The 113,927-nt window shown below is 38.9% G+C and overlaps 3 protein-coding genes and 1 pseudogene across 5 annotated transcripts; 2 read left to right on the forward strand and 2 right to left on the reverse strand.

The window, feature by feature from the left end:
- Positions 1–2,369: 2,369 nt before the first annotated feature.
- On the reverse strand, positions 2,370–76,299 carry XPNPEP3 (X-prolyl aminopeptidase 3). Of its 3 annotated transcripts, none has more exons than XM_059401935.1 (10): positions 76,140–76,299; positions 59,363–59,479; positions 47,719–48,126; positions 45,144–45,346; positions 25,736–25,798; positions 24,795–24,908; positions 16,469–16,554; positions 5,435–5,615; positions 4,254–4,374; positions 2,370–2,879 (listed from the first exon to the last, which is right to left on the reverse strand). In XM_059401935.1, the coding sequence occupies exons 1-10, from the start codon at positions 76,201–76,203 to the stop codon at positions 2,713–2,715; spliced, it is 1,524 nt and encodes a 507-aa protein (XP_059257918.1). In that variant the 5' UTR covers positions 76,204–76,299; the 3' UTR covers positions 2,370–2,712. The 3 variants fall into 3 exon arrangements, with proteins under 3 accessions (XP_059257918.1, XP_059257919.1, XP_059257920.1); XM_059401936.1 differs by lacking the exon at positions 76,140–76,299 and adding an exon at positions 58,258–58,349 and having other exon boundaries at positions 59,363–59,452; XM_059401937.1 differs by lacking the exon at positions 76,140–76,299 and adding an exon at positions 58,258–58,405 and having other exon boundaries at positions 59,363–59,424.
- Positions 58,600–58,674, reverse strand: LOC132020960 (U4 spliceosomal RNA; annotated as a pseudogene).
- Positions 67,735–70,306, forward strand: DNAJB7 (DnaJ heat shock protein family (Hsp40) member B7). The gene has a single exon (XM_059404582.1). It carries the CDS (start codon positions 68,979–68,981, stop codon positions 69,897–69,899), a length of 921 nt encoding a protein of 306 aa, XP_059260565.1. The 5' UTR covers positions 67,735–68,978; the 3' UTR covers positions 69,900–70,306.
- A 328-nt stretch (positions 76,300–76,627) lies between the features above and the next one.
- Positions 76,628–109,676, forward strand: ST13 (ST13 Hsp70 interacting protein). The gene is made up of 12 exons (XM_059401938.1): positions 76,628–76,945; positions 82,737–82,794; positions 84,888–84,963; positions 86,720–86,790; positions 90,715–90,781; positions 97,474–97,558; positions 97,696–97,806; positions 100,717–100,819; positions 102,260–102,376; positions 104,126–104,174; positions 106,404–106,537; positions 107,374–109,676. Exons 1-12 carry the CDS (start codon positions 76,836–76,838, stop codon positions 107,500–107,502), a joined length of 1,110 nt encoding a protein of 369 aa, XP_059257921.1. The 5' UTR covers positions 76,628–76,835; the 3' UTR covers positions 107,503–109,676.
- Positions 109,677–113,927: the final 4,251 nt, after the last annotated feature.

Below are 113,927 nucleotides of genomic sequence, written 5' to 3' on the forward strand. Positions count from 1 at the left end.
ATCTCTTGCAAGCAGGGTCCTTTATGCTGTCCCCATCCTGGGCCCTCACTTAGTTTCTAAGACACACTCATACACAAACGAGTTCTACTATCATTGCTCAGATGCCAGCTGAGGGACAGCAGACAAGGTCTAACTCAAATCCCACTTTTGTTTTCTTCTAGCAGTTACTGGAAAACACAGTGTTACAAAGGACTCTGAGGTCACAGCTGGCGTGGCGGGGCAGTCCTTGTGCTGTACTTGTGATCTCTGGCACAGACACAGGAGAAAAGGCAACACTCCTGCATCAGATCTACAGTCTTTCTGTTATTAAGAAAGCTAAAGACGATGTTATGTCAGCTTTGAAAAAGATAACACAGCCCAACTTTTCTATTTTAATGAGTTACAGTGTCTTCATCTGGGATTTTATTTCATGGATCCTAATCTCAAATTAAGAGATAATGTCTATGGTAGGAGTTTTCTGACCTTACAAAGATTAGTGAAAAAATAAGGGTGTTTTCAAAGAAGACCCAGAGAGAACCGCCAGTCACTATGAGAAGTACCTTCCCAGCTTAGATACTATGGCCATGGGAAGAGGAGGGTTTCTACTCCAGCAATTGCTACTTCTGTGTTTCAAATAAAAAAGTCTTGTTTCCCAATTATGAGGAAAAAACACAAATTTCTGAGATAAACACACAAAAGTAAATGGCAGAGGCTATGAAGATACACTTCCTTCATTTAGATGGCACCATTCATGACCCAACCATCTCTCTTCAACTGAGGGAGAAAAATCCCAGTGTACCATTAGAAGGACTTCTGAAGATTAAGATTTCCATTAGGAGAGCCTGGTGCGTATGTGAAGTATTATACTTAGACATGGAGGAAATGCAGGGCTTGTCTGTGGCATGGCTAAGAATGAATGAGATTTCTGCATTGTGCATCGCATCTGCTTAAAAAACCCTCATGTCAGGAAGCCCTGAAACACCGTGTCATCAATTTCTTGATGGTTCTAGTAGTCTCATTTAATATTTAGCTACTGGGACTCAAAGGACAATGTACTTGGCTCGGGGATTAAAAGTCCCCACAAGAATTCTGCCATAGCCATTCTAAGCAGGACTGACAGTATTTGCAGAACTTGGCTAGAAGCGGAAGCAGTCTGTTTGTTTCATGTCCAGGGGTGCTGCTATACATAAAAGCCACATAGACTTTGGGCTAGAAAGCTGAAGACCACAGAAAATGATTTATAGGAAGGAAAGGAAATTCCTTATTCCAGGATTGGAAATGAACTGAGGAAACTCAATACAAAGGAAAGGGTTGTTGGGGTCACAGAGAGCCCAGAGGGTGAGAAGATAGACTTGCGGATCTATTTTCAGTCCCTTCTTTTAGAAAGTAGCACACGAGTTGGAGGGAGGTGGGGAGGACCCTGGGGAGGCCCAGGGACAAGACTCCAGGTGTGTGGCCATCCACTCCCACAGCTGCTGAGCAAAGTCAGAACACGGCCGTTTGAGTGTTAATCCCCTAACCTGTTTCTTCCTTAAAATCCCTTGGATTCAAGCTCTAACCATCAGCATGTTTTGTACATCTTGGGCCCATATCCAGGTTTAAAGGAGGTGAACACACTAGTTCTATAACAGAAGCTTCTCCATAAACCGTCTGGAATAATCTAGACTCGTTCGCTCTGCGAAGTGAATTCCTGTATGAACGCAGCCGGTGCTGTGTTGAGGGAAATAGGACTCCCGACTCCCGCCCTTCCAGTGCTAGTGTCGGAGAGACAAAAGGATCATAGCATGTTTGCAGGTACCGGGTGAGTTCCATATATCGCGCTAGACACACTCTAGAATGATAATGGGCATCTCTCTGAAACCTGGGTGCTATTCCTCTGACTTCAACAGGTAAGAGAGGATCTGCCCTTGGCCAGGGCAGCAGCTTCAAGGGTGTGCTATGAGGGTCAGTGCACTAAGAATCTATAAAGCAAGCATGGAAAGGAATCTCCTTCGGATTGAGAACAGACAGACAAGAGGTGTAGCTCTGAAGCAGATACATACACGCTTTTCCTTCTCTTCCATTCCTTCCATCATCAAGATCTAAACACTTTCCAGGTCATAGGCAACCAAACATCAAGAAAAACTCAAAACTGGTTTGTTAGTTAGTGTTGCTAGAATCTAGATTGGAGCTGAACGGTGGGATTGCAGGACCCCGGTGCCCCCAAGGGCTCATATGACTCTGGAAGAGACGGAGAGCAGTTATGGAAGATATGTACCGGCCACCCACAATCCCTGACAGGTGGCTTTTAGTACAGGCAGAGACACTGGTGGTTAGCTCAAAATAAAAGCATCATCAACAGCTTACAATATTAGGTAGATCTCAGATGTAGAAAGGGAAAGAGCTGGAGAGAAGGAGAAAATTTTATGTTTAATTGTGTTAACTGGAATGCACGGACACATGTAACCACGATCTTGTACATTTAAAAATTAAGCCTGCCTTGGTCATTAATTGTACAGAGTTAATGTCACTAAAGTTGTCGTAACATACCGTTCAGAAATTCAGTTTTCCAGATTTCTAGCTACTTAAAACAAGTAAGGATCACATACACAGTTTCATATATTCATACAATTGCCACACTCGTAAATGGAACACTGGAGAAACACACACGCAGAGATGCTTGGCCGGCACGCGTGCACAGGTGCGGACGTACACCCCCTCTAAGCCTGAGATGCACGTGGGCTGCAACGCGGGTCAGGAGCCCCTTCTGCATATCTGTTCGATGTCATTCATCTGTTTGGGGCAATCTGCAGAAAGGATGAGAGGTGAATCCTGAGTCACCACTACATCATCTTCAATTCGCACACCAAGACCACGGAACTTCTCTGGGGCGTCTCTGTCATCCTCTGGAATATAAATGCCTGAAAAGCAGAAGAAAGAATGTGGCGGAAACTGGTTGATTTGGGACAGGCAAGTTAACCTCTCTGTGCTACAACTGATCTGTCAAACTGGGGATCTACCTAGAACTGTGGATATTAAATGAGATAGTACATCCGTGTAAGAGTGTGGCACATGATGGTCAGTTAATGTTGGCTGTCATTGCTAGAACTAGAACTGTAGGTGTTCTGTATACCAGACTACAGGCTCTACCATGATTCTGTCATTGTCTAGTGGCTTAAACAGGCCACTAACAGTTACTTATGAGTGTGTCAACACATGCTGGGAACCAGTAGATTATGTAAATGCATTCTTTCTCTGCCTGATCATCCCCTGGGAAAAGGGAACTACTAAAATAGGGATATAAAGTATTTTAAAATCTATTGAAAAAAAAAAAAAACCCACTTCACTTGAACAACAAGCTGTAGAAATATTCAAGGAAGACATAAATATGACTGATGCACACGATGTAGAGTAAGAGCGAAACAGGAAGACTTCAAGGAACACTTGGAAAATTCTAAGAGCCCAAGGTACCCTTTCTTATCACGAAGTCAGACAAGAACATGTCTTTTCATATTTAAGAAACTGGAAACTTCTTCCATTATACTCACAGATGCTGCCTTGTGATAAAAAGAAAAAGATCAGCGAAGGAATATGTAGCCAAAGCCTAAGGAAGCGCCAATGCACCAACCAGATTGGAACGCATAGTACGTAAGGCCACAGACAGCAGTGTAGGACTGGGTAGTGTAAAGTGGTGTCCCAGCTATAATTTCTATAATTTAAAGAGGAAAACACTTGAAATCTACAGCCGAAATCCATTTTCTTGACCAAAACAGAGTATTTAAAAATTCCTCTTGTATCAACAATCCTTACACTTCACTGTGACCACCACTTCTCCGCAGAATTCTGCCCACTCCCTGGATCATCAAGCTGGGGAGTCACTAGATCACCAGCTTTCCCTGAAGCTCAGGAAAAAGGACTCAGATCCTCAGGAGAGCAATGTGGGCAGTTCTGCAGAGGGGAACACGGTTAAGTCTGAGTAGCTTTCTGCACAGAAGCACCTGGAACCTCAGAGGCGTGAGCAGCCCACCGCTGCAGAGGAGACTAGTATAAATTAGCCCTGGCAAAGGCAGGGTTTAAAAAAAGATTTATTTCTTAATATCTACTTACAGAAAGTATTCCCCATCTGATGTTTATTGGAGAAGTCAAATTAAACAAATTGTGTGATGTTAAATAAGAAAGCTCAAGAAAAAAGTTTAAAATCCAGTTCCCATCTCCATTGAAGGGATCCATTTACCCTTCTATCTCATACTATTCGGTGTCCCAAGGGCTCAGAGGCTGCTAGCACCCGGCCTTACCTGGCTCCACTGTGATCACCATACCGGGCTGGAGAGGGAGGGAACGGGGCATGTCTGGAGTGTCATGGACATCCATCCCGAGGTAATGGCCGACATGATGAGGGCAGTATTTTCGAGCAGCCTGGAAAAGGTAATCAGCACAGTGATATTAGAGCAATGACCCCTTGAGGGGAAAGCTGGGCATGTTTAAGTCAGTGAGTTATGTGTTAATACTTCCCCCGTGGTTCTGCCATTTTGGTTTCACCCACCCTCGGGTAATGCTCAAGAGACCTGACAAACTTCTACCTCTTGAATACAGTTCTGCTGATGGCCTTCAAACTAATTCACGTTTCCTTTCCCCTTATTTCATATATGACATACATGCGGACGTGGGTAACCCCAGTAATGCTACAGCAAATGAAAACCTCTTTTGTTGGGGGAGGGAGGATGATTCTATTAGAATGGTTCTCTTTTCAGTGTTTACAAGTCCCTCTCAGAAAACCGGCTCTGGAGACCCTGAGTATCTCACGGAAACTTGTGGAGTAGGCACAGAACAGCAAATTAACACAGTAATTATAACGCATTTACTGGGCTGGATATTCCTATCTGTTAATTAGGTTTGTTGGCTTCAACAGGAGGAATTTATAGTCTTTCCTACTGATAAAAGAAACCCTGGCAGCCTAAACTTGGAGATGAGATGCCATAATGGTCTGTTTGGCGTGGCCACCTGGCAACTTAATTTAAAGCTAAGGTTTTCCAATTTTACTGAACATCATTACATGTTGGATGCAGATGAAATTCACTAGGGATGTGGCCCCTGGGGATACTGTTCATCTCACCGATGTCACTGAAGCAACAGACACCCTCCCCCACGACTTCTATCTTTTCAAAATCGCCACAAAGGGATTAAGAGTTAACCTCTTCTGCTTTTTGTGTCCATTCCCACCCTGTTGGCATCAGACTTCATTTTTTGTTTTCTGCACGTTGAGCTACTTACACAGATGCAATGAACTAGAATGTACTGCCATCTTCTGGGAGAAGTAAGTACTGACTCCTTTTGTTTAATTCATGTTCACTCTAAATCCCTCTTAAAGATGCAGACTCAAAAAGACCACTTCTACATCTAATTAGCTTTCCATAGGATAAAACCCCAATAGTACATCAGGTGTTTTTGAGGGCCGGGATCAAAAGAAGGGAAGTACCTTGAGGGCATTATTTCCCTTAATGTTCTTCACGATCCCCAACTCCTTAAGCTTCTGTGCGATCAGCGTCAGCATCAAGCTGTAGATGTTCTCCAAGCTTGTCCCAGGGGAGCAGAGGGTCAGACAGTCTCTCTGTATCTCTAGCACAGCTTCGTAGAGTTCTGCCTGAGGTGCTGTGAACCTGTGGACAGGAAAACCAAATAACACATTTGGGATAATCTGATATTGCTGCAAGTTTGCTTCCAAATTTGATTAGAAAAACTCCAAGGCACTGATGAAGGGGCATTGTTGATTACTTAATCGGTACCTGTGTATCAATACTGACAGGACCTTAATTGTGCCCTCGCCACTCATCAGGAAGAGCAATAACTCTTCAGGCTGGGGCAGCAACAGCCTCTTTTTTCAAATGATCAGCAGATAAACCGGCGCTGAGACTAGCAGATGCTCCCACGCAGCCACGAGTGCGGTCAGAGGACCAGACCAGGCTCACCCTTGGCCCTTTTCGTTTGTTTTTTTTCCACCATAAACAAACAGACAAACAACAAACCATAACAAAGGGATCCACTTTTTGTAGGTAAAGCAGATGTCATGAGATAAACTAGTAGATACTTTGGCTACTAGTAACTTGTAGTTTCTAGGTGTCCTTAGCATAATAATTTCTTTAGCAGTCATGGGAAAAAATGAGAAAATATCAAGCTAGCATGGTATTTGATATGGATTTTCTACAGTTGATGGCAGGGTAAATTGGTATAGCCAATTAAATGAAAGGCCTTAATAAAGATACTCATAAAATTTGAGCTTTTAATTCTGCTCTAAGATTTCATCCTAAGAAAATATTTGAAATTCAAAAAAGCTGAATATATAAAAACATTCCGTTTTTAAAATAATTATAACAGACACACTCTAAATTCCCTTAAGAATGGTTAAATAGAACAATATAATTGAATAATGAATAATCCATCTCCAGGTTCAGCCATTAGCAACCCTCTTATATTTGTGTCATCTCTGAGCGTACCCATACTCCAACCCACCACAGTATTACTAAAGAGTCTTTTGTAAATTTTATATACACTTAAGTACACAAATCTGATCTGTACAACTCTGATAAATGGATGTACTGATCCCAATAAAGCTGGGAACGCTGAGCCCTAAATTCTGTTGAGTCTTTGCCAGCAGAAGCAGCCCTTCTACCCCCGGCTAAGGAAATTCACTCTGTTTCGACTGAAAACCTACAGGAATCTCCCATGGGGTAGTTGCCTTAGCAGATGGTTCTAGACCTATAATCAGATTCTACCCTCAGCAGGCCCTAAAAGGTTATGTATAAAGTGTGACCCACTAGGAAGTGCACTATAATCCAAACAAACAAACAAACAAACACACAAAAAAACCGATGTGTGGTAAAAAAACCAAAAACAACTGATGTGATTTTTCCTATTTACATAGACAAAAATCTAGTAATATGTGTGGGAATGTATGTGGACAGTGCAGCATAATGATGGGAGGAACATAAAGTTGGATAAGGCTGAATGTACTGATAACCGGTCCATTAAGCAGAGATTCTGGATTTATTGTCACAGCTCAATGGTCAGAAAGGCTCTACCAATCTGGTTGGTTGGCTGCAATACACACCACATGGTAGCCTACACTAAATGAAATCAACTGCCAGAACTGCCCCGCTGTCCTAGAGAAGGAATCCCCACATCTGCAACATCAATTTTTGCTCCAGTTTCCAGCCTGCTGGCCTGCCGGCTTGCCTTACAAAATGCAGACATGCCAGCTCCAGCTGCATGAGCCAACTCCTTAAAAATCAATCAACCACCCTATCTATACTTACACACACATACATAATACAACCTAGGGATTCTGTTTCTCTGGAGAACTCTGATCCAGATCCAGATTCCCATCATGACACAGAAAGTTTCCTCACGGTTACTTCTAATCAGTATTCCCACACCCAGAGGCAAAGCTGTTCTAATTATTTTCACCTTAGTTTTCTATCATATAAAGGGAATCGTACAGACAGGCGGAATCATACAATATGTACTCTTTTGTGTCAAGCCTTCTTCACTGGGCATAAGGTCTGTATGACCCATTACGGTACTAGTTCAATCAGGAGTCTGTTGCTTTTTATTGTTAGGTGATATTCCACTGTCTGCATAAAACACAATTGTGTGTTCAGTCTCCAGTGGATGGACATTGAGGTTGTTTCCAGTTAGGGGCTACCGTGAATAAAGCTGTTCGGAATATACTTGTACAGACTTTTCATGGACACATGTTCATTTCTCTTTAATCAATACGCAGAAGTGGATTTGTTAGGCAGAGGAATCAGTGTTTAACTTTATAAGAGACTGGCAAATTTTTTCCCAAAGTAACTGTAGCACTTTATGTCACCACGAGCAATGTCTGAGAGTTCCAGGTGTGACGCGTCATTGCCAACACTTGATATGCTCGGTCTTTCTAAGTGTAGCCATTCTAGTGCATATGCAGAAGTTTAATTTGCATTTGCTCTGTGACTAACAATAGGACTACCCACAGTTGTTCACATTACCTGATTATCCTTTACTTATTTTATTTTTTTAAGTAGATTCCATGCCCAGTGTGGGGCCCAATGTGGGACTTGAACTCACAACCCTGAGATCAAGACCTGAGATGAGATCAAGAGTCAGACACTTGGGGCACCTCAGTGGCTCAGTGGGTTAAGCCTCTGCCTTCGGCTCAGGTCATGATCCCAGGGTCCTGGGACTGAACTCCGCATCGCATCGGGCTCTCTGCTCAGCAAGGAGCCTGCTTTCCTCCTCTCTCTCTTCCTGCCTGCCTACTTGTGATCTCTGTCAAATAAATAAATAAAATCTCAAAAAAAAAAAAAAAAAAAAGAAAAGAAAAGAAAAAAAAAGAGACACTTAACTGACTGAGCCACCCAGATGTTCCCACCTTATCCTTTTGCTATCTGTAAGACTTATAGTGATATCCCCTCCTTCATTCCTGATTATAATTTGCCTTCTCTCTTTTTATCTTGCAAGGGAGTTTATCAGTTTTATTAACCTATTTAGGGAACAACCATTTAGCTCTGTTAATTTTCTCTACTCGCTGGCTTTTTCCTATTTCATTGATATTTTGGTCTTGTTTTCTTCCTCCTGCTCACTCTGGGCTTACTTTGCTCATCATTTCAATAGCTTTCTAAGGTAGAAGTTTATATTATTGATTTCAAACCTTTCTTTTAACATAAGCATTTAGCTATATATAAATTTCTGCCATAGCTGAATCTGACACATTTTGATATATAGTATTTTCATTATCACTCAATTTGAAGTATTTTGTGGTTTCTTCCCTTTCCCCTGTGGTTTCTTCTTTGACCCATAGGTTATTTAAAATATATTCACTAATTTTCAAATATTTGGAGATTTAAAGATACAGTATTGGGGCACCTGGGTAGCTCAGTGGGTTAAAGCCTCTGCCTTTGGCTCAGGTCATGATCTCAGGGTCCTGGGATTGAGCCCCGCATTGGGCTCTCTGCTTGACAGGGAGCCTGCTTCCCCCTCTATCTCTGCCTGCCTCTGCCTACTTGTGATCTCTGTCAAATAAATACATCTCTGTCAAATAAATAAATCTTTAAAAAAAAATAAAGATACAGTATTGTTATGACTTTTTTTTTTTAAGATTTAGTTATTTGACAGACAGAGCGATCACAGGTAGGCAGAGAGACAGGCAGAGAGAGAGGGGGAAGCAGGTTCCCTACTGAGCAGAGCCTGATGCCGGACCTTGAGATCATAACCTGAGCCGAAGGCAGAGGATTAACCCAGCAAGCCACTCAGGCGCCCCTTGTTATGACATTCTAATTTAATTTCATTGTAGTCAAAGAACATATTTTGTAAGACTTCAGTCTTTTGGAACTCATTAAGACTTGTTTTATTGGTCCAGCAAATGGATTTGGTGATGTTCCAGAAGTATTTGAAAAAAGCATATATTCTGAAGTTGCTGGGTATAGTGTACTACAAATGTCAATACCATCAAAGTGGTTAGTAATGTCATTCACATCTCTAAACCGGTAACTTTCACCACACTTGGTAAGTTTTTGGCCATTCTTTCTTCAAAGGTTTTTTTTCTGCCCTGTTCTTTCTCTCTCTAATTTCTACAGCTCCAATTAGATGTATGTTAATTTGCTTGAAAATGTCTGCGAGGTCTCTGAGATTTTCTTCATTCTTCTCAAATATACTTCTGTTCTTCGGACTGGATAATTTCTCTTTCTTTTCATGTTCACTCGCCTTCTGCCTCCAATCTGCTGGAAGGTCCATCTAGTGAGTTTTCCATTTCAGTTATAATTTTTAGCTTTAGAATTTGCTTAGTTAAAAAAAACAAACCTTTCTACTGCAAACAAAACAGATACAGAAAGATACAAATAAATATATACCTTAAGAAATTAGTGGAAGGTTGACTAGTCAGATAAAAGATGGAACCTGGCCAACTAGCACAGAAGTCCCTACGTGCTTCACTGCAATTCTCCCAGTATGGACCATTATCCTAACTTTCACAGCTATCATTTCCTTGTGGTTTTTTGTATTTCCTTATTTATTTTTCAAAGGTTTTTTTTTTTTTTTTTTTTTTTTTTTTAAGTTATCTCCATGACCAATGTGGGGCTTGAACTCACGACCCTGAGAATAAGAGCTGGTCGCTCTTCTGACGGAGCCAACCAGATGCCCCCCCAACCTTGTGATTTTTTTAATTTGTAGGTACGTTTCTTATTTTATTGATTTAATTTATCATAAAATTCACCTATTTTAAAGTGTACAGTTCAGTGGTTTTTATATTTTCACAAATATGGTTGTGTAACCATCAGCATTATTTCTAATTCCAAAATATTTTCATGTAAGCCCCCTCACACCCATATCCATTAGCAGTCCCTCCCCATTCCTTGTATAAAAAAAATGCTTTATAACCCAAATATGCACCCTAGGCAATTTTCTTCCTGCTTATTTTAAACGAATTTGATATGCCTTTTCAGTCTCTTTTAGTCGACAGGTTCCTTTTTAATTTCCTTGTAATTTATGTGTTAAAGAATCCAGACTGTTTGACAAACAGTGTTTATCACAGTCTAGGTTTTGCTAACTGCATTCACAGAATGAAAGTCCGTGTCTCCCGAAAATTTTTATGCTGAAGCCCTAACCATTAGTTTGGCTGTATTTGGGGATGAGGCCTCTACAGAAAGCAACTAAGGTATATGAGATCATAAGGTGGGAGTCCTGCTCCGATAGAATTAGCATCCTTCTAAGAAAAGACACCAGAGGGGTGTCTAGGTGGCTCAGTGGGTTTAGCCTCTGCCTTTGGCTCAGGTACTCAGGATCCTGGGATTAAGCCCCACATTGGGCTCTCCTCTGCTCAGCAGGGAGCCTGCTTCCCCACTCTCTCTGCCTGCCCCTCAGCCTACATGCAATCTCTCTCTGTGTCAAATAAATAAGTAAAATCTTAAAAAAAAAAAAAAAAAAAGACACCACAGCTTGCTTTCTCTCCCTCTGTCTCTTTGTGTAGAAGAGGCATGTGAGCACACAGCAAGACAGTGGCTGCTTAAGGCCAAAAGAAGAGGACTCAGGAGGAAACCTACCTTGCTAGCACCTTGATCTTGAAATTCCCCGCCTTCAGAAGTGTTGAGAAATAAATTTTTATTGTTTAAGCTACCCAGTCTGTCGTATTTTGTTATGGCAACGTAAGCTGACGAATACACGTCCCCTTGGTGTAGTTCAACATATTCCTTTGTCTTTTTTATTTCTTACAAATTGGCAGCTGGATCTCAAGAACGAATCAGGCTCAGGTTCAATCGTTTTGGTAAGGCTGGCTATCTGTAGTACTTGGCAAAATTATACGAGACACATAATATCTGATTGTCTCTTGTGATTTTAGCAGCCATGGATTCTTGAGTGCTTACATCTATACATTAATGGATGTTGCAAAATGGTAATAATTTTTTTTTAAAGATTTTATTTATTTGACAGAGAGAGATCACAAGTAGGCAGAGAGACAGGAGGAAGCAAGCTCCCCGCTGAGCAGAGAGCCCGATGTGGGGCTCGATCCCAGAACCCTGGGATCATGACTTGAGCCGAAGGCAGAGGTTTTAACCCACTGAGCCACCCAGGCACCCCTTTATGGAATAGTTTAAAGAGGTATTTCCTCTAATCTATTTGGCTATCCAGTGACAGAGTTTATATATGAAAGGCAGGATGATTCTTTCTTTTATTTACCACTCTTTGATTCTTTTTATTTACCACTTTTCAATATAATGAATTGATTCCCATCATCCTCTGAAGGTGAACAATTTAAAAAAAATTACTATTATAAAAAAACTATCATTATAAACTTATGAATTTGAATGTATTTGGTGGGTATAAGTTATTACCATTATTGAAGCCCAAAGTTTCCTATCTTTGACCTGTGCAACCTCAAATTGGTTCCTGAATCTTTTTGACAGGATGTTACTGGTTTTTGATCATTTCCTTGCTATCTGGTATTCTAAGATGTTCCAGGCTTCATCTTATAAATTTCCTGATCCAGACCTGAAGCCAGCCAACTCTCCAAGTTTTCATTCAGGTTAGTGTAAAATTGTGTTTCAAGATCATACTCAGGGCACTAGTGATGCTTACTGCTACTAAGCTGGTCATAGTTTCCAGCCTGATTTTCAGTGGATAGAAAAGGGAAGGGGGAAGAAACATAAAGAAAATCATTGGAGTCTATATTGACATTTCAATTAACATTTGAGACTACAGAGCTTTTTGCAACCTATTATAATAATTTCATTTACTTTTTTTCTTCCATACCATGCATTGTGGTTCTCAAGGACAAAAGGAAGATAGAACTAAAATCATCCTTATTTATGTATTTATTTATTTATTTACTTGCACCGCTTGTTTATTTAAGTAATCTCTACACCCAGAATGGGCTTGACCTCATGACCCTGAGATCAAGAGTTGTATGCCCTTCTGACTGAGCCAGCCAGGCACCCCTCTTACTTTTATTTTATTTTATTTTTAAAGATTTTATTTACTTATTTGACAGAGAGAGATCACAAGTAGGCAGAGAGGCAGACAGAGAGGGAAGCAGACTCACTGCTGAGCAGGGAGCCGGATGCGGAGCTTGATCTCAGGACCCTGGGATCATGACCTGAGCCGAAGGCAGAGGCTTTAACCCACTGAGCCACCCAGGCTCCCTACTCTTTTAACTCCCTACACAGACAAGCACCATTTCAGAATTACAATACAAATACTGTAACAAATATAACTCCTGAAAATACTGAAGCTTTTTTTTTTTTTGCGTATGCTCCTCCCATTCTCCATTTAAAAAAATGTACTATTCTACATGATCAGAGCATAGGGTTGTTACTATGACGCTCTCTTCCGCTTAGCTTCATCTAGTCTTAGTTCAACAGCGAACGATTTCTCATGTTCTCACCAGGAATCCTTATGTCAATGTCTCTAGTCAACTCTGTCAACTGAAGTTCAGGCTCCAGCACAGCACTGATCAATAAACCTCCCTGTGCTGATGTGCTGCCCTGTGTATCTATTGTCCAGTATGGCACCCACTAGGCACACGTGACTACGAAGCACCTGAAATGTGGTCAGTTCAAGTAAAAAAACAGTGTAAATTTGGTTTGATACTAATTTAAATTTAAGTAGTCCCATGGCGTTGGTGACTAGGTTTCATATTGGATCGTATGTCTAGCTCTAACAGATTCCTCATCTGAGTAATCCTTAAGTTTCTACACAATAATGTGTGCTCTTTATAGCTTAAAGTTGCTTTTGCTGCATATAAAGTCTTTGGCTTACACTTCTGTTCTTTGAGTATCTCTAATGTTACTCTATTCTCTACTCTTTTTTTTTTTACGATTTTATTTATTTATTTGACAGAGAGTAACAAGTAGACAGAGAGGCAAGGCAGAGGGAGAGGTGGAAGCAGGCTCCCTGCTGAGCAGAGAGCCCGATGTGGGGCTCGATCCCAGGACCCTGAAATCATGACTTGAGCTGAAGGCAGAGGTTTAACCCACTGAGCCACCCAGGTGCCCCTATTCTCTACTTGTATATAGCATTGCTTTTGAAAAGTCTGATGATAACCTGATTTCCTTCCCTTTACATATCACATGTTCTTTTTTTCTGGATCCCAAAGGAATTTTTCTTTTTCTTGTAGGTTCAGAATTTTACTAGACTATGTCTTATTGTTGCTTTTTCTGGGCTGATATTCTCAGCTCCATGATGTGCTCTTTCAAAAGTAGTTTTAAATTTTCATTTCAGAAATATTTTATTGTAGTTTTTAGGAGGTGTTCTGTTCCCATGCTTTCATTTTCTTCAGAGCTTCCTTTATGCGTATGTTCTAACTTCTCTGCCCATTTTAGATATTTACTATTTTCCCTGTAATCTTTTTTTCTTTATTTCATTTTGATTTTTAAAATTTTCTTCCCTTTCATCCTATTTGTTGTTAAGGCTTTATTGTGTTTCATTGTTAGTGCATACCTTTCAGTCCAGTCTTTCTTTCTTTCTTTTTTTTTTTAAGATTTATTTATTTATTTATTTGACAGAGAGAGAGAGAGAGAGAGAGATCACAAGTAGGCAGAGAGGCAGGCAGAGAGAGGGAGGAAGGGAAGCAGGCTCCCTGCTGAGCAGAGAGCCCGACACGCGCCAGTCTTTTTTTCTGGTATGATTTTTTATTTCTAGTTCTTTCCTGTGTGTTGTCACTTTGTTTCTGAGATTTTTTTCAATTTTGATTTGTGTTGTTCTTTCATGTCTTGAATGATGTGCTTAAAAAAAATTCTAGCTTGCAGCGGCGCCTGGGTGGCTCAGTGGGTTAGAGCCTCTGTCTTTGGCTCAGGTCATGGTCCCAGGGTCCTGGGATTGAGCCCCACATTGGGCTCTTTGCTCAGCAGGGAGCCTGCTTCCCTCTCCCTCTGCCTGACTCTCTGCCTATCTCTGTCTGTGAAATAAATGGATAAAATCTTAAAAAAAAAAAATTCTAGTTTGCTTTAACATAGTAGGCCCGTTTTGATCTCTTTTGTAGCTATGTCTTTCCAGTATGCTTCCATTATCGGTAGGGATGTGTTCCTTATTCCTTTTTTTTTTTTTTCTTTTTTGCCTTTAATTAACTTTGTATGAGATTAAACAAGATACTTTTTTATTGCTTATTTTAGGTAAAATTAACTTTCCTGAACTTTTAGGATGAGGCAGAATTTAGGAAAGATTTTTTTAACATCACAGTGCTCACTCTTCTGTCCTTTTGGTGTAGGGGTAACACAATGTGGCAGCTTACTTTCAATTCTTCTCCCCCTCTTTGATTTGGATATTTTAATTCCTTCCTCTCTCTTGTCCCTAAGTTGCTTACTTTCAATTCTACTTCCAGCAGTTTCTTCTTAGTGTGAGAAGCACAGCACCCTCAAACTTCTTCGGGCCTTTGGAGTGACAAATCTTTCCCATTTTCAGTTTCTGTTTTCAAATCGGCTCACCACCTTTCCAAGTGAATAGCTGTTGGTTATCTGCGAGTTCCTTTGTTCTCAGGGACATCAGTCAGCTTGCTCCACTATTGTTGCTTCTTTATTTCTTCCATACAGATACTGATATCATCTTGGCCTTATGGCTGTGTAGAATGTATTCATAAATGTATTTTACAGTTTAAGTGATATCCCGTCACCTAGTGTTTGGTTTTGTTACCTGGTAGCTCTATTACTATCTGATAATTTGGAGAGAGTAAGAAGCTATGCTTTTGCTACCATCTCCCCAGAATCTCTGGTTATTTCTTAGTTTCTTTCTTTTTTAAAAGATTTTACTTATTTATGATAGAGATAATGAGAGAGGGAACACAAGCACGGGGGAGCTGGAGAGGGAGAAGCAGGCTTCCCGCTGAGCAGGGAGCCCGATATTGGGTTGGATCCCAGGATGCTGGGATCATGACCTGAGCTGAAGGCAGATGCTTAATGACTGAGCCCCCCAGGGGGTACCCCTATTTCTTAGTTTCCTATTTCTTACTGAAACTCTTCATCTGTTCACTCACTGTACTTATATATGTTCCTTTAATTCTGTACACATATCTACGATAGCTGCTTTAAAGTCCTTGTTTGCTAATTGAAATATTAGGATTACTCAGGATCTTTTATTGACTATTTTTCTTGATTATGGGTCATTTTCTTATTCTTTTCCTGATTCTTCTCATGTCTAGTGGTTCTTTTTTTTTTTTTTTTTTAAAGATTTTATTTATTTATTTATTTGACAGATAGCGATCACAAGTAGGCAGAGAGGCAGGCAATGAGAGAGAGGAGGAAGCAGGCTCCCTGCTGAGCAGAGAGCCCGATGCGGGGCTCGATCCCAGGACCCTGAGATCATGACCTGAGCCGAAAGCAGAGGCTTTAACCCACTGAGCCACCCAGGTGCCCCTCTTTTTTTTTTTTTTTTTTTTAACTGAATATTGGAATTACTTTTGTAATCAGAAAATAAAAACACCAAATTTTATTTATTTATTTTTAAAAGACTTTAAGTACTCTCTACACCCAACATGGGGCTTGAGCCCCAAGTTCAAGATCAAAAGACACATGCTCCACTGAGCCAGCCAGGCATCCTCAAATTTATTTTTTTTTAACAATGTGAGTGTGTGTGTGTTAACTAGGTGTGTCTAGATGCCCAATCCTATGATTTAGTGAATAAAACAGTCTTAGAAAGTAATCAGGAGGGCGCCTGGGTGGCTCAGTGGGTTAAGCCGCTGCCTTCGGCTCAGGTCATGATCCCAGGGTCCTGGGATCGAGTCCCGCATCGGGCTCTCTGCTCAGCGGGGAGCCTGCTTCCCTCTCTCTCTCTGCCTGCCTCTCTGCCTACTTGTGATCTCTGTCTGTCAAATAAATAAATAAAATCTTTAAAAAAAAAAAAAAAAAAAAAAAAGAAAGTAATCAGGAGCTTTGCAAAGCTCCTGAGCTTTCGGGGGCGGGGGGGTCTGTATATTAGTTTAGTCATTTATTCCTAATATACCCATATTCCAACTCACACTCCTAAGAAGCAATCGGATCTGTAGAAGTCCTACCTGCCATTGACAGGCCAGGTACGGGTTATGTCACTCACATAGCAAGAAGACTCACAACCTCCATCCAGCAGCACCATTTCCCCATCCTGCAACAGAAGTATGATATGTCAAAGTAGGTGACCTTATGATTAAACTCTTTGTGTCCTTCATTTTATATATACATATTTAAAAAGCTAATTTAAAGGAGACTAATATTCTCTGATTCCTTCTTATAAGAAACAGCATCTCAATTTTTCAAATGAATCCACACGGACTCAGGAAGTGGCCGTTGGATAGTAGTGCACAGACCCTGGAACCATACCACTTGGGTTTGAATTACTAGGTGTAAACAGCCCATCATAAACAGTACCATTATCACTATTATTTTTAAAATTCCTATGTAAGTTGGTATCCAGGGCCTTATTCAAATATGATTACCCTTAATCATTTAATTTTAGAATATCATTTCCCCCCTTTGCTCCCCTTTAGAATACATGTGGGGGAAAAAGAAAAATTTGGGTTTATTTCTCTCTTGTTACTTGTCCTGTTATATTGAAATTATCTATTGTGTCCTTGAAGACAGGATACATCTTATTTATGTATAAATAAGCACACAACTTGGGATGTAGTAGAATAGTGGTTCAATGGGTGTAGGTATTTAATAATGGCAACCTTCATAAATGGATGTTGGATCTTGTTTTTGGCAAAATGACAGAATACCTTTCTTGTTAGAAAACAACTAGATCTTGGATACAAACATATTTTACAGAAGGCTGACATTACATAATATAAGAGATGCCTTAAAGACTTTTTTTCTCTTGAAAAAAGTTACCCCAGAACTGAAACTAGAGCTGAGAGTAGTGATAAGGTAAGTGGTACAGTATATATAGAAAAGGTGATATTCCCCTGAGGTCCTGCAGCAAAGAGTGGGGACAATGAGCCAGAGATTCTCACATTAATCCAGGATTCCCACAGGAGATAAAAGAGACCCAGGTCATTAGGACCACTTATCTTTTGGCAAAAGCATATTCAAACAAATTTTTGGAGAAAATTTCTCCCAAATCTGGACTGACATGATTTCCAAAAAATAACAAATAAGTAGATGAGCTCACAACCAAAGGTCATCAAGCACACAGGGTACGTCACCATACGTGAGAGTCAGCAGGAACAACACTGACCAAATTTAGAACTTCCAGAACTTCAGGTAAGGGAATGACTAGATACAGAAGAGCTATTATGAAATGTTTAAAGGGATAAAGAACAGAACCACAAAGATGAATAAGCAATAAGAGACAACTGACAACTATGCTGATTTGAAAGGAACCAGAAGGAAAGAAAAAACTACTTCTGAAGTCAATCACTCAGTGGATGGCCAAAGAAGCAGATTAGATAACCAAAGGGAAACTGGCTTCCTGGAAGAGAGACGTACCCAAGTCCCCTAGAATATGACAGAGAGAGATAAGGCAAATGTAAACACGAAAGTTAGCTAACTGGAAACAGAAAGAGGTCTAACACATCTACCTGAAACTGCTGAAGGACTGAAGAGAGAGAATGTAGGAGAGACGGTATCAGTGTCTGAGAATTTCCTAGAACTGATGAAGAACACGAATGCAATTTCGGAAGGGGAAGGTATCATAGTGACTATATGTAAAAATAAATCTATTCTTAGACATGCAATAAAACTGAAAATTACCAAAGAAAACTTTAAAAAAAATTATTATTTATCCATTTTTTTAGAGAGCGCACGAATGTGCAAATGGTGGGGGGAGGGGCAAAGAGAGAGAGAGAATGAATCTTAACCAGACTCCACACTGAGCACTGAGCCCGTGGTGGTGGTGGTGGTGGTGGTGGTGTGGGGTGGGGTGGGGAGCTTGATCTCAGGACTCTGAGACCATGACCTGAGCCGAAATCAAGAGCTGCATACCCAAGGGACTAAGCCACCCAGGTGCACCACCAAAGAAATGAAATCTTAAAGCAGTCAAAGCAAAAAGAGAGTTCCCATAGGAATGATAATTAGTTTTTGTTTGTTTTTATTTTATTTATTTATGTGAGAGAGAGTGGCGGGAGAGGAGAGAGAGAACATACAAGCACAAGCAGCGGGGAAGGGTCAGAGGGAGAAGCAGATTCCCCACTGAGCAGGGAGCTCGATGCCAGGGTGGATCCCAGGACTCTGGGATCATCACTTGAGCCGAAGGGAGACACTTAACTGAGCCACACAGGTGCTCCTTGTTTGTTTGTTTTTAATCTGCAAGACTGAAAAGAATCTAGGATTGTTTCCTTGGTATAGCCATCATCAAGAATTGAGAATGAAATAAAGATATTTGACTAAAAAAAAAAAGAAAATTTTATCAGCCACAGACCTTCATCTAAACGATTTTCTTCAGGCTGAAGGAAGCTGATCCCAGGAGAGCCATCGAAGATGTAAGCAGGAAAGGTGAACATGCATGTAAACCTACACAAACTCTGTCAGAAGGGTTCTGCTTTGGCCTGTTGCTGAGAGCTCCACATAGCTGTGGTTGAGACGCAGAAGCACAGGGCAGCCTGTTCTGACTACATTTCTATCAGATGCCCACTACCGAGGGCACACCAGAGCTCTCCCAGATGCCCTGGCGGTACCCCACATTCTCACAGCTTGTTGAGGACCTTGCTCACAGACTTCACCAGAAAAAGCCTTGCAAACTTTCAGATAACCAAAACAAGACCAGGACCTAGAAGTTCTCAGCTTATTTTCTCTCGGGCCAATTTATCTAATAATGGCAATACTCTTCTCTCCCTGTATGGCTACACTGGTGCTTATTCTCCAGTTTTTTAAGAGTGGACAGTATACTATTTAGGAATAGACACACTGGTGGTAAAATTATGAAGAAAACCAACAAAAATGATTAAAACAGAAGTTAAGATGGTAGGAGACAGAAAGGGGGATGTGTTTGAGCTTGCCCAGAGGACTACTAATGTTCTTCTCATCCTAGATGGTAGATACATGGTTATTCATTCGATTATTATTTTTAAACAGTACATTACATTTATTGTTTTTAATATATGACACATTTAACAACTTAGGAATATAATAAAAGTGAGAAATTTACCCTTAGACACAGTAAAAAAAAGAAGAAAGGATGAAAATTAATGAGTTTAGCACCTAATTTTAGAAGCTACAAAAAGAGCAAGAGAATAAACACAAAAAGTAGAAGGGTGAAATTAATGAAGGCAAGGGCTCAGTGTAATGAAGTAATAAACAAAGATAAAATAGCATTAATGATGTGAAAAGTTGGTTTTACAAGAATAATAAAATCCAGCAAACTTCTCGTAAGACTTTTTTTAGCTGAAGTTTTTGAGATTTAATGTATGCACATTAAATGCACAGATCTTAAATATAATATAGAGTTAATAGAGTTAAGTCAGTTTTGTCAAATGCCCTCAAGTCCCTTCCTGGTCAATATTCCCATAAGAAGCAACCATTGATCTGGTTTCTATCAACATAGGTTAGTTTTGTCCATTTTAGAAATTCGCATAGATGGAATCATATAGTTTATAATTTTTTTGTCTGACTTATTCACTCAGCATAATGCTTTTGACATTATTCACTGGTAGTGCAGTGGTTTGTTCCACTTTATTTGACAAATACACCACATGGCAATTTCCTTATCTAATATCCTGGTGATGGACACTGGGTCTCTTAGTAGTGAACCTGTTATGAACATTCTTGTACAAGGCAACTTGTGGATCTGTTTTAATTTTTCTTGAAAAATACCTATAAATGGAATTGCTGGTACACAGAGTAAATATATGTTTACTTTTTAAAAAGAAAGAAAAAAAGGATTGACTTCGGGCTGTCCTTTCCCCTGCGGCCTCTGCTCTGGCAGGAGTACCACGGCCGACCTGCAGACATGTGTGCAGGCTTTGGACAGAGGCAGCCTCAGGATGACTTGAAAGTAGGGCACCCTTGGCCCTGAACAGTTTCTGTACGGCATCCTCAGATGCCTTTACCTGAGTGAGAAAGCTGCTCCACTAGGACCTCAGAAGACTGACAGCCCTGTGACACCAGGAAAGGATATTCCTGTGAAGCTACTGCAGGACATGTGGCGCTCTACAACAATGACAATGTTTACTGCATGTTGATGAGGTGCCAGAATTGGTAAACTCATTCTACATTATCTTAATCTTCTCAACAGGCCTACGAGGTACTGCTGTTATTTGCCCAAGGTCACAGTGGGTCCAGGAACTACTGTGATGTTCAATTAATCTAGCTCCAAAGCTAGTGTTTGATTTGGACTTAAATTTTAAGTATGGTGCCCCCAAGTCTTTCCAACTAATTCTAATAAATAATTGCTTGCCTTCTTCAATCAAAAAAGAGAGAGAGAGAGAGAGAGAGAGAGAGAAAAGACAAAAATATATCAAGAATGTAAAAAGGTACATAACTGGGCCCCTGAGTGGCTCAGGCGTTAAGCGTCTGCCTTCGGCTCAGGTCATGATCCCAGGGTCTTGGGATGGAGTCCTCCATCAGGCTCCCTGCTTGCTGGGAAGCCTGGCTCTCCCAACTCCCTTTGCTTGTATTACCTCTCTCACTGTCAAATAAATAAAATCTTTTTTAAAAAAATATATAACTATAATTATAAAGGATTAAAAGTAATTTTAAAAATTTAGACAAAGTGGTAGAAAAATATAACCTACCAAACTGTCTCAGGAAAAGTGAAGCATATGTTGATATAATCACTTTGGAAATGTTTGGTATTTTCTACTGTAATGCAAATATGCATACCTATGACCCATCAATTCCATTATTATGTCCCTTAGACAAACTTGGTAACTTGTACACCAGGTATAACATACAAGAATGTTCACAGTACATTATTCATAATGGTAAAAACTTAGAAACTATGTAAATGGCCACCTATGGATATTTATCACACTAATCTTACAGTATTTGGTAATTTGTTAAGAAATTAACAATAAACCTGTTTCATGTTAAGTAAATGACATTTTTAACTTAAAGTAATTGTTTTTCTTTCTTTCTTTTTTTTTTTTTGAATATTTTATTTATTTATTTGACAGAGATCACAAGCAGGCAGAGAGGCAGGCGGGGGAGGTGGGGCGCGGGAAGCAGGCTCCCTGCTAAGCAGAGATTCCCGACTCGGGGCTCCATCCCAGGACACTGAGATCATGACCTGAGCCGAAGGAAGAGGCTTAACCCACTGAGCCACCCAGGCGCCTCTTTTCTTTTTTTTAAAACAGTCTTTAATTAATTAATTAATTTGACAGACAGAGAGAAAGAGAGGGAGGGAGCAAGTACAAGCGGGGGGAATGGCAGGCAGGGGAGAAGCAGGCTCCCTGCTCAGCAAGGACCCTGATGTGAGGCTTGATTCCATGACCTGGGATCATGACCTGAGCTGAAGGCAGCCGCTTAACCGAGCTACCCAGGCGCCCCGAAAAGTAACTATTTTTCTAAATAACAGTATGTAGTTAGAAATGCTGCACTGTTGTATATATAGTTTTATAAATCTTTGTCTAGTGTAACAGAAATCAGCTAAAATCTCATATTACTTCTCCTCCTCCAGTCTGGTGTGGTACTGCAGGTCATAAAGCCACTGGGTTACTTCCTTGTACACTTGAGAGAGTAAGAATGGAAAAGACAACTGATGTCTGGGTATTCTTATAAAAATGTATTTAACCTCACAGACCACACTTTCATTGCTGTTCATGCTACAATAATTAAAATGAACAAACTGCAGTGGTATGCAACATAGGTTATATGAAAAAGACATAATATTTCAAATACATAAAGCTCAAACATGACCAAAGCCAAACTACGTTCAACTGTATGGTTTATTAGTAGGAAAATAAAATGCGAAGCAAAGAAATGATGACCATCAAAATCAGGAGAGTGGTTCTCCCCACTAGCGAGAGAAGTTATCACTGGGAAGAACCACGTGGTAGAATAAGCTTCTGAGGAGTGGAGGGAGAGGAACGTCCTGTTTCAGGCATTCATAATTTTTTTCTGTAAAGGGCTAGATAGTACATACTTTTTACTGTCTCCAGTGCAAGTACTCAACTCTGCCACTGTGGGAAGAAAGCAGGAACATCTGTATTCCAATAAAACCTCTTCACAAAACAAAATGGGAGGCTGGATTTGGTGCAGAGAGCTGTAGCTTGTCAATACCTTTTATTTGACACGGTAATGGTTACATGGGTGTCCACTTTATAATTACTCATTAAACTGCTCCTTTATGTTTTAAGTACTTTACCAGTAGTTACGTTTCATAATAAGAAATGTCAAAAAGAAAAAAAAAGAAACAGAAAGCTTTAGGATATTAAAGAAATGGAATGAGTAGTTAAAAAGGTTTACAAAGGAAAATATTAGGCCCAAATAGTTCTACAGGTATATTCCATCCAATTTTCAAAAAAACTTAAACTCAAATCATTTCACGATATTAAGAAAAGAAACTACTCATTTTATGAACTTAGTTTGGACTTGATATGAAAATCAGAAAAAGACAATGAGAAAAATAAGCCAATCTCACGCATGAAAACAAATCAGAATTTCCTAAACAGCACATTAGTAAGTTGAAACTAGTAGTGCTAAAGATAAAAAAGATGCTTAATTTCACTGATAATTAAGGTAACAGAAATTAAGACCACAATGATACTGTTTTATACCAATTAGAATGGCAGAAATTAAGAAGTCGGATACCATCAGGCTACAGAGAGGATGTGGTCAAGAGAATTACACGCCACTGGTAGGAGTACAAACAGACACAGATACTTGGGAAAACACACTGTATTATCTTCTCACACTTATGAATTAAAAAAAGTTCCAAAAAACTTATAGCAGTATATAGTTTTATGTAGTTCACAAACAGGCAGAGCTAAATAATATTATTTGGGGAATCATATATAATCATATATACGTTGACACAGCCACTTCAAAAAATTGAGGGAAGACAAAAATTTAGGATAAACAGTTAGTTACCTCTGGGAGGGAGGCAATAGGATAGCAAAGCATAAAGACACATAAGTAGATGCACAGAACTGGCAGTGTTCTCTTCTTGGGCTAAGTGATCAATTCATGGATATTCATTTAAAAAATATATTGTGTAATTTACGTATTTGCTATATTTATTTTCCTGAAATTATTGAAAATTAGAACAGATAAATAAAGGTGGATTCAGGGGCGCCTGGGTGGCTCAGTTGGTTAGCTCAGGTCATGATCCTAGGGTCCTGGGATCGAGCCCCACATTGGGCTCTCTGCTTGGCACGATGTCTGCTTCTCCCTCTTCCTCTGTCTACTGCTTTGCCTCTTGTGCTCTCTCTCTCTGCCAAATAAATAAATAAAATCTTAAAAAAAAAAACCTAAAAAAATAAAAAAATAAAAGTGGATTTGGGAGTGCCTGGGTGGCTCAGCTGGTTAAGTGTCTGACTCTTGATCTCAGCGCAGGTCTTGATCTCAGCGTTATGAGTTTAAGTGCTTCACAGGGCTCCGGGCTGACAAAACCCCTTCCCACATCTTTAAAAAAAAAAAAAAAAAGTGGACTTAATAGAGCATATACAGGGCACCTGAGTGGCTCAGTTGGTTGAGCGGCTGCCTTCAGTTTGGGTCATAATCCCAGGGTCCTGGGATTGAGTCCCACATAGGGCTCTCTGCTCAGTGGGGAGTCTGCTGTTCCCCCTACTTGTGCATGCTCTGTCAAATAAAAAAAAAGAAAAGAAATAAAGGCATATACAATTCTCTACGTGTATAGTCACTTGGGGGGGGAAGCAACTATAAAAGATCAGCTTCCTCACAGCTAATAAGGCACTATTAAAATTTGTCTACTCCAAAATATGCATGACCCACTGTTCCCTAAGTCCTTTGAGGAGGAGTGTTATTAAAAATTATGAGCAGAGGGGCGCCTGGGTGGCTCAGTGGGTTAAAGCTGCTGCCTTCGGCTCAGGTCATGATCCCAGGGTCCTGGGATCGAGCCCCACATCGGGCTCTCTGCTCAGCAGGGAGACTGCTTCTTCCTCTCTCTCTGCCTGCCTCTCTGCCTACTTGTGATCTCTGCCTGTCAAATAAATAAATAAAATCTTTAAAAAAAAAATAAAAATTATGAGCAGAAAAAAAAAAAAAGCAGAAGCTTTATAGTCGTATTCTCAGCTCTGCCCTAATGAGTTGCCTAATTTTTTTTTTGAGTTGCCTAATTTTTTAAGTTTATTTTCCTCATCCGTTGAACAGGCATGTTATTAACTGCTCCTATCTCAGAGTGCTAATACGAGAATCAAATGAGATAATGTCTGTAAAGTCATTTTATAAACAATAAAGTGCTTTAGAAGTGGCACCAGAGGAAGTGGCACTGAAGGGCATTTCGTGTACCTTGATGAGCTGATTATTCTTCACATAATGCAAAGTGTTTGACCGATTACCTCCAGCGACCACGGGCGGGTAGGCCAAGATGTCTGCACCACGGGCCCGGCATTCAAATTCAAACTGAAAAACAAGAGCCAAGCATGACAGAAGACAGGACTTCCTCAGGACTGTGCCAGCCCAGGCTCCCTCCGACAAACAGCCCATCTCTCCACAAGTCCTTCTTTTCCATCATTACTGGAGAACGAGTCATCAAATCTAACCGGACTTCTTATACTGCAATTCCACTCTATTTTTTATTCTCCCCCCAATCCTGTTATTTGACCCTATTATTAAGTCTGTTCTGTTCCTCTGAGTGCTCCAAATTTCCTGTGATTTTCAAATTAAGTCCAGAAGAGAACATAGAAAACCTATGATCATGGCTGAGTACAGAGATATAGTCGAGTAAAGCTCCCAGTTTTTCTTATTTCGGTAAACGCTAGAATACAGCTTCTGGTTTTAACAAGCTCTGCATTACTAATTTCAGCTTTTCAAACAGCTACCAACCTATATGTGCTGGAAAAGTGAAAAAGGATGCTAGGCAAATGATAAATTCTACTGCTTTTACTTTGTCCAAGGACAGAGCCGGAGACTGGCGAGAAGCGGCTGCTCCTTCCAGTCCTACTCCCGTCCTTGTCCTTCGCATTTATGTGAAGATTCTCCGTTCACATTTGACTTAAGTCTTTGCTTCTTCGTTTGTTCTCTTTTGCAATTTTCTTCATTTAATTGTAGCCCTGTGTACTTTAGACGTATCTAAATAAATTATCAGTGACCTTTAAGAACCAAATCCTCTCCACTGATACCCTGGTCACTTACATAAAAGCCAACTCGATGCCATCTGCAAATCAATGAAATTACTTTATTTACTGTTTTCGCCTCCAATAAAACCTTTCCAGTCTTTTAAAGCTCACCTTGGCATAAAGAAAGCCTTCCTCCACAGGAGCTTTACTGGCAAACATGGTTTCTATGAAAGCCTGTAAACAGAATGGAGGATGAACAATCTCGTTTTAAACAGGTTGTTTACTCAAACATTCAAAATACTGGAGCTCAAATGCAAAGCACCCTTCTCCCCAATTTTGTTGACCTGAAGTTGTGACTTTGTGCATATGATAATATAGATTTCTGAAGAGGAAACTATTGCTTTCAGGACTATTTGACTAACAACATTTAGTGGAAGGCTGACTCAATAATCACTCAGAATATACAGTGGTATGCTAGAATAAGCTATGCAGTTACACATTTGTCATTTATGTAACGAAGTAGCCCAGAAATGTATGGAATTATGGACTGAACAGTCCAGTCTACAGTAGGTTTCCCAACCTCAGCACTGTCGACATTTTGGACTAGATAACTCTTTGCCGGGTGCCAGCAGCACTTTCCCACTGTGATCATTGGATACTGCCCGATATCCCTTGAAGGACATAACTGCCCCATGTTCAGAATCAGTGACCTAGAGTATAAATCCTTAATTTCTCTGTGATAGCCATTCCACATGTGTGTTTGTTTCCTTTTTTTATGAACGTACATGTCTATAATTCACCACGGTACCCTAATCCAAAAAAGGTTTTGATTAGATCTGATAGATACACAAAATACAACTCATGGCAGGGTTAAAGAAAAGCAAGCCTTAAAAAGAATGGAGCTCAAAAACTAATAATGACCTTCACGATTACTATGGTAACTGTGGATGGACCGCCAATTTATCTGAGTTTTCTAGCAGCCCGTGTGAAAAGGGAAACTGTCAGCTGTATTTCCCACACCTGTGGGATAAAAACGAATCAGCTGCACAAGGACAGGATTATATGATTCTACCACTCAAGTTGTTGTGTTCTAAGAGTGAAGGCAACATGGGAAGGAATGTTTTTGGTAACATTTCTCCAAATACAAGGCAATGATATCACCATAAAGCCCAACAGAAGGGAAAGCAAGTGGGCTGGCCATGGAGACAGCTGCCACTTGCTCCTGCTCCCATTCTGATCCTTGCTCAAATGTTTCCTCCTCAGAGAGGCCTTCCTGACCGCCCTATCTCACTCAGCACCTCGGCCACACTTCATCCCTTTCCACTGCTTCCTTTTTCTTCACAGCATTTAATTTTAGCTGACTATACAGCGTGTTTATTTACTGTCTCTCCTCAACTAGAATGTACAATGAGGACAAGGACACATGGTAAGCCTGTTTTGCTCACCACTGTGTCTCTAGAACCTAGGAAGTATCCAGCACTATAGTAAATAATAAATATCTGCTGAATGAATTAGCAATTACAATGGAAGTTAAAGATACTTAGTTACACACACGTATGAATATTGACAATTTGTCAGTGCTACATTTTTAGCATGAAGCTAAGGAAAAAAAAAAGGACAAAGTGTGGTTATCTCCACTGAGGCTCACTCGAAAGAGGGATTTTTCTTCTCTTAGCTGCACCCTTTGTCTTTTTATTAATTTCCTTTCAAAACTTTAATAAATAGCACAGAAATTTTGTGCGTGCACACACACACCAAGCCCTTGTATATGCGTTCATCCACTGATGGATCAATGTGGGTTATTTGCAAATTTCGGCTATTGTGACCACTGCTTCTGTGAACAAATATGAGAGTACCTGTTTTTTTTTGTTTTTTTGTTTTTTTGTTTTTTTTTTGTTTTTTTTAAAGATTTTATTTATTTATTTGACAGAGAGAAATCACAAGTAGGCAGAGAGCCAGGCAGAGAGAGAGAGAGAGGAGGAAGCAGGCTCCCTGCCGAGCAGAGAGCCCGATGCGGGACTCGATCCCAGGACCCTGAGATCATGACCTGAGCCGAAGGCAGCGGCTTAACCACTGAGCCACCCAGGCGCCCCGAGAGTACCTGTTTTTAATTCTTCTGGGTATACACCTAGGAGCAGAGTTGTTAGGTCACATGATAAGTCTATGTTTAAGTTTTTCAGAACCCTCCAAGCTATTTCCACAGTGGCTAAACTATTTCACAATCGCACTGGTAATGTAAAAAGGTTCCAACTTTCCCATTTCCCTACCAACACTTGCTATATTCCGTTTGCATGTATTTTAATTTTTTAAATTTATTTTTACATTTTTAATCACCCAATGCTCATCACTACTGCACTCCTTAATCACCTATTTCACTCATCCCCCTACCCACCTGACTTCTGGTAACCACGTTGTTTTCCATAGTTCTCTGTAGTTGAGAGTCTGTTTCTTGGTTTGTCTCTTTTGCTCCCTTTGATCATTTGCTTTGTTTCTTAAATTCTGAATATGAGTGAACTCATGTTATCTTTCTCTTATTTCACTTAGCATTATACCCTCTCCATCCATATGGCAAGATTTCACTCTTTAAAGGTTAATATTCGGGGCGCCTGGGTGGTTCAGTGGGTTAAAGCCTCTGCCTTCGGCTCAGGTCATGATCCTGGGGTCCTGGGATCGAGCCCCGAATAGGGCTCTCTCTCAGTGGGGAGCCTGCTTCCTCCTCTCTCTCTGCCTGCCTCTCTGCCTACTTGTGATCTCTGTAAAATAAATAAAATCTTTAAAAAAAATAAAGGTTAATATTCCATTTTATCTATCTACCTATCCATCCATCCGAATCTTCCTTATCAATTAATTGATGGATACTTGGGCTGCTTCCACATCTTGTCTATTTGCAATAAACATATAAACACAGAGGTGCACATATCCCTTTGTATTAGTTTTTTGTATTTGTTGGGTAGATATCCAGTAGTGCAATTACTAGATCATAGGGCAGTTCTATTTTTAACTTTTTTTTTTTTAAGATATTTATTTATTTATTTATTTTTCAGAAAGAGAGAAAGAGAGAGAGAGCACGCACAAACAGGAAGAGTGGCAGGCAGAGGCAGAGAGAGAAGCAGGCTTCCCATGGAGCAAGGAGCCAGTTGCGGGACTCAATCCCAGGACCCTAGGATTACAGCCTGAGCCAAAGGCAGTGGCTTAACCAACTGAGCCACCCAGGCGTCCCTCTATTTTTAACTTTTTGAGGAAACTACTATTTTCCATAATGGCTGCACCAGTTTTTATTCCTACCAACAGTGCAAGAGGGTTCCTTTTTCTCCACATCCTCGCCAATACTTGTTTCTTGATTTTAGCCATTCTGACAGGTGTAAGATGATATCTCACCGTGCTTTGATTTGTATTTCCCTGATAATAAGTGGTGATGAGCATCTTTTCATCTGCCTTTTGGCATCTGCATGTCTTCCTTGTAGAAATGTCTTCTGCCCTTTTCAAATTCAGATTATATTGGGACATCTGGATGGCTCAGTTGGTTAAGCAGCTGCCTTTGGCTCAGATCATGATCCCAGCGTCCTGGGATCAAGTTCCACATGGGGCTCCTTGCTTGGCAGGGAGCCTGCTTCTCCCTCTGCCTGCCACTCTGCCTGCCTGTGCTTTCTCTCTCTGATCAAAAAAAAAGAAAAAAAATCAGATTATTGTTTTTTTGGGTGTTGAATTGTGTAAGTTCTTTATATATTTTGGATATATTTTTGGATAGTTATAATATGTCATCTGCAAATACCTTCTCCCATTCTGTAGGCTGCCTTTTAGTTTTGTTGATTGTTTCCTTCACTGGGCAGTAGCTTTTTATTTTGATGTAGTCCCAATAGGTTATTTTTGCTTTTGTTTCCTTTGCCTCAGGGGATATTTTTTTTCTTTTTTTAGAGAGAGTGTGTGTACATATGTATGAGTGATGCAGTGGTGGGGGAAGCAGAGGGAGAGAATCTAAGCACGCTCCACAGCCAGTGGGGAGCCTGACACGTTGCTTGATCTCATGACCCTGAGATCATGACCCTAGCCGAAGTAAGAGTCGGATGCTTAGCTGACTGAGCCACCCACATACCCCACAGGGGACCTATTTAGAAAAGAGCTGATATAGCCGATCTCAGAGAAATTACTGCTTGTGCTCTCTTAAAGGATTTTTATGGTATCAAGCCTTGTATTTAGGTCTTTAATGTATTTTGAGTTTATTTTTGTGTATGGCGTAAGGAATTGGTCCAGTTCCATTCTTTTGCATGTTGTTTAGTTTTCCCAGCAGGATTTTATTGACGAGACTATCTTTTCCCCATTCAATATTCTTTCTTGCTTTGTCAAGATTAATTAACCATATAAGCATGGGTTTATTTCTGGGCTCTCTATTCTATTCCATTGATCTAGGAGTCTATTTTTGTGCCAGTACAATACTCTTTTGATGACTACAGCTTTGAAATAACAAGCAGTCCAGAACTGTGATGCTTCTAGCTTTGCTTTTTCAAGACTGCTTTGGTTATTCGGGGTCTTTTGTGGTTCCATACAAATTTTAGGATTGTTTGTTCTAGTTCTGTGAAAAATGCTCTGGGTATTGTGATACGGGTTGTATTAAACGTGTAGATTGCTTTGGGCAGATAAAGTATTTTAACACTATTTGTTCTTCCAATCCATGATCATGGAAAGTCTTTCCATTTCTTTGTGTTGTCTTCGACTTTCTTTCATCAGTGTTTTATAGTTTTCAGAGTACAGGTCTTTCACCTCTTTGGTTAATTTCCTAATTGTAAGTGGGATTGTTTTCTTAATCTCTTTTCTGCTGTTTCATTATTGGGTGTATAGAAACCCAGCAGATTTCTGTAGACTGATTTTGGTATCCTGCAACTTCACTGAATTCGTTTATCAGCTCCTGCAGTTTTTTAGTGGTTTTTCAATATATTATCATGTCATCCAAAAACAGTGGAGTTTTACTTCTTCCTTACCAACTTGGATATCTTTTATTGCTTTTTTTGCCCAATTGCTGTGGCTATGACTTCCAGTACTATGTTGAGTAAAAGTGGTGAGTGGGGGCATCCATATCTTCTTCCTGACCTTGGGGGAAAGGCTGTTTCTTACCACTGAAAATGGTGCTGGCTGTGGGTTTTTCACATATAGCCTTTATTATGTTAAGGTATGTTCCCTCTAAACTTACTTTGTTGAGGGTTTTGTCATGGATTGGTATTGTACTTTGTCAAATGCTTTTTCTGCATCTACTGAAATGATCATATGGTTCTTAGCCTTTCTCCTGCTGATGTGATGTATCATGCTGATTGATTTGCAAATACTGACCCACCCTTGCAACCCAGGAAAACAAACCTCACTTGATCATGGTGAATGATTTTTTTTTTTTTAATGTATTGCTTCCTTCAGTTTGCTAGTACTTTGTTGAGGATATTTGCATCTATGTTCATCAAAGATATTGACCTGTAGTTCTCTTCTATTGTGGGGTCTTTATCTGGTTTTGGTATCAGGGTAATGCTGGCCTCATGGCAGGAATGTGGAAGTTTTCCTTCCTTTTCTATCTTCTGGAATAGTTAGGGGAGAGTAGGCATTAATTCTTTTTTAAATGCTTGGTAGAATTCGCCTGGGAAGCCATGAGGTCCTGAACTTTTGTTTGTTGGGAGTTTTTTGAGTACTGATTCAATTTCTTTGTTGGTAATGGGTCTGTTCAAATTTTTCTATTTCTTCCTGTTTTAGTTTTGGTAGGTTATATGTTTCTAGGAATTTACTCATTTCTTCTACCTTGTCTGATTTGTTGGCATATAGCTTTTGATAGTATTTTCTTACATCTGTATTTCTGTAACGTTTGTTATTTCTCCTCTTTCATTTGTGATTTATCCAGGTCCTTTCTTTTTCTTGAGGAATCTGGCTACAGGTTTATCAATTTTATTGTTTTTTTTTCAAAGGATCAGCTCTTGGTTTTGATTTGTTCTTTTGTTTTAGATTTTTTTTTTTTTTAAAGATTTTATTTATTTATTTGACAGACAGGGAGCACAAGTAGGCAGAGAGGCAGGCAGAGAGAGAGAGGGGGAAGCAGGCTCCCTGCCAGAGCAGAGAGTCCGATGCGGGACTCGATCCCAGGATCCTGGGATCATGACCTGAGTTGAAGGCAGTGGCTTAACCCACTGAGCCACCCAGGCACCCTGTTTTAGATTCTATATCATTTATTTTCTACTCTAATCTTCATTATTTCCTTTTTCTGCTAGGTTTAGGCTTTCTTTTTTTTTCTTCTAGTTCCCTTAGGAGTAAGGCTAGGTTGTTTGAAAATTTTTTTTCTTGCTTCTTGAGGTAGGCCTATATTGTTAAAAGCTTCCCTGTTAGGACTGCTTTGGCTGCATCTCGAAGGTTTCAAAATGTTTGCTTTCATTTTCATTTGTTTCCATGTGCTTTTTTATTTCTTCTATTTCTTGACTGACCCATTCATTGTTTAGTAGCATGTTACTTAATCTCTATGAATTCATGGTCTTTCCAGATTTTTTCCTGTGGTTGACTTCTGGCTTCACAGTGTTGTGGTCAGAAAACATGCATGGTATAAGTTCAATCTTTTAGAACTTGTTTTGTGACCTTATATGTGATCTATTCTGGAGAATATTCCATGTGCACTTGAAAATAATGTGTATTCTTCTTACATGGAATATTCTGAATATAACTGTTAAATCCATCTGGTCCAGGATGTCATTCAAAGCCAGTTTTCTTGTTGATATTCTGTTTAGATGATCTTTCCACTGATGTAAGTGGGGTGTTAAATTTCCCTACTCTTATTGTATTATTATTAATTCTTTTATGTTATTAATTGTTTTACGTATTTGGGTGCTCCCATGTTGGGTGCATAATTATTTTAAATTGTCCCCTTCATTACAGTGTATTTCTTTGTATCTTGTTATAGTCTTTGTTTTAAAGCCTATTTTGTCTGATATAAGTATTGCTACTCTGGCTTTTTTTAAAAAAAGATTTTATTTATCTATTTGAGAGACTGAAGCAGGCTGCTTGCTGAGCAGGGAGCCCCACCCAGGGCTCAATCCCAGGACAATGGGATCATGACCTGAGCTTAAGGCAGATATTTAGCAACTGAGCCACCCAGGCACCTCTACTCCAGCTTTCTTTTTACAACCATTTGCAAGATTAATGTTTCTCCATCCCTCACTTCCAATATACAGGTGTCCTTAGGTCTAAAATGAGTCTCTGTAGACTACCGATAGTCTCCTATAGACTGTAAACATAGATGGGTCTTATGTTTTTACCCATTTTGTCACCCTATGTCTTTTGATTGGAGTGTTTAGTCGATTTACATTCAAATTAATTATTGGTAGATTAATTGCCATTTTATTACTTGCTTTGTTGTTGTTTCTGAAGATTTTCTCTGATCATTTTTTATCTTTCTCTCTTTCATGGTGTGCTGGTTTTTCTTAGTGATATATGTGGATTTTTTTCTCTTTAATCCCTGCATATTTATTAGTGGTTTCTAATTTGTACTTACCATTAGCTTTGTATATAACATCTTCTGCATATAGCAGTCTATATTAAGTTGATGGTTGTTTAAGTTTGAATCCATTCTTTACTCCTCTCCTCCTGACATTTTAGGTATATGGTATCATATTTGACATCTTTTTATTTTGTGAGTTCCTTGGCTGATTTTTTAAAAAAAGATTTTATTTGTCAGAGAGAGCGAGAGAGAGAGCATGCGCACAAGTGGGGGAGGGGCAGTAGGCAGAGCAAGCAGAGGGAGAAGCAGGCTCCCCACTGAGCAAGGAGTCTGATGTAGGACTCAATCCCAGGACCCTGGCATGACCTGAGCCAAAGGAAGCTGCTTAACCAACTGAGCCACCTAGGTGTCCCGCTTGGCTGATTTTTAACGGCTATATTCATTTTTACTACTTTTGTGTTTCCTATCTTCATATCGTCATTTTTGGTCTTTCCTTTCCACTCAGAGTCCCCTTTAATATTTCTTGCAGGACTTGTTTAGTGGTCATGAACTCCTTCAGTTTTTTTTTGTATGGGAAGCTCTTTTATCTTTCCTTCTATTTTGAAGTTAGCTTTGCTGGATAAGAGTATTCTTGGCTGCAGGTTTTTTCTATTCAGCACTTTGAATGTATCATGCCACTCGTTTCTGGCTTGGAAGTTTCTGCTGAAAAATCTGACAGCTTTACGGAGTTTCCTTTATATGTAACTGTCTTCCTTTGTCTTACTGCTTTTAGCATTTTCTTTCTTTCTTTCTTTCTTTCTTTCTTTCTTTCTTTTTTTTTTTTTTTTTAAGATTTTTACTTACTGGGCACCTGGGTGGCTCAATGGGTTAAACCTCTGCCTTCGGCTCAGGTCATGATCTCAGGGTCCTGGGATCGAGTTCAGCATCAGGCTCTCTGCTCAGCAGGGAGCCTGCTTCCCTCTCTCTCTCTCTGTCTGCCTCTCTGCCAAATAAATAAATAAAATCTTAAAAAAAAAAAAAAGACTTTTATTTATTTATTTGTCAAAGAGAGAGTGTGGGGAAGGGCAGAGGGAGAAGCAGGCTCTGCACTGAGCAAGGAGCCTGATGTGGGACTTGATCTCAGGACCCTGGGACCATGACCCAAGCTGAAGGCAGACGCTTAACCAACTGAGCCACTCAGGTGTCTCTATTTTCTTACTGTATTTTGCCATTCATTCATTCATTCTTTTATTACTTAACGTTTACTTATAAGCAATCTTTATACCCAGGGTTAGGCTCTAACTCATGACCCTGAGATCAACAGCTGCAAGCTGTAGCAACTGAGCCAGCTAGGTGCCTCTGTATTTTGCCATTTTAATTATAATATGTCTTTGTATGGATCTTCTTTTGTTGGTTTTGTTGATTTTCTGTGCCTCCTGGATCTGGAGGTTTCTTTTCCTATATTAGGGAAGTTTTCAGCTATTATTTCTTCAAATAAATTCTATGTCCCTTTTTCTCTCTCTTCTTTTTCTGGGACTCCCATAATATGAATGTTGTTATGTTTGATGGAGTCACTGAGTTCCCTAAGTCTATTCTCATTTTGCATAATTCTTTTTTTCTCCCTTTTGTTTATCTTGATTACTTTCCATTACTTTATCTTCCAGGTTCAGATTTCTGTTTCTTCCAGACTGCTGTTCATTCCATCAAGCAGGTTTCTCATTTTGTTTACTGAGCCCTTTATCTCTGCTATATTATTCCTTATCTCTGGGTTAACAGTCTCACTGATGTACTCCATTCTTTTCTCAAGTGCAGTGAGTAATCTTATGTTCATTGCTTTAAATTCTCCATCAGGCATGTTAGTTATATCTGTTTTATTTATAGCTCCCTGGCCATGGCCTTGTCCTGTTCCTTCATTTGGGGCAAATTCCTCTGCCATTTCATTTTGTCTAAGTCTCTGTACCTGTTTCTGTATGTTAGGAGAGTCGGGTACAGCTCCTGTTCTTGAGGGTCATGGTTTTATGAAGACGACGACCTGTACTGCCTGTAATGCAGTGTTGCAGGGCCTGGTGCTTCTGGGAGTAACTCCAATGTGTGGTGCTTGCAGCCTCCTGTTGTGTCCTGGCTGCTTTATCCTTTCGGCCAGTTGTCTTCAGGGGCTCTCTCTGCCTGTTGTGAGTAGTGTCTGATCCCTGGCCTGAATGTGGTGGATTTCAACGAGGTATGCTCTGGTTTGCTGGTGAAATGAGACCTGTTGCTGCTACCACTGGAACCAAGGCCTTATAAAACTCCCGGGCTGGTGGACACAGTGTTGGCAGGGGTTTGGGCCAGTCTTCTGGGGGAGGGGTGCTCCATGAGCTGGGACTGAGGGAGTGTGAGTGGGAAGTGCAGTTCCATTAGAGCACTAGGAGGTAGGGCTTGGTGTAAGCAAGGTAGGTAGCAAGTGCTGATGCTGTGCTGATTCTCACAGGTGGCCCTGTGCTTATGCTGAAGGGTGGAGGAGAGAAATGGAACCTGCCAGTTCCTTTATTCCCACAGGGTTCTCTCCATGACTGCTGCCTCTCTGGGACATGCTCTGAGATGAGCAACTAAACCTCCCACTCACAGTGTGTGCCCCAGATGCTCTTCAGATTGCTCTTTCAATGGTGTATGTCCACAGCCTACTTGCCCTGCCTTCTCTCCAAGGACAGCTCCAATGTCCTCTGAGCTCTTCCAGAGCCAAGTATGCTAACCTTTCAAGCTCCAGGCTTGAAAGCTCCAGCCCTGCTGGTTCCAAGAACTTCTAAAATTTGGGCCGTCCTGCTTTCCAAGCCAACTCTTATGGGGATTTGTTTTCCCCTTGTGCTCCCTTGTGTGCTGGTTTGTGTCTTTGCCCTTCACTGGCACTGTGGCTCCCTCCCCACCACAGTGGCCACATTCCAGTTATTTCCCACGCCATGTTTCTGCACTTCTTACCTACTTCCATGTGGCTTCTTCCCTACTTTTAGTTGTAAAATTTGTCCTGACAGTCTTCAGATCAATTTCTGGGATACTTAGGATGATTTGACAGTTATCTAGTTTTATTTGTGGGATGAAGTGAACCTCGGGTTCTCCTACTCCACTAACATCTTCCCCTCCTGTGTCTTTTGCTTTTAAATTGTAGTCATCTTACTGGGTATGAAATGGTATCCCATTTTGGTTTTGATTCACATTTTCCTAACAGTAAATGATATTAAGCATCTCTTCATGTGTTTATTGGTCATCTGTATATCTTCTTTGGGGAAATGCCTATTTAAGTCCTTTGCCCATTTTTTGAAAAGATTATTTATTTATTATTTATTTGGGTGGGGGAGAGAGAGTGAGCACGACTGGTGGGGAGGGACAGAGGGAGAGGGAGAAGCAGGCTCCCCAATCACTAGGGAGCCTGACTTGGGGCTCAATCCCAGGACCCCAGGATCATGACTTGAGCTGAAGGCAGACACTTAACTGACAGCCATCAAGGCACCTCCTCTACCCATTTTAAAAAAATATTTTATTTATTTGACAGAAAGGAAGAGAGAGCACAAAGAGTGGGAGCGGCAGGGAGAGGGAGAATCAGGCTCCCTGCAGAGCAGGGGAACCCTGATATGGGACTCAAACACAGGACTCTGGGATCATGACCCGAGCTGAAGAGAGTGGCTTAACCAAATGAGCTACCCAGGCACCACCCCCCACCCATTTTAAAACTGGGTTGCCTTTTTGTTTTTGAGTTACAGGAGTTCTTTACATATTCTGGGTACTAGATAGACCTTTATTGTATATATTGCTTGCAAATATTTTCTCCTATTCTATAGGCTGTCTTTTCACTTTTTTGATAGTGTTGTTTGATTGATGCACAGTTTTTAATTTTGATGAAGTTGAATTTATCTGTTTTTCTTGTGTTGCTTATTTTGGTGTCATATCTAAGAAGTCATTGCCAAATTCAAGGTCATGAAGATTCACCTCTATGTTTCTGCTAAGCTCTTAAGTTTAGGTCTTTGAGCCATTTTGAGTGAATTTTTATATATGGTATGAGGGAGGGATCCAACATCACTCTTTTGCATGTAGATATCCAGTTGTTCTAGCATATCTCAATTATTCTTAATTAAATACACGTTAAAGCATTATTTTTGAAAGGAAAAGAATGATTCTGATAAAGAGGATGAAAATGCTACTATGAGCTTGGGTAACTGCCAAGCCATCCCTGGTTTGAACAAGCACTGGCTTTGAAATCAGTAGAGGAAATAACAAAACCCGAATTTTAGCAGTTAGCAAAAAAGACTGGAAGAGAAAAGGAAATCAATGGCAGTTCCATTAAAAACTCAGTGGTGCTTGCTGCTTTGCTGAAAGCAAGCGGACTCTGCAGAAGAGTTTCACCTTTGTGGCCGGCAGGTGGAGCTCCAACCAAAGGAACCCAAGCCACTTAAAAAAAAATTTTTTTTCTTTCCTTTTTTTTTTTTTTTTTTTAAAGATAAATCAGCTGTGAGACACACTGCAACTAATTCAAGCAGGGCAAACTAATGATGGAGGACAAAATATCATGAAAGGGATTATTCAGTGAAGGAAATAAGCCATTTTGCAGTTTTAGATACAACAATTTGATAAATTCTTTTAAAAAAAATGGTCCTGAGAATTTTGTATCGGGGAGCAGTATCTCCGGCTTTAAACACTAATGAGAGTAGGGAAATTTCAGGGCTCACTGTGGTTCACAGGACAATCCCTAGTTTATTAGAATGGATTAAGGGAGGGGTCCAGTATAGAAGGGCAATTGCCCTGCCTCTCCCTTGTTATATAAATGGCCACTGCCTCCTGAAGCTGCATGGAGGCTGTGGAGGTAGATAGTACTGCCCTGGTTATCTGATGAAGGAAATGAAAACCCTGATGGGAAGCTCCTTACTCAGGTTATGACTGACACTGTAATAAAGGATTTCATATATGACTTTGTTGTTGGACCCCAGGAGGATGTAAAAAGATAGTTTCAGATCTTTAATCTAAACTTCCTCCTATGGATAATAAAAAAAGATAATGAATTTAGCACTTCACAGGAGAAATAAAATCCAGTAAGAAAGAGGACATGCAAAAGAATAAAATTGGGCCCTTGTCTTTTTTGTTGTTGCGTATAAGTTCTTTATGTATTCTGTATATTAGAATGTTATCAAATAAAGACTTACAAATATTTCTCTTGTTTATAAGTTATCTTTTTACTCCTCTGATAATGTCTTTTGATGCACAAAAGTTTTAAATTTTGATGAAGTCCAATTTATCTATTTTTGTTGTTGTTACTACTGCTTTGGGTGCCATATCCAAATCCAAAGGTCATGAAGATTTACCCAAATGTTTCTGCTAAGAAACACATACAAAAATTAACTAAAAAAAATGGATCAAAGACCAAAACATAAGAGCTAAAACTATAAAACTCTTAGAGGAAAACATAGGGGGAAAGCTTCATGACCTAGGTTTGGCAATAATTTTTTTCTGCTATAACACCAAAAGCATAGGCAACACAAGAAAAAACTGGTAAAAGTTGTATGATTCTACTAGGCAAGTTCATAGTAGGCCTGAGGTTACTAGAGGCTGGAGGGAGGGGAAATGCGAGTTACTGTCTAACGGCTGCAGAGTTTCTATGTGGGACGATGAAAAAGTTCTGGAAATAGATAATGGTGCTGGTTGCACAACAGTGTGAATGTACTTAATGCCACAGAGTTGTACACTTAGAAATGGTTAAAATATTAAATTTTAGGTTATATAAATTTTAGATTAAAAAAAACACAGCAAATGGAAAGAAAATAAGAAAGGGGCAACAATTCAGATCCTGAAACAATTCAGTTTTTTTAATGTTTAATTGAAAATGAAATAAAAAGGCAGAAACTGAAGAGTGCCAGGCTTTGATAATTTTACAGTAAGGCAGAGAAAAGGTTACTGCCTCAAACTTCTCAGGGTATAAAAATCCCAAGGCAGATACACTCAATTTATCGGAGTTTAGAGGAATTTTAGAAAGAAAAACATTCCAATGAGCCACTATCACCAGATGTAAAAATACTGGCTTTTAATATAAAGATAATAATGGAAAAAGAAGATTGCTCTGCTTCATATCATGCCAGGTCATCTCTGGCAGGGAACTCAAGACATTTTAACAAATGGGTGAGCGAATGGCTGGAAGTAGAGAAGAAACTCTTTCAGATCTACTGAATATGGAACACATTATGCAGCACTAGTCTGGGGCTGCAAATGAACCCCTTAGGAATGACAGAATTAATTCAAGGCAATGTAGGCATGCTACTATGAAAAGAATAAAAATTAAAGTCTGTTTGAAAGCTGGAATGTATGGGGTGCTTGGGTGGCTCAGTTGGTTAAGCGACTGCTTGAGCTCAGGTTATGATCCCAGGGTCCTGGGATGGAGCCCCACATCGGGCTCCCTGCTCAGTGGGGGAGCCTGCTTCTCCCTCTCTCTCTGCTGCTCTGCCTGCTTGTGCTCTCTTGCTCTCTGTCAAATAAATAAAAATCTTTAAAAAATAATAATTTTTTTTAAAAAGCTGGAATGTATGATTAAAAAAGAGAATACTGTGATGTCTCCCTGACTGTATAATTGATATGAATGTAATGTTTGAGTAAAAATTCCTCCCCGTACTTGGTAATAAGAAAAAAGGAGTAACTTGGATCCTCCCTTCACCTGGCACTCCCCAGACCTGCAACCTGGGAACCTTTAAAATTAACCTACGCCAATTCAACTAGTCAATTTGCAACATTAGTGGATACTTTGAAGGCAGTAAGAAATTACTATCCTAAATAAAGGAATGTCAGATGCAAGTAGATTAGTGTCCATAAACGAAGTGACACAGGCCAGCGTGGCCAATAAGGAAGACTGATGAATCAGCTCACGAGCAGCGGACTATAGGAGGCTCCATAAAGCCACACCCTTTAGAGCCTCAGCTGTCTCCAGTACAGTCCCGACCATTCAACTCATATAAGCTAAAGGTGACTGGTATTCTCTATTGATCTGGCTAATGCCATTTTCTCATTAACAATTACTATCGAGAGCCAATAACAATTTGCATTCATGTGGACTGGTTTACAACATACAGTATTACCTCAAAAATATTAACTCTTCTGAATACTACTATCACAATCTGACGAGGCAGGACTGAGATCTAATTTAGCTGGACAATACAATAAATTGCTGGTATTATTAATTTCTTTTTATTTTCCCTTTTATTTTATTAAGTTTTTAAAAGAGGCTCCATGCCAAGTGTGGAGCCCAGTGTGGGGGCTGAATTCACGCCCAGGAGATTAAGACCTGGGCTGAGATCAAGAGTCAGAGGCTTAACTGACTGAGCCATCCAGGCACCCCAGAATTATTATTTTCACCTGAAACTCCAGATCAAGTTAAAAGCGACTTTCCTATGGTCATAAACCATATGACTGACTGGAGATGACTGATTAACCGTGCTAGAAATACAGGGCTGTACAAAGACTATGGAATTTGGGGAGATTACATGGGTTGGAGCAATCTGTGACATATTACAGACCACTAGGAACAAAGTGTTATCAGTTCCTGACCCTCACATCAAAGAGGTTCAACAACTCCTACTGCGCCTATTTGTTTTTTTTAATTAGTTATTTATGTATTTATTTTTTAAGATTTTATTTATTTATTTGACAGAGATCACAAGTAGGCAGAGAGGCAGAGGAAGCAGGCTCCCTGCCGAGAAGAGAGCCCGATGCGGGACTCGATCCCAGGACCCTGGAATCATGACCTGAGCCAAAGGCAGAGGCTTTAACCCACTGAGCCACCCAGGCGCCCCACCTATTTGGTTTTTAGAGCAACCATACTTCACTTAGGGATGTTGTTGGCCCCAATTCATAAAATCACAATGAAAAAGGTGTTATTTGATTAGGGCCCTTAACAAAAAAAGCCTTCTTAGAACTGCAGAAGGATATGGCTTAAGCTATTATGCTAGGACCATACGATCCTCACACTGAAATGATATTAGGAAATGTCAGCCACTGCACTCATAACAACTGGAGTTTCCAGCAAAAGCCATAATCACTATTCCAAGATGACCCTTGGCTTTGATATTAAGGCATTTTGATGTTGCTTTCCACTCTGTCTTTTGAAAGACAGTTGCTCCTTTATTTTGGGACATTTGTTGAGTTTGCCCCAATAACAAAAAGACTTATAAGAGCAAATTAAGACCTGAAATACATATCATATCACTGCTGATGTCAGAAAAACATTACAGTAAGAAGGGCGATGCCCAAAAAAGTTTTATCATGAAATGTAAATGCACTAGATAAAGCATGATACCGGGGAACGGGAGAGACTCATATTTATGAGCCTTTTTTCCTTTCCTTTCCTTTCCTATGAGCCTTCTTTTCCTTCTCTTGTTTCATCCACTGACCAAAAATGCCAGGTAATTGGTCTGGTTCACAAATGGTAGTTTCAGAATTGAGAGTAATTCTGTACAGAAAGCAGGTGCTCTGAGTCCAGCAGAAGGGAAAATCCTCACGGAACAGGGTAATAACAAGTCAGTCCACTGAGCTGAATTATATGCTGTGTTCTTACCTGTGATAGAACTAGATACAAATAAAATTCCTGCTATTTGGGCAAATACTGATCCTAGGCTGTTGCCAATTGCCTTGCGATTGGTCTAACAAATGGGCCATAAATAACTGGAGAGTAAAAGAGCCCCACATGGGAGGGTGCTGCTCTTTGGAAATCTCTAATGAAAAAACATTTTTTGTTGTTAAGATTTTATTTATTTGCAAGAAAACAGGTGAAAGTGAGACAGAGAGAGCACATGAGTGGGGTGGGGAAGGGCAGAGGGAGAAGTAGACTTTCCGCTGATCAGGGAGACCGATGTGGGACTGGATCCCAGGACCCTGGGATCATGACCTGAGCCGAAGGCAGAAGCTTAACTGACTGAACTGCCCAGGTTCTAATTTAAATTTAAATTCTGAGGGCAAATCAAAGCAGGCCATAACGATGCTTACCAAAGAAACCCAATGCCAGGGTTTGAAGGTAACTGCAATCAATAAATTGATGGCCTAGTAAGTTCTCTTGAAATGGCAATGAAGGTCCATGAAAGGAATGGGACGTGGAGGAACTCAAGTCAGGTAGCAATGCACAAAACAATGACAAAGACCACTGGACTCACTGAAGCTCAAAAAAAAAAAAAAAAAAAAAAATTTGCATTAGTTGCCAATGGTACAATCCCATTTTTCTGTACTTATCCAATCTGTCCCCCCTACTACTGGAAATGGACTAACCAGAAAATTCTACTTCAGGGGGAAAGGTGTGGGTTAAAATTAGTGATGAAAGAAGGAAGAAAGGCCAGATTGTTGCTGAGGGGAAGGGAGCCAATAAATGAGTGCCACGGAAGGGAAAATCTAACATAATTTTGGAGCCTAAAGAGATGCTTAAAGCAAGAAAGTAATATTTTCTCTTAGCTTTGATTTAGAAGCCTGTTGGGGCAAAGGACTCTGACAGAGTCTCCTTTTCTGAAGAGCCTTTTTGGCTCTTTTTGAGCTGAACAATAACTATCCTAACAAATACACTTCCCAGGGTGACATACGTCCTCAAAATGGATGAGGAAGTAAAAGGGAGCTCTGTCAACAAAGCAAATGCTTTTTCATTCTCATTTCATAGGACGCATCTATTATAGAGGAGCTGTGCTGGGAAGCAACCTGTGTTGTAAAATGTTTAGTGGGCTGAATTTGATTTATCTTGCCTTTCCCCTGACACGGGGCTCGATTCCAGAACCCCAGATTCATGACCGGAGCCGGGAGCAGATGCTTAATCACTGAGCCACCCAGGTGCCCTGGTGTATTTGTTTTTAATGAGGAAAGACATACTGCTGAAAAAGACCTACGGAGGGGTGCCTGGGTGGGTCAGTTGGTTAAGCAACCAAGTCCTGATTTCAGCTCAGGTCCTATTATCAGGGATATGAGATCACGCCCCAGTATTGGACAAATTTTAAATAGGACTAGAGTGCCTCCTACAGTAGATCATAGGGACGCCTGGCTGGCTCAGTCAGTAGAGCATGAGGGGCCTGGTCTCAGGGTTGTGAGTTCAAGTCCCACATTGGGTGTAGATATTACTGTGGGTTAATTCCTGAAATGAACTTGAGCCGTTTTGCTAAATTCCTGCATGGCACTGACTCTGGTAGAGACACAGCATGAAATACATTCATTAAAAGTATTGTGATGGCAATAAATACATGAAAAGATGCTCAACATCGCTAACCGTTAGGAAAATGCAAATCAAAACCACAGTCAGATACTCTTTCATACACTAGAATGGCTATTATCAAAAAGCAGAAAACAAGTGTTGGCATGGATACAAAAAATTGGAACCGTGTCCATTGCCAGTGGGAATCTAAAATGGTACAGGTACTAGGAAATCTAGTATGGTGGTTCCTCACAATACTGAACATAGAATGACCATTCCATCTACTAAATCTACGTCTGGGTATATATATGCAAAAGAAATGAAAATAGGGGCTTGAAAAGCAGAATGTGCATAGCAGAATTATTCACAATTCCTAAAGACAGAAAAAGCCCAAATGTCCATCAACACAGTAACAGATAAATAAAATGCTGCAGATACATAAAATGGCATATTATTCAGTCTTAAAAAGAAGGGAAATTCAGGGGTGCCTGTGTGGCTCAGTTGTTAAGCACCTGCCTTCAGCTCGGGTCATGATCTCAGGGTCTTGGGATAGAGCCCCGCATCGGGCTCCCTGCTCTGCGGGGAGGCTGCTTCTCCCTCTCTCACTTTCCCTGCCTGTGTTCCCTCTCTCGCTGTGTCTCTCTCTGTCAAATAAACAAATAAAATTTTTAAAAAAAAGAAGAAGGGAATTTCTGATATTTACCACAGCATGGTTAAATCCTGGAAATATTTTGCTTGATGAAACAAATCAGAAATAAATGAACAAATATTGTATTGGTGTGTAAGTAGTCAAATTATAGACTCAGAAAATAATACGGTTGTCACCAGAGGCTAGAGGAAAGGAGAAATGGAAAGTTATTGTCTAATGGGTAGAGAGTTTCAACATGGAATAATAAAAAAGTTCTGGAGATGTATTGTAGGGGTGATGGCATGACAAAGATGTCACTGAACTGTACACTTAAAAATGGCTAAAGTGCAGGGATGCCTGGGTGGCTCAGTTGGTTAAGCAGCTGCCTTCAACTCAGGTCATGATCCCAGCGGCATGGGATCGAGTCCCACATCGGGCTCCTTGCTCAGCAGGGAGCCTGCTTCTCCCTCTGCCTCTGCCTGCCACTCTGTCTGCCTGTGCTTGCTCGCTCTCTCTCCTTCTCTCTGACAAATAAATAAATAAATAAAATCTTTAAAAAAAAAATGGCTAAAGTGCAAATGTTATGTTATATATATTTCACCGCAATTAATGAAAAGTGTTACAAGGAATTGGGGGCAGTTTGTACCAGTTTCTGAATACTTTAAACAGTGAGATTAATGGTTTGTACTTGGTCTCTCTTTGAGCTCTCTGAAGGGCTTTGCTATTGTACAGCAGGAACAGGACAATATGACCAAAACCACAAAAATCCCTAGTTGAGATTCCATTTTGGGTTCCCTGGTTCCAAGGTGTTCCGTGTGTACATTTGTGGTTTCTTATCCATGAGAGGAAAATGCATTCTGCCCAGCCCTTCCTGAAGACCAGCACGACAACAAGGGCCTGCCCCTGGCTTCTCTGGACCCTTCTGTGAGACAGCCACTGACTATGACAGGTATTCTTACTTTAATGCTGTTGCTGTACTATACCTCTTTCCTATAATAAATTGTATTTTAGCTTTGCAAGCACTGTCATTTTGGGTCCCAGGTCTTCCTTAGCAATCAAACTGTGTTTAACTACCACTATTACTGTAGTTACTATAAGGAAAGGAAATACAATGACTTAATTTATGTTGTTCTAAGGAGAAACAACTAAGATCATGGGTGAAAGATACAAGAAGGCAGATTTATCTTGCCTTGTGAGGTACTGACAAGTCTCTAGACATGTTCATTAAACATTAAAGAAGAAGGTAGATGCTCATCTACTATAAGATTACTGCACTGGGCACCTCAAGGTACCCACTGAAACATAAGAACTTAGATTTTTTAATTTGGAAAAACTTTTTCAATAGGAACCATACCTGTGATGTTAGCTTCCCAGCAATCTGCATTCTCTCAATTTCTGCAGGAGATTTGATCAGCCGGAGGCGCTGTACCAGCTGCTGGACAGCTCGAACCTTATTCTTGCTCCTGGCTTTGACTTCAGTCAGATGCTGCATGTAGTCAGAGTGAAGCTGTGCGTGAGGGGGCCTCATCCAGTCATACCAGACCATATTTGTCTCATCTTAAAATGAGCAGCAAAAAAAAAAAAAATTTAAAATAAAACTAACAGCAACAAGAAATATCAACTGTCATGAACAAGAGTGAAAATTACAAAACCCGTGATATATGACTTTCAAGTGTTTAGCAAAAACTCTCAGGACTGAAGCAACTGAAGGGTGATTATGTATCATTGGAAAGGCTAATTCCCTGCAAATGGCAAAATATTCTGACAGCAAATACACAGCTTCTCTGCCCCCAAACTTCGGAGTTCCTTATAAAGATGGTAGATGGGGCTAAAGCTTTTTCTCTAGCTTTGATTTCATTATTTATTGAAATTTAAAGAACTCCACAACTGAGCTAGAGGCACTAGTAAATAACTGAACGTAAGAGGACAGAAAAAAAATACACAGATCCTGACCTCCTCGTTAAAAGTATTCTTTCTTTCCAATCTCAGTGTTAGTGAAAGGAGGTTCTCATCTCATTTAGGAGCAATTCTACACAGCAATGCAAACACTCTAGTGGATAATGTGTGCTAACCCACACTTAACTCGAAAGCCTGGCCTTTCCCATCTGTCATATATTCCCATTTAACAACCACATTCTCCTCCTAATTCTAGAGACACAAGGAACTGGTCTATATGAGCCTCAGATATAAGATGTGAGGACTCATGTTGAGAATCACTTACACCAGGTCTCCATTCATCCTTTTCTTTTTTCCTGATGTGGCCTAACAGCACCATTCCCATACTGAAGTCTGAAGGGCTGTATGTTTTATATAAAGAATTTGGGACAGAAGAGGGGGAAAATCCTAAAAATTTTGGTTGGTTATGATACAACCTCCTGAATATTTTCATTTTAAAATAAAAATGGTTTTAAGTATATATTACAGGTCAAATGCTAATTTTATAATAGAAATTTAACTATACTTTTAAAACAGTAAAACCACCTCTACTACCTGTTCTTAGTATATGAAATCAGAGCCCAACATTTTTTGGCTTTAATACTTTTAAATAAATATGATTTCATGACTCTTTTCCTTCGCCTACTACTTTTATCTAGTAAACTACTAACATTAAAAATGGTGAATGAGTGGGGCGCCTGGGTGGCTCAGTGGGTTAAGCCGCTGCCTTAGGCTCAGGTCATGATCCCAGAGTCCTGGGATCGAGTCCCGCATCGGGCTCTCTGCTCAGCAGGGAGCCTGCTTCCCTCTCTTTCTCTCTCTCTCTGCCTGCCTCTCTGTCTACTTGTAATCTCTGTCTGTCAAACAAATAAAATCTTTAAAAAAAAAATGGTGAATGAGAAATACTTTTGAGAAATACACTTGGTATAAGGTTTTATTTAGCATACTGGGTTGATGAAATTCACAGTAGAAGAAGACAGCTAACAACTAATTAAAAAAATAAAGCTAAAAAGAAAATGATTCTGTGTCCTACATTTATGAAGACTTTGAAGATATAAAAAGTTCTATGAATTTAGCTGAGTAATTATCTCTGTAAAATAGAGAATACTTGCATAAAGCAATGAAAACAATTCAAACATATTAGAACTTGCATATTCAAATGAGTACATTCTTTCAAAGGAGTCTTTGCAAGAAACAAGTCCAATAAATTCCACGATCATTTGAAACAGTTTTGGAAATCTCTTTTAGAAACAGACTTCAGAAATGGTTTATAACATAAACCATATAAGAAAATCAGACTATAATTTTACAACCACACGTATTTTGCCTAAAATTAGTACCTTCCAACTTGATCAGCTATCTATTTACCAAATTTGGCTCTAAGTGACTTGGGACACTTCAAAAAATAAAATAGGGAAGCATTTTAGAGCTGTAGATTTACAAGAATCACTAAAGACAGTTTATCATATAGTATAGGTTCTGAAAATTTCCTGAAAAGGGATCCTAAAACACGAGTGATTATAATTTTACCAGAATAAATGTAGAGAAAATGACTATTTTGAGGAGTGTGGACTCAATTGTGTACTATAAGAATTACCTGAGATTCCTATTTAAAGTCAAATTCTCATGTAGCAGTTTTGGAGTGGGGGCCTAAGACTTTACATTTCCAATGGTCTATTATGTATTTGTAATTACAATATGTGTCACCAGGTAATTCTGATCATTCTTTGAGAATACTGCTTCCTTTTGAAGAGTTGGCAGAATAATCATTGGTGGTCAGAGGTCAATGAACTGGTGGTCAGTAATCTTGAAGAGTGACCCATGCTCATTCTCCACTTTAAGTGTTATGGGAAAGATGTAAGATCCTTTCATGGTGCTCAAGGAAATGCTACTATGATAATCATTTTAGAAAATTAAGAACTTCATCTATATAGGCAAGAAAGGTCTTAATCCCAAATCTGGCCTGTGATTTGACTTCTGCTCCCACGTGTTACCTTTCAATTTTGGTACTAGATGTTGAAATTCTTCCAGGGTATAGGCTTCATCCACTCCTGTTAAAGCTATTGCTCCATCGGTGCCAGATCGTGGGCCATCCCAAAGTTCTCGACTAGGGTCTCTCCGAGGCACAAAAAGCATGGCCTTATGTGCTGGTAATTGCTTGCCAGGGAGGCTTTGAAGAACGAGAATGCTATCGGGCTCTTGGAATCCACATAGGTACAGGAAATTGTTGTCTTGGTGGAAAGTATAGGGGATATCATTGCTCATGTAGTATGTAGGGTTGGACAGCAGAACCACTGTCTGGTCTGTCCCACTCTGCCCTTGTGTTTCCTTGTGGATCAGTGTCATTAGTTTGTGCCTGCGAAGTGCATATTCCACTTGAGATAGTCCTGGTGTCACCTCTCCTAGAAATAACAAATAACAGTGATGCTCTGCATTTATATAGTGACAAAGTACTTTTAAGGTAGCTTAATATAAGACGAAGACACCAAAGTTCATTTCTTCAATTTATGTCAAATCTCCTGATAGTACAGGAGATGACCCAGGTTTCAACTTTTCTATTCCACTGCAAAAAGGCTGGAAGAAACGACAGTTAAATGTGGTTCTGCTGGAAAACTGGGATTATGACCCCCTAAGAGCTCTTTCATTCTTTTATTACAATCAAATATTTATTGAACATTATTATGTGGCAGGCATTGTTACGCATATAATTAAGGTTGACCCGAAGTATCAATATAAAACGTGAGAAGGATGATATTACCTGTGTATGACTTTCCTGAAAGAATGTAAGCTCTATAAGGACATAGATTTTTGTCTATTTAATGTTATATTCCCAGAGCCTAGAATAAGAACTGGAATATACTGGGCCTTTGATAAATATTTGTTAAATGATGTATAGTTTTTAACATAATAGAGTTTAAGGTCCAAGAGCTTTCCCCAATTTCAAGAGATAAAATAAATTTCTCCTTCTGAATTTCCAATGCATAATACTACCCTTCTAATAGGACTTTTCACTCTCTACTTTGTATTAGCAATAGAGCTGGGTAACAGAACCTCCTTGATGTTCCTTCCCTAAGGGAAAATCTTTGTATTTTCCAAGTGGGGCCATCTTTATATTTTTGAAACACTTGATAGTATTATCTACCTCTTGGGGCTGTCATGAGAAGCAAACTTGATAAAGCATGTAGTTCTTAAGGAATAAAGATTCCCTAGAGAATGTTTAGAAGCTATGAATTCAGGGGCACCTGGGTGGCTCAGTTGGTTACACTTCTGATCTTGATTTTGGCTTAGGTCATGATCTCAGGGTCATGAGATGGAGCCTCGGGTAGGACTCCATGCTCAGCAGGTAGTCTGCTTCTTTCCCTCTCCCTCTGCCCTGCCCCTTGCTTGAGCAGGTGTGCTCTCTCTCAAATAAATCATCTTAAAAAAAAAATAAATAAAAGCTACAGATTCATTTTTCACTAAACTGCACATAGGCACACACAAATTTCTGACATAAAATTTCAAGAGTCTCTGATTCACTTAAGCCTACTCCCAAAACTCACATTGGGACCTGTGTTATGAAATGTTAACATATTAGTTCTCAATATTAGTACCCAGCAGACTGCCTGGTTGCTAGCCCAGTGATAACTGGGTGGTTTTTCCCTTCGGCAATGGAAATTATGCGTGCTTTCACTCTAGGTTGCAAAGCAAAAGAACTACTTAAAAAAACACTCATGAAAGCTATATCCCTCAGCCTACACTTAGCAATATTAATAGTAAAATGCCACCTAATGCTTACTGAATGTTTCTTATGTGTCTGGTACAATTCTAATTACTTGTAGGTATCAACTCATTTAATCTTTACATTGACTTCATGATGTGGATTACTATTATTTCCCGTAGTAGCTGGTTTCCATATCCAAGTATGGAAAGATAGCCATGTAGATACTGCTACATGAAAAAGTTACAGTACAAGAGGGGTAATATGACCCCAATTATTAAACAAACAAACAAAAACAAAATAAAAAGAGAGGGAACGCCTGGGTGGCTCATTGGGTTAAAGCCTCTGCCTTCGGCTTGGGTCATGATCTCAGGGTCCTGGGATCAAGCCCTGCAGTGGGCTCTCTGCTTGGCAGGGGGTCTGCTCCGCACCCCCTCCCCCACTCTGCCTGCCTCTCTGCCTACTTGTGATCTCTGTCAAATAAATAAATAATATCTTTAAAAAAAATAGATAAAAAATAAAGAGAGAGAAAAAAAGAATTAGGAAAAAAGCCCCCAATTTCTGGGGTGCCTGGATAGCTCAGTTGGTTAAGTGTCTGTCTTTGGGTTATGATCCTGGAGTCCCAGGATCAAGTCCTGCATCAGGTTCCTTGCTCAGCGAGGAGTTGGCTTCTCCCTCTCCCTCTGCCCCTCCCCGGCTCATGCGTGTATGCGCTCTCTCTCTCTCAAATAAATAAAGTCTTAAAAAAAAAAAAATGAAAAAAAAAATCCCAAATTTTATAGCGGCAATCTACAGGGACTGAGTTAAGACAAAGATTTTCTTTTTAACATGCTTTATTTATTTATTTAGAGAGAACATGCACCAGTGGGGGTGCAGAGGGCATAGGGAGAATGAGGCAGAGAATCTTAAGCAGGCTCCAGGCCCAGTGCAGAGCCCAACACAGATATCTATCTTACAATCCTGAGATCATGACCTGAGCTGAAATCAAGAGTCGGATGCATAACCAACTGAGCCACCAGGTGCCCCTTTTTAACATGCTTTTTAATATTATTTGAATTTTGTTTCAATGAGTATATACTCTCATAGTTAAAATCCCAAATAAAGAGAAAAAGAGGATAAAAGAACATGGGCAGTCCATTCCATACACATAACCTACAATGGTTCTCTGTTGTCCACTAGATCAAACTCCAACTCTTAAGTAGATTTTAATGCTCTCAACCAGGTGATTCCAATTTATCTGGTCAACTTTTTAAAGAAAGTTTGAGATATTATTTACACAGCATACAATCTACCCATTTAAATGTACAATTTAATAGTTCTGGTATTTTCACAGAATTGTACAACATTATAAAAATCAATTTTAAAGTATTTCATCACTCCCAAAATAAATCCCTGCCCATGAGTAGTCACTCCCCCTTTCCTCCCAATCTGCCCGAGCCCTTGGCAACCACTAATCTATTTTGTCTCTATGGATTTGTCTACTGTAGACATTTCATAGAATGAAATCACATAATATATTGTCTTTGGTGATTTGGCCAACTTTTTTCTTATCATTTCTCCAATTATTTTGAAATTAATTCCTTCTTATGTCTTCCATAGGTCTAATCTGTTCTTTCCCTATTACTTTGTTTACAATGTGTCCCTTTTCCAAAATCTCTTCTCCCTCTGTAGCAATTCCACTCCCCAAGATTTGAGGCTCAGTGCCTGTTTGTTTTTAGACACCTCTCATTCAAAAGGCTTTCCTGATGAGGCCAGATCATGTTGATTTGTTCCTCTGCATTATTTTTTTAAGTTGTTTTATTTTGTTATATATATATATATATCCTATAGTTGTATATAAATGTAATCATAGCACACTGAACTCTCTCAATAAATATTTTCCCCCCTTTCCTTTGCTATTTGACTTGTCAACTCCCTTCCCTCCTCCTACCCACATGAACACCCCATCCACACTTGTAATCTAGCATGTATCCTTTCCTATTTTTCTCAATACTCCTATACTGCATTTAGGGGTTTTTGGTCACTCGTGTTTTATAGACATGGGATACTACATTCTTCTGTATCTTGCTTTTCTACCACAGTGACACCTGACAGAAATCCTTCCCACCAAATCATCTTGCATAGTTTCAATTCATTCTGTTTGATGTCTCCATCTATTTCTTAGGGTGATGTATCATAACCTATTGGTCCATTTCTATACTGGTGGGCATGTATACTATTTTCAGCTTTTCACTGTAACAAATAAGTACAAAAACATCTTTGTACTTATTTCTTGGTACTTTGATGCCTACGTACTGGTGCTTTTAGTTCTATGGGATAGTCCCAGGACAGATTTCTGGGTCAAAGACTTCTAAATTGTTCTTAGTACTCATGTTCAGTACATGTAACTCAGTTGTTTATGAATGCCTTGGAACAGTCTAGTTTTACCTCTGTATAATTTGTCTCTCCAGCAAACTCTACAGTTTGCTTTCTGTTAATAAAATATTTTTATTTATCTACAAGGAAAAAAAATATACACTTTTATTGATGAAGTTGGTAACAAATAAAAGATAAGTAAGCCAACACAGTCAGTTCTAGAAGAGCTCACACTGCATTTCTCACCCCCCCGCCCCCAAATTGAGCTGGCTAAGAGTCCTCTAGGGCTTGTGGGCATAATACTGAACTTTGTACCAGAGCCCAGGAAAAGCTTAACTATTTATCTCTCTGCTAATTATTCATGTTAAGTCTCTCACTGTTACCCAACACTGGACATTTCCCAATGTACCCAAGCAGTAAATACTTTCATAAAAGTAGAGGCTGGTTATAATTTGCAGCTCATCCAACCTTTCCTTTTTGTCTTCTCCTTTCTCTCTATAGTACATGTAATAAAACTAAATTAGAAATCAATTCTTTTTTTTTTAATTTTGAGAAATAAGGAAATTCACAATTTTAGTGACTTTAATCTGTGTTCTCTTCTGTTCTCGTTAATAAAAAAGCATATACAGAGATATACTAGAAAGTAACTTCTGAAAAAAGATACAATTATTTGAAAATCAAAACAGGATTGGAAAAGTGTCTTTTACTCCCTTCAAGATACTCCTCTCCTAGGTGCCCTGGTGGCTCAGTCATTAAGCATCTGACCCCTGGGTCGAGCCCCTCGTAGTGCTCCCAGCTCTGCAGGAGTGTCTTCCTCTCCTTTCCCTCTCCCACTCCTCCTGCTCAGTTCCCTCTCTGGCTGTCTCTCTGTCAAATAAATAAAATCGTAAAAAAAAAAAAAAATTCCTCTTCTTCCTGAATCCGATTTCATACAACTGACTACATGAGAAACATTTAAAACACTGGCTACATTTTCTAAGCTTATGAATCATCAACACTATGGAGTGATCATTAACTAAATGCTTTCAAACTTCTAAAATCTCAAAGTAACAAAGAACTCTTTGGTCATGACAAAAAATTTTCTTTGGTCAAGAAAAAAGACGTCTTATCACTTGAAGGAGGAAATAAAAAAAGGTGTGATAAAGTAATAAACCTTAACCCTACAGGTAAACCTGGCAGTTGTTATGGCCTTTGATCATAAAACTAACCATTGTAATGATCAGTCTGGCCTGAATTTCTTCAGATAAAACAGTATGTGAATAAGAATGTCTATTTGTAACTTTGTGACATTGTAATGCAGTAAAGAACAAAGTATTTTATCATGTGGAGTCGATTAAGGATAGAGGGGCTATTCTAACAATTCTTTACCAATCAAATGCCTCCATATCACAATCCAGATTCTGCAAATAGCAAAGTCTCACAATCAACTGAGATTCTACAGCTAAGAGGAAAAGCTCTTCCAGGATATTCGGGATTGGACCTCTTAAGAGAGTAAGAAAAATGTTCTTCATATTTAATCAGCCAAGCAGAAAACCCAAAGAGGAAAGTTTTACAAAGACTAAAAATAGATGGAAAGATGCAAGTCTTTGCTACAACCTAGGTATGTATTTTAATTATTTCCTAAAAAAATACCTAGATTAGGATTTTAACATGGTCTGATCTTCAACCAGAGTTCTTAAAATGAATTCTTTAATATTAGGTAGTTTTTATTGTTTACAAGAAAGCAGTTTATAAACTGATCTATTACTATCTAGCTGGAGAACAGGGGTTAAAAAAAAGGTTAATGATAAGTAAAACCCAGACCCTCTCTGAAAAAAAGAAACGACCAAAGAAACAATAAAAAAAAAGTACTCTGAAAAGATTTTATTTGCATATATTGAGCGAAACAAGCTTGGCAGAAAGAGTACATATTGTATGACTGCAAGAAGAACCTAAACAATCCATGTAGAAAGAAACGGGAGCAATGGTTAAGGACAGAGTGGGGACTGACTGGAGCAAGAAGACTTTTTGGGGTGATGAAAACGTTTTATATATCTTGACAGGTGTGTGAGGTATACTGGCATCTACCTTTGTCAAAACTCACTGAATTCCTCTTTATGATATATAAATTTGAGATTTATGCAATTCATGATATGTAAATTTCACATTTAAAAAAGTATACTACTCTTGGGGCACCTGGGTGACTCGGTGGCTTAAAACCTCTGCCTTCAGATCAGGTCATAATCCCGGGGTCCTGGGATGAGGCTCTCTGCTCCGTGGGGAGCCTGCTTCCTCCTCCCTCTCTCTGGCTGCCTCTCTGCCTACTTGTGATCTATCTCTCTCTGTCAAATAAATAAATAAAATCTTAAAAAAAAAAATCTTGACAAAAAAAGACTTTTTAGAAGTTCCAGATAGTATTCTCCAGCACAACTGTTTCGTATTTTGAGGTTAAGTGTGGACTCAGTCAGACTTTTGCGAGTTGGAATCCTGGCTCAACAAATTACTGAATGACTTGGGGAGAGCTACCAAACTGCTTTATGTTTTCAGTTTTCTCCTTTGTAAAATGGCTATAATAATAGCAATTACTTCTCAAAGTTGTAAGAGGATTAAAGAAGTTAAAATACGTAGAACGGGAAGCAATATATAAATATTACATACAATTATTATCACCATAAAGAATTATGCTTAAAGACGTTGTCCTTCTGGTATATCTATATAGATATCTATATAGATATATAGAAGCCCTGAAAGTCTTTGGCTTTCTCTCACAATAAGAATGAGGCTCAAGCAATTCAGAAGCTTATTATTCAGTTCTATGTAAGATTCCTGATTCTTGTCTACAGCAGAGTATTGCTGATCTTACTTCAGAGAATTTCTCAATATGAATGGGAGATATACACAAAGGTTAAAGAGAAATAGAAGTTATTTACTTTTAATATATCAGTATTTAAAACACGGGAAAATCATTATATCTCAAATTATTTTTTCTTCCAGCATTAAAAAACAGAGAAATACTCCATAATTCTGCACTAGATGGCAGTTTATGGAATTTCTATAAGCTAATTATCATATAATGGTAACTGAAATGAGTAATCAACAAACCCCATACATACAGGTTAAATACAGGTTTATTCGCCTGTCAATTTATACATGAAACCACTTCAGTCTTTATTCTGAATTAAAATCTACTTGAGAAAATGAAGAGGAAAATATGAACAATACAAATATGGGATTATTTTTAAAATTCCATAGGTACACAGGAACTGAGTAAAGAAAATGTATTACTTGGGACACCTGGGTGGCTCACCATTAAGCATCTGCCTTTGGCTCGGATCATGAACCCAGGGTCCTAGGATTGAGCCCCAGATCAGCCTCCCGGCTCAGCAGGAAGCCTGCTTCTCCCTCTCCTGGTTCCTCTGCTTGTGTTCCCTCTCTTGCTAAGTCTGTCAAATAAATTAATAAAATCTTAAAAAAAAAAAAGCCCTTCCCTTGAGATTCTGATCCAGTAAGTCTATAGGATCATGATATGTATGTATGTTCTGAAAAAGCTCAACCAGTGGTCCAGGCAGATTCAGACTACCTGGAATTTGTCATTTCTTGGACATAAAATTTAACCTTTTAAATAGTGTAAAAATCTAGGGCGCCTGGGTGGCTCAGTGGGTTAAGCCACTGCCTTCGGCTCAGGTCATGATCTCAGAGTGCTGGGATCGAGTCCTGCATCAGGCTCTCTGCTCAGCAGGGAGCCTGCTTCCTCCTCTCTCTCTCTCTGCCTGCCTCTCTGCCTACTTGTGTGATCTCTGTCAAATAAATAAATAAAATCTTTAAAAAAAAAAAATAGTGTAAAAATCTTACAGCGCCAAAAGAAATCTTGATCCTTTAGATATCGAAGTCAAGCATTTTAACGAAACTTAAAAAAATATACCCTTTGCTCAAGGTATAACTACAACCAAACTTTGACTGAAAGATGGAGAACTAATTGGTTCTGACACTTCTAAAGGAAGAAGATTCAGGAATTATTATCTAGCACCCAGTCTAGAACCAACCTTTCCATCATTTTAAATATTATACTTGACAGTAACATCAGCTGTTCCATCTGATGATAAAGGACAGAGAGGTAAGTGGTAAAAGCATTCCCTCAAATTGTGGGCCACACAGCTGCATCCTCAATACTTCCCGATGAATCTGTTCACTATTGTAGTTGAAAACCAAGTGGTTCTGGGTATGTTGGACAAGTCATTCTGACAAGCCCAACTCTCTGAACAGCACTTTTTCTTTTCTTTCTTTTTTTTTTTTTAAAGATTTTATTTATGTAACGGGGCACCTGGGTGGCTCAGTGGGTTAAGCCACTGCCTTCTGCTCAGGTCATGATCCCAGGGTCCTGGGATTGAGCCCTGTGTCGGGCTCTCTGCTCCGCAGGGAGCCTGCTTCCTCCTCTCTCTCTGCCTGCCTCTCTACCTACTTGTGATCTCTCTCTGTCAAATAAATAAAATAAAAAAGAAAAAGTTAAAAAAAAGATTTTATTTATGTAAATAAATAAAATAAAATAAAATAAAAAAGAAAAAGTAAAAAAAAATGATTTTATTTATATGACAGACAGAGATCACAAATAGGCAGAGAGGCAGGCGGGGGTGGGGGGGGAGGCAGGCTCCCTGTGGAACAGTGAGCCCGACGAGGGGCTCGATCCCAGGACCTGAGCAGAAGGCAGAGGCTTTAACCCACTGAGCCACCCAGGCGCCCCTGAACAGCCCTTTCTTAAAGAGCTATGAACTATATCACATATTGCAAGATTAATTGTGCCCAAGAATGTAACAATGTTAGAAATACAGTTTCTTGGAAATAATGCTTTATTAGGCAGTGATTCTTCCTATTCTCTGATAAACTGCAGTGTTTATGTGAGTTGAACACCTTGCTATTCTCCTGATGACAGCGTTACTCCTGTGGCAATGTCTGGGAACTATGTAACTATCTATCTGCACAGATACTATAAAAAGTAGACTCACAGTTTATAACATCATATAGCTCCTGCATAGAATCACTTTTTCCCTGTTTGGGTGGTAAGTGGCAGGCATATTAGTGATCAGGAGGATGAAATGACATTTTCTGTCTCTACAAACTTAGTCCTCAGCACTGGGATGGCAATGTAAAAAAGAAGAAATTGGGGGTGCCTGGCTGGCTCAGGCAGTAGAGCATGTGACTCTTGATCTTGGGGTTACGAGTTCAAGCCCCATGTTGGGCCTAGAGATTACTCAAAAATAACTAAGTAAATTCACACATACATAATTTAAAGAAGTAAGTTTTAGAAATCACTAGGAGACCTTGAGAAAGTCAGTCTGATTTTTTATTTCCATCTCAAGCAGTAGTAGCACACCAAAACAGAATTCCTTTATCTGAGCCATTTTGCTGAATATTTTCTAGGTTACTTTTGCTTCAGGAAACTTGGGTGGATATGGCCAGGAAAAATCCAAAGGAAACAGCTCCCCAAAATTCAGAAAGAGCTGATCCAATAATTTCGTTTCTAAGAATTTATTTTTAAGAAATAATTGATCAGTATACAAATATACACATGTGTATACACACACACAGACACACATACTTCTATATAAAAAAATAAGTCCAGAAAGATACATACACCAAAACCTTAACAGTGGTTTTCTATGAATGGTGGAATTTTAAGTGATTTTTTAAAAAATATTTTTACCTGTATTCTCTAACATTTCTACTAATATATATGGGCCTTGTATAATAATTACAGAAAGGACTGAGATATGTTCCAGAAGTTTTAAGTACTTATAAGCACTGGGAAAACAGGCCAAACATGATACTTTCTGAAGCAAACCAAGTAAGAGATGATATAATTTTATACTCAAAACTAACAGACTGACTACCTCTGTGAAAGAAATTTTAAAAACATATATTATATGCCTTTTATTTTTTCTCAATAATTTACTCTTTCTCCACACCACAATCATTTTAACACTTCCATGTCTATCTACATAGAGAAAGACAAGCGATTAATACTTTGGACACTTACATAGTTTTTGCCTCCAAAAACTGTATACCTGGTTTAACACTGATGATTCTATCTTAAAATTCCATCTACTTCTATTCCTTTTTAGTCCAATGTCTAAAACCCTATGTCCAGAAGAGTCAAAATTATGACAGACATCTCTTTTCCTCCCATGGCTGATATGAACATAATACATTTATGAATATATATGTGTGTATATTTATTTACAGTCATTTTTATACACTTATCATGCACATAACATACACAGCAAACAGTTTAAATACTGGGGCCATTATCTTGACCATATGATTACTAGTTTCAAGGCCTAGAAAATGCAGCTCACCATGTAAAAATATCTCACCACGAGAAATCAGTAATTTTCAAAGCTGGTAAAACTCAATGTCAATTCTACTTTTTTAAAAAAATGAGACTACAGGTAGGTTGATAGGTTAGAGAAATACTTAATACTAACTGGAATGCGAGTAAGCTTACCTTACAGCTTTGAAAAACTCTGATTTCTTGTGTATTTCAGTGGTGAGCTGCATTTCCTGAGTCTCAGCCGATTTCCCAGCAGAAATTCCAGTCTGAGGAAGAATCAGCAAAAGGAAGCCCTCACTGAGAGACACACTGGTATCATTCACTGAGTACAGACAGCGAAAGAGGAACATTTCTAAAGGCAATTTAGATTATTAGTCTATATACTTACATAGCAAATACAGATTTAACTTTGCATGGCAGAAGCAACAATTAATTTCCCTTGAAAATCTGACTGCTTTTTCTACAAAGCATTTATTTTTTCCCTACCTACCTCTTTGGAATGGTTTCATTCCCCACAGTTCACCTTTTAATTAGCAATAATCACGCCTTGGATAAACCTCATTGGCTACGATACTGTCACTGCACAAAGCTACACAGTTCACCCTTTAACTACCTTTTTATCACTGTTATCACTTCTCAAAGCTGTGAAAATCAAATGTGGAAATGTAATATAATCTACTTAGCAAGATTTTTGTTAAATGAAATGACCACTTAGTACTCTCAAAAAAACCATGTTTTCTTTCTTTTTTTAAAAAGTAGGCTCCATGCCCAACATGGGGCTTGAACTCATAATGCTGAGATCAAAAGTCTATTGCTCCACAGACTGAGCCAGCTGGGTGCCCCAGAAAAATGTTTTCTAAAATGTCTTTAACATAGCAGCTCACAGGGAATTAATCACTTGATCTAGCAACTATGTCTTAGAAAGTAATGTAACTTTTCTTTTAAAATATCCCAAAATACATACTTTTCACTGGTAATTTTGAATTTTAAGGCTTATTGTATTTATTACTCTAGATAGTGCCATCAACATAGTACAAGCAGCCGCATGTGCCTTTTTAAGTCTAAAATTAGCTAAAATAAAGGTAAAATAAAGCATTAAGTTCTTCAGTTACATTAGCAATACTGTAAGTATGCAATAACCACTTGTGGCTGGTAGATACTGTACTGGGCAGTACAGATCTGGAACATTTACATCACTGCAAAAAATTCTATTGGATAGCATAGTTCTAAGGGGAGCATCTAAAAAGAGAGACAGTTAGTAACAATTTAAAGGGCTTACCTGGTCTGAGGAGGTGTGGGTGTGTAAAGGGGCTGGGCTGGCCTAAGTATCGGTTTGGAATTCTCCTCTCTGGGATGGGCTGGAGGGAGTACCTTCGCTGAGAACACAACATGCATCCTGAAGGAAAAATAAAATGAAATGGAACAATAATCTAGAAAGTCCTCACTATATGTATACATTTATCTCTCTCCAGCAGCTGGATCTCCTTCAAACATTTATATGGCCCATCCTCTGTACCAGTCAGGGACTGTGCTGGGCCCTAGGAATATAGAAATGAGGTAATTTTTACCCTTAGCAACTTCAGTCTACTGCAGTATAACAGAGGTACATATACACAGAGTATGACTATGGCATGAACATAGGGCTATGGGAACAAAAGGCAACAAACAAAAGCAAGGAAGGGGTAGGGGTATTTCACAGAGATAGTTATGAAGCTGTGTCCTAAATTTCAGAAAAAGAGAATTAACATTTTTACTTAGAATATGTTAAGTATGAGAAAATATACACATGTTCTCTCATTTAACCTCGGAAATGTTAGAGCTAGATTAAATCATGTATGAAAAATGTTTAATCCTGGTATACGACAAACACTATTATTAGCATATATTCAACAAGATTTAAGCATGTGATAGAACACATGGTAGGAAAAATATGTTAAGAATGAGGACTGTGGTCTTTAAAGAATATACAGTCTAGTGGAGGTGAGACAAAACCACACTGAAACACTATATGGCAAACACCATGGTATAGTCATTCACAAACTTTTCTGAGAGCAGAGAGACTAATACAATGTTGTGGGATGGGTACAAAGACAAAGATAGGCACACAGTGCTCTGGGGAACACAGAGAAGCACACAAAAGGTGTTGGTGTGGGACGGCAGAAGCAGGGGATGCCTACTCTGAGTAAGAATTAGTCAAGTGAAGGGCACCTGGGTGGCTCCATTGGTAGAGCACGCGACTTGATCTACAGGTTGTAAGAGCCCCATATTGGGTGTAGAGATTACTTAAAGATAAAATCTTCTTGAAAAATAATTTTTTATTTTTTAATTAACATATAATGTATTATTAGTCCCAGGGGTACAGGTCTGTGAATCAGCAGGTTTACACACTTCATTGCACATACCTTTCCCAATGTCCATAAACCCCACCACCCTCTCCCTACCCTCCCTCCCGCTGGCGACCCTCAGTTTGTTTTGTGAGATTAAGAGTCTCTTATGGTTTGTCTAAAGATAAAAGCTTAAAAAAAAATCAGTCAGTTGAAAGAGAAATGGGTCTGGAATGTGTTATAAATGAGATTACAAGAGAGAAGTCCATAAAAGGCCCTTGTGTGTATGTGTGTGTGTATGTGTGTGTGTGTGTGTGTGTGTCCAGGGGGGAAAAGAGCATTTCAGGTCAGTGGGTTGCTGGAGAAAGATGAAAAGATTATAAAGGTAAGGATCAGACCATTAAAGCCTTTGTATGTATACCAAATTACAGAATTAAGATTTTAACTGCCATCATCATTGCTTTTTTACAAACAAGGAATTGGACTCAAAGTAGTTAATCTGTGCCATGTTACACATCACTGGGGAAGCTGAAATTCAAACCTAGGTTTTTTTTGTTTAGGTATTATTTGAGAGAGAAAGAGAGAGCATGTGGGCCAGTGCACCAGCAGGGGGAGCGGCAGAGGGCGAAGCAGACTCCCCACCCAGCAGGGATCCTTATGCGGGGCTTGATGCCAGGACCTGGAGATCATGACCTGGCCCGAAAGCAGACGCTCAACTGACTGAGCCACCCAGGCACCCCCAAACCTAAGTTTATTAAACTCCAAAATCTTTGCTCTTATCCCTCCACCCTGTTGCTTAGTAGGTCTTCTCTGTTGATCTCAACAACACAAACTACTATATAATCTCCTCATGAACATACAATTGCTACAACAGGAGGAGGTGATGTCTCGATCAAGTTAAAGGTTTTTGTAGGGACTATGTGGTATGAATGAGGAACACACATTTAGTGAGTTAGGAGTCTTAAATATTAAATTTACAGAGGATTATTGAAAAAAATTATAGCTTGTTGGATGATTAAAAAGACAAAATAGTAAAGGTTTCTAGGCAGTGTGAAAATACAGTTAAGAATAGTGAAAAATGGGAAAAAGGAAAAACAAGTATTTCCTGGCATCTAGCTTTAGAAAATGTACAGAATACCCACTGGGGAATATGCCCAGTCTATATACATTGAAGGCTTAACAAAGATGAGGCAAGTGATTTACAGAAATACATAGGGCAGAGGAACTTGCTAGAGGACAACATAGGGATGCATCAACCAAGTCCTGATGTGGGAAACACTACAGGACAAACAATTCTGTTTCTTCCACATAAATTTTATGGCAGGTAAGAGATGGAAATAGGAACTTATAGATTAAAAAACCTTAAAAATTATTATCAGTCAATTATAATATGTAAACCTTATATGGATTCTGATTCAAGCAACAAATTGTAAAACAAGTATCCACTCATACTGTTTACTACATCTATGAAAAAATTGGAAATCTGGATAATAATCGCATATTTGATGGTATTATGGAAGTAATGCTTACTTCTTTAAGGTGTGATGATAGTGTTGTGGTTATTTTTTAAAATTATTTATTTATTTATTTGGGGGTGGGGAAGAGGGAGTGCATGCACAAGCACGGGGAACGGCAGAGATGGGGAGAAACAGGCTCCTCGCTGAGCAGAGAGCCCCATGTGGGGCTCAATCCCAGAACCCTGGGATCATGACCTGAGCCAAAGGCAGATGCTTAACTGAATGAGCCACCCAGGAGCCCCTATGGTTATGTTAAATATGGAAATATTTACTGATGAAGTGATACAATCTGGGATTTGTCTCAAAATAACATGGGAGTGGGATGGATTGGGGAGAAGATGAAAGAAGACTGGTCAGGAGTTGGTAACTGCTGAAGCTGGGTGACGGGTACATGGGAGTCCATTATATACTACTCTATCTACTGGCATGTTTGAAATTTTCATAGTAAGAAGTAAAAAAAGAAAAAGATGAGTTAAATATAGAGACAAATGAAGAAAATAAGTATGCACTCCGAAAGGCAATCTAAGACAAAGAGTTAAAGGTAGCATGGTACAGTAAAGTGTTAATTCTATCATTTATGTGATCTTGACGTTACGTAATTCCTCTGCATTATTTCTTTACCTGTGAAATGCGGTTATAGCAGACAGTGGATTTCAACCTTTTAAAACCAAGATTCACAAAAAGAAATATATTTTACATGGAACCTAGTATAGACAGACATATAAATATGATATATGTAAAAATTTCACTAGGGATGCCTGGGTGGCTCAGTTGGCTAAGTGTCTGATTCTTGATTTCAGCTCAGGTCGTGATCTTGGAGTCATGGGGTGGAGCCTGGCGTTGGTCTCCACGCTCAGTGTGGAGTCTGCTTATTCCCCTCTCTCTACTCCTCCCCCCACTCACTCCAATAAGTACATAAAATCTTTAAGAAAAACTTCACTAAATACTATTCCTTCTATATTTGCCTACCCTACTCCATTAAAAAGTTTCTCAGTACACTACAATGATTTTATTACTGCAATTTCTGGGATGGTTTTGCCCCTGAAAGATATGTTCCCATCTTAATCCCCAGAGCCTTTTAATTTACTTGGAAATGGTGTCTTTGCAGATGTAATTAGGATCTTGAAATGAGATCATCCTTTATCACCTGGGTACGTCCTCAATTCAGTGACAAGCGCTCTTGTAAGAGAAATGCAGAGAGAGATCAGACAGATGAGAAAGCAGAAGAGGAGGAAGTAATGGGACCATGGAGGCAGACATGCCCAAGAACACCTACAGTCACCAGGAGCTGAGGAGGTAAAGAACAGATCCTTTCCTAGAGCCTTTGGAAGGCATACAGCCCTGCTGACACTTGATTTCAGACCTCTGGCCTCCAGAGCTGTGAGAGAATTCTGTTATTTTCAGCCACCAAGTTTGTGGTTATTTGTTATGGCGGCCTCAGGAAACTAATACCGTGACCTACTAAGATTACAACTTGCCATTGGAAACCACTGCACTAAAATGCTCTATCTCCACACTGAGGGAAGCTCTAGTTCAGGAGGAGTAGGGATGTGAGGGTGCTCAGTAATTTTTTTTAAAATATTTTATTTATTTATTTAAGAGAAAGAGAATGAGAAAGAGAGAGAGCATGAGAAGGGGAAGGTCAGAAGGAGAAGCAGACCCCCTGCTCACCAGGAAGCCCGAAGCAGGACACCACCCCGAGACTCCAGTATCACAACTGGATCCGAAGGCAGTTGCCCCACCAACTAAGCCACCTGAGCACACCTGCTCAGTAGTTTTTAAGAGCATAAAGGGATCCTGAGCCCTACCCCTGCCTCAACTAAAACATCACATTTCCTACAGCGTTACTTGCAAACACCTATAGAAATGACCTTCCTGGGGTGCCTGGGTGGCTCAGTGGGTTAAAGCCTCTGCCTTAGGCTCAGGTCATGATCTCAGGGTCCTGGGATCAAGCCCCCCATTGGGCTCTCTGCTCAGTGGGGAGCCTGCCTCCCTCTCACTCTCTGCCTGCCTCTGGGCCGACTTGTGATCTCTGCCGGTCAAATAAATAAACTCTTAGAAAAAAAACCCACACCACCTTCCTCAACACATAATAGCTTTTGGCCCATTTTAATTTTTAGTGATTTGCTCCTTGATCTTTGTGTTTCTTGAAAGGAGAGAAGGCAGGAGGAGGAGATGATAATGGGTTGGGTTGTCAATATACAAGACTGTGCTGGTGAATTGACTGTGAAGGAGTATTATGAAGAAAAGGAATACAATGAGGAATTTAGTATAACGACCAAGCTTTCTTCAACTGTAAGCAAACCTTTTTGAAAGATTTATTAGAGAGAGAGCGCACGCATGAGTGCGTACACATGCACACACGCACAAGCACGGGGAGGGGCAAAGGGAGAGGGAGAAACAGACTTCCCTGTTGAGCAGGAAGCCCAACAACGTTGGTCTTGAGCTCAGGACCCTGGGATCAGGACCTGAGCGGAAGGCAGACACTTAACCGACTGAGCCACCCAGGTGCCCCAGCCAACTTTTGTCCTAATCAAAGCTCACAGAATATAGGATGCAGCTCCACTTTTCCTTATTACAAGAGACGGTAGAGGCCCAGTATATTTAATACCTCCAAATCCTAGCATCACTGATAATAATGATCATGATGACAGCCAACATTCACTGTTTATTACATTGCAAAAGGTATTCTAAGGACGCTACATGTAGTAGCTATCCTTTATAGCTGTGTGAAATAAGTACAATTCTAAATTTTTAACTAATTTCTGAACGGGTAACATGTTCATATGGATCAAAGCTCAAAAGATATAGAAATGATTTACAGGGAAAAGCTTTCCTCCCACATTTGTCCCCAAGTTACCCTGCACTCTTTCCTTGAGACAGCAATTATCACTTTTTTGTTGAAATCCCATCTGTGTATTATACTTCTTTATACAAATAGTAGCATGTGTGTCTGACGTAGATGCTATTACAATACTGATCATTTAAAGATAAGGAAAAAAAGACACATGAAGGTTAAGAAACTTGCCCAAGATGAAGAATCACTGAGAAAGAACTAGAATTTGAACAATCTATTTGTAGAGCCCACTGGACTACATAGTCTACAGTACTGTTTTGGCAACAAAACGATTGAATGTAAAAAGTTAACAAATTCTCTTTTTTAACCTTAAGAGGACAAAGCAGAATACCCAATCCGTCTATTTTAGACCACTTCCTAGCACAGTCAGCTTAAGTCTAACGGACGCAAATTAACAATACTTTTACCTACATTTAAGAAAGCAGGGTTTTTTGTTTTTTTTTTTAAAGATTTTATTTATTTGCCAGAGAGAGAAAGAGAGAAAGAGAGAGAGAGTACACACAAGCAGGCAGAGAGGCAGGCAAAGGCAGAGAGAGAAGCAGGCTCCCCGCTGAGCAAGGAGCCCGATGTGGGACTCGACCCCAGGGCTCTGGGATCATGACCTGAGCCAAAGGCAGCGGCTTAACAAACTGAGCCACCCAGGTGTCCCTAAATAGGGTTTTTTGCCCAAACGTTAATTACATAATTAGTTGGTAGCAAAACTGGTATGTTGAGTCTTATTTCTAAAATCCAATTCCTTTCAAAGTAGGGCCATTTTCTTAGTATAGACCCTCTTTGGTTCACCTGGAATATGTCCCCTAATTGATCTGCCTTTCTTGGATCCTGTCTTTCTTTAATTCATCCTCTATAACTATACTACTTCCACAGTGATCCTTATAGTCCTTTGCCTCAGTGTCCTCAAAGGCATCGTCAACTAACTCAGGTTTAAATTCAGGATCTGTCTTTAACTTTCCAGCTTCTCAGACGAGCACTACAAACCTAGAATGTTCTTTCAGAATGCACTTTACACCCTAGCTTAGCACCCTTCATGATCTGGTCCCTGTCCATTCCTCCAGCCAGTAATCCTCAAAAAAACATTACAGCAGCCACACTTGAAGGCCCCAGCTAACTAGTCTGTACTGTAACAGTATTTACCTTTGAAAACACAGTTCTCTTGTCTAAAATGGCTTTTACCTGCTTCCAGGAGCTCAAACATCTCTTCCTCTAGGAAGCCTTCTAATTCCCCAACCTTGGTGATGCTGATGCAACTGCCCCTCCTCAATGCTCCCATACTTAATTCTGTTTTAATACCTATGATGCTGTGCATAATTCCTAATTAGTTTGCCAGTCTATTATAAACTTTTGGAAGGAAGAGATTATTTGTTATTTGACTTTATTTCCCAGTGATTAGCCTGGGATATATTTTGAAGGTCAAAAGTCAACCAGTCTGCCTTTTGATTAGATGCAGAATAAAAAAGAAATTAAGATGTTTCTCAGGTTTTTTGGCTTGAACAATAGGATGGATGATTGCACCATTAAATGAAATGGCAAAGACTGAGACACTTATTGGATATTCCAAAAGAGTACAAATAGGCAATCTGAAGTCCAGGGGGTAAAATAACAGGCTAGATGTATAAATTAAGATTTCATGAGCACATTAAGTAGTATCTAAAGCCTTAGGACTGGATATTACCTACCAAGAGTGTGTAGATCAAATGCAGTGACTATTTTAGTATAAGAAGGGAAAGCACAGGAGAAAGGAGGAAAAACTAGAGGACTGTGGTATTTAGGAAGGGTAGTGTCTTAATAAAGGGAAGGGCTCCTCCAAGTGCTGCAAAATACAAGGAGGCCAAAAGGATGACTACTGGATTTGGCAACACAGAAGTCAATGGAGACCGGGACAAGAAGTTTTAGCAGAATGTAGAAGACAGAAGCCAAAATGGGTAAAGGTGGTCAAAAAGTATAAACTTGTAACAAGTTGTGGGGCTGTCATGTACCACATAGCAACCATAGTTAACGATTCTTCACTGCATATTTGAAAATTGCTAAAAATCTAAAAAGTTCTTATCACAAGAAAAACAGGGTGCTTGGCTGGCTCAATCAGTAGAGCATGAGACTCTTGATCTTGGCACTGTGAGTTTAAGCCCCACACTGGGCACCGAGTTTACTTGGGGAAAAAAAAAAAGGTTCTTATCACAAGAATAAAATTGTAACTATGTTGGGACGCCTGGGTGGCTCAGTTGGTTGGACGACTGCCTTTGGCTCAGGTCATGATCCCGGAATCTCGGGATCGAGTCCCGCATCAGGCGCCCAGCTCCATGGGGAGTCTGCTTCTCCCTCTGACTTTCTCCTCACTCATGCTCTTTCTCACTGTCTCTCTCTCAAATAAATAAATTAAAAAAAAAAATTGTAACTATGTGAACTAATGGATGATAACGAAACGTCTTTTGGTAATCATTTCACAATGTATACATTTATCAAATCAGTATACTGTACTCCTTAAACATATATGTCAATTATAACTCAGTTAAGACTGGGAGGAAAAAAGTAGAAGCCAGCCTGGAATGTGCCAAGAAAATAGGATAGACGAAAGCAGAATCATCAACCAGAGACAATAGTTTTGAGTTTTATTGTAGAGCGATTAGAGAAAATGGCACAGCAGCTAGAAAGGATGAGACATCAAGGGAGGAGGAATAATGAGAGAAGTAAATCCTTGTGTAATAGCCTCACACTCTATTGAAATTAGAGTTTCAGTGTTTCTTCCAATTACATAAATTCCTTGAGAGCAGAATGTTCTATTTTCTAACTCCTATCTGTATCACAGGTTCTTAACACATATTTGTAGAATGTCTAGAACCTGAACTCTTAAATCCTGGTCCAAGAAATGCAACAGAGTACAAAGAGTAGAATTTAGAATCAGATAGATTCAAATTCAAATATCAGATTCTTCACTAATAAGCTAGGTAGCCTTAGACAAATTTATCTTTAAGAGCCTCAGGTTTCTTATGGGCACAAAGTATTTATTTTGCTGGAATGCTATTAACAATAACATGAGAAACTGTGTGTAAGACACTTGGTATAGTATTTGACCTAAAGATGGTGCTCAAATAATGTTCAGTATTACCATTATTGTTGTTATTTTCAAAAGCAGGCAAATATAATCACATGTATGCCATTCACACATACATACATGTAGACTGGTATACTGTAGAAAGTTGAAAACCAGTCTGATGTAACTCTTTTCCCCACTCACGCTACCATTTTTTCTTTTTGAGGGGGAGCACATATCACATTATCTCCCATTATTTTATTTTTCTTTTTTATTATTTATATTACATTATAACATAAACCGTAAATATCAGAATTTCTTACTTCTATTAACATCAGTGGTTAAAATCGTGTCTCAAAGTAGGCATTCAATAATTATATACTGAATATATAAGTGTACACTTTTCAAAATCTGTAATTTCATGTTTTTAAGTAGTAAACTTGGAGGTGGATGGACACCATCATCTCAAGTCATTCAATACTGGCATGCAGAAAGCTTGTCTATGCTACTTCAGGAAGCCTTCCCTGAAACAGCCCAAGTCTGGGCTAGGTTTCTCTCAGGACTGCTTAGCATCCATCCAGTGCTTCTCCCTACAGTCCTTATTATACTGTAATCAAGTTTATTTCCTATTGAACTGCCTCTTGTTTGAAATAAACAAAAATGTCATCTATTTGAATACTTTTCTACCTAGTTCAATTTCATTTTTCAAAACCAAAACAAAAAACTGGGAAATTAGTTATTAAGGCTCAGTAGCCTAAAGGTCATATTATGTAAGGGGCATGCTGTGATCATCAACAACAGGTCCCTCTAATTTATGAGGCATTGTCTGAGGCTTCCAGGAGACTATAGGAGAAATAGTCTATAGGGTCAGGATGGTCTGGTATGACTATGGACAAGCTCTACTTGGAAGATCTCATCCCACCCCCAACCCCAGAATGACACCATAATGCAAACCTCTCTGACATAAGCTTGTAACTCCACTTGCCACATAATCAGTATCCTAATGTCTCCTAGCAGTGTCCATGGTAGTAACATTGTCTTCAATGTAAAAATGTACCTATTTGAAGTCACTACTTCTAACACTACCACCAGGACAGCTTGAGCTGAGAAGAAACTACGGTTCTCCTTACTCAGACCCAGAACACCCCTTCCCTACAATCTGCTAAAACATGGTGGATTACTATGAAGTTCTAGGAGTGCAGCGATATGCTTCACCTGAGGACATTAAAAAGGCTTATCGTAAAGTGGCACTCAAATGGCACCCTGATAAAAATCCAGAAAATAAAGAAGAAGCTGAGAGAAAATTCAAAGAAGTAGCTGAGGCATATGCGGTATTATCAAATAATGAAAAAAGGGACATTTATGATAAATATGGCCAAGAAGGATTAAATGGCAGAGGCAGAAGTCACTTCGATGATTCTTTTGACTATGGCTTCACATTCTGTAAGGCAGATGATGTCTTTACAGAAATTTTTGATGAAAGGGAAACATTTTCATTTCATTTCTTTGAAGACTCACTTGAGGAACTTTTAAATAGTCCAAGAAGCTCCTGTGGAAGCAAAGATACAAGATCCTTTTTTGCTACCTCAAGTCAATATCCAGTTTTTGAGAGATTTTCTTCATATGATACAGGATATACATCCTATGGTTCACTGGGCCACAAGGGCCTTAATTCATTCTCCTCCCTGGCATTCGATGAAAGTGGGATAAGCAACTACGTATCTGTTACAGCTTCAGATAAGACTGGTAATAGAAATACAAACACACAGAGAATTACTGAGAACAATCAAGAAATAGAAGTTGATGATGTTGAGTTGAACTCCTTCCTTATAAATGGTGTGGAAGATGAAGAAGGCTTTGCAGAAGAATGCAGCTGGAGAAGAGAGTCATTTAACAATTACTCACCAAAGTCCCATAGCCTCAAACAAGTAACTCAATATACTTTTGTGGATAATGATGAACAAGATGTATATTGGGTCACCAGCAGCTGGAATCCCTCTATGCTCTCAGCAGGATTCAAAGAAGATGGTAAGAGGAAAAAAAAAAAGCATAAAGCCGTGCAGAAGAAGTCAACTAAAAACAATCGTTAAGTTGATTCTACAGACACATTATGTTCATACAACAATTGAACACGACTGTGTGTGTTTTGGTTAATCATTTTGTATGTAACATTTAATACTATATTAAGATTATGCTTTTAACATGTTTAGCAGCATTGTGGACATTTGATCAAAGGCTGTTTGGATTAGGTATGTTAGAAAAAGATGAGTTTGTGGTGACAGTGATTAAAAGAATTCGGAAAATGGGCAAATACCATTTTACTTTTCTTTGAGCTAAACATTTACAAATCACAGAGTCTTTTTCAGCAGAGTTTACAGGCCCATTCTTTTCATCTATTTGAAACTACTATGCAAACTTCTGAAATATGTATAGCACTTGGAACTAAAAATTTATTAAGATACACAGATTCAGACCATAAAGTTATTCATGAAATGAATTTTCCCCAATAGAGAGATACAGCATTTGACACATAACTTAAATATATTATAAATAAAAATTAAAGTATAAAATATTTTAAGTTAAAAATAGCCAGAATTATATTTGCACCCCCATGTTTACAGAACTTATTCACAATAGCCAAGAGGTGGAAGCAACCCAAATACCAATTAATGGATGAATAAACATACAGATGGTGAAATACTATTCAACCTTATAAAGGAAATCCTGTTACATGCTACATGGGTTACATGTTACATGGATAAAATATGAAATATTATGGTAAGTGAAATAAGCTAGTCATAAAGACAAATCCTTATGATTCTACTTACATGAGGTAAGAAATTCATAAAAACAAAGTAGAATCGTGGTTATCAGAACAAGGGAGGGAGAAGTGTGTTAATGGGTCTAGTTTGAGATTTCAAGATGATAAAGTTCTAGAAATCAGTTTCACAATGTATATTTAAAAATGATTAACATGGTAAATTTTATGTTATGTGTATTTTTCCACAAATTAAAAAAATACTACACTTATCCTGGATTTCTCAAAGCAATGAGGCTATTTCATGTATGCTGGGCCTACAGTGAATTGCTCCAGATAGGAAGCTTTCTGTTTTCTTTTTTGCTGTATACTATGTACACATGCTCTACAGAGACATTACTCTAAAACACCAACTTTAGCCACTATAATTTCAGGTTATGATGGGAGAAAAATTAGTTACTGATGTATCAGACTTTGAGCAAGTGGTCTTAGCTAAATGTTTACAGACATTTGCTTATTTTAAATGAACTTAGTTTAATTTCAATACAATTACTTCTTAGCTTCCCCTAATTTTCAAAATATATTGCTATTATTTTCAAAATATATGATTTTTATTCATTCTTTCATTCATTCAATGGTGTTTTTTGAGTACCTACTATTTGTCAGTACTTGGGACACAGTAATGAACAAAACACCCAAAATATTAGCTGTCACAGAGCTTACAAACTGGGCAAAGACAATAAGCAAATATTAAGTAAAATATGATGTTAGTCATAGGTGCTAAAGAAAACAAAATAAAAGGTTACAGAAGTTCTGGAATACAAGGGTTGAAACTGTAGTTAAGATAGGCACAGAAAAATGATGGTTAACATCTGAGTAAAGGTGTAAAGAAAGTAAAGGAGTTAACCATGGGCATATGAGGTCAAAGAAAATTTCAAAAGGAAAAGCAAGTGAAATGTCTCTAAGGTTAGATGTGTAAGGTGTGTTTGACCCTCCTTACTGTGATCACTGTGAACAATTAAAGAGAACAAGAAGATGAAGTTAGAAAGGTAACAGGAGGTCAGATTATGCAGGGACTGCTAGATCACAGTTTGGACTCTGTTATGGTTTTGACAGGAAGCCACTGGAGGCTCTACACAGAAGAGTGACTGATATCTGATACATTTAAACAGGCCCACTCTAGCTGTTGTGGTTTTGTTGTTGTTTTTTAATGATTCATTTATTTTAGCAGGGGGAGGGGCAGAGGGGGTTGGAGACTCTCAAGCTGACTCCCCACTGAGTGTGGAGTCAGACACAGGGCTCATGAGCTGAGCCAAGATCAAGAATTGGACACTCAACCCACTGAGCCACCCAGGCATCCCTGGCTGTTGTCATTAAGAAAAGACTCAAAGTAAGCAGATGTAGAAGCAGGGAAATCAGGCTACTGCTAGAATCCAGTACTAGTCCAGTAGAATATTGTAATAGCTTGGTCCAGGATGGTGGAGGCAAGAGTGGTAGTGATCAAATTCTGGATAGTCTAAAGGGCCAAGCAGAATTTACTGATAGGCTGAATACTGGGCATGACAGGAGTCCAAGTTTTTGGCTTTAGTAACTAAGAGAAGAGCTCTGCCATTACCTGAGATAGGACTGCAGGTGTTAAGTTTTGGGTGTGCTATGTTTGAGATTCCTGAATTTATTAACTGAAAATAATTTCTTGGATGGACTTGCATCCAGTATATTCCTTTTTTATTAACCAAAAACAATTTCTTGGATTGACTTGCATCCTGCATATTCCTTTTTTTTAGCAATCTACTGATCATATTTTATTAAACTTTCATCTCTTAGAAATGTAATGACTGCAAATTTTAATGTGACTGAAAGATGTAAACAAATATAGCAAAATTAATACCCAATCACCTTTGGCAAAATACAGTTCAGTGGCATATAGCAATATAACAAATCTAGAAACCACAAAAGATTATAACATCTACTCTTTAAAGACTGCTATAGTAAAATGTGAGCTATCACTTAATTTTGTTTGATTTCTAGTTGGTAGGTGGAGAGGAAATTCTATAGGAGGGACTGGGAACGATTTGCATTAACTTCTTTTGAGGGGGCACCTAGGTGGCTCAGTTGGTTAAGCATCTGCCTTGACTCAGGTCATAATCTCAGAGCCCTGGAACCAAGCCCCATGTAGGGCTCCCTGCTCAGTGGGGAGTCTCCTCCTCCCCCGCCCCCGCTCACATAAATGAAAATCTTACAAAGTAAAAAGTGAACAAAACTTATTTTTAGAAAATAAAGTCATAAAAGCTTGAAGTATAATAAATGTTACTTTTATAAAATGTGTTACGTAGTAAAGTTTATCAGACATGTATCTGGGACTATTGCGAGCTGCAAAAAAAAAAAAAAAAAATTCCAACAACAAAACCAAAAACCAGTGTCTGAAAATTTAAAAATGCAAGTAACAACATGCCCTCTAGTCCATTTTCCACTCTTTTAACAGATAACTAAAAATTCAAATTTAATCTTACTCAATAGATTACAATCATCCCATGGTTTCCCACTACCTAGAGGAATGGGAATATACAAGACCTTTCATGAGCCAGCCACCAGCTTTTCTTCCTAGCTTGGTTTTTTTTTTTATTTTTATTTTTTTATTTATTTGACAGAGAGAAATCACAAGTAGATGGAGAGGCAGGCAGAGAGAGAGAAAGAGGGAAGCAGGCTCCCCGCCGAGCAGAGAGCCCGATGCGGGACTCGATCCCAGGACCCTGAGACCATGACCTGAGCCGAAAGGCAGCGGCCCAACCCACTGAGCCACCCAGGCGCCCCCCTAGCTTGGTTTTTTAATCACTTCTTCCTACACCTTATGTTGAGCCCAAAATTTTCCAAAGGGTGTTCCAAGGGTTACCAGTTCAAGACTCACTACAGAAAAAGGGCCCCGTGGTCAAATACTGTTTGCAAATTACTGCCAAATACCTTTCTTTCTTGGGAGACATAGAATTAGCCTAGTATGGGCATGACGAAATGCAACACTCCCCAAACTTATCTGACCACAGAACCATTTTGGTGTAATACCTACTACCTACCTAAGAACATATTTCAAAAAGGCTCTTCCAGGCTTACTGATGATTGAGAAGCTTCATTCCGTGCCTTTCCATATGCTCCCTCTGGCAGGATGGCTCAATTACTCCATAGTCTGCTTGATAAAAGCCTTTTTCAAGTCTCAAGGTCTCCAAATGTTTAAGGGCACATGCACATTTCCTCTTGGCCCCCTCCCTGCTGCCAGGAAACATCTATCACTTTTTCTTTCTCCCTACCACTGCCACTAAATTTAGTATGTTATATTACAATTATTTGCTTTTTGCCTCCCATGATGGTAGAAACTATGCTCCATCCTCACATGTGGTGTTTAATGTTTACTGAATGAATTAACTGCAAACAGGCTTTTAAAAAACTTATTCTTTAGTCAATGTTTTCACTTTAGGATTGCATGCCTTTCACAGATGACAAAGCTTCCTATTGTACTCAATACTCTGCACTGAAGAGTTTTTCTAAAGAACAGCAACCAAGAGCACATATAGGCATGCAAAGCTCTATTTATGGGCATCTCAAGACAGTAGAATTTTCAAATTCTGAAACTTAGTAAAGTCCCTAAATGACATTTTTAAAGACCCATCACTGCCTTTCTTGAGCCCCCTTGCCACTTGAGTCAAGACTCTGTTAGACTCTATTGCTATACTGTCATTTATCTATTGCTTGTCTATCATCCTGATAAGACAGCAACTCCAGGGAAGTGGAGATTCATCCAAAATGTCTATTAAAAAGTTATTTAGGGCGCCTGGGTGGCTCAGTGGGTTAGGCCGCTGCCTTCGGCTCAGGTCATGATCTCAGGGTCCTGGGATCGAGTCCTGCGTCGGGCTCTCTGCTCAGCAGGGAGCCTGCTTCCTCCTCTCTCTCTCTGCCTGCCTCTCCCATCTACTTGTGATCTCTCTCTGTCAAATAAATAAATAAATCTTAAAAAAAAAAAAAGTTATTTAATGAAGAGAACATTCTTTTTGGCTCAATAAAAGGTTCCAAAAGGACTCTACTAAGCCAAAGTTAAGACCTAATGGTGGTATTACAGAAAAAGAACAAGATAGCAATTATACAACTAAAACTGATGACTTGCAACTTGTGATCCTATGTTGGTTTCAGTTCAGTAAAATGAGGATAACTGCCCGAACTTAATCCACTTGTGAAGATCCAAGCAGATCACCTATTCAACACTCCTATATATATATACTGTAGTGTTAATGTTAGGAAGTAGTTTAATTTACTTATTGCTTTAAGACAAAATGAACCATAATGAATATATTTTTGAAAGATCTTAGCATGTATAATCCAGTATCTAGTGCTAAATTTTCATGGGCACCTGGGTGGCTCATTATGATCCCAGGGTCCTGGGATTGAGCCCCACATCTGGCTCCCTGCTCAGCGGGGAGCCTGCTTCTCCCTCTCCCACTGCTGCTCCCCCTGCTTGTGCGCGCTTTCTTAAATAAATAAAATCCTAAAACAAAAACAAAAACAAAAACCCAAACCTCCCATTAATAAAGTTTTCCACAAAATCTCAATTAAAAAAAAAAAAGTCACAAGCAAAAGATGGTACCAGCTCTAAATCATAGGTTATGGCTTATATGATTAACACAAGCTACGTATCTATTTACCTAATCCTATGGAGGACAGCTTTCTGCCACTTACTTATTAGAACCAAAAAGCAAATTCTGTGCACTAGACAGTGATTATTTTTTACAGGAAAAACAAATCTTGTAATTACCATCCCACTTTCATTAAAGCAGATCACTGTAAGAAATACACGCCAAGACATAGATTTAATGTCAAATACCGTATGCTCTGGTTTACACATTGGTCACCTATTAGCCAAAACCCTGAAATACGATCCAATGGCCGGTCCGCCCGCAAAGTTGACTCAGCTTTCACTGATCGAGGTTTATGTTCACCAGATTAATTGTTCGCGAAAGTACACCCTAAAAGAATGGCCCCCATTATTCCTGGACTCCTTCATCTTGCCTTTAAGAACGGGGCTTCAGACATTAAAAAGCCCCGGGAGTATTTCCAAGCACTATCTCTTCCGAGAGGAAATGCTCAAGGGATTTGTGTTACTAAACATGTTTCTTGTACATGCTGGAGCCATGAAAACACGAAAAAAGCATTTCAAGGTAACCGAACAAAAACATAAGCTACTTGACGTGAGACACTTTGTTATCTACGCAAGTGAAAACTGACACAACTTCTAGGAGTCCAAGTAACTTTGAAGACAGCCCCTCTGGGGGATGGCACACACTTTTCTCTCCGCAGTCATTCCGGCTTCCCAGAATACCTCACGGAAGGGAGAACACAGGGCCCACCCTTTTCCAGAAGCAGCAGGTAAAGAAGAAATCCAAGGAGCGTACAAAGGGTTTGGGAGTGGAGGCCCCAGCCGGGGGAGGGTCCGCCGAAACAGGGATCGCCTGAGACCAACTTGAATCCCTTTGGGGCGCCTCAAGTTTCTCAGACAGCAAGCCCCGGAGGGGACACCGTAGATGAGTCTAACCTGAGAGACAGCGGGCGCTTGCTACGGCGGGAACCACCTTAGTTGCTGAGAGTAACCAAAGCATGACGTCCTCGCTCACGCGGCAGGAAGCAAAAGAGGAAAACAGCCGGAGAAGCGGCCGTCCACAGAATTGCGTCGCCGGGAAACCAAGCCAAGCGCCCCTCCCCTTCCGGCCAGTAGCGCTCGCCGGGCTTTCCTTCCACGCGGCGCTGAATGATGACGTCACGCCCAGGCCTGTGGCGGACGCTCCTGGCGGAGGGCCTGTTTGCTGTCCTGTCGTCGCGCTCCACTTAATTCCCACACGCACAGAACGTCTGATTCTAAAATGATTCCCTGCAGGGGCTGATATTTCCCGTGTCCTTGAAAGCACCAAGTGGGGGGATTGATTCAGAGAAGTCGCTCAGATTTAGAATATAAGAAAGCATGTGTAAGGAGGCAGGCAGCAGCGTGAACAGCCACACTTCTAGAAGGTTCTAGGAAGTGCGCAGGGGCAGAGGCGGAGGGATTAGGAATGGACGGGCGAAGGACCCGGGGTCACGAGACCGTTGGGTAGGCGGAGCCAGCGCCGGGGAGGTTCTAGTCTGTTCTGCCTCGCGGCAGCCGCCCCCTTCTACACGATCACGCTGAGCTAGTACCCGCGCCTGGAATCGGGTCGCAACCCCAGCCGCGCCTGCCGCCTGCCACTGCCTCTGGACCATGGACCCCCGCAAAGTGAGCGAGCTTCGGGCTTTCGTGAAAATGTGTAAGCAGGATCCGAGCGTTCTGCACACCGAGGAAATGCGTTTCCTGCGGGAGTGGGTGGAGAGGTGAGACCTGGGCCGAGGACCGTTGCGGGTGGGAAGAGGGACGGCTGGAGGGGGGAGCTGGGCCGGAGCCTGCGTGGGGTGGACGGGCGGGGAGCTCCGCCGGGAGGGCCTGCGGAGTCGCCGCCTGTTTGTGGTTCTCTCTGGCCAGGAACTGGCGGCGACTTCGGGGGCTAATGGAGGATTGAAAAGCTTAGATAGTACAGAGGTGGGGAAGGTGGAGGCACAGCTGGGTTCCCTCACCCTGAGGTCGTCAGGGGTGTGTCTTGGGCAAAATAGAAATGCAGGGGATTGCATGGGCTTGAGTCCTGTAGACGTGGTGCGGGTGGGCAGCTGCAAGATTTCGTTTTCGCGTGGAGTTGTTTTTCTTGAAATACCGTGTCCTGCTTAGGTCGCAATGACACAACAGCGCTTTTACGCATTACGTCTTTAAATAGTGTTTTAATAATAATTTGCTATACGAGTTCTAATAAAATGGCAATTATTAGATTAACTTTGAATTTACAGCGGTCCTTACTGCGTAGAATTATTTTGGGAATCATTTATTGGTACCTCGGTAGTAGCGGTGCCATTACACTGAACACTTGAAGAAAAATGATTTTTCAAGGACCAGCATATTACCATGATCTGTTCTTCTTGTCCTTAAATCTAGAGTACCTGGCTACGTGCACGGAATTAATTGCATAGGCATTGTGCCAGGTGCTAGGAAACCGTATAAGTGCAGTTTATTTAGTGAGGTGAATAAATACAGAAATTTGTTTTGATATTTACTGTATGATAGAAACTAATATTTTTCATATTTGGAGAGAATTTAAGAGAGAAAGGGAAATCTTCCCCGAGACGGTTTTTTTTTTTTTTAAACATCACTACTAGTAAGGAATTTAAATGATACACAAATCGCACCTCGTGGTGATGATAACGACAATGCAAAGCAATGTGACTCTTTAGAGGTACTACTGGAAACAGCGATCTTTTTATTTTAGTGATATTTTTATAGGGGAAAGTGAACCCCTGATGACCAGATAATTTCAAGAATATTTTTTTCAACAAACTCTTCTAAGGAAGAAACTTAAGTTACAATCTGACAACGTTGTATGTCGTGGTGTTTTTTTCCTCTAAGAAGTTTCTCAGTTTTTTTCCTCCACTAGTTTTCTAACTATGGTAAGATTTTGCATATGTTATAAATGTTAAATTCTGATATCACTTATAATTACTGCAGTACCTTAAAAACTGTTTTTGGTAGTTAACAAGAATACTGTGTTTGTAATCTACAAAGATGGAAAACCTACAAGATGCTAATTTCAGGACTAGGAGGTTAGGCCTGGATTTCAGTCGGTTTTTTCCTCTTGAATAACTTGATAATACAAATGCATCACTTTAGATATTTGTATGTTTTTAATCTTTTTTATCCATCATAGGAAAGAGCCGTTGTTTATAATATTCCAGGTAAAGCTGGGTGTGTATACCACTGGAAGAAATGGTTGATGCCAAGACTCAACATTATACTGAGTATATACAATGTTTTGTTCCACTGCTGGGGAGGAAAAAGGGAGCTATGAAGAAAAAGCTGAAACAAATCAAAGAACAGTATAGCTTGGGCTGGAGTGATTATGGCTATCTAGAGAATTCCAGTTTAAGGCTTGGAAAATATTATCAATGTTATTTCTGGAAAGTACTTATGTTTTGGGGGTTTTTTTGTTTTTTATTTTTGGGGTTTTTTTTTGGACATTTCACATATGTGGGGCACCAGGGTGGTCAGCCGCCTTCTGCTCAGGTCATGATCCCAGGGTACTGGGATCAAGCCCAGCGTCCAGCTCCCTGCTCAGTGGGAAGCCTGCTTTTCCCACTGCCCCTGCCTGTGTTCCCTCTCTCGCTGTGTCTCTGTCAAATAAATAATAAAATCTTTAAAAATTTTCACATAGGTAATCCTTTTATTTTTCTTTTTTAGTCATCCACGTATGTTTCCCTTGTGGCGTCCTAAATTTTTAGTTTAAGTATGGGATGAAGCATGTTGGCATGCGTAGGGGCCCTATTCTGAAGCTTTCGTTGTCTCTTTAAAATTTTTGTGTCTTTGAGGCTTTTGCTTGAAGTGCATCAATTTCTCTCTGCCTTCATGTCAGCCTTCTTAAATGCAGGATTATAGGAGGGTGGACTGAACCTGGAGACTTCTGGGTCCAGGAACGTTCCAAGGCCTAATCTTACTATAAAAGCTCCTAAAGTTGAAACCGTATCAGAGTTCTTTGTTCATTCTAGATTAGTTGTACGTACCCAGGTTCAAACATTAAAGAACAGTTCGTTTAGTTTGTGTATTTACCAGAATTTTTACCACTGTTTCTAGTTTAAAATTTTATTTGATGTTAAGAATTTGACAAATGAAAAGAGAAAAAAATAAAAAATAGGAAAAAAAAAGAATTTATTTAACGACATTGTTAATTGGACAAAGAGAAATAAAGAATTTTTTTTGGCTCAGTCTGTGAGGATCCAGGGAGATAAGGATGTTTTCAGTGAGTATGTTTGGGGTATTTTTGGTTTTCTTTATAGGAAGAAGCATTTTTTGAGACTAGTATTTCATTTTATGGTGATTTAAGATCAGAGGGATTATCTTTGTGTTGTAATCTCCAGCACAGTGCATGGCGAATGGCTTTGCAGTAAATACTTTAAATGAAAGGAACAGGATGCACTTCTGTTTGCAATGAGTTGAGAACACAGCATCCAATTTTTTGTACAGGTGAATAATAACTATGACTCAAAGCATTTCGAATGTATCAAATTAAGAGAATTATGAATGAGGTCTTGTGTGAGTCCATATGAGAAAGGTCTCTGTACTAGCCCTACTTGGTGGCATAAAAGCCTATACTGGTAGAGTCCAGTTTGCAGTAATGGGGAGGGAATTAGTGTGTTTTAAATCTTGAAAGCATTAAGTGAAATTTTTGTACTTATAAGTTGGTTTTAACCTTCCAGTAGTTAGATTTTGTAAGGTGAGAAACTCTAAATGTAGCTAATGAATAACCTTCCTGTGTTCTTTTTCCTCCCTATTTTAAATTTTTTTTAGAAAGTTGAAATTTGCAGGAAAATTGAAATACAGTGCAAACATTTTTCCTGCAACGGTTTCTAGTGTTGTGCCCTCAGCACCATTGTGTATTTCCTACAGTTCAAGGATAGTCTCTCTAGTACAGCCACCAAACTCGGGAAACTAAGAATGATGCATTAATACTATCTAATTCTCAGAATTCCATGTTGCACTTTATTGTTGTGACTTCTAATCTCTATTCTGAAAGAATTCTTCGATCATTCATTGGCTTTCATGACCTTGGCAGTTTTGCATATTACAGGCCAACTATTTTGGATAATTTCCCTCAGTTTGGGTTTGTCTTGGTTTCCTAAGGATTAGATTTAGCTTAATGCATTTTCTTAAAAAGGTTTGTTGTTGTTGTTTTTTAATTTATTTTTTAAGATTTTATTTATTTATTTGACAGAGATCACAAGTATGCAGAAAGACAGGCAGAGAGGGGGAAGCAGGCTCCCTGCCAAGCAGAGAGCCCGATGCGGGGCTCAATCCCAGAACCCTGAGATCATGACCTGAGTGGAAGGTAGAGGCTTAACCCACGGAGCCACCCAGGCGCCCCAAAGGTTTACTTATTTTAGTGGGAGAGAGTGAGAGCGTGAACCTGTTTGAGCAAATGGGGAGAGGGGCCGAGGGAGAGGAAAGAGAGAATCTCAAGCAGGCCCCAAGCTCAGCCCCAGAGTTTCATCCCACAACCCTAAGGTCACAACCGAAGCGGAAACACTGGAAGCATAAGGGACTAAGCCACCCAGGCACCAACATGATATATTTCTTGGTAAGACTGTCATTTCCCAAAGTTTTAACATAAGTTAGATTGCTGTGGCTATGTTTGAAAGTCTTCCTAAATACTTTCTTGAATGTTGCATTTTGAAACTTGGGGAAAACAGCTTAAGGAGCCCTGTGTCTTCATTAAAAGTTCACTGCAAAAGGGGTGCCTGGGTGGCTCTGTCAGTTAAGCATCTGCCTTCACCTCAGGTCCCTGGGATCAAGATTCTCCACAGCAGGCTCTGCGCTCACCAGGGAGTCTGCTTGTCGCTCTCCCTTGCACTCTGCCCCTCCTTTGTGATTTCTCAAGAGCTCTCAAATAAAATTTTTTTTGAAAAAAAAAATTAACTGCAAGGAACTATTGTTTGAATACTGTGCTCTTTTGAAAAGTAGTTTTTGTGTAGATCAGAATTTTAAAGAATTTTGTTTATATGGCTGTTTTCTTATTCATTTTATTTTGCTGAATTGCAAACTAAGAAATAAGATTTTTTTTTGGTAATTGTCACATTAAACTGAATGGGGGGAATGTACACATTTTTCGTGATCGGTGCTTAACAGTAAATTCCAAACTTTGTCTATTAGTGTGTTTGCTGTTTTATATTAATACTTTCACTTCACATTGGCTTTGTTTTGTATGTGAAAGACAAGCCATGGGTTGGGAGAAGTTACTTGCAGCATATAAAACTGACAGAGGGCTTGTATGCAGAGTTTACAAAGAATACCTGCAGATAAATATGACAAAATCTAAAAGCAATAGGCTACTCAGATGGCCGATAGATAAATGGAAAGGGACCCAACTACAATGAGATACCCCGATACACCTGTCGAAATGGCTAAAAATATAAAAGATGGTTAGTAGCTAAATGTTGGCTGAGGTGTGGAACAACTGGATTTTTAAAGAATAATTAGCAGAATTCTTATGCACCGCTGATACAAGCGTAAATTGGTAAAGGAATTTGGAAGAATCAAATCCATTTCCCGTTTGGAAAACAATATCCATTTAAATCCAACGTACACATCTCTTGTGTCCGGAAATTCCACCCACCTAAGATGAAAGTAAACGTGGATTTAATTTTAGTTGTAAAGAATTAATACCTGAGGGTATTTTGAAGTAGATTTTTTTCGGTTTTCTGGGTGAATATTTCTCTCTCTTTTCCATAAAAGTTGATGGCTTTTTTTTTTTTAAGGCAAATTTAGTTAAGTTCTTGTGACCTCCAGATAATGTCATGGAGGAGTGCCCTTAATTTGTTGAACATTTTAGTCCCAGGACTGCTGCATGGGGCCCATTTACTTCAGAGTCTGACCCAAATGGAGCATACGGCACTAATTCTTCATAATCTGTTTTCCTCCTTGTTTTTAAGTTATTCGTGCGTAGTTCGTGGTGTTGTCCTGGAGTATTTGGGAAAGGACTTACAAGGCCAAGGGGAAGTGTTAATGGGTGAATTGTAGAAGGGATAAGGAGAAAATCTATACTGTAAGGGGCATTATGAAATACAAACAAAGAATACAAACAGGAAACAAACATTTTGAATTATTATACTACAACTTCCTAATTATTTCATAAATTGATTGTTTGAATTTAAGTGAACTCTTACTAAAGTTGAAGTTTGGATTCAGTATACTATCCTGCTGAACTCCACAACTTGTACATATGATTTTTGTCATTGCCTGTTTTTCTGCCTCTTCCTCTGGGAATGGGCATAGGGAAGCTATACAGTTTTGTTTATTAGGCTTATCGAGGCAGGGAAAGGGTTAGATTTTTGTTAGCCAGTATGCTAGAAAAAATTAAAATTTTAAGCTGAGAAAACTTAATACTGGAGCATTCAAATTGAGTTTCCTCTTAAAGGTTTGAGAAGGTAACCTTCTGAGTAGTTGTCTTTTTTTTTCCCAGTGTAAATAAATGTTGCTTTGCTCAGTGAATTTTAATTTTCTAAACAAATATCTTTTTTTCTCATTTTCCTCAAGCATGGGGGGTAAAATACCACCTGCCACTCATAAAACTAAATCAGAAGACAGTATCAAGGTAAGTTATGAATTTCATCTGTATGTTTAGTGATAAAGTACTCTAAGGTTTTTAAAGTGCTGCTCTTAAATTACCACTCCTGATTTCCTCAGGATCGCTTAGAAATAAGATCTTCGTAAAATTTCTGTTGGATACGGAGGATCTGAAATCTGATGTAACACGGAGTATTTGGGGTGAATGTGCACCGTGTTTGGGGATAAAAGCTTGTGTGTGTGACGTGCATGACCTGTGGGCGGTGAGCTCTGTGACTGTGCCTTATGCAGTCTTCGTCATCTTTGCGTCTGTAGCACTGAGCACAGGACTTTATGCATTGTGGGTACCTGATTAAAATTTGCGAAGTAGATGAAAAATAGTCCAAATCAGTAATTCTTAAGTTTTTCTATCTTCTCACCTGAGTATTATTTCTGAGTATGAGTCAGCAGATTCGCCCCAAAAAAGTGCATAATAGATTAGGAGGAGTTTACCGGTAGCTGAAGTTTAAATATGGGGGTGGGTATACCCTTAAGAATGCTTCCTTCAAGGGAAGAGTGGGGCAGAGGGAACAAAAAAGACTTCTGGTGGCTCATGAGAAAGCAAGCAGAAAACAGGCTGCTAGCGCCTTTAAAGTGGGCAGGAAACCAGCCCTAACAATGGACAGAGGAGGGGATTAAAGCCAAGCCAAGCTTGCTAGCTCTCTGAACACTCATTTTAATTTCATTTTTATTTCTGATCCTCCTCCAAAGACCTTTCCCATTCTTTTTTTTTCTTTCCTTTCTCTTCCTTTTTTCCTTTTTCCTTTTCCTTCTCCTTCCTTCCTTCAAAACAAAAATGCTTCCTTCAGAATTCTTATTTCTGTTTTGTGTTTTCACATCTAAATATTTTCCCCCAAGTTTCCTTCCTTCCTTCTTTTTTTTTTTTTTTTTTTTTAGAGAGAGAGAATACAAGGGGTGGGGAGAACAGAGAGAATCTTTTTTTTTTTTTCTTTTTTTTTTTTTAAGATTTTATTTATTTATTTGACAGACAGAGATCACAAGTAGGCAGAGAGGCAGGCAGAGAGAGAGAGAGGGAGGAAGCAGGCTCCCTGCCGAGCAGAGAGCTCTATCCCAGGACCCTGAGATCATGACCCGAGCCAAAGGCAGAGGCTTTAACCCACTGAGCCACCCAGGTGCCTCCTATATAGAATATTTTGCTATGTGGTAAACATGTAGGAAGACAAAATTATATTTAATCTGTGTCTCTGCTAAAATATTTTGTAAGAAAACATTCTGATTTGGAATTAAATGCTAAAATGTCTGACACCTTGCATGTAGTAGGGTCTCAACATATATTTGGTAATGACATTGGGTTTTGATTCTAATTTTTAAGAGTTACAAAAAGTAGCAACCTAAATAACTGGTTACATAATTTATACTAATACAGTTAAATGAATAGACGGGGTGTGCTAATTGTGATACATTCTAAAACAGCATTATTAAATGGAAAGGTCAAAGTGCAGAGTTGTCTTGTATCTGTGCGTTGAGAATATCTAATGGCATACTCCAAAAACCACACTGGTTACTTACAGGATGGTAAGGAAATTTGGTTTTCCTCATTTGTACTTTGAAATTCTTGAATTCTCATCATTTGTGTATGATGGGTCCATTGTTCCGTATTTAAAATTCCAAACTCCGAACCATTGAAAATGTAAAGATTTTTATGTCAGTAAAGCATAATCTGAACAGATGTGAGGCTGTTCATAGTTTCCCACTTGTGAATGCTTCGTCTTTTTTTTGCAGGGATAGTAATATGTTGATTAGGGAGAGTTGTGGACCACAGAGCCTGTTGAAAGTGCAGCACAAGTATGGGTTATGTATTTGTCTTAGCTTCCTACAATCCAGCATTTTTCAAATTCTAAAACTTGTTTAAAAGGTTTGGAGGAGGGATTGGACCTATTCTTAATTTAAATAGAGAAATGAAAACAAAGCTAAAACAAGTTTACTAAAACAGTGTAAGAAGGGTTACATTAACAATTGAAATATAACGTATGTAAACAGTTTATATATGTTTTTATAAATTAGTATATATATTGGTGTGTTGTTATATACTGAAAGCATTATTTGCCTTCCCTTTGGTAGGAAGAAAAACCAGATAGTAAGAAGGCGGAGGAAAACATAAAGACAGATGAACCATCAAGTGAGGAGAGTGATCTAGGTGAGAAGATGGTATAGTTAGTTTGTATTTGATAATCTCATGATAAGATCCTGTGCTGATTTTTACTAAATTGACTTAATCAGGGCTAATAGAAATGTAACATAGCTGAACTACATCCAAAACTTAAAATTTTCTACTAGCCACATTAAAACACTAAAAATTAAACAGATGAAATTAAGTGAATATATCTAAACTAACATATCTAAAATATTAACATTTTAACATGTAATCAGTATGGAAAAATTACTAGTGAAATCTCCTTTTTTTCATACTAAGTCTTCAAAATCCAGAGTATATTTTATACTTATAGCACATTTCAGTGCAGATGTTAGATGTTACATTTTTGTGTAAGTATTTGATGTATATTCAGATTTAATTAAATTTGTAGTTGGGTTACATAACCAAATTGTTCTAAATAAATGTACAAGTTTTCCAGTAACTGAATCAAGTACCAGAAAATTATTTTCCTGTTACTACTTGCATCCACATTGATAAAACTTGTTCATTTTAGAAGACATGATATGCCATGAGTTTGGTGGTTTTTTGTTTGGAAGTTTTTCAGGCCACAGAGTGATAAAAATCTTTTCCTAAATTGGGAAGTCCTTTGAGACTATAAATACATATCCCAGTTATTAAATGGGCAGTCTTTTAATTAATAGACTGTCTAAAAGCTAAAGAAATGTATTTGTAATTTTTAAAATTTTGATCAGTTGATCTTTGATACTGTTAAAGAGAACCTCTTGTTTATGGGCTTAATTGATGATCTTTCACTTTCTGTAAAATATCTTTTTCAGTCTTATAATTATCCAACAGTTTTAACTATGATAATATTTTACTTTTTCTTCATCCAAAAGCAATTTCTTTTTTTGTGTATGAATTAAGCTTTTTTATAGTTAAGCAAAGTTACAAGTTCAGTTCCTATTAAAAGTTGACTAAAGTTATCCTGTTTGACAATAATTAGAACTTCAGGTTGCTGATTTCAGTTTCATTCTTTTTTTTTTTTTTTTTTTTTAAGTTCATTTATTTAATCTGTATACCCAACGTGGGTCTTGAACTCAGAACCCTGAGATCAAGAGTCACATGCTCTTCTGACTGAACCATCCAGGTGTCCCTCAGTTTCATTCTTTTTTGACTGTCAGCAGGAAACATTAAATTCACTCTTATTTGCTAAAAAAAATCTAACATTTTCTGTTATTTTGAAAAGTTTTTCTTATTGAACAGTTGTTTTCCTTTACTGTAGCAAATTACAGTTGTTTGTCATTAAATTTATGACATATCTCTTTTCTAATTTCTTTGCTGTTTGGTTATAGTGTTAGCTTTTGAGTTAGATTCTGCATCAGCATTGTGCCTTTATCTTAATTTATTAGTAAAAAGTATTATGATTTACATCATTACTATAACTTATGCTATCTCCATAAAATATTTTTTAATATACTACATTGATGTGTAGAATAAAATACTTGAACTGAATCATTTTGTTGATACTACCTAAATAAGTGGTGTGTCTCTGTGTAATACCAGAAACTATGCAGTTGCCAACATTTCCCACTACAAGACAGTGAAAAATACCCGAGATGATGCAACAGTTAAAATGAAATGTAATTTTAACGAAATTTAATGGGGAAATACTTTACAGTGCATCAGTTTAAATAAATTATGAGTCAGAGTGGGTATAGTTGATTAGTTTTAATTTAAGAGTCCTATACAGCCGGTTTGGACAGTACGGGTCTTACTGTCATTTTCTTAATTTTGGCAGAAATTGACAATGAAGGTGTGATTGAACCAGATACCGATGCCCCTCAAGAAATGGGAGATGAAAATGCAGAGGTAAATTCAGTGGCTTATTTTGTGCTTGTTATAGGGAATGTGAAGGTCCCACTTACTGCAATGATTTTGTGACATAATTCTGCCAGGAAAAGAACATACTGAATCTTTCTGACTTAAGGTATTTAGAAAAACATTTTATTTTACTGCTTAAAATGTTTGTGAAAGTTCCCATTATGTTTACTCATACTCTAACAATCTCAGAAGTCTTTGTTAATTTCCTTTTTACCTGCTTTTTCAATCTCCATCTGTTTTGACTACTCTTTAGGTTAGAGTTCACCTAACATTTATATTTAGAAATGAGATTTCTTATTAATGGGATATCTAATATCCCATTGTTTTCCAAAATGGTTTTATCCCAGTGGGGACAGTTTTACTGTCAAGGTAATGAGAATTGGTTCTTGGGAGGGGGCTTGCCAAAAACCTTGTATACTACAGTGGTTAGTGGTCTTCCAGAGGGTTGTAACATACATGCAATGTGTCTCTGTGGTGTTAAAATGGAATGTGGGAGTATTAAAAAGTGTCTCTACGGCTCTTTGTGGGTTAATGATGAACCAAAGGCTTGAGAAACACTGAAATTGTGTAACAATGGTTTAAAAGCTTGGTCTATGTCCTCACCAACACTTGATGCTATCAGATTTCATCTTTACCAGGTTTATCCTGTGAAATGGTATGCCTTTGTGGCTTTTAATTTGCATTTTTCCAATTTCTAATAAAATTGAGCAAATTCTAATATTTATTGGTCATTCACAGCTATTTGCGAAGTCCTGTTGTGACTTTTCCCATTTTTCTTCTGGGTTGTCTTTTTTTCCTTCCTCATTTATAATCCATTTTATGTTCTAGAGACTAACAATTTGTCATCTATATATGCTCCACGTATTTTCAGCTAGTTTGTGGCTTGTCTTCACTTTATGTTGTCTTCATGAACAATCTTTTAGTATAGTTAAATAGATTTTTCTTTTATATATTATGCTTTCTTACTTCAAGGTTATAATTGTTGTAATAAATAATTTTTTCCTTCTGAAAATTTTATGTTAACCTTTAATCTTTAATCTACCTGGCAGCACTATTAAAGAATTCCTTTCCTCATCAATGCCAAAATATACTGTTTCCATATATATGTGTCTCACTTCTGGTGTTGTGTTTTTCTTGTCTAATTTTTTCCATGTACCAATGACACATTGTCCACGTAATGATCTGGTAGGGGGACCCCTAACAATTTAGGAGTATTTGGGCTGTTTTGTTGGCCTTCCTTTTTCCATATAAATTTATAGAATATTAACCCCCGCCCCCAATTGGACGTGCATTAAATCTAAAATCAAGATCGGGAGAAGATACAGCTCACTGTTTTGATTAACTACTCATGAATGTGTATCTTTCTAATTTTTAGATGTTTTCTGATGTTGTTAGATAATTTATTAGCATATTCTCCATAAAGATGATGTGCATCTTTAAGAAATACAGGTACTTTTTGTCACTGTTCATTATGAAAGGAATTTTTAAGAATTTATGTGTTGTATTCTGTTGATGATGTATCACTTGACATGTCAGGTTTACAACATCGTATTTGCACTACTTGGAATATATTGGGCATTTTAAATTCTAGGGTTAACTTCCTTTAGCTCTGGAACATTTTCATCTAGTATCTTTCAAATATTGCCTCTTCCCCATTTTCTCAACTGTCATTCTGGAGTCTTAGTTAGGTATATGTTAGATTTTTTTCCCCACTATTGAATACTATTTCTTTATCACTGCTGAATTATGTATCAGTCATTTGGCTGTTGATGTTTGAATTTGAGGGCCTGTGTTTCTCATCTTTAAGTCTTACTTTGATTCATTTTAAAGTATACTTTGTTATTTATCTCATTTCTTTATTCATTTTCAGAACTTGCCTTTACACATTATAAACTTCGTCAGACTCTTCCTGGTTTTATTGTTTTATTTTTCCTTACTCTTGCTCATTGAGGAGGTCCCTTGTTTACTTGTGGATAGTGTGGGTGTGTGTATTTTGACTGTGTGCATATGCATGTGTATGTGTGTGTTAGACCATGAGTTCTTTGACATTTCATCTGGAAAAGTTCTTGAGGCCTGGGAAGAAGGTGCATTCCTCCAAAGAGGAAAGTATTTGCTTCCATCAGACTCTTGAGTTGGAGCTACCAAGTCAAGGACCACTTTAAATTCTCAGCATGGTTTTTTTGTTGTTGTTTGTGTAATTATACAAGTAATGGGAATTCCCCCTGGAAAGCCTGGCTTATCATTATGAGTTTACAGGGGAATTCTTTTTTTTCTTCTTGCTAGTTGGCTATACCTCTCTTTGGGACAGGTTTATTTTTGGCTTTTTGTTAGGCCTGCAGGTATAGGCATTGGGGAGTTCAGATTTATTGGAGGGTGCTGATTAGACAACATGCCTTCTCTTCACTTGAATCTTCTTTCATATGTCCTGCACAGTTGAAAATAATTGCAAGGTTAACAGGTTTGACACCTACTGAAAGGTGAAAGCAGATCGATCATTCAGCTCCCATACTGGATTTCAGATCTTCATTTAATCTTGTTCTTTGAGGATTTCTACATCATTATGTCAAAGATGGCTCTTAAAGTTACTCAGGGCATCAGGTGTAACATACTGCCACAAATTGAAGTTGTCTTCTCCCCCACCCCCCATTTGGCTTTGTTAGAATGTCTTATTATCTGGTAGAATGTGTCTGTTGTTTTGTCTTTTTCTTTTAAGATTATTTTTAAACTTGTAGAAATTTGTGTTGGAATTACTTCAAATTTATTGAGTAACTTGGGGTTAGGTTGAAGTATTCAAAAAAATCTTTCCATGAACATAGTATACATCTTGTGTTCTTTAATAGAATTTTACTTTTTTCCCTTTTTGAAAGTCTTACGTGTTCTTAGAATGGTATCTTGTTCTGTCCTATTTTGTAACTGATTTTTGCTGATGTGGAGGAACTCTTGGTTTTTTTTTTGTTTGTTTTGTTTTTTTAAGATTTTATTTATTTATCGGGGGGCGGGGGGAGAGCAAGCACAGGCAGACAGAATGGCAGGCAGAGGCAGAGGGAGAAGCAGGCTCCCTGCTGAGCAAGGAGCCCGATGTGGGACTCGATCCCAGGACGCTGGGATCATGACCTGAGCCGAAGGCAGCTGCTTAACCAACTGAGCCACCCAGGCGTCCCGGAACTCTTGGTTTTTTATGTTTCTGAGGACTTCATTGAATTGTTTTAGTAGCTCTAATAACCTGTCATGTCTTGGATTTACTAAATAAACTTGAAAACAGCTTGGTATTTCCTTTCAGTTCTTAAACCTGTCAAATCATTTTCTTAATTAGCCAGCATCGGTAATGTTTTACATAGTGGTTGGTGATAGAGTAGGTCTTTTGCTTTCTGTTAAAGAAACTACTTCTTAACCTTCTGTTTAAGTGGGGATGTTTGTTTTAAGATTTTGTTACTAATGATCTTTGTATTGTCAGCATCTTGTACAGTGCTCTGTACTGTATAGGTACTCAGTAGATGTTTGTTGGAACAAAAGAATGAGACATTTTACTTAAAATTTAAGTCTAACAGGAGCTAGCAGTAGTTACATCTTTACAAGGAGAATTGAGTCTTAGTATTCGTGAAAAACTAGAAAGGAGTTGGTGAGACAAGGGCAGGGACATCCTCCTCAGGTTGGTTGGGAGGGAGGGTAGCAAAGTCACATCTAAACTAAAGGGTAGGAAGTGAAATTTATTGTTTATATATGAAAGATTAAAGCTCATCCTGTGTAATTTCTTATTAATCACTTACCTTAGTTATCCTCTTGCTCTCTGGAGACTAGAGAAGAATGAATGAAGATGGGGGTTGTGTCTTCCCCATCCCTAAGAAAACCCAAGCTGCTTCCTTCTCTTTGTTTTCTCTGTTACTTCTAAGTTGACCTACAATTTCCCCCTAGATAACCGAGGAAATGATGGATCAGGCAAATGATAAAAAAGTGGCTGCCATTGATGCCCTAAATGATGGTGAGTGATTTTTTTCCTCTTTGCTGTATCTCTGTGGTAGTCTGAATATCCCCCCCCCCCCCCACCTGCAGCAACTGTAAAATAGTGGGAAAGTGGCAGGGAACTTAAATCTATTGAGTATTTTATACTGGAGAAGAAATTGTCCTATTGTCTATCTACCCATTCCCCCCTTGATAAAGAGGCTGAAGTCACTCAGATATCAATTACCTTGCCTTATGGCACGGACACATCCTGATGGGAATGGAAAGACTCCTTTCCTGACTAATCCTGGTGTTTATCTACTGAGGAGAGGCTTTAAGATAAAGGTGAACGTTTTTCAAAGAAGGTATTATTAGAACCGTGGCTCTTAACTTTTTACAAAGCAGCACCCTTGACAAATGGTGTCTGTTGGCATAATGTTCTTGTTCTGATCTTTACGGTTAGATCCTCTTCAAAAAATCCTTTCACAGTGGGAGAATGCTGGTGATAGAGTAAGCATAATATTTAATCAGTTAACAATTTGTAAGAACAAATCATTTCTTAGCTTGGGTAGTATGCAGACCCCGTCATAGCTTTGTGGTAGTGTGTCACAATGCCATTGTAGGAGAGCTGCTGTTGTCTAATGCTGATGTGCATTTGGACTTCATCTGTAGACTTAGAAGATGACTAATGTTTTAAAAAGTTTACTGTTGAGTGCTGTTCCAAGTTGGCAAATAATTTTTGCTATCTTTTTTTGTAATCTTACCACCTTAGTTTAGGTCATGATTCTGTGTTTATGCCATTGCATTAGCCTTAATAGTTTGCCTACCTGAAATGTCTATTTTCCTTTATTGCTTTCTGTTCACTGTCTCTAGATTATTCTTTCGTAGAACCGTTTTTTATTTTCACACATTCCCTTGCTTGTAACCTCTGACCAGCTTTTGCATACTTTTTGAAGATCTTTATCATAGCATTAGACCTGCTAGAGTCCGATCTCATGTTTTGCCTTCCCAGCCTTGTTCTCTTCTTTTTGAAATATTAACCTTCCATTACAGCCAGACCTCGCTCTCCTAGAATTTTCCTATAACTTGTGCTCTGCTGCTTCTTTCTAAAGCTCTTCTTCACCTACTTCAGCTTCTAATTCATACTCATCGGTTGATCCCTGCTACTTTCTTCCTGGCCATTCCTTTCCCACACTTCTCTTTTAATTTTACTACCACTTAAGATTTCTATTTATCCAACATTTATTTTGTGCCTTCTGCCTACCTGACAGTTTTGTTATTTTTTAATATGCATTATTTCATTAAAACCTCATACTACTCCCTCTTCACAAGTTCATGAGTAATTTGAGGGATCAGAGGGTTTTAACTTGTGCAGGATCTTACTGTGCCATAATATCAACTAATTGTTTTTGTCACTTGTTTTGGCATATTGTCTTATGTTTTTCAAATTTATTTATTGCCTAACCATTTTTAATGAAAATGAACCTGTTGCACCATTTAAAAAGTCATGTTCTTGTTTTTCCACATTTCTTTCTAAGCCGTGTTCATGCATAAATTTAACCTTGTTCTAATTTTATTTTATTAAAGATTTATTAACTTGGGGCACCTGGTGGCTCAGCGGGTTAAGCCTCTGCCTTCGGCTCAGGTCATGATCTCAGGGTCCTGAGATTGAGCCCCACATTGGGCTCCCTGGTTGACAGGGAGCCTGCTTCCCTCTCTCTCTCTGCCTGCCTCTTGGCCTACTTGTGATCTCTCTGTGTCAAATAATAAAATCTTTTAAAAAAATGATTAATTAACTTATTTGAGAGAGAGAGCATGAGTGGGAGGGGCAGAAGGAGAGGGAGAGAGAATCTCAAGTGGACTCCACGCTGAGTGTGGAGCCTGATTCTGGCCTTGATCCCAGGACCCTGAGATCATGAGCTGAGCCAAAACCAAGAGCTGGACACATAATTGACCCATGCAGGTGCCCCTGCTTAGTTCTAATTTTACAAAAATGCAATTTTATAGCACATTCTAAAGGGATAAAACATTAGTATTCTAAGCCAGGGATTGTAGATTCAGGCCTCACCTTGGGTTGGAGGGGCAGAAATACAGTTAAATACTAAACTTAGGAATCCAGAGTGCCTGGGTTTGAATCCCAGGTCTGGCACTTACCAGCCAGATAAACTTAGAGAAGTTATTCTTTGTCTCTGTTTCTGTTTCCTCCTCCTTTTTTTTCTTTTTTTAAGCAGTTTTTTTAAAAAAAAGATGTATTATTTATTTGAGAGTGTGTGTACAAGCAGGGGGAGAGGGAGAGAGAAGTCTCAAGCAGACTGCATGTTGAGTATGGAGCTTAATCTCATGACCCTGAGATCGTGAGCCGAGCTGAATCCACGAGTGGGATGGTTAACTGACTGAGCCCTCAGGCGCCCCTTTTCTCCTTTGTAAGATGAGGTTAATGCTACCTACCTAGTATATTGAGTCATGAGGGATAAATGAATAAATATGTGTAATGTGCCTAGAAGAGTGTTTGGTGCCATTATTATTAAGGTCCTGGTATTAATAAAGTGTCAGTAGTTGTAATTTAAGTAAGACCTCATTAAGTCTTTTTAGTGGTCACGTTACTAGTAATGTTATTAGGCTTTTTCACTTCAGTATATTTATTTAAAACTTACATGTTCTAGGGGCACCTGGGTGGCTAAGTGGATTAAAGCCTCTGCCTTTGGCTCAGGTCATGGTCCCCAGAGTCCTGGGATTGAGCCCCGAATCGGGCTCTCTGCTCAGCAGGGAGCCTGCTTCCTCCTCTCTGCCTGCCTCTCTGCCTACTTGTGATCTCTCTCTGTCAAATAAATAAATAAAATCTTTTAAAAAAACCACAAAACTTACATGTTCTAGGCAGTGTTTTAGATGCTGGATGTACAGTGAGAAAAGCAAAACAGACCAAGTTCTTTATCTCATGGACCGCATACATTACTGGGGACCAAAACCATATTTATAATTTGATATTGGGTGGTGATACCACAATGAAGAACGGCTGAGTAAAAGAATAGTCAGTGACGGAGGTTGCATTTTGCAAAGGGTGGTCAGGAGAGCGTAGGATGAAGTGAGCAGGCCATGTGAGGACGAGCCTCAGACGGGGAAGTACACGCGCTGACGCTAACTGGAGGAGCACATGGGGTGATACATGTTCAGGGAATAGCAGAGATTCCTTGCAGCTGGAGTGTAGTGAGTGAAGGGGTAGGAATGGTAGACTTGGAGAAATGCGGTCAGAGAAGCACTTTGGGAGACATACGGGGGAGATAACATGGTAGGAATGTGGTGAGGAGGATAGATCATTAAAGATCTGTAGTACATCTCCGAGATCACTTGTAGACCACACTAAGGACTTAAAAGTTTTTATCCTTAAGGATGACGGGAAGCCACGGGGGGTGGGGGTGTTGTTGTGAGGTGTTCTTTTTTTTTGTTCTGTTTTTGAATTGGAGAGCTTCATCATGAAATGCATTTACTTTTGAAAGGGATTGTTGTTGCTGTTTTATGTAGATGAGATTCTAAGGGCAAATAAGGGTATGTTCTTTACAGAAGAACTCAAAGTGAGTTGATGAGCCAGAGATACACTTAAGAAAATGCATGAGAGGAAAAATAGGGGAGCAGGGAGAGCCAGAGGAGTTTGGAAGTCATTTAGACAGTTCTGTAGGTCTTTACCCCTGTATAGGAGAAGTCTTCAACTAGTGGTATATTTCTAAAAAGTCATGATAAGCCAGAGTTACCCACTAGAGGATTTAACAGTCTCACAATAAAGACCCAGTCTTGGTATCGTAGCTGTACTTAGTCATTAGCTCGGAGCAGCTTATGAAGTATAGCCTTGAGCATAGAACATGGGGTGTTCTCAGTCAGCTGTTACCCCGAGAGCTAGGGTGCATTTTGATGATCCTACAGAAGGAATGCAAAAAATTGAGTCCAGGTGGCCAATAATGATGGCCTGGATTAGGGCAAAGGTTCCCAGATTTTCTCTGCTTATAGTGCTTTTTCAGTCCTGATTTTTTTTTTTTAAGATTTTATTTATTTATTTGTCAGAGAGATAGAGAGAGTGCAGGCAGGCAGAGGCAGAGGGAGAAACAGGCTCCCCGCGGAGCAAGGAGCCTGATGCGGGACTCGATCCCAGGACTCTGAGATCTTGACCCAAGCCGAAGGCAGCCGCTCAACCGACTGAGCCACCCAGGCATCTCTCAGTCCTGATTTTTTAACAGAGCTTTTTTTTTTTTAAAGATTTTATTTATTTATTTGACAGAGAGAGAGATCACAAGTAGACAGAGAGGCAGGCAGAGAGAGAAGGGGAAGCAGGCTCTCCGCTGAGCAGAGAGCCCGATGTGGGGCTCGATCCCAGGACTGAGATCATGACCCGAGCTGAAGGCAGAGGTTTAACCCACTGAGCCACCCAGGCGCCCTTAACAGAGCTTTTAAGCTGAGAGAAAGGCCGTAAGGTTTCATTGATAATATAGTTAGATCCAAACAATTTAATAAGGATGTTGTACCAACTTAGTGATTGCAAAATAATACACAAAATGAAAGAATATATTTAATAGTATTCTTAAGCAACAGTGTTTATTTTCTAATAAGATGTGTATATATATATGTTGGGCACTAAACAACTTAACCAAATATTGGCGTCCTGTTGGACACTGCCACCCTCATTTCCTTTTCCACATCTATTTTTCTTCAGTTATTCCTTGTTTTTGTTTTTGTTTTGTTTTGGTAACAACCAGTAAAAACAGTTTTTTAAAGATACCATCAAAAGGAATGTAATGATGCAGTGTTGAAGCTGTGAACTATATCAAGTGAGTAGTTCATGCAGTGCTAACGTTCTGTCCTGTGGCCCGTTGGTTGTGGTGTGGAAACTTCAGGACTAGGGCAAGGAGAATGGTTTGATTCTTCTTCTTCTTCTTCTTCTTTTTTTTTTTAATACAGACTTACTTATTTTGGGGGTGGTGGTGTGAGAGGAAGAGGGAGAGAGAACCTCAGGCAGACTCCCTGCTGAGTGTGGAACTCAACAGTGGGGATTGACCTTAGGATCCTGAGATCATGACCTGACTGAAATCAAGAGTCTTGGATGCTTAACCAACTGAGCCACCCAGGCGCCCCAGGAGTGCTTACATTTAGGTATATTTTGAAAGTAGAGCTAAAAGGATTTAAGTTTTAGATTGGGGAGTTGAGAATGATTCTTAAGATTTGGGTGTTTATGTAGATCAGGAGTTCACCAAATTACAGCCTCCTGTTTTTGTAAAAATGTAATGGAACATGGTGACACCCATTTGTTACGTGTTGTCTGTGGCTGCTTCCCCACTGCAGTAGTAGAGTTGAATGGTTATGATTGTTAACGGTCAGCGAAGCCTGAAATAATTCTTGTGTGGCCCTTTCCAGAAAAGTCACTAACCTCCAAACTAGATTGAATGGAAGATCCATTTATTTAGTTTGTAATATAAGGATGAGAAATAGATTTTAGAGATAGGGTTGGAATTAAGAGTTCAGTTTTTAACATGGTAGAAGTGAACTGTTAGTCAAGTGTAATAATTTGGAACAGGCTTCTGTAGTAGTACTTAGTAAGACTGTTCTGTGCTTTGTTTTATGAGTTCTCCTAAGGTCTTTTACAGATTTGCTAGCTGGGTAAATGTATTTTCCAAAGTGAACTGTGACATTTACTTTAAAATTCTGTTTGTCTTACCCCCCCATCCCCATGTTTCCTGTGTTCAGGACTAAGTCTTCATGCAAAGAACTATTCTAATTGTGTAGTATGTTTTATTTGTTCAGCGACTTCACTGAAGGCACTTATGCACAAAGAAGCTGAGAGTAGGATACAATAAATGAATTTAAAATGAGGGTTACAGGCTTTTCATGAATTCTAATTTTGTTGAATTTTGTACCATTCCTGTGAATTCAGATAGTAATTTTTTTAATCAACCCTATAAATTTAGTATATTTCCTTTATAAGTTTAATTTTATCCTTTAACTTTTGGATAAAAGAGAACTAATGGGATTAAGTTGATTTCTCTTTTATCCTTTTATTTTTTTCTTAAGTGTAAAAAAAATCATGAGTCCTACTAAGAATGTGGTATTCTGCTAGGGAATTATGTATCCAAAAATTGTCTCTATCTTGAGTGATTTACCATATAGATGTGGTAAGACTTGCTTTGAAGAGCCATTTTGTTGTTTTCTTTTTAAGATTTTATTTATTTATTGAGAGAGAGCATGGGAAGCAGCTGAGGGAGAGGGAGAGAGAGTATTCCAAATAGACTCTGAGCTGAGTGTGGAGCCCAACGGAGGGCTTGATCTCACAATCTTGCGATCATCACCTGACCAAAATCGAGTCAGACTTAATCAACTGAGCCACCCAGGTGTCCGTGAGGAGCCTTTTTATATACTAATTTAGAATAAGTCTTTTTTTTTTTTTTTTTTTAAGATTTTATTTATTTATTTGAAAGAGAGACAGTGAGAGAGAACATGAGTGAGGAGAAGGTCAGAGGGAGAAGCAGACTTCCCATGGAGCTGGGAGCCTGATGTGGGACTCGATCCTGGGACTCCAGGATCATGACCTGAGCCGAAGGCAGTCGTCCAACCAACTGAGCCACCCAGGCGCCCATTGAATAAGTCTTTTTTTTAAATTGGACTAAAAGAAGAATGTGGAAGACTAGTAGGGTAAGGGGTCAACATTTTTGTTAAAATTTTTTATTCTTTATTTCTCTACTTGTTTTACTTCAGGTGAACTACAGAAAGCCATTGACTTGTTCACAGATGCCATCAAACTAAATCCTCGCTTGGCCATTCTGTATGCCAAGAGAGCCAGGTGAGAGCTATAAACAAAAAAGAATCCCCTCATGAAGAATTCCTGCTCATTTATTTAAATAGAATTGGTTCTGTGGTGATCCCAAAGGTGTTATTGTTTGAAATGAATACTTTTTAATATCACACTTATTTTTTTAGTGTCTTCATCAAATTACAGAAGCCAAATGCTGCCATTCGAGACTGTGACAGAGCTATTGAAATAAATCCTGATTCAGCTCAGCCTTATAAGTGGCGCGGGAAAGCACATAGGTAAACAACAGAATTTCATTATTTTCAGAACTTTAAATTTTAAATCTTTTTTTTTTTAATTTTAAGATTTTATTTATTTATTTGACAGAGACACAGCAAGAGAGGGCACACAAGCAGGGGGAGTGGGAAAGGGAGAAGCAGGCTTCTCACTGAGCATAGAGCCCAATGTGGGCCTTGATCCTAGGACGCTGGGATCATGACCTGAGCCCAGGACAGACATTTAATGACTGAGCTACCCAGGCACCTTAATCTGACGTTTTAATACGCTTTGAAAAAAATGAAATTGCTTAAGGATTTAATTTCAAAGTAGTATTTGCTTAATATGAAGAATTGAGAGAGTATAAGGAACAAATAAGAAAATAAAAATTCTTTTTTTTCCTACGAAGAGAGCCACTATTTAGGAGTTTTTGACCACGTATAGCCAAATTTAAGGTAAGGATCAAAATTGTTTCTAAAAAAGAGCCGAGCCTTACAAATTTTCTCTTAGTTTTAGATTTTCTTTGTGTAATCTAACATTAAATAACTGATATGTTATAGAAGAAGGAATTCCTTATTTTCATACTACTTTTGTTGCTGCTAGGTCACCTGAAAAATCAGAAAAAAGGGACAGTAAAGAGGTGAATTTATCTTAGGTTAGTCATCATTTCTAGAAATTGAACTTAATGTTAAACAAGTGGGTATTGGTGACTTGAGGATGAGATGTCCAGTGACACTTACGTGTGACATGAATTGGAAGGGTGTTGTACTCCCAAGTATGGATGGAAATGAAGATGGATATGCTTGGGACAGCTTTATTAGGTTACTCAAAAGGAGCCCTAGTGATTATGAAGACACCTGTCAAAGATAGAGATGAAAGATTAGAAAAAGATGTATTTCTGCTCTGGAGGTCAGAAAGCTCATGCGTTGCGGTGTGACCCCAGTAGTCTTTGAGTGTTTCTTTGCTGCCCTTTATTTTTTTTTTGCTTTCGCGTGCAAGGTAGCATGAGTTCATCTTACGTTTTTATTGTCCCAGACTCCGAATTAACCACTTCTCAAAGACACCAGCATTCATTTTTGTGAGCATTATATTTACAGAAACCAAAGTTTGGCCATAGGTGTGTTTGTTGCCTGTGATGTATTAGTATTTCTGTTATTTCAGTGAACAGAAACATTTTTAAATTTTTTTAAAAAGACTTTATTTGAGAGAGCGAGTGAGCATGATGAGCAGGGGATGGGACAAAGGGAGAGGGAGAAACAGATTCTGCTGAGCGGGGATCCTGATGTTGGGCTCCATCCTAGGACCCCAGGATCATGACCTGAGCCAAAGGCAGATGCTTAACTGACTTGAGCATCCGAGGTGCCCCAGATAAAAAATTTTTTAAATAATGATTTTAGGGGATCTTACGGAATCTTGAGTTGATACTGATATATTCAATTAAAATCCATATTAATATTGTTTCCCTTTTGCATTTTTAAATACTGTTTTCCTAGACTCAGAGTCTTTATCCATATATATTTACTTGTGTTATTCTATGATAACATGAAATTGCTTTACAATTCCATGAAAATAATATTCTAGGTAAAGTTGAATGTTTTCATATTTGTTGCCACGTTTAATCTTAGAATATATCCCACTTAAGATACACAGTCAAAATACTGTTTTAAAAGTTATGTGACTTTCAGGGTGCCTGGGTGGCTCAGTCAGTTAAGCATCCTGAATTTTTTTTTTTTTTTAAGATTTTTTAATTTGTCACAGAGAGTGAGAACAAACTAGGGAAAATGAGAGGCAGAGGGAGAAGCAGACTCCCCACGGAGCAGTTAGCCCAATGTGGGACTCGATCCCGGGACCCCAGGATCATGACCCAAGCTGAAGGCATGCGCTAAACCAACTGAGCCACCTACGCATTCCAAGCGTCCAAAACTTGATTTCAGCTCAGCCATGATTTCTGGATCATGGGATCAAGCCCTGTGCAGCCAGCTTTGGATTCTCTCTCTCCCTCCCTCTCCCTCCCACCAAAGTGCACACTCACTTTCTCAGTAAATAAATAGATTAAGTGTACATGTATATGTATAGGTTACCTTTTTTTCTACGTACTGCATGCTCAGTGCGATAAACTGCTTTTACTTAATTTTCTTTCCCTTCCTGTTTATATTCAGGTTTAGGGGTTGCTTTATTTTCTGTTAATTCTGTCTTAATTTTCTTCTTTACATGTGTAAAACTTTGCGTATTTAACGAGTCAGAACTGAGTGGACAGGTATGCCCAGAGAAGTCTCGTTGCCATTGCGTCCCCTCTAGTCCATTCTCACCGTCTCCCGCCAGCCTTTAGTTCCCGATTCACCTTTTGTCTTCTTTCAATAAAATGTGCACACATGTAGTGTATGCTTTGTTAATCCTGTTTTTAAGGAGTTGAAATTGTTGAATGAGCTTGAAAATTGGAGTTCTACATAATTTTTAAAATTTTATATTGAATTAAGAAAGTAATTTTTTAAGTTTTTAAATTTTTTTTTTTTTTAAAGATTTTATTTATTTATTTGACAGAGAGAGATCACAAGTAGGCAGAGAGGCAGGCAGAGAGAGAGAGAGGAGGAAGCAGGCTCCCTGCTGAGCAGAGAGCCCGATGCGGGACTCGATCCCTGGACCCCGAGATCATGACCTGAGCCGAAGGCAGCGGCTTAACCCACTGAGCCACCCAGGCGCCCCGAGTTTTTAAATGTTTTTTACAAAACAGCTTTATAGTTGCCGAGGAAGTTAAACTCCCATGTTTTTATAGAGTATAACACAATAATTGAATTGGTATAAGAAAATTTATAGTTCAAATATTTTAACTTTAAACCTCTTCTGTAACAATTCCTTTTTTTAATAAGGAAGAAAGACCACCACATTAGTGGATGTGTATAAAAGGCCCCTAAAATTAATATAATCTGTTTCAGACTTCTGGGCCATTGGGAAGAAGCAGCACATGATCTTGCCCTTGCTTGCAAACTGGATTATGATGAAGATGCTAGTGCGATGCTGAAAGAAGTTCAACCGAGGGTATGTTCAAGCAGAGAAAGGGAATGTCATTACTGTGGTGCTCTGTGGCTCTCATACTTAGCTCCTGGCAGTAATTTACTGGCAAAACAGATACAAAGAAATGTTTGGATATTTTCATCTGTAATTACTGAGTGTGTGCTCAACTCAGGTAATGTCAGTAGGTTGTCAAGCCTACTTCTCATGCTGCGTTACAGCAAGCTCTGTTACTTTGTCATCTGCAAGCCTATAGTAGAGTTATAAGCAGAAATTCAGAAATGGAAAGGGAGCATTAGTCAGGTTTACAGCAGGGAAAAAAACAGAAAACATATAAAACATGACCCAAGGTTGTGTCTGGTCTGTCCTTGTTTATTGTAGGTATATACAGCCACTGTGTAAAGCCTGAGGGCCTTGTGGAAGTTAGCAAGTTTGATTCTTTTTAAAATGATAATATTGACTTCAAAGCTCTAGAATACTCTGTTTTACACAAAAGTAATTATTAAAATAATTTTAATGCATTTACATGGTAAATTCTTCAGTTTTGTGGGGTGTTAATAGTACCAAGAATTTATTCCTAAAGGTTATAAGGTATAGAAACCTTATTGAATTTCACGTATCTACATTCAGAGACTTTTTGATTTCTCTTTTCCTCTCATAACAGGGCTAACTCCAGTAAGGTTATGATGAGAGATGGTCTAACATAGACTCTTTTTTTTTAAGATTTTATTTATTTGACAAATACAGATCACAAGTAGGCAGAGGGAGAGAGAGAGAGAGAGAGAGGATGAAGCATTCTCCCTGCTGAGCAGAGAGCCTGATGTGGGGCTCCATCCCAGGACCTGAGCCAAAGGCAGGGGCTTTAACCCACTGAGCCACTCAGGCACCCCTCAACATGGATTCTTAAAAAATAATAATAAGCTGAAGTAATAATTGAATATGACTGTCTTACATTTACTTTATTTTCTGAATAATGGATTCCATATACTTGGCTCAGGCTATGTGCTGGTTCCTAGTACATATATTATCACTTAATCCTTATAACATTCTGTGATACTAAATATTTCTTTTCCCTGGCCCCCCTCATTTTATGGATGAGAAAACTTTGAGTGTAGTTAGACTGTGACAAATGACTGGTGTATGCGTTTCCAATCTCTACCTTCCCTTGGCCAGTATCTGGCTAGAATTTGCAATTTGAAAACTTGTCATCCTTGCAGTACTTTTTTGAAATTTATAACGCTTCTGACTTCATGTCTTGGCCTCTTTTCCTTTATTTCACAGTGGACTTGTTAAAGTGTGAGTTATGTAAGGTCTTTTTCTATAAGGTAAACCTGTCATTATTCAGAACTGTTTGTTGAATTTAACACCTCTCCACAAAGAAGAATGATCTTTAACAAAACTGGTGATTTGGGTTGTCCTTATTGAGCTTTTAAAGAAAACATTTTTTCTGTGGCTTTTTTCCCCTAGGCCCAAAAAATTGCTGAACATCGGAGAAAATACGAGCGAAAACGTGAAGAGCGAGAGATCAAAGAAAGAATAGAAAGGGTTAAGAAGGCTCGGGAAGAACACGAGAGAGCCCAGAGGGTAAAGTTTCTGTAGCTAAACCATTAAAGGGGAATAAAGTAGATTAGAGTTTGAGGATATCATTCTAATTCCTGGCTTTTATTTAATGCTGGCTTCAGTTATGTAGGGTCATACTACTTAAAGAGTTTTCCTTCTTTCATTATTTCTAGTTTGTAGGGATATTTTTGTTCTTAAATTCCTAAGCAAGCTTACATATCACCATTTTATATTATATTCTTGTTTGTGCCCTCCTAAAATTGGGAAAATTTTTTGGTCAGGTAATTAAAACTTGTCAGTATTACTTGTTTTCTTGTGGATGCTTGCCCTAATTTGTTGAATTTTAGGATTCCTCTTGCCCCAATAGTGAATTCATAGCTATTTAAAGTAGACTCTATTTTTAAATTTTTAGTCACAAAGTCATAAAATTTAAAAGATTTTGTTTATTTATTTGACAGACAGAGATCACAACTAGGAAGAGAGGCAGGCAGAGAGAGAGGGAAGCAGGTTCCCCGCTGAGCAGAGAGCCGGATGCGGGGCTCCATCCCAGGACCCCGAGGTCATGACCTGAGCCAAAGATAGAGACTCTAACCCACTGAGCCAGCCAGGCACCCCAACAAAGTCATAGAATTTAGAAAAAAGTTGTTCATAATTCATCCACAATATTGTTACTGTTCTTAAGGTGTTTCTCCTTGGTTTTTTTCTATATTAGCTTTTTGCATTTTGATGCTATCAGTTTTCATCTAGTTATTTCTTTTTCTTTTTTCTTTCTTTTTTTTTTTTTTTTTTTAAGATTTTATTTATTCATTTGGGAGAGAGTGGGAAAGAGAGAGAGAGAGTGAGAGAGCCTGAAAGGGGAGGTTAGAGGGAGAAACAGACTTCCCACGGTGCCAGGAGCCTGATCTGGAACTCAATCCCAGGACTCCAGGACCACAGCCCGAGCCAATAAAGGCAGTTGCCCAACCCAACCGAGCCACCCAGGGACCCTCTAGTTACTTCTAATATTGTCAAATAAAAGGATATAAAGCTATATTATAATTATATAGCATTACTGCCTGATTTTTTTGTCATTTAATATTAAATATTAATATTTAATTAAGTCCATAAAACTAATTGGTAATTATATGGAATGAATTTAGTAAGATATAAAGTTAATATTAAATGCTTTTAAAGCATCATGCTTAGTTTTGGGGGTTATAGTTAACTGTATTCAGAAGTAATTTTTACATTTATATATCCTTATGAATTCATAACTAGTTATGAGGGAAATTTATATATATTTTCTTTTACTTTGTTTGCTGACAGTAACAGATTTGTAAACCGTGGTTGTGTGTGTTAAGTTATGTAGAGAAAGTATGGAAAAGGTGAAGTTGAAAAACAAAAGTCATTGGCAGTCTTCATAATCTAACCGTGTGGTTTCATTTTGGAGTTTAACAACGTTTAGAATTTATACTTTGCATAGATAGACATCAGTACTGTCAATTGCTTTCCAGGTGTTTTTTCCCCTGCTTCTAGTAGAAGTAAAACACTACTTGGTATTATTACCAAAAGTAGTGCTTATTGACAACCTGTCTGGAAAATTTTGAAAGGGGTTTTGGGGTATGTGTCCTTTAGCTCAGTATTGGCATTTGAAACTTGTCATTCTCTTAAGTCCTTTGACTAGCTGAAATTTTTTATAATTTTTTCATGGTTTTGCATGGGTAGGATACAGGTAGGCCGTAGACTGCCCACCAGCACCACACTATATGATTTCTTTATTTCTTTGTATTAAAGGAGGAAGAAGCCAGACGACAATCAGGAGCTCAGTATGGCTCTTTCCCAGGTATTTTTAAAGAAAATTTAAAACTATTTGGATTGTAAATAATTGGAGAATATTCTGATTTGGGGACTCAAATATGTCTATTATATTTAGGGCTGTTAGTCCCTGGAATACTGAAAAGCCTTTAGAATGTTAGCCTCTAGAAAGTTTGAGGTTGTATGTTAGTAGAAGTACAGTATATTATTTTCCTCGTGCTTTGAGCAATACACATTTTTATAATAGTTAACATTTAAATGAGGTCTGAGCATTGTACTTTTCTAAGAGACTGTGAATTGATTATGATGTATTTTAAGTATTTCTCAATTGTCACAGTGGGATTTTATTCTGTTATACATTGAAATTCATGATACACTAGGTTAAAGCACTATAGTGGGATTATTAAGCATAAAAAATATTTGGGTCTAGTGTAAAAATAAATACAAGCTCCTTTTTATAAATGTCAAATGATGAGAAATTACTAGGGGGGCAAAGCCTTCAATGATAGCAGAGGCCTAGCTATATGGTACAAGTAGAAGAGCAGTTAAAAAGGCACTTCAAGAACAATTTACTTCCTAAATGAGACTGGGAAATTTAAAGACCAGGAAGAGATTTTTATAAAGTTTTAATTCTAATGGGGAATCCGCTGTCTTCAACTATTTCAGTAGTAACCAGCTTTTTCTGAAGGAAGGTTTACAGAGGCATTTACACACCCTTTGGTGGTTATGTGCCACTAGCTACAACATAAATTTACATGGTAGAGGCTAGAAAAGGTAGCCTTTATTCTAAAAAGGTCATGTGCCAAGCAACTTTAAAAAGAGAAAATATATATTGGGGATGACTTGCTGTTTGAAGAAAAAAGCAAGAAAATAAATTGCAGTTCATAGTTTACATTCTGCTTAAAGTAGAAATAATCTTTTATCTGGTATCTTTGCTTTAGGAAACAACCACTAGTGTAGATTAGTACTAGAGGTAATTTTTTGTTATGTGGTATTTTTTGTTAATAAATTTTTAGAAAGATTTTATTTATTTATTTGACAGATAACAAGTAGGCAGAGAGGCAGGCAGAGAGAGAAGAGGAAGCAGGCTCTCCGCTGAGCAGAGAGCCCGATGTGGGGCTCGGTCCCAGGACCTTGAGATCATGACCGGAGCCGAAGGCAGAGGCTTTAACCCAGGCGCCCCTTGTTAATAATATTTTATTATCTAGAATTGATAAGCGTCCTGGTTAACTCTTGTTGCCTTGGGCCAGTAATTTATTTTATGGGCAGAAACTAGTTTTTCAAAGTCAGTAGGGACAGCAAAAGAAACTGGAAATTCTTTTCAGGCCCTCTTAGATCCCCTTACCTGTGACTGTTAGTTAGTTATGAGCATGTTGTAAATTGTTGAGCCAGGTGGAAATGAGTTTGTTATATGTATTTCTTTACAATAGCTTACATATAGTCACCCTTGATCTGTAGGATGTTAGGGTAATGTATATTTCCCTTTATGATGTCTGTATTGGCATAATTGTGATTTCAGAATATCTGCAGTGGACATAAAGGGTTTATGGTAGTGAAAACCTGAGTAGAAGATAATTTCGGTTTATAATCTAAAAATATACTGGAAGAATTAAATCTCTTTTGCTAGAGCATTGTTCTCAGTGAAAGAAGAAACACCACAAGTGCTCATTAAGAATGCAGATTTTTATTTCAGAGATTTGGAATCTGCCTAGGGTGGAGGTAGAAAGCCACAATGTGTTATAACAAGCATTTCATGTAGTACTTAAAAGAATGATCTAGAGGAATATAGTTTAAACAAAAACAAGTAAAGTCTTCAAATTAGAACTTTAAATTGAAACAAATAATGTTAGAGAACGTGAAAATAAGACGACAAAGATGATTTATTAGACTTTTTAACTTTGTTATTCCAAGGGATTGTTAGGTTTCTCTTTGTTTTAAAGTAAGGTTAGTTTTTTTGTTTTTTTTAAACAGCTTTATTACTAGGAAAAAATAAATCAAGAAGGTAGCAAAGTTGATTTACAGCCTTATTTTTTAAGAGAAAATTTGAAGGTAAAATTATGTCCTGTTACATAACTGTTACATAACTGACATAATTATGTCAGAATGTTTAGACTGTTTTGTGTTTAATAGCCCCTTGTTCTTTGCATGTGCACATGTATGTGTACGTGTATGGTTTTCATCAGAAGGAGATAGTCTGCTATCAGACGACTTGAAAATACGGTTGGTGTCTGAGCAGTTAATTCATTGATTCTTGCAGGTGGCTTTCCTGGGGGAATGCCCGGTAATTTTCCTGGAGGAATGCCTGGAATGGCAGGGGGGATGCCTGGAATGGCAGGAATGCCTGGGCTCAATGAAATTCTTAGTGATCCGGAAGTTCTTGCAGCCATGCAGGTAAGACTTGGAAGAACAAAGTTGGGCTTTGTATCATAAGGCATTTCTTTTCTTTTTCTTTTTTTTTTTTTAAAGATTTTATTTATTTATTTATTTGACAGAGAGAGAGAGATCACAAGTAGATGGAGAGGCAGGCAGAGAGAGAGAGAGAGAGGGGGAAGCAGGCTCCCTGCCGAGCAGAGAGCCCGATGTGGGACTCGATCCCAGGACCCTGAGATCATGACCTGAGCCGAAGGCAGCGGCTTAACCCACTGAGCCACCCAGGCGCCCCTCACTAAGGCATTTCTTAAATTAATCCTATGTGTAAAGACAAAGGTTACTGTGTTAGCCATGTTTTACTTATCTGTTACCAAATAGGTAATTATGCAGTCATAATTCTTTTTTTCTTTTTTTCTTTTTCCAGAATGAGTGGCTGAAGTTATTAAAAATTGGTTTCTAGTAGTTTGATTATATCCAGCTGTCCTTTTCTAGTTTGATTATATCCAGTTTCCTTTTCTTTTCTTTTTGTAATTTATGTTCCAAGTTTTTATTTAAATTCTAGTTAGTTAACTTACAGTGTAATATTACTTTAGAAGTAGAATTTCATGATTCAGTTGTCCTTTCTATCAAAATTGTATATGCTTTTTTTCATTATCTAGTTAAAGTGACATAATTGGCATTTGATTTTGAAGTGCACATTAGTAATATTTATACTTCAGGTACTTGTCCAAACCCCAATTAACTTGACGTAATAAAACTGTCAGTCTAAATAAAGACCTAGGATTTCAGATACTAAACTTGTAAAACTACAGAAGTCTTTTTAAATACTACTAAAAACCCACTGCTTTTCTTCACAGGATCCAGAAGTTATGGTGGCCTTCCAGGATGTGGCCCAGAACCCAGCGAATATGTCAAAATATCAGAGCAACCCAAAGGTTATGAATCTCATCAGTAAATTGTCAGCCAAATTTGGAGGTCAAGCATAATGCCCTTCTGACAAATAAAGCCCTTGCTGAAGGAAAAGCAACTTCGATCACCTAATGGATGTCGCAATAATACAAACCAGTGTACCTCCGACCTTCTCATGAAGAAAGCTGGGGTGCTGTGAAGAGAATCCCTACCCCTCTGCTCCCCATGCAACTGAAACATTCTACAATGGTTTGCCATTAGGGTATTCATTCAGATAATGTTTTCCTACTAGGAACTACAAACTTTAAACACTTTTTAAACCTTAAAAATATTTAAAAACATATTAAAAGGGTGTGTTAGTCCCTACATTCTTCTTTACTAATCATTTCAGTTTTTTTCCTTTGGATTAATTGGGCAAGGAAGATATTTGAGTGTGGAAGATTCATTGCTCAGTTATAACGAGTGAAATAAAGGTTTATTAGTAGGAGGCAAATAATACATTAAAATAGATGAAGTTTGAGTTGGAGATACGGTTTCTGAGGCATTTTGACTTGTCTTTTTAAATGCTTTATTTTTTAAACACAATTTATTTTGATAGAACCATTGGGACCACCAGTATTGCAGTCGGACCTGGGTAGGGACCAGAAGTGCTTGGCAGGGCAGCAACAACCTTACTCCTTTTATATAGTGTGCACCCTTGTGCAGATGCATTTAAATCTTACACTGCGGTGAAGGGATGATTTTTATAATGCTGCAGTAGACTTGGATTACTTAGCTGTGTTCTTGTCTGATATAGAAAATAAATGTTTTGCATTATTTCCACATAGGGGAAATAAGGGAATACCTTTTTTTTTTTTTTTTTTTCTTAAATATTTCTGTGTTTAGAGTGACCTTTCCTGGTCAGAAAATACCCATCTCTTTGTGTGCTTTCTGCTTATTTTCATGTCCCCCCTTCTCCCCTCCCAGTACTCTTTGGGCTAAAGATAGTCCTTTTTCACTGGCGTCATCACTATTATCATCATTCACAGCATAATTGTGCAAATATATGTAATGCTGGGTTTACTATGTAATACATATAGTGATTATGTAAGGTAATACCCATAACAGTTGTAGTTTCTTACTTGGCCAAGTGATTGCATATTTAAATGTTAGGTTTCTGCTTCGGTGAGATCTTAACCATCTCAGAAGATGTTGGAAGGAGGGATTTCCTTTGATGTTCAGTCTTCTGAGGAAATACCTGTTGGAGTTGGAGTTTATCTGACATTATTCATCTTCGTAGTTTGGAGAGTATGAGGTTTGAATTCATTGATATACATAGAGGGGAACCAAATTTCTTGATCCAGTATGAATTACAAAATTGATGAGATCCATGGTTCTTCATTGTGGGGTTGATGGCATTATGAGTGTTCTTATTCAGCTCTTGAATACTGCACCATATCCCCCACCTCCTTTTTTCCTTCCCTCTCCTCCAAGGATAAAGAAATGATGGATTTTCTGTTGTACATTCAAATCTTAACATTAATTAAGACTAAGTCTAGGCACTGTACTAGGAATCGCTAGGTTTCTACCTTTCCAATTTAACGTGCTGGTGTTCAAAAACAGTTGCCAAGGGATGAGACCCTCTATACTTTGCTTATTTGAAGAATCAGTGGTAGGAGCAGTGAAGAAAATTCCATGGAATAATTTCTGAAATAGCACATTTCTGAAGTCCTAAGTAAGTTGATTCAGGTTCTAACCCTTTATACAAGCAAATAGAAATGCATCTGTTATATAGTGAGAAAAGGCTGTATGCTAACTGAGCATGCTTTTTAAGTCCTTTAAAAATACTCAGCATATAAACTTGCGTTTGAGCTTGTCAGTGGTTTTTTTGTTGGTAATGTGTGTTCTCTCTCGATTTTTCTAATGTGTGCTGTGAATAACCCAAGAAGACCAGTTCCTTTTGGGTTCCTTATTTGATTTACTTTTTACTTAATTATATATTACTTAAGTACATTCTAACATTGCAGATATTACCGTAAGTGGGTAAAAGTAAAATTGGTCTTCTGAAAATGTGTCCTGTGCTCTTAAGTTCCACAAATACAAAGTACATTCATTTTCATAGAAACTCGGTATCATTTCTAAACCAGAAGTGTTTTTTCTTGCACTAACAATGGTGTAAGAAGGAAAAGTAAAGGAGTTTTTTTTCTGCTTAAAAATATATAGTTATTGGATTTCTAGCTACATTGAAAATAAAGTATGGTTTCAAACTGGATATTGACCCCCCACACACACTTTTTTTTCCCCCAGCAGATACTCTTCTTTTAGGTCTGTAGTACTCAACATTATTTGCTGGACGTAGTAGGCTTCAGTGTATAAAATGCTGTTAACAGTGACTTCTAGGAATATTTAGACATTAAACAGAGCTTTACTTTTCTTGCAGGTAACAGTCCCGAGGAAAGCCATTCTGCCATAGTCAGAAGGTCGCTTCCATTTCTTTTTTTTTTTTTTTTTTTTTTTTTTTTTTTTTTTTTTTATTTGACAGACGGAGAACACAAGTAGACAGAGGCAGTCAGATAGAGAGAGAGGGAAGCAGGCCCCCTGCCGAGCAGAGAGCCCGATGCGGGACTCGATCCCAGGACCCTGAGATCATGACCTGAGCCGAAGGCAGCGGCTTAACCCACTGAGCCACCCAGGCGCCCTCGCTTCCATTTCTGAGCCAAAAGTGCTTACTCTCATGCTCATCATCTAGCCTGAGGAAACAGGAGAGGGCACCAGGGAAACATACTGAGATTCTGATACACATAGAACATTTTATTACTTTACATACCCCATTTCTCTTTGTTTTTTTACTCAAGACCATATTTACCTTAAAGGAAAGCTAAAAAATAGTCCACTGCGGTATGGTCATGTGCCCAATAAAAAACTACAAAAGGAAGACAAGACCTGGGGTAACAACTAGCAGGCTGCCATTTTAGGAAATACTGGCCTAATGGGATAAGGGAGAAACAGATTTTTACTAATATCTAACATTAATGCACCCAAGTAGCCACTTAGGTAAGTAGTACTTAGCCTGCACCAAGTACTCTGTAATCAGTTTGAAAGCATTGACTCCATTCTGATAATGACCAGAACGGTAAGTGCTCTTACTCCCATTTTATATATAAATGAGGAAACTGAAGCACTTAACTAAATTGCCCAGGTTAACACCCCTGATTATTTGCAGAGCTGGAATTCTCACTAGGCTTGTTCTTCAAAGGTATTCCTCTTTGATGCTCTGCTGTTCTCTCTGTACAAGGTTGCTTCTTGCAGAATGGTTCATGAATTCAAGAAATTGGAAATAAAATACATTTGAAGAGGATTGATTAAGGAATATCACACATCATTGGGTGTACTGATCTGCACACACAACACAAGTCGTAAGGGATATAGCATAATTGAAGTGCTTGGAGCACTTGTGACAAGCCCAGTAATGGGGACAAGAACAAACTAGTTTTAAAATTATGGTGCAATAATTTTAAAGTTCAGTATTTACAACATATCGAATACCTACTAAGTGCTCAGTTGAGGGAGGAAAATACCCTGAAGTAAACAGGCAGCAAATACTAAAATAGCCATTAAGCTTTTGATAGAGTAAATTTAAACTATGTCCTGTCAAATTGGGGGTTTTAAATATCTTGGCAATTTAGTGAGACCTTTTGTGTAGTGCTGGTAGGAGTATAAATTCACAACTTTTCATGAAGTTGTCTCTAAGGATTTTTACATTCTTTTTTGGTGGAATCCTAACAAATTGTTAAGTATTAGGAAACGGTAGCAAGGAGGTAAGTAGAGCTAATGTAAAATACATGTATGAGACTCTGAAAATCTAGGTATCTGATAAAGAGATCTTTAAGTAGTTCACTCTCCCCAGATCACTAGGATGTCAGGTTGCAGTGCATAAATCTGCCAGTGTAGAAGCACTGATGTAGAAACATGATGTGTTAGAAACAGTGTAGAAACATGATGTGTTAGTTCTGGATAGGTTCCTTTAGCCCGCTGTGTGTGTGACGGCATGGGTATAAAAGAACACGCGTAATTGTTTTATATACTATTTGTGTAGTGGGGGACCTGATGCCTCTGTAACTCAGGGAGCCCTTTTCAAGGAAGATGTGTAATTATGAATACTAAGATATAAAAGTAAACGGTTAGAACAAAGGAAGCAAAAGCTGCAATTTAAAAATTGGAAATCTCTCAAAATCACAACTATAGAGATAGTTTCGTTTTAAAATTTTTGTTTTGGGATGCCTGGATGGCTCAGTGGGTTAATAAGGGTCTGCCTTTGGCTCAGGTCATGACTCGAGGGTCCTGGAGTCCAGTCTTTCATCAGTCTTCCTGGCTCAGCGGGGAGTCTCCTGCCTCTGCCACTCCCCCTGCTTGTATGCTCTGGCTCTGATAGATAAAATCTTTTTTAAAATTTAAAAAATATTTCATTTGCCAGAGTGCACAAGCAGGGGGACCGGCAGGCCAAGGGAGAAACGGGCTCCCTGCCAAACAAGGAGCCTAATGTACTCAGTCCCAGGACCCTGGAATCATGACCTGAGCAGAAGGCAGATGCTTAACTGAGGACACAGCCATCCCTATAGAGATAACTTTAATATGTGGTATACAAGTTTTTTGTTTTTTAAGGGAGAAGGTATGTAAGAAGGGGGTGTGTGTGTGGAGCTGAGCTGGGGGGTGGGGAGAGAATCTTAAGCAGGCTCCATGCTCAGCACAGAGCCAGATGTGGGGCTCAATCTCATGACTGAGCTCATGAACTGAGCCAAAATCAAGAGCCTGATATTTAAAATACTGAGCCACCCTGGTCCCTCTTTTACATTTTTTGCTGTGTGCTCATGATTTGTAGTGTTTTCAGTAGAAAATATTATCTTGATCAAAATACTAGTGATTGCTGTGATGCAGAAGAATACATAGGATATGTTACCTGCTCTGGTTTTGTGCCCTACAAGTGGGAATTCTGATCAGTTCTGTCACATTCAATTAGTAATATATAAAATATATGAAGAATATATAAATACATAATTACATATAAATATATATATAAATAATAATCATAAATGTGTATGCTATGTAGCCCAGTATATTCTTTACAGGAGAGTGCTTCCAAGTTGAGTCAATGAGAAATCTGGGGCACCTGGGTGGCTCAGATAAGTGTCTGATTTCAACTCAGGTCATATTTTAGGGTCTTGGGATGAGTCCCACTGAATGGGGAGTCGCTTGTCCTTCCTCTCCCCCTGCTCTATTCTCTCTCAAATAAAATCTTACAAAAACTGGGGGCATCTTAAGCATGTGCCTTTGGCTTGGGTCATGATCTCAGGGTCCTGGATCAAGCCCCAAATCAGGTTTTTTGCTCAGCACCAAGTTGCTTTTCCTTCTCCCTCTGTGATCTCTCTCGCTTTAAAAGAAAAGCGAAAACAAAACTGAGTCTTTTGCTTAAATTTTATAACTGACCTCTGTTTCAGGGCTCAGCAAACTATTTTTATCTGTTGTTTGGACCTGCGTTTTTCTGTCATCCTAGGGAGTGTTGAGAGTATTCCTGGAAGCCATTTCTACAACAGGAGGACTAGCGTAACAACCGTACATCTACTCGTGTCCCCAGCTCACCTTTCACTTACTTTGTGGTCAGTAGCACCACCCTAAATGAAGGGGAGTTTAAGTGGAAAGATCTTGACTAGTGGTGATTAAAAGACTTTATGAAAATTTTGTGGGGGGTGGGGGAAGACCGGGTAAACATTGTTAGGGCCCTCTCCTGAGCAGTAAATATGGTAATAGGTATGATAAAGCCTGGAGCCTGGCATGTAGTAAGCACTCAGGGATTATCACAAGGGGTATTTGAAGAGGAAATTCAGATGGTTCTGAAGCTGGAGAAGACATGGCAGTAGCACTCCAGAAGCGTGAAGTTGGAGTCCTGAGACCTTGTGTCTCAGTATGACCTACGTTAGTGGTTGAAAGTGGTTTCTCCCGTTCTTTGTAGTTTTGGTTCTTTGCTTTAGAACATGTGAAGATTTTTTTTTTTAACATAAAGTACGTCTACATACATTAGCTTTTGTAATCTTTACAGCACTGGAGTTGTATTAACGCAGGCATTTGAAACCTGAGCGACTATGGGGCACAGCAGATTGCGCAACCAACTCTTAGTGTAGGATGGTGAGATAGAGCCCCCTGTCGCCACCTAGGGCTCTGCGCTGAGCGCAGAGGCTGCCTGAGAGTCTCCCTCTCCGTCTGCACCTCCTGCTTGGGCTCTCTCAAACAAATAAGCAAACCTCTAAAAAAGAAAAGAAAAACCAAAGGGGTTAAATGAGTGTTTCAGTTGCGAACGAGTATAATCCCACCGGCATCTGATCACTTTGATCTCAAGCTCCATTTTGTCTTCCTACCACACGGGGGTGAAGGGGTGGGGTTCCAAGGTTGGAGAACCTTGCCCAATCAACATTTCCTTTCGGATAAATTTATTATTTAAGATTTTATTTATCTGAGATAGAGCGAGAGA

This window comes from Mustela nigripes, chromosome 6, assembly GCF_022355385.1.
Source record: "Mustela nigripes isolate SB6536 chromosome 6, MUSNIG.SB6536, whole genome shotgun sequence".
NCBI classification, from domain to species: Eukaryota; Metazoa; Chordata; class Mammalia; order Carnivora; family Mustelidae; genus Mustela; species Mustela nigripes.

Coding starts and splice junctions, on each gene's coding strand:
- XPNPEP3 (XM_059401935.1), bottom strand. CDS start 76,203: ATGCTTTGGTTACTCTCAGCAACTAAGGTGGTTCCCGCCGTAGCAAGC. Junction 48,127..59,362: donor CCCACACCTCCTCAGACCAG/GTAAGCCCTTTA, acceptor TGTTATTTCTAG/GAGAGGTGACACCAGGACTA. Junction 16,555..24,794: donor AGAATAATCAGCTCATCAAG/GTACACGAAATG, acceptor CTTCTGTTGCAG/GATGGGGAAATGGTGCTGCT.
- ST13 (XM_059401938.1), top strand. CDS start 76,836: ATGGACCCCCGCAAAGTGAGCGAGCTTCGGGCTTTCGTGAAAATGTGT. Junction 76,946..82,736: donor CTGCGGGAGTGGGTGGAGAG/GTGAGACCTGGG, acceptor ATTTTCCTCAAG/CATGGGGGGTAAAATACCAC. Junction 82,795..84,887: donor AATCAGAAGACAGTATCAAG/GTAAGTTATGAA, acceptor TCCCTTTGGTAG/GAAGAAAAACCAGATAGTAA.
- DNAJB7 (XM_059404582.1), top strand. CDS start 68,979: ATGGTGGATTACTATGAAGTTCTAGGAGTGCAGCGATATGCTTCACCT.